Genomic DNA, 144,179 nt, shown 5'->3' on the forward strand with positions numbered 1-144,179 from the left:
CATCCAGTTAGAGCACTCAAGGGCCAGGACTTCCCAGTTCATCTATGCCACAGTTTTTAGGTTAGCTTTAAGTCCATCTTGAAATCTCTTTTCCTGTCTACCAATATTCCATTTTCCATTCTTGAGTTGGGAGTATACTACTGCTTTGTGAGATGGTGATTGGGCATGTGGACAATGTGGCCAAGCCAGTGGAGTTGATGGCGTAGGAGCATGCTGGTGGTCTTTGCTTCTTCCAGCATGCTGGCATTTGTTCACCTGTCTTCCCAAGAGATTTGCAGGATTTTTTCAGAGACAATGCTGATGGAATAATTCTAGGAGTTGAATGTGACATCTTTAGACAGTCCACGTTCCTCAGATGTATAATAGGATTGGGAAAACAATAGCCGTATAAACAAGCACAATGTACTGGCATAATGAAATATAATATCTATATAAATAAAAATGTAATGTTCGTTTGTGGGATTAACAGAACTCAAAAACCACTAGATGAATTGACACCAAATTTGGACACAAGACACCTAACAACCCAATGTATGTTCTTCACTCAAAAAAATGATTTTGTCATTTGGGAGTTGTAGTTGCTGGGATTTATAGTTCACCTACAATCAAAGAGCATTCTAAACACCACCAACGATGGAATTGAACCAAACTTGGCACACAGTTCTCCCATGACCAACAGAAAATACTGGAATCATTTGGTGGGCAATGTCCTTTGGTTTTGGAGTTGTAGTTCACTTACATCCAGAGATCACTGTGGACTAATTCAATGATGGATCTGGACCAAACTCTACACGAATACTCAATATGCTCAAATGCAAACACTGGTGGAGTTTGAGGAAAATAGAATCTTGACATTTGGGAGTTGTAGTTGCTGGGATTTACAGTTCACCTTCAATCACAGAGCATTCTGAACCCCACCAACGATAAAATTGGGCTGAACTTCCCACACAGAACCCCCATGTGGGCCACAGCAATGCGTGGCAGGGGACGGCTAGTAATGTAATGTAATATAATATAATATAATATAATATAATATAATGCACAACCTCACTTTTTCTAATTTAGGGCTGGTCCTGGTTGTGGTATGAGCAAGGGACAAAGTGGCCACACAACTGGGCTTTACCTGGTTAGAAATTAACGACAAAATTTTGCGACTTGGGTTATTTCCCATGCTAACACTCCTTTAATTTTTTTCAGAACCAGGTGAAATTTTTTTAATTGTGTCCCAATGTTGTGCTGTTCTGTTTGTTTCTATAGGTGATAGATATCCCTAGATGCTCCTGTTGTCATCTGATTTAAATCTTTATAAATTTTGGACATTTTAATTGTTGCTAAATTGCATTCTGTTAACTGATTTGAGGGTTTCTTGGCGGGAAGATGGCATCAAAATAGAGTTGGTAAGTAAATAAATTAATGCTGCTTCAGGGAGGCAGCAGATGTTGACAGGAAAACTCTCAGCAACTGTCATCTGCCAAATATGAAAGCCAGGGCAAAAGGTTCCATTTATGAGCCATTATTTACAATCTTTTTTGTAGTTTGCACCTCATTTAGGCCAGGGGAAAGGATGTACCAACCTTCTGGCATGGATCCTTATAAGTAGCACTGACATTATATATTTGAATGTTAAATCATTCTTCAAATAAATATTGATTCTGTATTGTCGAAGGCTTTCATGGCAGGAATCACTGGGTTGTTGTAGGTTTTTTCGGGCTATGTGGCCATGGTCTAGAGGCATTCTCTCCTGACGTTTCGCCTGCATCTATGGCATCTATGGCAAGCATCCTCAGAGGTAGTGAGGTCTGTTGGAACTAGGCAAAAGGAATGACCAGGGTGAGACAAAGGACTCTTGTCTGCTGGAGCTAGGTGTGAATGTTTCAACTGACCACCTTGATTAGCATACAATGGCCTGACTGTGCCTGGGGCAAACTTTTGTTGAGAGGTAATTAGATGTTGTTGAGAGGTAACTAGACATCTAATCTCAACAAAAGTTTGCCCCAGGCACAGTCAGGCCATTGTATGCTAATCAAGGTGGTCAGTTGAAACATTCACACCTAGCTTCAGCAGACAAGAGTCCTTTGTCTCACTGTGGTCATTCCACAGATATATAAACCCCTTTGCCTATTTCCAACAGACCTCACTACCTCTGAGGATGCTTGCCATAGATGCAGGCAAAACGTCAGGAGAGAATGCCTCTAGACCATGGCCATATAGCCCGAAAAAAATCTCCAACAACCCAAATATTGATTCTTTTTGTGTTTTTCATTCCCTCTTCCACTAGGAGCAAGTGAAAAAAAAATCTCATAAGTGGACAATATCTAATTCATCTCATTACTTTTACATAGAAAATAATACATTCTTATTATTAATTTTGTTTCACTCACCCATATTTATGTTCTTTTTATACAAATTCACACATATCCTTTCTCTCTTTCTGCACACACACACACCATCTATCACTTTTACACACTCATCCTCACAAACTTTATTTGTTCAAGGGGAAACCTTGAAGAAGCCTTTTGAGTTGTATTAATGACATTGATATTTATTACTAGGATTGGGACATGCTGAATGTGTCTCCTTCCCCCAACTTTCCTGGCAACCCCAAGTGCTCCAGCCCTCCAAAGACCTCAGACCCTAAGTGAATTCCAGATAGTCATCACAGTTGCCTACTTCTGCCTTACTATCACAAAGATCAGATAGATTTGTAGCTTGCCCGACTGGTGCAGAGCTTTGGGCTTGAGTGCCACCAGTACGCTCATGACACTCAGCTCATTCTAAGGATGGAGGGCCGGCCGGACACTGTACCCGAAAATTTCCATCAGTGCCTTGAGGCTGTTACTGGATGGTTGTGTGCCAGCAGGTTGAAGGTGAACCCAGCGAAGACGGAGATCCTTTGGCTGGGCCGTCCGGGTGGGAGGGAGATGCAGCTGCCTACCCTGGATGGCGAGACACTACGTCCGTCACCTTCTGTAAAAAGTCTTGGAGTCTTATTGGACCCTCTGCTCACAATGGAGGCCCAGGTCTCTGCTGTGAGCAGATCTGCATTTTTCCATCTACGTCAGGCTAGGCGACTGGCTCCCTTCCTATCTAGGAACGACCTGGCTACGGTGATCCAGGCGACGGTCATGTCGAAGCTTGACTACTGTAACGCCCTCTACATTGGCCTTCCTTTGTCAGTGATCTGGAAACTGAAGCTGGTGCAAAATGTGGCAGCTCGTCTTCTCGCCGGGGTGTTGTATCACCCCAATTCTACAATAGCTGCACTGGCTACCGATTGAGTACCGGATTACTTTCAAGGTGCTGGTACTAACCTTTAAAGCCTTATATGGTCTGGGGCCAGCGTACCTGAGGGCCCACTTATCCCCCTACCAACCCCAGATATTACTTCAGTCTGAAGGCCAAAATTTGCTTGAAGTCCCCAACATCCGGACTTATCATCTGTCCTCTACTAGGCAGAGAGCCTTCTCGATTGTAGCCCCTTATTTATGGAATGCCTTGCCAGTTGAAACCTGAACTATCCGAGACCTACTTGCTTTTCAGAAAGCCTGTAAATCCTTTCTCTTCCAACAAGCTTTCGATGGGTGAATAACTTGGGACTATGTCTGTTCTTGTTTTATTGTATTTCAAAGTTAATTGTATTGTTTTAATCTACTGCTGTAAACCGTTCTGAGCCAAATTGGAAGTAGCGGTATACAAGTCAAATAAATAAAATAAAATAAATAAAATAAGCATCTAATTAAGATGGTTCAAATTTTCTGACCAAATGTGTGTGACACACTCTGAAAATATAGTAAAAAGGATATGAATATATTTCATTTAAAATACAGAAGAGTTACCTTACAGAAAATGTCCAGATTCCTGTAGTGAGCATGGCCACTGACCTTTCTACTTAGAGTATACTGTATGGTTTAGTGTCAAAAATCTGGCTCTCCCAAGATCTGAATCTATGTTACTGTTGTAGTAATTGCAGCAGTGGTGGTGGCAACAATAGCTTCTAGCCTGTCAAGTTTGATTGATAGAAAAAGAAAAGTTCTAATCCCCTCCACAATCACACTATCTGCATCTACCACCATCACCATTTCCAGAGGGCAATGAAGTGGAAGGGCCTATGTTCCTTTTGCGGACGTCTACCCAGCAGTGACTGGACAACTTGAAAGGACAACACTAGGCTTGATATGGTGCTGGACAAGTTACCTTACAATGTCTGTTTTTGCTCTACTTTATAAACTTACCAAATAAGTTGAGCCACGTTAAGAAACAGTAGGTAGCAAAGAAAACATGCAGTGCCAACAGCATTGCAATTGGAGTTTCTATCATCAGCAGGTTTATTTTGTTCTCAATTCTATCTGCATGGACCTGACCAGGTTTCTATTTCCTAGTTACACAATAGTGTAGGAGAGAGGAACCTATAGCTCCTAAATGTAATCTAGTCTGAGAAGATGTCCCATTCTTCCTGAGGAATTTGATGGGACAACCTCTGAGTCCTGATACCACCACACTTAAAGGTCACTCTTTGGTAATCTCAATAAGAATATCAGTTATGTACAATTACTAATAAAGGAGGGGAATGGAGTAAAACCAACTGCTTTCAAGTTGGTTTATAAGGGCTGGCTTAGGGTTAGAGGGCTTTATGCCTCAGCATGTCAGGAAGTGAGAGTATAAGCATAACTGTGTCCTATCAACACACTAGAAGAAAAACCCTTTGAGATGCTTTGAATGGAAGGATGCTTGGCAATGGTAGCTGTTAACTCCCTGACACTGGTGTGGTGAGTTAATGCCAGATTTTGGCTAGCTTTATATCAAGAATGGTCAACAGTAGAAGGCTAGGGGTATCACAGACCCTCTAGGATAGTGGTTCTCAACCTGTGGGTCCCTAGATGTTTTGGCCTTCAATTCCCAGAAATCCTAACAGATGGAAAACTGGCTGGGATTTCTGGGAATTGTAGGCCAAAACACCTGGGGACCCACAGGTTGAGAACCACTGCTCTAACGGACCTTGGAGGGTTGCACCCACACACAGGCACTGTGCTTACTCCAAAAAAGAGTAGTCTCTCTCTTTCTCTCTCTTTTGTCCAGCTGCCTCCCAAGCATCCTTCAAGGGACATGGAAGCATTGTTGTCATGTTTTGGGGCCATTTTAAACAAAAGTCAGAGAGCAGAAGTCACTTGCCATTAATGTCCTGTTTTTTAAAAAAGTTATATTCTGGGCATACATTTGCCATGGAGGGACATTCCTCACAAACCATAAAGAACAATTTAGCAAAAAAGCAAATTATTTTAAAATGACCTATTCACTTATTTAGCCCCTGAAGGCTTGAGGGGGCCTTCACACAAGGTCAAAATTCCCTCTTCCCTTTGGTGGTTTTTGACCAATAAATATGTCTGGGTTGTTGTAGGTTTTTCGAGCTGCATGGACATGAACAGGCCCGTAGCCAGGATTTTGCTTCGGGGGGAGCTGGGTTTGATTTGGGGGGGGGGGGGAGGGGGCTGAGTCTGAGTGAAAGAGGGTTTACCCTAGCAAACCTTTTGTATCGTTACCTTAATACCCCCATGCATATAGGATGTATTGAGCATAGTGATCAGATCATGATATGAATAAACATAACAGTTTAAATAATGTACCAGTAAGGCCTTCTCGTGGACCACCATGATAATTTTTTTTTGGGGGGGGGGGGGGCTGAAGCCCCTCAAGCCCCCCCCCCCCTTGGCTACATGCCCGGCCATGTTCTAGAAGCCTTCTCTCCTGACGTTTTACCTGCATCTATGGCAGACATCCTACAACAACCCAGTGATTCTGGCCATGAAAGCCTTCGACAATAAATATGCCTGGTTTTTGTATATAGGCCACATGTAGGCTGATGGCTTGGCTACAATTTGAATGGTTTTTAAAAATTCTCCAAAGTGCTGAACTTATTCAGAAATACAATTCCCAGCCTTGGAGATTTCCTTTAAATATGGGTTGAAATGTGCAATAAGTTCACTGCCCACTAAATGAGAGCCGTGAGCAGTCAGTGATAATGTATTGTCGAAGGCAACAACAGAGAGGAAGCAGGCAGGAACATCTAATACCTCTCAACAAAAGTTTGCTCCAGGCACAGTCAACCCATTGTATGCTAATCAAGGTGGTCAGTTGAAACATTAACACCTAGCTCCAGCAGACAAGAGTCCGTTGTCTCACTCTGGTCATTCCACAGATATATAAACCTTTTTTTCCTAGTTCCAACACACCTCACTACCTCTGAGGATGCTTGCCATAGATGCAGGCGAAATGTCAGGAGAGAATGCCTCTAGACCATGGCCATACAGCCCGAAAAAACCTACAACAACCCAGTCAGTGATACTTTCCTTTAATACTTTCTTTCAACTCTACAGAGTAAAAGTCCCATTGACATGCATATACACAGACACACAGAGAGAGGTTGAGATTGATATGTGTGTGTTGCTACTGAGTGACTGTTTAATCTTAACTATATTCTACAAAGTGTTCCTCATTCAGACAAATCTCCACTGTGGGTAGCATTAGTATTTGACATATATCAGAGTACATTGAGAATTTGATAAAAGCATCCAATAAACCTTTGTCTGTAACATAAAACAAGACTGATTTGACTCTATTTCTCACCATCATTACCCTTTGTAATGAATATTAGTGAAAGGGCTATCCCAGGAATTATTACATGGAATTGAGATTTAGTCATTCTTTTTGTTGTGCTCATCTCTATAACCTTTGCAGGCCATCAAAGGGGTATTAGCACCAGGAGGAAAATGTTGAATATTGATATTTTGCTTCCCCACATGTGACAAACCTTTTATTTGCTGTGACTGAAGCGTCAATAAAGCAAACTCTGAAAGATTACTGTACAAATCATTGTCTGCAAGGCATTTGCTATGGCAGTGTTTGTATGTTTGTTTGCATCAGGTTTGAGAAGGATGCATTTATTACTGGATTAGACGATACCAAAGCTCAAGTTCAGATCTTTGCAGTCAGTGATTAAGTACTAGTTCTGCTCTGGAAATCTGATAGGTTAACTTATGTAACTTTCTACTGCTCTGCCTTAGTAGCCTACCTGTGAATAAAAACAACTAAACAAACATATCTTTTTCAGAGGTGATGACCTAGATATTGATTGGAGCACACATTGGAAACTGTGTCTTGCAAGCTAGTGAAAGTCTAACAGACCCATTAAAAACCCACTGTGCATTGGAGAATAGGAATTTTGGTTAAAACTACTGCTCGCAATCTGCTGTGATTTCACCCCAGTCACTTCTGCTTTTATACCTAGTTTTTTTTAGTTGTAGTCTAGTAGGGGTGAACTGTCTTTGTTACTCTAATCGGAAATCAGGTGAAGAAATATTTCCTTGCACCCCCATGGTGATTTTTAGGGGGGGGGGGGGAAACCATGAGCAGTATATTTGAATTTTTTTGCAGGCATTTGCATTTGGGGGAGGGGAGAAGAATGCGCATAATCAGTCAGGCCTCCAATTGGCTGTGAAAGAAAATGAGAAACACACAGAGAGAAAAACCTTAACTTCCATCATGCCTTAGAAGGGAGCACAAAGCGCCTTCAATGTTGACATAGCGCAAAGTGTTGCTGGGAAAGCAAGTTTCCATTTGCATCAAGTGGGCACTGGGGGAAAGGCCTTCAGGAAGAGATGGAGGAAGCTGCCAGGGAAGAAAGTAGAAGAAGAGCAGCAGCTTTCCTGATTAGTGAAGCTGCTCTGCTCACATGCTGCCACGTCCATCTCAGGAAGAGTGCCTCTAGCTCAGCCCCATTGGTCCCTATTAGCCCCATTAGCCAAGAATATTTGGCTGTAGTAATCTGCTAAGGTTTCAGCTGCCCCACACCTGGATCATTCTCATGGATTTGGCACCTGAGTCCTCCAAACCATCGGAAGCCCATTTTCAAAAACAGAACTGTGCACAGCCTTCATATCCACTGGGCGAAAATCCACTATCTATAATTATAAGTACAAAATCTCTGTGACGGCGCGAGTGGCGCCACCTATGTGAAAAACTGTTAGTTGCAAGATTTAAACTGTTGTATCATGCTTAACCCTCCCCTTTTTCCCTGCTTATGTATAGTTGTATGGATTGGTTACTTATAACTGTCAATCAGTACTGTTTGGCTCTATCTCTTCCTGCAGGAGGGGAGTGCTTCCTTTCTTTTCATTCTGCCATCAGAGTTTCTACCAGATGGACATGAGTAAGAGACTTGACTCTAAAAGACCCTGATTTAAATTACCTCTCAGTGCCAGTTCTGAGATTTTTTACCCTTGGGACTTGTGCTTCATGTTCAGACCAACCTGAACGACGTTAGAAGTCTCAAGCGCCTTCAAACTGGTTCTTTTGGCACCTAAGGAAGATCCTGAGTCTTCAAACATAGGTCATCTGAACTGGGGTTGTGGTTTGCTCCGGCATTCACAGCCATTGAGGAAAGAGGAAATTTGGAAAGGCTTCTCAGCTTCAAACACCTTGGACCCAGGACTAACCAAGACTGTAATGAATATTTTCCTTCACCCCTCTGAAGTTTCCAGCTCATTGCTTTAAAGAAATAACTCTTTGTGATCAATAAAACTTATTTTGAGTTATTCACAGCATTTTGGGTTTTTGGGAGTTCCAGTTTCCTATAGGAGGGCAAGAAGCAATCCCCCGGGGAAAGATGCCACGTCCATCCCTCCTTCATTAAGAATAATAGCCCCCAGGCGCGACGGCACAATCTCAGAACATTAGTAATGCTATCTGGAGGATAGTTACACACACACACTTCTTTTATTCCATTTCAGCCATATTGTTTTGCTGCATCTTCTTGCCTGATTACTACTCTCTAGGGTTTAGTATACCTTACACATCTACATTACAGATATTACAAAAGGATTATATGTTCTACTATAGTTTCCTGATGCAATCTTATAAATGAAAAACAAGAGTGGAACCGATCTTTTTCTAGTTCAAAAAGGCTAGGTTAAGGAATGATGTAGTTGCTCTTTCCCTATCATTAGCAACAAACTATGCCTTGAAGAAATAAATAGAAATGTTCCACTAGTTATTGTATATATAATTAATTTGAAACACATTCCAAGGCCCAGGCTGTTAAAATATAGAGAGAACCCTAAGAAATAAAGCACATTAACGCAATTAAAATTGTAATAAAGCTATTATTATGTGTAGGCTAGTAGATCAGGAACATAGGAAAAGAAAACGTGTAGAGCTCCAGGCAATGAGATCTGATTTGTCCATTTCATACCACATTAATGGTATCACTTAAATTAAATGATGCAGTGAGCAGTCTTGCAGAACTGTGCCATTGTTGGACTGTGTGCTAGATCAGTCATACCACCATAAAGTCTCTCTAAGAAGACTAGCAGAAGTGAAAACATGCATTTAAGTAGGAGTTTTCCCTGTTTTGTCAATTGTTGTTTCTCTGCATAGTTTCTGCTCTCTTTATCATTTAATTATGTAATTATTTCATTCTTAAAGGAAATAATGGAGTATCTGAGTAGTATTCTGAGCAATAACACAAAATTCACAGTTCGGGGAATATTCTGCACAGAATTCACAAGCATTTTTCTTTCTTTCTACAGGAAACAGTATTTTGTGCAGAATAACTCCTGTATCAAATATGTGTAACACTGCTTAGAACTTTATTATTTGCTTGTATAAGGCAAATTTTAATTGGCATGTTTTTAACAACTGTTTATTTAAAGTCTTTAATGAATTTGTTGAATATTTTTATGACTGAGATGGCACCTAAAAGTGCTTGTTGTGAGGCCGCCCTGAGTCCCACCTCGGGGGTGAGAAGGGCAGGTTACAAATGCAGGAAATATATAATAAATAAATCAATCAAAGGAGCTGAAGACCTGTGTTTAGTATCCTGTTCTCCTACACATTTCAAGCACTCAAGAAAATTTGGAATAGGTCTAAAGGAACTAATACATTTCATGCCACAGACCCAGCATGACAATTACAGTTTGATGTAAAGAGGTAGAATTACACTGAATCAGAACAAGTGGAGAGAATGTTTATAAATGAAGGACTTTCATTACTCTCAAATTATTGATGTGATATACTTTTAAAAATACCAATTTCCCAAATCCAATAGCTACATACTCACAGTCAGGCCCGTAGCCAGGATTTCGTTTCGGGGGGGGGGGGGGGGCTGAATCTTTTTCAGGGGGGTTTCGAGGGGGGGCTGAGTTTCGGGGGGGGGCTGAGTCTGAGTGAAAGAGGGTCTAACCTAGCAAACCTTTTGTATTATTACCCCAATACCCCCATGCATATGGGATATATTGAGTATGGTGATCAGATCATGATATGAATAAACACAACAGTGTAAATAATGCACCAGTAAGGCCTTTTCGCGAACCACCATGAGAATTTTGGGGGGGGGGGCTGAAGCCCCTCAAGCCCCCCCCCCCCCCGGCTACATGCCTGCCCACAGTCCTGCCTTTTCCAAAGTCAGACAAAAAATAAGGGCAAAAGGTCCTCAAGCATATCTCTAGCAATTGTTTTCAAACACATCAGAAAATAATTAACTATTTGTAGCCTTAGCCTTCTAGCCAACAAGCATAGCTCACTCTGCATAACAATATCGTATGTTTTGAAGTATATTCTTAGCTGTAAGAGATAACCCTCAAACCTAGCTAAGCTTTTCTTAAAAGCAAGAAAAATATTCTATTTAAAAGAATGTATTACACCTCTATCATATTGCCTTCTTATATAAGCAGGTTGAGATCCAGGAACAAGGATAAGTCCTGCAGGGAAATCCAGATGTTCTCTTATATGGCATTGATGATTCGCAAGGTGACATTCCCCCCCTTGAGCCAGTGCTGAAGGAACTCTCTGTTAGTACTTGGGCAGGGAACTGTGCAGCCAAAAGGGCCTTTTAAGGTGAAATAATACAGTGTTAAAAAATATTTTTTGGCAAGAACAAGAAAGACATGACTATCTTTTAGTCCTCAGGTCCTGGTTAATTTCTTTCCACTTGCAGTAGATTGAAAGGAAAAAACAAACCAAAAACAATGCCCCTGTAGCATCAATTTGGAAAGAAATCTTCAAGTTCACAGCCTTACAGAAATGGAAACAGAAACAGAAAACCAGCCACCTTATTTTGATTCATGGCAAGGACCTGTGCATTTTTATTCAACAGCTGAGGGAGCTGCACAGCCACCAAATGAATACCAGGAGGACTATCTAATCACAAACAATAGAAGTCTCAAAAGTGACTACTACCCTATACAGGCAGTTCCAAGTTAAGAGCAAGATAGGTTCTGTAGGTTTGTTCTTAAGTTGAATTTGTATGTAAGTCAGAACAGGTACATTTTAAAGTGTAACTCCAACCAAATTTATCTAATGTTTAGCTTTGGACAGAATATGGAAGGGTTAATACTCCTGTGGTGTTTCATTTTCTCTCTGCACCTCTGTTCACTTCACTTCACTTCACTTCACTTCACTTCACTTTATTTCTTAATTAGTCGCTCTCCACCAAGGTGCTCCGAGCGACTTACAATCTGAAAAAGCATGTACACAATATAAAAACATTCAACATAAAAACATTCAACAGTGACTATTTGGCAAATTAGATCTGATTACTTAAATGCACAACCAAACAGCCAAGTCTTGAGTGCCTTTACAAAAGGTCGCAACTCCGACATTGCTCTAATGTATGGAGGCAAAGAGTTCCACAGAATTGGAGCATAGGTCGAAAAAGCTCTACGCCTTGTAGCTTCCAGGTGTACCTCCCTTGTATAGGAGATTTTCCTGGGTGGATCGAAGTGACCACTGATGGGGAAAAGGAATGAGGCGGTCCCTAAGATATAAAGGTCCTTGGCCATTTTGAGCTCTAAAAGTCAGGATCAGTATCTTGTAAGAGATCCGATGTTCTATTGGTAGCCAATGCAGTTACTGCAGAATTGGTGTAATATGGGATCTTATAGATGATCCCGCTAGCAGCCTGGCCACTGCATTTTGGACCATCCGAATCTTCTGGGTTGTTGACTTCGGAAGGCCAGCATATAAGGCATTGCAATAGTCCAACCTCGTGGTGACTATTGCGTGGATTACTGTTGCCAATGCTTCTACCGAAAGGTAGGATGCCAATTTCCTTGCCTAGTTCAGAAGATTTCACTTTCCATCCCTATGATCATTGGATTTTGGCTTGTTGTGGGAGCAAGGGTTGGTGCTAAAGCAGGGGTCCTCAAACTTTTTAAATAGAGAGCCAGGTCACAGTCTCTCAAACTGTTGGTGGGCCAGATTATAATTTGAAAAAAACATGAATGAATTCCTATGCACACTGCACATATTTTATTTGTAGTGCAAAAACATTTTAAAACAATACAATAATGAAATTAAGAACAATTTTAACCAATATAAATTTATTAGTATTTCAATGGAAAGCGTGGGCCTGTTTTTGGCTGATGAGATATGATTGTTGTTGTTATTGTGTGCTTTGAAGTCATTTCAGACTTGGGTTGACCCAGAGCGAATGCCAGGTAAATGACCTTGGAGGGCCGCATCCGGCCCCCGGGCCTTAGTTTGAGGACCCCTGTGCTAAAGCTTCAGTGGATATATCTTTTCCCCATGATAATTCTTTCAGGAGTGAATATCTCTTTCTAGGGGTAGATTTCTCTCACTGAGCTGCTGCAAGAAGATCGTGCAGATAGACTACAAACAGAGGCACAACACCGTTGCTTAGATGATTCATTGGAACTTTTGCCACAAATACCATCTGCCTGCCTGTGACAAAGAACTGGTGGGATCACAAGCCAGAAAAAGTTACAGAGAATAAACACGCCAAACTCCTCTGGGACTTCCGGATTCAGACAGAGTTTTGGAGCATAATATTCCTGACCTCACAATTGTGTTAAAAAACAAAGTATGGATCGTTGATGTTGCAATACCAGGTGACAGCAGGATTGCAGAGAAACAACTGGAAAAGATGACATGATAGGATTTAAAAATTGAACTGCAAAGACTCTGGCACAAATCAGTAAAGGTGGTCCCAGTGGTGATCGGCACATTGGGTGCAGTGCCTAATGACCTTGGCTTGCACTTAAACACAATCGGCACTGACAAAATTAGCATCTGCCAGCTGCAGAAGGCCACCTTACTGGGATCTGCACGCATTATTCGCCGATACATCACACAGTCCTAGACACTTGGGAAGTGTCTGACGTGTGATCCAATTCAACAGCCAGCAGACTGTCTGCTGTGGACTCATCTTGTTGTGTTTCAAATAAATAATAATAATAATAATTATTATTATTATTATTATTAATTTATTTTTATCCCTCCCTATCTCCCCAAGGGGTCTCAGGGTGGTAGGAAAACCAAGACTTTCTTAGTAGAGAGATAGCGAGCTTAATTTGTGTTTGTACACTGCCAGAGAAATTCTGCCTCATAGACTGGAGATGAGAGCATAGATTTCTTGCTTGGTGCTAGACAAAGCTTGCCTCATTCATAGGAGGTAAGAGTAGACCTTACTTACTCAACACTAGAGAAAGACTCACAGTGTTTGGAGATAAGAGCAGAGTTTCTTTGCTCAGCTTTCACGAAAGACTGCCTTAGTGAAAGAGAAAGGCTTCCTTTAGCTCTGAGCAATGGGCAGAGCTTGTAGGAGAAGGTGGTTTATGCAAATATGAAAAGGAGGCACTTGAAAGCTCACTTTTTCCCTAAGCACAGTGTTACCTTCATCATGTCTGCTCCAGATTTCCTGTGGTGACTCTCCCCGCTGTGCCAACAACACAGTTCAGAAGGAAAAAGCAGGCAGAACGACTTGCTGATATGATCATAGAAGGTTAGATATTCAAAACAGAAAGCGGGGAAAGAGAAAATGTCTTATTTTCCAATGAGAAATAAATATTTCTATTCCCAGAACAGGGAGCACTGATTACACAAGTATTAAGAAGACATTTTTATAAGATAAGGCAACAGTGGCTGCTCAAACATTTCATTATTTCACTGTAGGTTGGAAATGCCAAATGCAGACCTGAGGCATCGAAAGAGATACAAACCCTGAATCTAATGTCAGTTACCTGGTTAAAATTCAGCTGCTCTGTGAAGCAGCAACATCATCTGCCAGCTGCAAAGTGTTTCTGTAGGTGTGTGTATGGAGGCAGGGAGGTGGGTAATTCATTTTCTGCACAAGTACAATTATGTATATTTCTGTTTCACTATCAGAATACCATACAAGACATGAAACCCACATACCATCTAAAGTATTAACATACTTTAACTACAGATCACTTTTAATGTTTCAGGTTTAATATTTCTGTAGGCTTTAATTTGATTAGTGCAGTCTTGGGGAGGCAAATAATTTCTGGAGTTCAGAGATTCTCGGGAAAATTACCTTGGGAAAATTGTACCTTCTCAGACTTGTGGCAAGATCAAGCACCTCATGCTCATATCTGTGAGGCTTCTGGAACATTTTGCATATTTTAAAGATGTAAATGGGTAAAAAAATCAAACTTTGGAGGGGGTGGGGCTTTCATGAACATGTTTTGCACTTTAGGGCAATGTATATTTTATACATTATGACTTTCTATTCCAAACAATCTTATCATTTTACTCAAGAAAGAATGGGATGGGAATGCAAAGAAAATTGAGTGAAATTCATCAAGATTGCCAATATCCGCTGGATAATGGAGAAAGGCAGGTATAAAAAGGGCTGAAACACAATGGATAGAGAGTTGGGGGGGGGGGGGGGATGAAGGGGTCTACATTGTTAATTGCAGCAATAAAATGTTTACATTTATGTCTATGCTTGATCATTTATAGTTTTAATGGTTATTTTCTATAGTTATATTTTACTGATTTGGATATGTGATATTTTTGTATATATGTGAGGCATTAGATTTGCCATTTATTATGTTGTAGACTGCTTTGAGTTGAAACATCCACACCTAGCTGCAGCAGACATAAATCCTTTGTCCCACCCTGGTCATTCCACAGATATATAAACCCATTTTCCTACTTCCAACAGACCTCACTACCTCTGAGGATGCTTGCCATAGATGCAGGGGTGAGAAAAGTGGTATAGAAATGCAGTTAATAATAATAAATAATAATAAATTATTGACTATTCTAAAGCCTTTGACTGTGTGGTCATAACAAATTGTGGCAAGTTCTTGGTGGTATGGGGATACCAAATCACGTTGTCTCTCTCCTAAGGAATCTGTATAAGGACCAAGTAGCAACAGTCAGAACTGACCATGGAACAACAGACTAGTTCAAGATTGGGAAAGGCGTACGGCAGGGTTGTATACTCTCACCCAACCTGTTCATCTTGTATGCAGAACACATCATGCAATGAGCGGGGCTTGATGAATGCAAGACTGGGGTAGAAAATTGCTGGAAGAAACATTAACAACCTTAGATGTGCAGATAATACCACCTTGATGGCCAAAAGCGAGGAGGAGCTGAGGAGCCTTCTAATCAAGGTGAAAGAAGAAAGCGCAAAAGTTGGGTTGCAGTTGATAACTGGCAAATTGATAACTGGCAAATAGAGGGAGGAAACGTGGAGGCCATGACAGACATTGTATTTCTAGGTGCAAATATTACTGCAGATCCAGACTGCAGCCAGGAAATCAGAAGACGCCTACTTCTTGGGAGGAGAGCAATGACCAATCTCAACAAAATAGTGAAGAGTAGAGACATCACACTGGCAACCAAGATCCACATAGTTAAAGAAATTGTATTCCCCATAGTCACCTACGGATGTGAGAGCTGGATCATAAGGAAGGCTGAGTGAAGGAAGATAGATGCTTTTGAACTGTGGTGCTGGAGGAAAGTTCTGAGTGTGCCTAGGACCGCCAGAAGATCCAACCAGTCCATACTTCAGGAAATAAAACTTGACTGCTCACTGGAGGGAAGGATAATAGAGGCCAGGATTAAGTACTTTGGCCACATCATGAGAAGAAAGGAAAGCTTAGAGAAGACGATTATGCTGGGGAAAATGGAAGGAAAAAGGAAGAGGGGCCAACCAAGGGCAAGATGGATGGATCGCATTCTTGAAGTGACTGTATTGATCTTGAAGGAGCTGGGGGTGGTGATGGCCAACAGGGAGCTCTGGCGTGGGCTGGTCCATGAGGTCACAAAGAATCGGAAACAACTGAATGAATGAACAATAACAACAACATCAAGATTGAAAGGAGGAACTTCTTAAAAACTCTCTGGTGTATTCAAAGCATGACAGACCATGCTAATCAACACAAGAATTTAAGGGTGATAAGGAAATATGATGTATATATTCAGTTTTATCATATTTATTTATTGTATTATTGCCCTGGTCAGGTGTGACCAGCAGTGCTGTAGAATTTGAGGAGGCACGAATGGAGGGTGAAAGGGAGAAGTGTGCCAAGAGGAAGGCGTGTCAAACCAACCTTGACCGAGCCCGCCTTCCACCTGGAAACCAATGCCCTCACTGCGGAAGAAGATGCAGAGCAAGAATAGGGCTCCACAACCACATACGGACCCACAAGAATATTGGAAGACAATCATCCTGGGAAAACGAGGGATCACCTAAGTAAGTAAGTAAGAATATATATATATATATATATATATATATATATATATATATATCGTAAGACCACAACTCTAGAACACTGTAAAACATGAGGAACAATACACACACACACACACACACACACACACACACTAGCTGTCCCCTGCCACGCGTTGCTGTGGCCCAGTCTGTTGATCTGGAAAATAAAGTAATGAGAAACTGTTGGTTTCTTATATATGTAATTTCTTTCTGCTTGTGGGTAAACATTTCTTGCTGTTTCTTTGTCAGTGTTGATGTGGAGAGTGTCTGGTTTGCCCACCTTGGAACATACAACATATCATTGTCCTTCTTTAAGGGTCCCTTTCAACTCTATGATACTATATCTGTGTATGTGTGTGAATCATATCTATCTATCTGTATCTATGGCTGGATAGGTCTTTGTCAGGAGGACTTTGATTACGTCTTCTTGCCTTGATTAAGAGAGTTGAATTGGATGGCCTTAAGTATTTTCTGTTGGTCATGGGGGCTCTGTGTGCGAAGTTTGCCCTGATTCTGTCGTTTGTGGGGTTCAGAATGCTCTTTGATTGCAGGTGAACTGTGAATCCCAGTTACTACAACTCCCAAATGTCAAGGTCTATTTTCCCCAAACTCGACCTGTGTTCATATTTGGGCGTATTGAGTGCTTGTGCCAAGTTTGGTCCAGATCCATCCCTGTTTGAGTCCATAGTGATCTCTGGATGTAGGTGAACTACAACTCCAAAACTCAAGGTCAATGCCCACCAAACCCTTCCAGTATTTTCTGTTGGTCAAGGGAATTCTGTGTGCCAAGTTTGGTTCAATTCCATCATTGATGGAGTTCAGAATGCTCTTTGATTGTAGGTGAACTATAAATCCCAGCAACTACAACTCCCAAATGACAAAATCATAATTTTTTGAGTGATGGTCACTCCTTGTGTTGTGAGATGTTTTGTTGCCAAATTTGGTGTGATTTCGTTCATTGGTTCTTTTGTTTTTAAGGAACTCATTATGCACAGAGCATATATATATATATATATATATATATAAGATGTGTGTGTGTGTGTGTGTGTCATTTGTTCCTCGTGTTTTACACTGATCTAGAGTTGTGGTCTTACTTTTTCATTTCCTTAATATTCTCCAAGAAATGCAATAAATAAAAGCTTGATAACTATGAGTTGAAGTTCTGAATTCATTCTATGAAGTCTGAGACTCAGACTGGAAAAGAAAAATTTAAGTAAGAGATGGGGGGGGGGGGGGAAGCACTTAGAACTAGGTAGCTTGGACATTTCAATAAAATGCCCACACATTCTTTTGTGTACAGCACTTATCATAAGGCTCTTGACATTGGAACACAATATGTATGGCAAATATTGAATCTGGAATCAATGATTAAATAAGTAAATTTAATTTTGATGATTTTTAATTTTTTCCCTTTCAGGTAATCAATGTAGAAGTGATTATAAAACAAAATCAGAGTACTTTCATTTTTGTGGAAAGACAAATCAAACAGAGAAACTTCATCTCTCAGCTGAGCAATGCTGATGAATACACAGACCATTTCCCAGGTATTAATGGCCAGCTAAGACAGCTGATGGCTGAAGCCTTTTTTGCTTTGGGCCATTAACCCCAGGTGGTCATTAATTCAGCTAATATTTCCATGTGCCTTGATCATTATAGCACCTCTAGGATGATGGAGTAGCAAAATCTCAATCAAAACTATTAAGATTTGCATTAGAATGTTCCCGTCTCCTATTTTGACAACCATGATAAGAACAAGGAAAGACATATTCACAATGTAATGCATTTCTCTCTCTCTCTCTCTCTCTCTCTCTCTCTCTCTCTCTCTAGCTCACACACACACTAGCCAGGATCAGCACTTTCAGTGTGTATTCTACCTCTTGAAACTTCAAGGAAAGAAAGTCTCTTGAAATTCCATCCTCATGCCATTTCACACATTCCTGTTCCTCATCTCACATAAGTGCCATAACCTGTAGCAACCCGAGGGTGTAAATGGAATGTCCCAGATCTGCTGTACTGAACATATGTGGAGACACCAGGTTATATATTAAATATATATAATATACTAGCTGTACCAGCCACGCATTGCTGTGGCCAAACTTTTCTCCCTCTTTCTTTCCTTACTTCCCTCTTTCCTTCCTTTTCTCTATTTTTTCCCTTCCTAATTCTCTTCTTTCTTCCATCTCTACCTGTTTCTTTCCCCCCTTCTTTGTCCTTTAGTTGCATCCTTCCTTCTCTCCTTCCTTCCTTCCTTCCTTCTCTCCTTCCTTCCTTCCTTCCTTCTTTCCTTCCTTCCTTCCTTCCTTCCATCCCTGTCTTTTGTTCATTTTCTCCTTCTTTCCTCTCCTTTTCCTTTCACTTTATTTCCTTCTCTCCTTCCTTGCTTCTCTTTCTTTCTTTCTTTCCTTTCTTCTTTCCCTCCCTCCTTGTCTCCTTCCTCCCCCCTTTCCCTCCTTCATTCCTTCCCTCTTTCCCTCGTTACTTCTTGACTGTCCCTTCCATTTAATTTGTATTATATAGTAATATATATTACTATATACTAACTAACATATTAATAGTAATCTATATAACAATATATACAATATTGTATTTATATCTTACATAGAAAGAAGGAAAGGAAGAAGGAAGGAAGAAGGGAAAGAAGGGAAGGAAAAGAAGGGAGGAGGGAGAGGAAGGAAAGAAGGAAGGAAAGGAAGGACGGGGTGAAGAAAGGAGGGAAGAAAATGAAGGGGAAGGAAATGAAGAAAGGGAAAGAAGGAGGAAAGAAAGGGAGGGAGGGAGGAAGGAAGAAAAGAAAAGGAAGGAGGGATGGGAAGGAGGGAAAGAAGGAAAGGAAGAAGAAAGAAGGAGGGAAGGACAGGGAGGAAGGAGGAGGGGAGGAAAGGAAGGGGAAGGAAAGAAAGGGAGGGAGGAAAGAAGGGAAGGGAGTCCTTTTGGGTGGAGTGTGGCAGAGGCAGCTACCTCCTGTGTGTGTGTGTGTGTGTGTGTGTTAAACGTGTGCTTGTGTTGCCGGAGAGAGACAAGCAGGTCAGACAGAAAGGAAAGAGTTAAAAAAGAAAGAAGCGTCTACAGAAAGTCCCTCCCCCACCCGCAGGCTTCTTACAACAGGGAAAGGTGGAGGAGGAGGATCCCGCTCTCCTGGCATAGCAGGGAAAGAGAAGGGGCTCCATGTGGCAAGCCTCCCCCTCCACTCCCATGGGGCCCACTCTCGCTTGTGTGTGTGTGTGGGGGGGGGGCATGCACACACACCTGGCTCCTCAAGCCATCTGTTTCCTTGCTAGGAGGAGGGGGCATGGCCATGGGTCTCTTTGTAGACATGCAGTTTCTCCTTTGTGGACATGTAGTTCAGAAGTCCTTTCTGCTTTTTTGTTTTCATGGTTTTTATGAGTGGAGAACATACATTGGGTTGTTAGGAGTATCGTGTCCAAATTTGGTGCCAATTGCCCCAGTGGTTTTTGAGTTCTGTGAGTACCACAAACGAACATTACATTTTTATTTATATAGATAAATGAATATGTGTGAACATGCTGTAAAATCAGTAACAATGACCATGGTATCATCCTCACTTCAATCCCATTAAGTTAGCAAGGATTGCAGGCTAAACACCACATGGGGCTGGACTGGCTTAAGCTGGGGCAAGGCCCCTTTAATGTGGCTTGACCCCAAGTTAACCTAACTTGGGGGAAAAACCTGAATCCTGCACCAGGATTCAGGTTCTCCTTGAGTTCAAGGCTGTCAAGAGAGTTGAGTCAGTTACTAACCAGAACTGGTGGGCACTATCTTGGCTTTCATCCTAGGTACCCTGAGCTCACACAACCCAAGGTGCTGGATGGCAATCCCCTACCATTCCTTTCTCCTGTGTCACAACTATCACCAACTATGGTATACCAACCTACTTTCTTGTATATGGTCTGGTGGAGAGGGCAGGAGGAATAGGGAGCTTTCCTCACTCCCCCTTCCAACCTCTGTAGTGATATAACACTGACTGGTGTCATCGAGAAAACCCAGATAGGTGGTTATTTTGTCTGGGAATAGCTCTGACATGGGAGAGGGGGAGGTTCTGTAGGGTGGCTGATCAACAATGATAAATTATATACAGTGTTACTGTACAGTGAGGGCTCCATGATGTTTCTGAGGCATCTCAGGGAGTCCCAATCAGTCATAGGAGCCTCCGGTGGCGCAGTGGGTTAAACCCCTGTGCCGGCAGGACTGAAGACCGACAGGTCGCAGGTTCGAATCCGGGGAGAGGCGGATGAGTTCCTCTATCAGCTCCAGCTCCTCATGCGGGGACATGAGAGAAGCCTCCCACAAGGTTGATAAAACATCAAAAAATCATCCAGGTGTCCCCTGGGCAACATCCTTGCAGATGGCCAATTCTCTCACACCAGAAGCGACTTGCAGTTTCTCAGGTCGCTCCTGACACGGCAAAAAAATAATAATAATAGGGGGTGTTGCAATATCTGGGATGACAGATCAGCCCCACATTTAAGGTCAGTGTAGAATCACCCACAATGTGCTGCATCACTTCATAAATGTCTGACCCAAGATAATTAGCTGCTTGAGACAAAGAGTATGCGGACGGTCTTTTCTGCTAGAATTACAAAAGTAGTCATTACTAGTTGTAAAATTGTTATTCTACAGCAGTGGTTCTAACTTTTGGTCGTCTGGGGAGTTTTGGACTTCAATTCCCAGAAACCCCAGACAGCTTGCCAGCTGATGAGAATTGTGAGAGCTGAACTCCAGAACACCTGGAGGACCAAAGGTTGGGAACCACTGTTCTACAGTATTGTTCAGGAAGCATCCCTGTTGTATCTGAAAGCTGCTGGATTGGGAATGTTTCAGCCAAAACATTATTTATGTGGACATGGCAACCACCACCCCTTTTATGCGATACTCGGCACAGGGAAGGGGCTGGGTTATTCCCATGTTCCTGCCACCTCTCCTCACCAGACACAGAGCTTTCTAAGGACTTGGACAAAACAAAACTGGGAAGTTTTTGCACATTTTTTCACATGTATTTTCTGTGGAAATAACTCCTTCTCTGGCAAACTTGCATATTTATTTATTTGTTTATTTATGTACATAAGCTAACTATTCTTTGATAAATGTGCAGCTTTCACATACTTTTTTGCAAAGATGGAAAAGACACTAAAATTATTAATTTTTACTAGCAAGAATGAAATGCACAATGATTTACACACCTACTCCATGGTTTCTGGATTAGGAATGAAAAAGTCTGTCAGTTTTGCTTTTCCCCTATATCTGTGTGTTTTAAATTCAAGTTCTTTACACAACAACCAAGCAAGTTACAAATATTGGGGATACATGCTTCCCGTCTTCCTGAACTTCAGTAGCTACAGCTGTTCTCTACATGGAGTGGACCACACTGTATTTGTCTTTCTAATTATTGTCTAAATTAAAGTGTCTCCCGTGGAGGAAAAATAAGAATTGGCAAATCTAATTCAGCAATACACACCTGGCATAATATACAGGGGTTCAAACTCAATTTTTAAATAGCTCAACACACAATGTCTGGACTTGTTTGAATGAATGTATCTGTTACAATTCCTTCAGAATACAGTGATACCTTGAGTTTAACTTGTCCTGTGACTGAGCTCTTAATGCAAAGCACTCTTATTGCAAAGTGAATTTTCCCATTGAAATGCTATTAATCAGTTCTGGCCCCCTGCCTCCCTCCCAGGTTTTTTAATAATTATTTTTATTTTATTTAAGTAAACATACATTTGCAAGTGTTTGTTGCATACAGAGCAATACTTTCTATCTATTAATGTTCTATAATCATTTATCTGATAATATATTTCTATTAAGGGGTCACAGACTACTATCTAAATAATACATAAAAAGATATCATAGATTCTTACTTTACATCTACTTCTTCCTTGTCTACAGTCTTATAGGATCCTCTATATCAGTGATTCTCAACCTGGGGGTTGGGACCCCTGGGGGGGGGGTCACCGGGGGGGGGGGTTCAGAGGGGTCGCCAAAGACAATCCAAAAACATAGTACTTTTCTGTTGGTCACAGGGGTTCCATGTGAGAAGTTTGGCCCAATTCTATCATTGGTGGGCAACAGAACGATCTTTTATTGTAGGTGAACTATAAATCCCAGCAACTAAAACTCTCAAATGCCAAGGTCTATTTTCCCCAAATGCCACCAGTGTTCATTCACATTGGGCAAGTTGAATATTCATGGCAAGTTTGATCCAGATCCATCATTGTGTGAGTCCATAGTGTTCTCTGGATGTAGGTGAACTACAACTCCAAAAGTCAAGGTCAATGCCCACCAAACCCTTCCAGTATTTTCTGTTGGTCAAGGGAGTTCTGTGTGGCAACAGTGGTTCAATTCCATTTTTGGAGTTCATAATGCTCTTTGATTGTAGATAAACTACAACTCCCAAATGGCAACACCAATCCCCTACCAACCCCACCAGTATTCAAATTGGGACATATCATGTATTTGTGCCAAATTTGGTCCAGTGAATGAAAATACATCCTGCATATCAGATATTTATATTATGATTCATAACAGTTGCAAAATTGTAGTTGTGAAGTAGCAACAAAAATAATATTATGGTTGGGGGTCACCACAACATGAGGAACTGTATTAAGGGGTCGCAGCATTAGAATGGTTGAGAACCACTGCTCTATATACATTTTTAATTTAACTTTATGTTTAGGTGTTGAATCATTGGTTGCCATTCATTAATGAAGTTGTCTAATATTTCTCTTCTTAATAATACAGTTATTTTGTCCATTATCAACATATCTATAATATATTTTTCCCATTCTTCTAAAGGAGGTATATCTGGGGTTTTCCAATATCTAGCATACACTCTTCTAGCTGCCACTGTTGTGTAAAACAATTTTTTTTCCAAATTTTCTTTCTAATTCTTCCTCGGGCATATTCAAAAGGTACATTTGAGGTGTCATTTTGAAATTTGTGTTTAACATTTCTTCAAGATATACATGGATCTGTTTCCAGTAATTTTTTACTTTGCTGCAAGTCCACCATGTGTGGTAGAATGTACCTTTTGTGGTAGAATGTAACCCCCCCCCCCCCCCCAGTTTTGATACATGCTTTTAAATAAGAAAATGTACTTTATAAATAACAAATGTATAAATGCACATTCACATTGAATTGTAAAAAAAGAAAGATAAACTTTAAAATCATAGAAGCACAAAGTTGTGGCAAGGAAAAACATTTGAGGCAACAATTGTGTGTTGGCCAGTGTAACAGAAAAGCAAAACCTGCACATTCATATGGAATAATAATAATAATAATAATAAGAAGAAGAAGAAGAAGATCAACTTTTAAATGGTAGAAGCACAAAGTTGTGGCAAGCCACAAAATGAAGAGGCAAAGCATAATTTCTTTATATTGCACTCTTTCTAGCCTACCTCCTTCTCTTTCTCTCTCATCCTTGCTCTCTGCACCAGGAATAAAAACCACACAAAATCAACTAACGTCAGGAGAAATGCCTCTAGAACATCGCCCTATAGCCCGAAAAAACCCACAAGAACCTAACTAACCCAACGTTTCTCAAAGCAGACCAGAGCAAAGCAGACATCGATCCCCCAAAGAGCATGAGGCATGGAGGTAAAAAGGCATGGAGGCTGCTCCCTTGAAGCCCTAGAGCTCAGTACTCTCATGGTAGTGTTCCTTCTAGTGCTAGCTCTTAACTCAAAATGCTGTATGTCAAAGTGAATGTCAGGCTGAACAATGGCTCTTAATTCAAAACACTCTTAAGTTGGGATGTCTTAAGGTTCCACTATACCAGGTTTGTTTGTTTAAAAACAAACAAGCAAACAAAAACAACTTGGGATTCCTTACTATACTCAATATAAAGACATTTCTTGGTGAATTCTTTTAAAAAACAATCTGAAATAAAATCGTTGCACACTTTACTATAATGAAATCTACTGGGTGATCATGGTCAAGTCACACTCTCTGTTTCAGAGGAAGCACAAGACAAACCCTCTCTGAACAAACCTTTCCAAGAAAACCCTGTGATATGTTCACCTGAGGGTTATCAAAGATAGGAAACAACGTGAGGCATACAATAACAAAAAACAATATAAATCGAAACTCACGGCTTCATAAGGATTTTTTTTTTCATGTCAGGAGTGACTTGAGAAACTGGAAGTCATTTCTGGTGTGAGACAATTGGCTGTCTGCAAGGACGATGCCCAGGGGATGGCTGGATAAATTACCATCCTGTGGGAGGTTTATCTCATATCCCTGCACGAGAAGCTGGAGCTGACAGACAGGAGCTCACCACACTCCCCAGATTGAACTGCTGACTTTTCAGTCAGCAGTTCTGCCAGCACAAGGGTTTAACCCATTGTGCCACCAGGGGCTTTTTCATAAGGATTGGGAATATAGAACAGTCACAAATGTGAAAATGTGGCGGATGCATTTGTAATGGATACTGGCTGTCATTTATAATTGTGTCTTAATTGTTTAATTGATTTTAGTGGATCTAGATTAACTTTGTTAGCAGCTGGGTTCCAGGCCAGGAAGAAGGTAGAATATAAATTGAATTAGTAAATGAAAATGTTAAAAGGTTCCTTCTCACACTAACATCCCATCAAGTAGAACATAAAACACTGCAAGGATTTTCATGTTTTTCAGTTTAAAAAAATCTTATACAGAAGCAACCGGATTTCGCAAACAGCAGCAAAAACAACCTGTACTGACATAATGTACAAGAACATGAATTTTGTGTAGGAAAAGTACTGTTACACACAAAACAACTGTTTTGTGTACAAACAAGGTTTTTTACACTTTTAATTTAACAAATCTATATAAATAAAAATGTAATGTTCGTTTGTGCTACCATCAGAACTCAAAAACCACTGGGGGAATTGACACCAAATTTGGACACGATACACCTATCAACCCAATTTATGTTCTCCACTCAAAAAATAAACAATAACTGGAAAGAACTTACCCCCACAAGGCTAAATACCTATATAGAGCCTGTGTTAAAAGAACACTCTCCCTCGCCCTTGCTCCTGCACGAGGGAAAAAAACCCAACTGCACAGAGAGAGAGAGAGAGAGAGAGAGAGAGAGAGGCGGTACAAGAGAGGGAAAGGTGGCCGGTCTATCCCTCTGGCTACCCCCTGCCTCTCTCTTCCCAAAGGATTGAGAGAGAGAGAGAGAGGAAGAGGGAGGGAGGGAGAGAGTGAGAGAGTGTTCCTTTTCTTCTTGCCTCGCTGCCTCCGCTGGGCTGCTGGGAACTCACAGGGATTCTCTCTCTGTGTGTGTGTGCCCACAAACCTCACCTATACTGAGTTATGGGAAGGCATTCTGGGAAATCAAGTCCAGTATTCAAAGAAGGGACAAAAAGGCACACTCTGTGAGTCAGCAAAGGCTGTCCAGGAAGGCAGAATCAAAACACTCCCACAAGATGGCCGTCCATTTTTACTTTATAGCAACCCTGCGCTATAATATATGTACAATAATAATAATATCTATATATTAGGCTTGGGCAGTTTCGTTCATTAATTTCGTAATTCGTTATTAATTTGTATTTAAATTAGCTTACGATCCAATATTGAGCCAGGAATAGTGTGAGGAGTAATTAAGATTTGAAACAATTTTTCCAATTTATTTCGTAATTATTTCGAAATTATTTCGAAATTATTTCGTAATTATTTCGTAATTATTTCGTAATTATTTCGTAATTATTTTCGCATGTCTGGTGCAAGTTTTATAGTTGTTGTTTGTTTTATCACACCAACAGTCAACAACAGAGGGAGAGCGAAGCTTCAGAAGTTCCCCCTGTCCCATTTGGAGGGTTTTTTTTAGCATATTGCGCAATCGCATCCGCCATTAACAAATCGATTCGTAATTTTACGAAATTTCGTATATTTCGAACTTTTTTAAAGGAAAATTTCGGAATTCTTTAAAAAAACGAAACGCAAGGGCCCCCTAAAAACGAAACGAGTTTAGAACCAAATTTTTCCGTGGTTACCCAAGCCTACTATATATCCATCATAATAATATCTATCAATCCCTAATAATATATATGTCTATGATATCTATATGTCTTTAACAATAATAACTACATTTCTATCATAACATCTATATGTCTGTAATAATGTCTATATGCCTATAATAATATCCACGGGTCTATAATAATATCCATATGTCTATAATTATAATATCTGTCTGTCAAAAATATCTGTACATTTATAACAATAATACCTATATGCCTATAATATCTATGTCTGTAATAATAATATCTATATAAAGTATAATAATATCTATACATCTATAATAATAATAGCTATATAATATCTATAAAAATAACAATAAAATAATAACATCTATATGCCTATAATAATATCTATAGCTCTGTAATAATATCCATACACCTGTTGCCTGTTTTTGCTCAAAAGATATTGAGCCCTGTGCTCCTTCTATTTTTACTCAGTTTTATACTAATTTATACAATGCTTTTGATATGAAATTCATAAATAAATAACATCTATAATACTAATACCTATATAGCTTTAATAACAACATTTGTATCTATAATAATAATAATATCTAAATGCCTATAATAATATCTATTAGGCTTGGGCGGTTTCGTTCGTTAATTTCGTAATTCGTTATTAATTCGTATTTAAATTAGCTTACGATCCAATATTGAGCCATGCAGGACTACTGTGATGAGTAATTAAAAATCGAAACAATTTTTCCAATTTATTTCGTATTGTTTCGTAATTGTTTCGTAATTGGTTCAAAATTGTTTCGAAATTGTTTCGTAATTGTTTCGTAATTATTTCCGTATGTCTGGTGCAAGTTTTATAGTTGTTGTTTGTTTTATCACACCAACAGTCAACAACACAGGGAGAAGGAAGCTTCAGAAGTTCCCCCTGTCCCATTTGGAGGGTTTTTTAGCATATTGCGCAATTGCGTCCGCCATTTACGAATCGATTTGTAATTTTACGAAATTTTGTATATTTCGAACTTTTTTAAAGGAAAATTTCGGAATTCTTTAAAAAAACGAAACGCAAGGGCCCCCTAAAAACGAAACGAGTTTAGAACCAAATTTTTCCGTGGTTACCCAAGCCTAATATCTATATGTCTATAATGACAACAATACCTATATAAAATCTTTGAACTGGGTTATATGACAGTGTGGAGTCAGGTAACCCAGGGCCCTTCCACACATCCATAGAACCCTTTGACCTCGAGGAGACTGAAATGGGCCTGTATTAGGTTGACACTTTGCCACTTCCGTTGTGTATTGATAGCTTAGAAACCAGCTCTACCTCTTTTCTTTCTTTTCCATTTCTCCACAATGGGCCACAGCAACGTGTGGCAGGGTACAGCTAGTATGTCATAAAGTACAAAAGAAAAGAGTGGGGAAAATACATAAAAACTTTCATAACCCAACCAAGCAAGGAAAACCTTTTGAATTTATTCCTTCTTGCTTTGGGAAATAAAAGAAGCAAAGTTTTCCACCTTTGGTATTACAATACATAACCCAAGAGGATTATGGGTTTCTCAAGTGATGGTCTCAGAACTGACTAAACTTCTTCCATGAGTCACCTCTTGTATCTCACCTGGGTTCCTCGCTGTAGCTGAATTAGGATCTCTCTCATGTGACTCCTTTAAACATGAAATCAGCTTATCTGCATGAATAAAAAAAACCATATCAGAATAAATTATGTCCAAATTAATGTAAACTCAATATTTCTTGACACTTGGATGATTAAAGTTGATTATCATTGCCAAATGTTGACAATGTAATATACCCTTCAATTATGCCTCTGAATATTAAATCTTATGTTGCAAATTCTATGGTTGTCATTGAGTTCCTCATTGCTTAAAAAGCAATTTCTATTTAAATATAATTTAAGCACATTAAACTTACATACAACAAAATGGAGATGATTTATCCTCTGTATCACAGTTTATCATGATATTACATAGTCTAGTCATGTAGAACCTAAGTTGCTAAGTGTTCTTTGCACCAAGAGTGCTGTATTTAGAGGGGAGGAAAAAAATTCAGCTACATTCAGAGCTTGACTGAAACCCAACCACTATATCTCAGCATAATATCCTTGTAAAAAGGCCAAATTATTGATGAGTTCAGTCATACACATCAGTCTGACATGAAGAAGCTTAACTTTTATTCCTATAAAGCCAATGAAAAAGTTTCTTTCTTGATGCTTTGCTTTCTTGATGCTTTGTTGTCCTAGTAATAAGACTAGATATATGTGAAAAAAGGTACCGGGATTGTGGTGCAGCTGGCTGAGTGTCAGCTGTATTAAGATCACTCTGACTAAAAGGTCATGAGTTCGAAGCCAGCCCAGGTTGGAGTGGGTTTCCAACCAATTGTGTAGCCTGTTGTTGACCTTTGCAACCCGAAAGACAGTTGCATCTGTCAAGTAGGAAAATTAGGTACCACCTTAAAGTGTGGGGAGGCTAAATTAACTAATTTATGAGGCTATAAAGAAGACCCCAGCAAAGCATTCCAGCGGGGAAGCATGCGGTGAATGCGGAGGTACTTCATCAGCGTCGCAGATGGACGATGAAAGCGACAGCTCCCCTGGCGGCCAGAAAAAAGTTAAATAGCCTCTGTGTATGTTTGTATGTCAAAAATTGGAATGTTTGCCATATATGTGTACACTGTAATCAGCCCTGAATCCCCTGCGGGGTGAGAAGGGCGGAATATAAAAGCTGTAAATAAATAAATAAATAAATAAATAAATAAATAAATAAATAAATAGGTCAAAATACTTTCTTGAGTATTAAGGATCATTATAGCCAGGCAATAATATTTGCAGTTTGGAAATGATTTGGCATGCAAAATTCATGTTTGGATTGTTTGGGGAAACACGCACATGCACACACATTTGTCAAAACATAATTTTTGCACATAAAACAGTATTGTCTGGGAACAAAACAAAATTCCTGCACAGAAAACAAATTTCATAAATGCTGTTTAACGTACCAAAAACCTGCTCTCGGTGGAGGAAATATCATTTCCTATGCATAGGCAAAGCCCCAGACTACAAATTTTCCATAACTTGGCAAAAAAAAAAATGCATGAAAGAGAAAAATTATAAAACAATTAACTGCAGGAACTAACATTATTATTATTTTTTTTAAAAAAATCTTTTGAATAGTTCAAAAAATTGTGATTTATTAATTATTTGCCCCTTAGCCAATTTAATGCAGTAGCCTCTGCATCTTTTAAAGGTGCTATATCTTTTTGAGTCAATTTTGGGAAAGAAAAAGCAGAATGATGATAATAATAATAATAATAATAATAATAATAATAATAATTTATTTGTCGTGTCAGTGCAATGTCAATTATATTACATTTCTAACAGAACAAAGCAAACAAACAGACAAAATACAAAATTTGTGAGTTTGGTAGTTGATTAAATGTCCTTTGACCAGTATCTGGCCACTTGGAGTGCTTTGGGTATTGCTGCAAGAAGGTCCTCCATTGTGCATGTGGCAGGGCTCAGGTTGCATTGCAGCAGGTGGTCAGTGGTTTGCTCCTCTCCACACTCGCATGTCGTGGATTCCACTTTGTAGCCCCATTTATTGAGGTTGGCTCTGCATCTCGTGGTGCCAGAGCGCAGTCTGTTCAGTGCCTTCCAAGTCACCCAGTCTTCTGTGTGTCCAGGGGGGAGTCTCTCCTTTGGTATCAGCCATGGATTGAGGTTCTGGGTTTGAGCCTGCCACTTTTGGACTCTCACTTGCTGAGGTGTTCCAGCGAGTGCCTCTGTAGATCTTAAAAACCTATTTCTAGATTTAAGTCATTGATGTGCTGGCTGATACCCAAACGGGATGAGCTGGAGATGTCTCTGCCTTGGTCCTTTCACTATTGGCTGCTACTTCCCGGCGGATGTCAGGTGGTGCAATACTGGCTAAGCAGTGTAATTTCTCCAGTGGTGTAGGGTGCAGACACCCCGTGATAATGCGGCAGATAATAATAATAATAATAATAATAATAATAATAATAATAATACGACTGAAAATATAGGTATAACATGCAAAGCTATACTTTATTTTCCATATTTCTCATTCAATAACTTGGCAGAATCCATATAAAAATTTCTTCTTGAATCTTAGTCCTATCAATTCATCAACTTAACCTTTGGTTGATTAATCTACTGATTAAACAAATTAAGGTGTGCAGTCCTAATGTAAATGAATCATTAGCTCAGGCTAATGATGAAAAATTGTCTTGACTCTTAGATCTCATTAGCTTTTAGTAAGTATCATCAAAAGCATCCATTTGGACAGGTCATAGAATGGCCTCATTTTTCAGGTGGATCTGCTTTGTTCATACATTCACTTGAAACTATTTCTCAAAGAACAAGCTAGCTACTGCATAATTCAGGTAGTGTGCCCAGAACTTCATACGTAGTGTAAATTTTCATGGGAGATCAATTTTTTTTCTTTTTGTCTCTGGGGACGTCTATGCTGGTGACTTAGGTGAGATTGGAGCCAAATCATCTCCACAGTGCCAAACACCACACTGTGCTAATCTAACATAACATGGGACACGGCCATTTCAATGTGAATTTTCCCTTTAATTAACCAAAGTCAGAGAATAACCCGAATTAAGGAGAGGAATTATGGTCCACATTGTCATACTTAGGCAATCCCTCATTGGACGAGTAAGATGGTCTTCCATGATGGGTTTCTTTGTGGATTCGTAGGTGGCTGTGGAGCCGTATTCTTGACCCGCATCTTCTCCCACAGTGAGGGCATTGGTTTCCAGGTGGAAGGCGGTCCCGGTCGGGGTTGGCTTAATGTGCCTTTCTCCTGGCACGTTTCTCTCTTTCACCTCCACTCGTACCTCCTCGAATTCTGCAGCACTGCTGGACACAGCTGACCTCCAGCTGGAGCGGTCAAGGGCCAGGGCTCCCCAGTTCTCAGTGTCTATGCCAGAGATTTTAAGGTTGGCTTTGAGGCCATCTTTAAATCTCTTTTCCTGTCCACCAACGTTCTGTTTTCCATTCTTAAGTTCAGAGTAGAGCAACTGCTTTGGGAGACAGTGGTCAGGCATCCGGACAATGTGGCCGGCCCAGCGGAGTTGATGGCAGAGGACCATCACTTCAATGCTGGTAGTCTTTGCTTCTTCCAGCACACTGACGTTTGTCTGCTTGTCTTCCCAAGAGATTTGCAAGATTTTCCGGAGGCAGCGCTGATGGAATCGTTCCAGGAGTTGCATGTGATATCTGTAGACAGTCCACGTTTCGCAGGCATCCACATTGTCATATAACCCAGTTCAAAGCAGCTGTGTAGAAGGGGCCTCAGAGGTAAAACAATTTTGTAAAAAAGAAAGAAAGTGTGGGACAAATGTAAGACCCCATTTTTTAAAGACCTCTACGTGGGAAAAAGTGTAATTAATAAAGTATGGTTATTAATGAATTTTCTAAATATATCTCACATCATTAGTAGGACTATGCCTGGAATTGTGTACATAGATTCATTTTTTAAAAGGAAGCTTTAAAGTCTAAGGTAACTTTTTGTCTAATGCAATTAGTGTAATTAAATTAAACACATCAATTATGGCTCTGACACCAAGGATGTTAAAATTCAGGGACAAAAAATAAATAAAAATATATATAATCTATTCACTACATAAGCAGTAGTTAATTAGGAAAGATGTGTGGTGACAGCACTTTTTGTCATGTGTGTCTTCAAATTTTCTCCTGACCTAAAGTGACCCTGTGAATGTCATAGGATTTTTTCAAGCAAAGAATACTCAAAAGTGGTTTTGCCATTTTTCCCCTCTGAAATATAGCATACAGAACCTGATATCTATTGATGACCTTTCACCCAGCTGCTACTCAGGACTGATCTTGTTTAGCTTCCAAGATGAAGCAGAATCTGATGCCTTAAAAGTATAGGAGCATACATTGTCACTCTTTGCTAATTCATTCTTAAAGGAAACAATAAATATTTGCAGGGCTATGCTCAAGTTAACAATTCCATTGAAAACATATAAACCAATTTGTCATTTGGATTATTTGGCTTTTAATTCTGAATGTGGCTTTTAACTTTGGACTTGCTTTTCAATCTTGGTTTAATGTGATTTGTGTAATTATGTTTTATTCACTTTATGATTATTTATTTTTTATGATTGATTGTTTATATTTCCCATTTGTTTTGTTTATTATTTCATGTTGTTATCTGCCCTGATACAATAAAGTTTTGATTTATTATTACTGGCAAAACCTAATCAGGTTGGAATCCATATGTTTCCAAATCTGAGCATTGCCCAGTCCCAGCCAATCAATGCCTGACCCTCAATTCAATTGCTAAATTACCCTGGTATGGTGGGGAAGACCCTGCCACCAGATGCCTGCTCCAGGAGGCACCGACCCCTTTCACCTCTCCCAGGTAGGGCCCCACACCAGTCTTTTTGGGCAAGTCTGCCAGGATAGTTGAGTCTATCCACAAACAACACCTGTGGCTTAGCATAGAAAACCTTGCCACCAAAGTAGGAAAGAAACCAATAGCCAGACAACCAGAGACTGAGAACAACAACCTCCATGAACCCTTTACATCTACTGAATTGGACATGGCTCTCAATAAATGTAAGAATGGCAAAGCAGCTGGCCTGGATGATCTACGGATGGTCCAAAAGCAAGGTGCTGGCTGCTGGAGCTGATGAACAACTGCACTGCATCCTGTCAGATCCCCAAAATCTGGAGGAAAGCAATCTTGGCCATCTTGAAGCCAGGCAAAGACTGTAATGATCCAAAAAGCGACAGACCCATCTCCCTGTTGTGCCACCTCTCAGAACATGGACACTGACTTACTGGCACTGGGATTATAGATTTAAGATTTAATTCAAGAACTCTCTGTGAATGACCTCTGGACTTGGATATTGACCATCTGTGTTTGAATGTGAAAAAGACACATCACAGCACTTGGCCATTGTGACAATAAAATGTACATAGTATTGTGCTGCCCCTATGCAAAATGAAGAGTGGGTGGGTGAGATGCTTCCTCTTTACTGACTGAGTCACTACTTGCCCCACCCAGGAATTTATGCTTTCCATGAGGACCATACTGAACACTGTTCCACATCCAGGCACCCAATTGTGGGAGCCAATCCATCAATCAATGCCTACAACTCTTCTGACATAGCTGTGCGGATTACTAGGAAGGGGAAGCTCCAGGGGTTACATGGCCAGTGCTATAATGACCGTTGCCCCAGAGCAGCCCACAGCTTCACACCACTGGTAATTACCAGCAATTTCTTCCCATTGAAAATGAAACAACAACAACAAACAGGAGTCTGCCGTATTCCATGCAGCTGTGGGCAAGTCTACATAGGGACCACCAAACGCAGCATTGCCCAAACACGAATCAAGGAACATGAAAGGCACTGCAGAGTACTTCAGCCAGAGAAGTCAGCCATAGCAGAGCACCTGATGAACCAACCTGGACACAGCATATTATTTGAGAACACAGAAATGCTGGACCACTCTCACAACCACCATGTCAGACTACACAGAGAAGCCATTGAAATCCACAAGCATGTGGACAATTTCAACAGAAAGGAAGAAACCATGAAAATGAATAAAATCTGGCTACCAGTATTAAAAAACTCAAAAATTACAACAGCAAAACAACAGAGAGTAAACAATCAGGCACATCAAATCACTCTCAACAAAAGATTCCCCCCAGGCACTTCCAAGGCATTAAATGTTAATCAAGGTGGCCAGTTGAAACATTCACACCTAGCTCCAGCAGAAAAAAGTCCTTTGTGTGGTCATTTCACAGACATCTGTGGTCATTCCACAGATATATAAACCCATTTTCCTACTTCCAACAGACCTCACTATCTCTGAGGATGCTTGCCACAGATGCAGGAGAAACGTCAGGAGAAAATGCCTCTAGACCATGGCCATATAGCCCGAAAAATCTTACAACAACCCAATAACAACTTTATTTGTATATCCTGCCACCATCTCCTTGAAGGGACTCAGGGTGTCTTACAAAGGGACAAGCCCAAAATAACAGATTAAAATAAAGTAAAATCAACAACAACACATCAGGAAAAAAACTGCCCAATCACAACAACATTTTAAAAACAGTATCATGGCTGAATGATTAAGTGTTGAATGCAGAGGGCTGTGAATACTGAGAGTACTTGGAGCATTTTCTCAGCAGGAAATATCTTGTTCCTCCCTTTCCTCTCCTCTTTCCTTGCCATTCTCCTCCTCCTCTGCACTGAAAATGTTGCTTTAATTGTGAATGTTTCATGGAATGAAACTCAGGTTTATTTTCATGAGGGTTCTTGACAATCAAGAAGCACATGTAGATTGTATTAAAAATATTCCCGCTATCCAACTAGGAACAGAATACATTGTTTTTCCAAAACACGGGTTTCTTTGTGTGTTGAAATGGGGTGATTTCCAATAAGTAAGTTTTTTTTGTCATGTCAGGAGCAACTTGAGAAACTGCAAGTCGCTTCTGGTGTGAGAGAATAGGCCGTCTGCAAGGACGTTGCCCAGAGGATGCCCGGATGATTTGATGTTTTTATCATCCTTGTGGGAGGCTTCTCTCATGTCCCCGCATGAGGAGCTGGAGCTGATAGAGGGAGCTCATCCACCTCTCCCCGGATTTGAACCTGCGACCTGTCGGTCTTCAGTCCTGCTGGCACAGTGGGTTAAACCCCTGTGCCAGCAGGACTGAAGACCGACAGGTCACAGGTAAGTGATAAACAGGAAATATGTTGACTTTTCCCTCATCCACAGCTTTCACCCTATTTAGTCCTGCACCATAACTTTTTACCAAAGCAAGGTTAGAGATAGGTCTTCTTCATTCCAAATGCTACTACCCTGGTCTCAGATTGAGAGAAAAAGAGCACAGCTCCAACATGCCAAGGCCCACAGGTGCTGAAAGATCCTCTTTCCATTCCAACTACCACTGTCTTGGCCTGGGAGAAAGAGGAGAATAGGTTGTTTGCCCCCCTCCCACCAAAATAATGAGACCACACAACAATGTGGGATAAATATGGTCAACTTGTATTAATCTTACCTATTTAACTTTTCTGTGACCTGCAAACCAATTTTAAGGGGTATGGACTTGGTGTGGAATAAGCTGAGGCAGTGGCCACCTACTCCTCAGCTTACTCGGGTGAAACACTTGGTAATCAAACTGTACTGTTTCCAGGGAAATGGAATGGAATATTCTGCTCCAAGTCCAGAGGATTTATTGGGGTCAGGAAATGTTATAGCTGATGCTACTTACTTGAGAGTTGTGAAGGAAGAGGAGAGGTCATTATGACTTCATGCTGATACTTTCTACTTGTGACTGGCCAATGTAAACTAATGCTGACGACACCTCACTGACAAAGAAAGGCTAATGATTCTGATTTTATGTTGATTGTGCTTGATTGAGAAAAATGCTTAGAGCTAGCTCTGTTTTTTGAGCATGCACTAGTGTTGTAAAAGCAGCAAAAAGGCTATTCTTCAACCTCGTAATGTTATTATTATTTCCAGCAAACAAAATAGATGCTTATACAATCTTTCCCTTATCCATAAGAAAAAAAAAACTTTACTTGATTTAAGAAGTATGGATCTTGGTGGGGGAGTTTGTCTGCAAGTAGCAACATGGCCATCTGTCAGGGGGGTATTCTGATTGTGCTTTTCCTGCATGGCAGGGGGTTGTACTAGATGGGCCATGTGGTCTCTTCCAACTCTATTATTCTATCCAGTGTGGGCTAGGCAAAACTACGGTGAGGTGTAATTGGTTAAATGGACGAACCCAGAGGGTGCTCACCAATTCTTCTTCTTCATCCTGGAAAGAAGTGACAAGAGGAGTGCCGCAGGGTTCTGTCCTGGGCCCGGTCCTGTTCAACATCTTTATTGATGACTTAGATGAAGGGCTAGAAGGCATGATCATCAAGTTTGCAGGCGACAGCAAATTGGGAGGGATAGCCAATACTCCAGAGGACAGGAGAGGAATTCAAAACGATCTTGACAGATTAGAGAGATGGGCCAAAACTAACAAAATGAAGTTCAACAGTGACAAATGCAAGATACTCCACTTTGGCAGGAAAAATGAAATGCAAAGATACAAAATGGGGGACGCATCGCTCGAGAGCAGTACGTAATGGGTACAGGATTAAGAGTGCTGATGTGACAGGTGGAAATGAGGCTTATGGACAAGTGCAGTGTGCAGTGTGCAGCAGTCTTGGCTTTAATAAAGTGCTTGTGGGACTTGGTAATGGAGGTTTCCTATTCGGGAAAGGCACATTGGAACAGCCAGGTCTTCAAGTTCTTTCTGAAGGCTGCCAATGTAGGGGCCTGTCTAAGATCTTTGCGGAGGGTGTTCCAGAGTCGGGGGGCCACCACGGAAAAGGCCCTGTCTTGTGTCCCCACCAAACGCGCTTGCGACGCAGGTGGGATCATGAGCAGGGCCTCTCCAGATGAACGGAGAGAGTGTGTGGGTTCGTAGACGGAGATGCGGTCACGCAGGTAGGCTGGTCCCAAACCGTTCAGGGCTTTGTAGGTAAGCACCTGCACCTTAAATTGGGCTCGGTAGATAAACGGCAGCCAGTGGAGCTCCTTGAACAGGAGGGTTGACCTCTCTGTAAGGAGCGCCAGTCAACATCCTGGCTGCTGCTCGTTGCACCAGTTGGAATTTCCAAGCCGTTTTCAAGGGCAGCCCCACGTAGAGCGCATTACAGTAATCCACCCTAAAGGTGACCAAGGCATGGACCACTCCGGCCTGTTAAGTTGGTATAGTAGAGGGGTATCTATATAGACGAAGGGTAATCCTGTTTTTTTACATACAGTGATCAGGGACAAAAAAAAAGAAGAGAGGTAATGCTATCTCAAAAAATTACATCTAAGAAACTTCAAAAGCTAACATGATGTATTTTCTTGATCTTGGTTGGCTAATAAAGGTATCTCTTTTTTGTGAAATTTGTTTTATTTTATTCCATGGTTAACACATGCTTTTGTAATGTTATTTGATATTATTTTCCATTGTTTCTTTTGCACTGTATCTTTCAGCAGGTTCTACTTAGTACTAGTTATAACTCATAGGGATGTGTTGCTGTCAGCTCTGAGAAGATTTATCATCATAAAAGAGATTACAATTAGAGAAAATTGTTCTGGCAAATAGCCCCTATCTGCTGCTCAGATATCTTACACTAAAGATACTTAGGTGAAAGGAGAAAATATAGAGATACTATATATGGTGTTTCAATTGCTAGAGAAATTACATATTCTAAAACAACAAATTTGAAACCATTTGTATCCCCTGCCCCCCCCCCCCCCAAAGAACAAAAACAAAAAACAAAAAATGCCTGTTTAAGTGTACTGCTCAAGGCTGGTTTATATGAAAGCAATTCATGATTTTTCTCAGTTAGGGTTCTGCTACCTTCTGTATTTATTTTTGATGGTTAAGAGGCTTCTGTGGTGAAATGTGATCCTACAAAAAACTATCAAAAGTACCTTTTTTTGGGAGGCGGGAGGAATATAAAAGTGTAGTTAAGGAAGGCCCAGTTAACAGAGGATGTGAGAGAGTCTTTACTTCCTCTCTCAAAACACCTAGGTAAAGGTAAAGGTAGTCCCCTGACATAAAGTCCAGTCATGTCTGACTCTGGGGTGTGGTGCTCATCTCCATTTCTAAGCCGAAGAGCCAGCGTTGTCCGTAGACACCTCCAAGATCATGTGGCTGGCATGACTGCATGGAGCGCCGTTACCTTCCCGCCGGAGCGGTACCTATTGATCTACTCACATTTGCATGTTTTTGAACTGCTAGGTTGGCAGAAGCTAGGGCTGACAGCGGAAGCTCACGCCGCTCCCCGGAATCGAACCTGCAACCTTTCGATCAACAAGCTCAGCAGCCCAGTGCTTTAACCCACTGCGCCACCAGGGGCTCCTTCTCAAAACACCTACTTTCCTTTATTTACTAGATAACAAAGATTGGTTATGGAGCCACAATAATACTGAATAGGGGATTGAGATCAAATGCATTTTTAGTGTATTTTTGGTGTTTTAATAGTTTTTAATCGTGTTTCAATGATGTATCCCACCTTCATCCCCAAGGAGAGGCAGATAATAAATGTATTAGTTTGATGATGATGATGCTCTTAAAATTATACAAGCAACCAATCACTGCTGTTAAAATTATACAATTTATTTATTTATTTATTTATTTCACGTATTTCTACCCCGCCCTTCTCCAGCCCCGAGGGGGGACTCAGGGCGGCTTACAAAAGGCACAATTCGATGCCAATACAAACAATAAGAGAAAAAACATATCAACCACAATTATAAAACAATGTATACCATCAATTACACAACACAATCAATAAAACCAGTCTAATGCTCAATGTTCGCCAGCTCAGAATCCATAAATTCATTCCACATTGTCAAATCCTATCCATTCCAGTCGTCGTTGTCCTTTGTCTATCTGCCAGATCACCCAAAGGCCTGGTCCCACACCCATGTTTTTAGCTTCCTTCTAAAGGAGAGGAGGGATGTCGATGACCTAATTTCCCAGGGAAGTGAATTCCACAGGTGAGGAGCCACCACTGAGAAGGCCCTGCTCCTCGTCCCCACCAATCTCACTTGTGATAGAGGTGGGGCCGAGAGCAGGGCCTCCCCAGAAGATCTCAAACTTCGAGGCGGGACGTAGAAGGAGATGCATTCAGACAGATACGCTGGGCCAGAACCGTATAGGGTTTTGTAGGTCAAAACCAGCACTTTGAATTGTGCTCAGAACTGGATCGGCAGCCAGTGGAGCTGACATAACAGAGGGGTGGTATGCTCCCTGTATGATGCTCCGGTGAGTAATCTGGCTGTCGCCCGCTGGACTAGTTGAAGTTTCCAAACAGTCTTCCAAGGCAACCCCACGCAGAGTGCGTTGCAGTAATCTATTCGGGATGTAACAAGAGCGTGGACCACTGTGGCCAGATCTGTGGCGCAACTGGTGCACAAGTTTTAATTGTGCAAAAGCTCTCCCGGTCACCGCTGAGACCTGGGGTTCCAGGCTCAGCAATGAATCCAGGATCACTCCCAAGCTGTGAACCTGTGTCTTCAGGGGGAGTGTAACCCCATCTAACACAGGCTGTAACCCTATACCCTTTTCGGCCTTACGACTGACCAGTAGGACCTCTGTCTTGTCTGGAGACAAGCCCCAGTCTTTCATTTACTGAACACATAGCAGGTATGTTTCTCTGCACCCACTCAGTCAACAGAAAAAAGAAACTCCTTGAATGAGTTCCCACACATTTCCAACCTCTGGGAATGTGAAACTAATTGACCTAAACTAGAGTAGTCTTTGTCCCATTTGGAGAAAGAAAATATTGCAAGGTCCATGCTGGGCTTATTAAAAGAAGAGGAGTTGTGCCATGACAAGAACTCCACCACAGGATAAATCATTTTGGTGAAGAACAAAGCAGAGGTCAAGAATCGTGGCAAGAGTGCATCAGACAATGCTTGTCACATGCAACTATATATGATGTGATATCCAGGAATGGAGAAAGACACTTTACATCAGGTCTCATCTGAAGTATTAACTCCTACATATCTAGGTCAAAGGCTGAAAATTAATAAACGTAATGGTGAATGAGAAGTCTCCACTGGTATGCTTTATATTATGAAGGGAGGGAGGGAAGCTGTTTCTTCACCCCATTTCCTTCTTAGTTGTGCAAAAGCATCTGGAGGGATATGGATACAGTTCAATGTATCTGCCTTTCCATAAAGAAGCCTCCATACAATGTAAGGCTGCTTCTAGATAGGATACCTCTTTATACAATATCCCCCTTCCCTAAGTACATATCTGAATGTATTCCAGAGATTATGTTGGCGCAGGTCACTTACTAGTAGCTAGTCATCACCAAGCCCCTTTCACTGAAATCAGCAAAGGCACCCTTCATGACCATCTCCCTGTCACAGGGATGCCTTTACTGATATCAACAATGATGCCCAGGCAGGCCTGTAGCCAGGATTTTGTTTCGAGGGGGGGGGGGGGCTGAGTCTGAGTGAAAGAGGGTCTACCCTAGCAAACCTTTTGTATCGTTACCCCAATACCCCCATGCATATGGGATATATTGAGCATGGTGATCAGATCATGATATGAATAAACATAACAGTCTAAATAATGCACCAGTAAGGCCTTCTCGTGGACCACCATGAGAATTTCGGGGGGGGGTGAAGCCCTCCAAGCCCCCCCCCCCCCCCCCCCCGGCTATATGCCTGTGCCCAGGTAAGGGTGACCATCCAGTGGAGTTAAACTTTGGCCCAACTGGATGGTCTGGACTGCTGTAGCTTGGGTCTGCATTGTCTGAACAGCTCTACAGAATAGAGGGCTGGTTCAGAGCAAAAGTATTCTGAACTGGTCTTGGGTTTTGCTGTATGTGTACATTTATTTTGGAGGATTATAAAAGTACATTTTGGTTGCTTACTTATATGATGCAACATTTTGGTGATTGTCCCACCTCTCTCTCATCTTTCCTAATTTAATTCCATGGTGATGTGTTGCTTTAGTGGAGCCTGGTAAGGCTAAGCAAGATTTTGCATATTAATACAATTAAATACTGCAATGATATAATATATTGTGAAACTGCCATCAAGTTCTGTTGTATTGGTATCCTCATCCTCATCCTCATCATCATCATCATCATCATTTAGATTACTTATTAATTGCCCTCCATCCAAGGTGCTCTAGGCGATTTACAAGCTAAAATTGTAAAGGATAAAAATACATACATACAGATATTGATAAAATTAACATAGATCAAAAGCTCTAGTAAAAAGCCAGGTCTTAAGTGTTAGGGTAAAAGGCCCTAACTCACACATGGCTCTCAAGTAGGGCGGCAAGGAATTCCATAAGGCAGGGGCAGAAATAGAAAAAGCTCTGCGTTTGGTCCTTTCCAAATACACTTTTCTAGGACCCGGTATATAAAGTAAGTCACGTGGGGATGGTCTTTGCGACCTCCGATAATGGGAGAATGAGAGACGGTCCCTAAAATACGATGGACCCTGGCCATAAAGAATTTTGAAGGTCAGAACTAGCATCTTATATAGAGCACAATAATCAGTTGGAAGCCAATGCAAATGCCGCAACACTGGTGTTATATGGCATTTCATGGGTGTTCTTGTGAGTAGCCTGGCTACTGCATTCTGAACAATACAGAGCTTTCAGGTCGTAGACATCGGAAGGCCAACATACAGAGCGTTGCAATAGTCCAGCCTAGATGTGACTGTGGCATGGATGACTGTTGCCAGAGCCTTGTCAGATAGGTAGGAAGCCAATTGCCTCGCTTGTCGTAGATGGAAAAAGGCCTGTTTGCTGGCAGCAGCGACCTGAGCTTCCATTGTCAGCTGCAAATCCAAAACGACACCCAAGCTCTTATCAAGCAATATATATTATTTTTCATATTACTGTTTTAAGATTACTGTTTAATATGCTGTACCTTCAACTATTTAACTTAAAGCTTTTGATGGGTACTTGATTTCCTTTTCTTTTCCTTTGTTCTTTCCCCCTTTTAGTTAAATATTTTGATAAAGCTGTAAAAAGGTCTATCCACAAAAATGTATCTCAGATCAATCAGTCATTAGATAAACAAGTAAAATTAAGGATATTGCTGAGAAAGGCAAACTGACAGATATGAAGAATGGGTGAATTAAAAAATCCTGCAAATCTAAACATAACAGGTGATTGATTTATTATTAGAACACAAATTGTTAAAATCTAAGGGTGGCTGGGAGTGTATTTTATGTAACTTTGATTTTTTTCTGAGAAGAACACAGGGTTCATTTTCAGCTTGTGAGCATGAGTGAAAAATGTATGGTCTTGCAGCATACATGAAAAATGTTGGCCTAGTTTCATGAGCTGCTTGATCTGGTTTTGCAAACTATGTCTACTTGCAATTCCATCCATTTCTGCCTTTGATGACATCTGCGTTTGATTCTCGCCACAACTAATTCTAAGATGTGGACTCTGAAATATTTCAGTGAACAATAATAATATATTTTATTTATATTCCACTCTATCTCCTTGGGGGGATTCAGAGTGGATTACAGAATACATTTATGGCAAACATTCAATGCCGTTATACAAACTAACAAAGACAAACAGCGCATAGAAAGAGACAAGGCTTCTTTTTTTTCTTTCTGGGATCTGGAGGCTGTGCTCAACTCAGCCATGGGGAGGTTTTGTTGTTCCATTTTTCCATGCCTGAGGAGCCTGTTGTCCATGGATGCCTTGCCAGTATGTCATCAGGGGCATCTTTTACCTCACCACGAAAGCAGTATCTATTTATCTACTCACATTCTGTTTTTGAACTGCTAGGTATGCAGAAGAGCTAGGGCTGATGGCAGAAGCTCACCCTACTAGTGGTTTGAACTGCCAAATTTCTGGTCAGCAAGATCTTCTGTAGCTGGTGCTAACCACAGCCCTGATGTAAGCCTGAATAGAAAAAAGTATTGTCCATGCTTGTGATAAAAATGTACTGCCCCATATATAGAGGAATAACAAACTTTATTCAGTGAAGTAAAATGATTAATTTTGAGCTTATCCTCAGTAGCAGAATCTGATAGATCTAAATATACATTACCGTATATGAATGCTACAGTAAAACTAGAATATTTAACATTCTGCCTTATGTCACATGGTCTCATTGGGCAAACAAAGGTTTGTGGCAGAAGGCAGCTTTTTAAAATTTGCTTTTACTGTAAGTATCCAACTAATGTCCCAGATAGGCAGAAAATCTTTCAGCACGAGGCTGAATTATAAGGGAATTGGTCAGGTTATTGGAGGATACTGATTAAAGGTTATCTGTTGTACCTAGCACACACCCTGTTACTAGTTGCCTAACTGAAGCCATATAAACTGATTACAGCAAGAAAAGTATCTGGAGTGGTCAATTAGCGACTGTAATCATGATTAACTATGGGTTTATCTACATTGGCTGATTCAAAGCAGTAATACTCTAGACTGGCCTTAGAGGTGCTGTGCCTGACCACACCAGAGGCAGGAAAGAGTCCATATGGTCTAGCTGGGTCCTCACCTTATCTTTCCTGTTATTGGTCCTACCTCTGTTATTTATTATTATTATTATTAACTTTATTTATATGGCGCTTTTCTCAGCCCTCAGGTGACTCAAAGCAGTGAAGAACATCAATACAAAACATCATGGACAAGTACAGGGCAATTAAAAACAATTGTAACATAAATCACTAAACATCCATATAACAATCATTAGCGCCTCAACAGTAAAATCAAAATCCAGTCTCATCATCCATTATTCCATATTCCTATGTTCAATTACACTGTTCAAACAGCCAGGTCTTCACTTTCCTCCAAAACGCCAGCAGGGAGGGAGCTGATCTGATATCTGCAGGCAGGGCATTCCATAGCCGAGGGTCCACCACTGAGAAGGCCCTGTCTCTCGTCCCTGCCAAGCGCGCCTGTGATGCAGGCGGGACAGAGAGCAGGGCCTCCCCAGATGATCTTAATGTCCTCTGTTGACCACAGAACTCCAGGAGAACTTCTTGCCATTATGGGCTCCCTGTTCTGACATGACTAAAGGTCCTCTCAGCACCATGGAGCATGAGGGGACAATTCCAAAACTGTGTGATTATCTAGCAGTGATATTTTCCCCTTTTCTCTGTCCCAATGAGCAGAGTGGAAGGAGGATAGTAGCAGTGGCTTGTGTGAACAGCAGTCTAGTCCAAATCAGACACAGCCATGCTGTCCACACTGTGCCCAAGCTTCAGAGCATTTGCAAACTTAGTACAGGGTTAAGCAGATTTATTTGATTTATGACCTCATCAGACTGGCTACGTGGCCCATTGTATGCTCCTTGTTCTCCCCTTTCAGGATTGAGCCAGTTATATGACACACGTGTATTTCTTTCTAAGCTCCATCCCGAAAGGGGAGAACAAGCAGTGTATTCCACTGCCATGACAACATGGGAGGCTTGCCATGTTGCCTTTCCAGCATTGGAGAAAGCCGGATGGTGTCTCTTCCCCCCGTGGGATGGGGAATCATAATAAGTCACACAATGTGGGGCATACAGCAACGGGTTCTCCACATCCCCCACCAGGAGCCCATGGATTTGTCACGATGCATGGCAAATCCATGAACGTTTCTGATAAAGTCCTTATACCACAATAAGTAGTGTGAGACTCTCGCTATCATGTTGATATCCAGGAGTGACTTATCAGTCACTGTGGGCTATTGGACTCATGTAGATGGATCCTATTATCTGTATACAACTTGCAATTTCAGGACACAACAACTTCAGGCTATGTGATATGCCTCTGATGCTTAACGTATGCAATGCTTTTTGTAGTGTGAGAAGAGAAGTCTGTGTTGCATATCCTCTTGGTGATTTATATTTGGCTTTTTCAAGCAAAACACCCAGGAATTCATACCTGACCAATCTTCATTTCTGACAATAGCTTCCCTTTATTTTCTTTAGGGTGATGTGGGGTGGCGGGAAAGAAAAATAGACAGTTGCTATCAAGCTGAAAGCTCCCAGAAAATGTGTATTTGCTTTCATTTGTTATAAGTGAGTTGAAGAGAAAGTAGCAAAACAAACTGGAGAACACTCAAGAGGATCCACAGGAAAAAAGACACATGCCTCTAAGAGCGCAATGGATGACTCTATCATATCTATCCATATATCCAAAGTTAAAAAACCCACCAATTGAGCACTTTTTCTGTACTCTGTACTCTGAAGTGAGAGATACATCTCTTGACTCAGCACTATGATAAAAAATGTTATACTTGCATACTGAGAGCTGCCACATACATATTGCTCATTTTTAACTACACTCTGTCTGGCCTTACATATCTCTTACTGAAGATTGGCACATCTTCTTGGCCTGTGGGTCAATGCAGCTTTCAAGGTTTGAGTAAGAATCATTGGCCCAGTCACCTAACTGAGCCAAAGCATGGTTGAGTATTTGCCTTAATAAAAAAAGAGGAAAGTTGTACTTAGTTTGCGGAAAGAAGCTTGCCACAAATAGAGGAGATCTTGCCCCAAAAGTGATCATTACTGCACAAGAGCTGAAAAATCTTTCCCAGGTCTGTTTCTAAGATTGTTTGCTCTTCCTTGGTCACTTGCTATTTTCTTGGTGGTCATCCCCTTCCCCATTGGATAGAGAGGTTCTCAACTTTGGCCCCTAGATCCAAAGTTCAGCCCAGCTACACCACTGAAAACCATTAGATTACACAGTATACTACAAGTTAAATCAATACCTAGAAAATTTGAGGTTCAGCTCTTGCCTACCATCACAGTCACTACATGGCTTTCAACACACCAATATACTTTCAATGATATTTTCTCTTGCTTCTAACAAATACGATACGGAGATGACAATATATAACTATGGACCTTATTTCCTTTTAAAATTATTCAGGAATTCACAATTTTGTAAAAAAAAAAGATCTTGCTGGAAGCCTGTATCAACTACTTACTAGTTAAGTACAGTCCTAAGTAACAACTCCTAAACTGACTGCCATCCAAACTGGTTAAACAGCATTCTCTGTCAGGATTATGTAGTTATGCATGTGTGTTTTTCAATGTGCTTCTATGTAATTCAAGATGGATTAAGATGTATTTCAAGATGGATTCTATTCTGCTCTATTGTGTATTAGAAAATACTGTGCCGAGGCTGTGAAACTGTAACCTTGACAGAAATGAGATAACGTGTTCTCTGGCTGGGAAGAAGAGGGAGGAACTGGTCTCAGCCAGAAGTCAGATAAGCAGATGTTCAGAAACTGTTTTTGCCTAGGAGTTCCTGTCTGTAGCTTGCTGTGAATAGATGTGTGTAGATGTACTTAGTAAACTTAGTTTTCTGTTGTAACTGAAAGCTTGCAGAGTCCTTATTTTGGAACACAGTGTCTGCTGATCTAGCAATCCTTCCGCTGGCAAGCATCAATACTCTGACATTCTCCTGTGCTCTGATCATTGAGAGAATGGGATGGCCCACTCTCCTTACAGCTGTTTATTTAAGTATACCTAATAGGGGTGTGCAATTTTTTTCATTAATTGTTGTAAGACATATCAAATTTGTTTAATTTGTACATACAATGTGATATCTGATGTGTTGTTGTCTTTTTTAAAAAAATGGAAATTCCTCAAAAATCCACCAACAAGAGAAATGTTCTGAAAAATGTTGGGCTGACAGTGATAAATGTGATCTACCATTGTAGCAAGTTTCACCTCAATAGCTTTCTATTGAGGGAGAAAGGGGCCCCTGAAGTTTCCCCACTTACACAATAACTATAATAAAAAAGTAACAACATTTCATTACTCTCATTATAGTAATGATTTTTTCCTAACAATACTTTTAGAAACACTTGTAACACCAACACCCCCTAATTTTGTAATGACTTTTGAAACTTTTTTTATCAATCGTACATGCCTAAATACCTAACTAAATTAGACAAATGAAGCCTCCAGCCTAAAAACCTATTTCTTCCAGCAGGCCTACCCAGTAATTTTAACTATTACTTTTAAATCACGTTCTGTTCATGGTGTTGTAACTTTTGTCTCATGTATTTTAATATGTGTATGTTTTAATATATGCTATTATGGTTAAATTTTAACTATGTTTTAATATGTGGTTCTATAGATTTTTTTAATTATGTTGTGCCCTGGCTCAACCTGAAAGGAGAGGATTATTATTATTATTATGTAATGTCTTCTGGTCCAATCCTTCATTTCCACTTGGTCCCTCCAATCTAAGCCTGAGGGAAGTGTCATTCAAGAATGCTCTCATTGCCAGCAATTGATTTCTTTTTCCGTTTCACATTCACAATTGCTACTTAGTCATGATTGTAATATATTTCAATCAACATAATCCCACCCTCACCTATATTTCCAGGCATCAGCATACTTAACTAAATAGCTGGGAAAGGATTCTGGCCCTATATTTTGCTGATAAATGCAATACATTATTCCCCAAATCATTTTGGCAACCTAGCAACCGACAATAAATTACATAACACTGTCCCTTTCACAGTTATTTTCTTCACCCAAAAGCTGTATCTATCACCACTACAAATAGAAGTAATTTAAAGAAACATGGACATTAAGAAAGATCCCCAGGTCACCTTGCTCTACCTCTATGATTTTGGAGAACTGAAGTTGAGCATAAGGATGGGATTTATAAAATGTATGTGGCAAAGGTAATTTTACAACGAAGTTGTTCATTGGTCTCAAATAGTTTTAGCTTTAGATTAGATAGAATGCAAGTTTTCTATTTGATCAATCAGACAGATCTTTTAGATATATCTGGTTACATCCCGTATAGACTGCTCGGAAGCTTCAGATGGTCCAGCGTTCGGCAGCCAGGTTGCTAACAGGAGCGGCACTCAGGGAGCATACTACTCCTCTGTTGCACCAGCTCCACTGGCTGCCAGTTTGCTACTGGGCACAATTCAAAGTGCTGGCGTTAGCCTATAAAGCCCTAAATGGTTCTGGCCCTACTTACCTCTCCGAATACATCTCCTCCTTTGAACCAACGAGGACACTAAGATCATCTGGGGAGGCCCTGCTCTCTGTCCCGCCTGCATCACAGGTGCGCTTGGCGGGGACAAGAGACAGGGCCTTCTCAGTGGTGGCCCCTCGGCTGTGGAACGCCCTGCCTGCAGATATCAGATTGGCCCCCTCCCTGCTGGCGTTTCGGAGGAAAGTGAAGACCTGGCTGTTCGAACAAGCATTTGATTAAGCAGTGTAATTGAACATAAGAATACGGAATAATGGATGATGAGACTGGATTCTCATTTTACCGTTGAGGCGCTAATGATTGTTATACCGATGTTTAATGATTTATGTTACAATTGTGTTTAATTGCCCTATACTGGTCTCGTGATGTTTTGTATTGATGTTGTTCACCACTTTGAGTCGCCTGAGGGCTGAGAAAAGTGGTATATAAATAAAGTAAGTAAGTAAGTAAATAAATAAATAAATTGGTAGCCCATTCCTTGTACAAAAACTTATTAGAGTGGCAGTGTTGGATTAGCATTCTTCATGTCACATGAATGCAGCGAGATTGCACAAGGAACTCTTAGAGCAAAGGTGCATAGCACACTGGTGCTGCTTCTCTAACTTTCTTCTTGTTTGCATAATCCGTTGCCTGACTGCCTCACTCTGCCTAATGATGGGGCTGGCCCTTCCATATGTTGCTTCAAAGGGAAAGCCACTTGCAAGTAGACTGTAGGAAATGAGGATTCTCTCTCAGCAGGCGTATGTCCTGATTATGAGACAAAGGTATAATAGCGACATGGCTGAGTAGGCTTCATTTGTCTAGCTCTCCAAAGCAATATAAATAGGCCCCAGCTGGTCATCTAATTTTGTGTGAGTAAACATATTAGCAACGTAACTGTGACACAGCTGAGTACACCAGTGATATCTGCAGGCAAGCACAAGTGAGACCTTTTTTTTTCTCACAGTCTGCTCTACATCTCCTAGATTTAATTTCAGCAGCAGGGTCAACCCCAAATATTCTCTTGCATGAGGCGGAGCAGCAAATGACATGTCTCATCCCCAGCTCACTCATATCACAATGCATGTTCTTCAAAACCAGGTAAACTATTTTGTCACATGAGGCAGAAAATTCCCTGAGCACCATACTGAGCAATAATAATACAACAATAATGACTAAATATCTATAAAATACTAGCGGTCCCCTGCTACGCGTTGCTGTGGCCCAGTCTGGTGATCTGGAAAATAAAGTAACGAGAAAGTGTTGGTTTCTAATATATGTAATGTCTTTCTGCTTGTGGGTAAACAGTATTTCTTGCCATTTCTTTGCCAGTGTTGATGTGGAGATTGTCTGGCTCGCCTCCTCTGAAACATGCAACATATAATCAGAGGCGGCCCTAGGTAATTTTCAACGGTAAGCAAACAGTATTTTGGTGCCCCCCCCCCCCCAACCAATCACTGATATATATTTTCTGTTTGTCGTGGGAGTTCTGTGTGCCATATTTGGTTCAATTCCATCATTGGTGGAGTTCAGAATGCTCTTTGATTGTAGGTGAACTATATATCCCAGTAACTACAACTCACATATGTCAAGGTCTATTTTTCCCCAAGAGCGCCTCAAGAGCGCCCCTGGGCAAAATCAACTATACTGCAAATGCTTACTTTGCGTAATGGGTTGAGCCGCCCCTGCATATAATTGTCCTTCTTTAGGAGTCCCTTTCAAATCTTGGATACAGCATCTGTCATATACATATATGTGTGTGTGTGAATGGCTGGATGGCCTTTTGTCAGGAGGGCTTTGATTATGTTTTTTTGCCCTGGTGAAGGGATTTGGACTGGATGGCCTTAAGGAAGCATTTCTCAATCTAGGGTTTGGGACGTCTGGGGGGGGGGGGCGGTTTGCAAGGGGGTGTCAGTGTGGGAAGTTTGCCCCAATTCTGTCGATGGTGGGGTTTAGAATGCTCCTTGATTGTAGGTGAACTATAAATCCCAGTAACTACAACTCCCAAATGTCAAGGTCTATTTCCCCCAAACTCCATCTGTGTTTATATTTGGGCATATTGAATATTCGTGCCAAGTTTGGTCCAGATCCATCATTGTTTGAGTCCACAGTGCTCTCTAGATGTAGGTGAACTACAACTCCAAAACCCAAGGTCAATGCCCACCAAACCCTTCTAGTGTTTTCTGTTAGTCAGGGGAGTCCTGTGTGCCAAGTTTGGTTCAATTCCATCATTGGTGGAGTTCAGAATGCTCTTTGATTATAGGTGAACTATAAATCCCAGCAACTACAACTCCCAAATGACAAATTCATAATTTTTGAGTGATGGTCACTCCTTGGGTAGTGAGACAGTTTGTTGCCAAATTTGGTGTGATTTCGTTCATTGGTTCTTTTATTTTTAAATGCACAGAGCATTTATATATATATAGATACCCATTTTGGGTGAAGCAGCTGCTGTACTGTGTTCTGTGATAGGGAAAAAAGATATTATTTGTTCTCACTGCAGTCCCAGAATCCCCAATTAAGCAAGACAGTGGCCATTTTAGCTGCAGTTTGCTGAGTTGGAATCTTCAATGATACATATTAAAACTTGGTCTCCAATCGTTCAGATTCCATTAAATAAGCCAACTTTATTTAACAGTCAGCCATGAATACTGATGGGTGCAAAAAGTAAAGGTGGCCAAATTCAGAGGAAGCATCAACATAAACTTTAGTGCCTCTTGACAAAAAACTAGTGGCATATGTCTTTTTTCTATGTCATGCCAGGGCATCGATTATTGTATGATGGAAAGCATTGTTCACTTTCCTCATTATTTTCTATCATGGCAGGGAGGAAAAATGAGCAAGAAGCGTCCTTGCATGGCATTTTTTTGTAAAGGTAGACAAGATGCTTGTCTCTTTAATAGCATGTAACTAAAAAGAGAATTCTACCCTCTATGCTCTGCTTGTTTCCAAAGTCCACCTTTCCTTTTATATACTGTGAGACAAAGCAAGAATTCTGTTTGCAGAGTGAGGAGTGGGTACTGATAAGTCACAAGTGGCAAGTCTGGGTGTATCCTTCATGCATATTTTAGCAGTTTTATATCCCTTTAACTACTGAAGCTTCATCTTGTGGAATGATGGAATTTACAGTTGGGTTAGGTCACTAGGAACACTTCCAGTCTACCTCAGAGATGCTTCCAATCTGTTTTATTTATTATTTATTTTATTTACAGCTTTTATATTCCGCCCTTCTCACCCCGCAGGGGACTCAGACATACACAGAGGCTATTTAACTTTTTTTTCCTGGCCGCCAGGGGAGCTGTCGCTTTCATCGTTCATCTGCGATGCTGATGAAGCACTTCCGCATTCCCCGCATGCTTCCCTGCTGGAATGCTTTGCTGGAGTCTTCTTTATGGCCTCATAAATCAGTTAATTTAGCCTCCCCATACTTTAAGGTGGTACCTTATTTTCCTACTTGACAGATGCAACTGTCTTTCGGGTTAAAAAGGTCGACAACAGGCTACACATAATTGGTTGGAAACCCACTCCAACCCGGGCTGGCTTCAAACTCATGACCTTTTGGTCAGAGTGATCTTAATGCAGGTGACACACAGACAGCTGTGCCACAATCCCGGTGCTTTTTTTGGCATCGGAGCCCCACTCCTGCCATCACACAATGTTGTGTGACTTCTGGCAGAGGCCCACCCCCAACTGAGGTGGAAGCGTCCATAGGATACTTCCCTCCAAACACAGAAGCCTTCCTGTGTTATGCTGGCTCCACTTCCCCTGTGTGATAGGGGAAGTGTCGCCATACTGGAGCAACACGTGGGGCAACAAAGTAGCCCTGCATACCTGCCATTTCGCCTTGCTGGCAAAACAGCACTGTGTGTGTGTGTGCTGTGATAAAGTCACTGATCTTGCCAAACTGCCTAAGTTTTTTTTTGTCGTGTCAGGAGCGACTTGAGAAACTGCAAGATGCTTCTGGTGTGAAAGAATTGGCCGTCTGCAAGGACATTGCCCAGGGGATGCCCAGATGATTTGATGTTTTTATCATCCTTGTGGAAGGCTTCTCTCATGTCCCCATATGAGGAGCTGGAGCTGATAGAGGGAGCTCATCCACCTCTCCCCGGATTCGAACCTGCAACCTGTTGGTCTTCAGTCCTGCCGGCACAGGGGTTTAACCCACTGTGCCACCAGGGGCTCCTGCCTAAGTTACACCATTGGGATTCTCAATGCCTCCCCAATGCCTCCATATCTTTTATAGAAACACATTTTAACATGTGTATTTGTGGCATTTTTATAAGGTTTATGTTTTAATATGTTTATTTTAAAAATGTTTTAGGTGAATGTGTATTTTACAATGTTGTAACCTGCCTCAAGCCGAGCAATACATAAAATTATTATTATTTGAAACACAACAAGAGTCTACAGCAGACAAGATCACTCTGCTGGCTGTTATATTGGATCACACGTCGGACACTTCCCAAGTGTCTATGACTGTGTGGTGTATCTGCGAATAATGTGTGCAGATCCCAGTAGGGTGGCCTTTTGCAGCTGGCAGATGGTAATCTTGTCAGCGCCAATTGTATTTAAGTGCAGGCCAAGGTCTTTAGCATTGCACCCAATGTGCCAATCACCACTGGAAACACCTTGACTGGCTTGCGCCAGAGTCTTTGCAGTTTGATCTTTAAATCCTCATATCATATCAGCTTTTCCAGTTGTTTCTCTTCAGTCCTGCTGTTACCTGGGATTGCAACATTGACCATACTTTGTTTTTTAACATGATCGTGAGGTGCTCCAAAACTCTGTCTGAATTCGGAAGTCCCAGAGTAGCTTGACGTGTTCATTTTCTGTAACTTTTTCAATCGTCTGATCCCACGTTCTTTGTCGCAGGCAGATGGTATTTGTGGTACAAGTTCCAATGAATAATCTGAGCAATGGTGTTATGCCTCTGCTTGTAGTCTGTCTGTGCAATCCTCTTGCAGCAGCTGAGGATGTGATATATTGTTTCATCTGCTTCCTTGCAGAGTCTCCATTTGGGATCTGTCGTCAACTTTTCAATTCTGGCTTTGATGGCATTGGTTCTAATAGTTTGTTCTTGGGCTGTCAGAATCAGGCCCTTCGTCTCCTTTTTCAAAGTTCTATTTGTGAGCCACAGCCATGTTTTTTTCTTTGTCAATTTGGCTCTCAATTTTCCCCAGGAACTGTCCATGGAGAGCCTTCTTTTGGCAGTTTTCTATTATTATTATTATTATTATTATTATTATTATTATTATTATTATTACATGTTTTGAAACTTACCTTGAGCCATGAGGAGAGTCAAGTAAGAAATAAAATAATAATAGTAATAGTAATAATAATAATTATTATTATGTCAGTTAAAGTGCTATCAAACTGTTGTAATTCCTAAAGGCAGATGTATCCTCTAATAAAACACTGGAAATTGGTATGTCAAGTCAACTTGATTTATATACCCTGTCCAATCTCCTCTTGGGGACTCAGGGCGGCTTACAACATAAATGGCAGCCATTCAATGCCATATAGGTAAAGGTAAAGGTAGTCCCCTGACATTAAGTCCAGTCATGTCTGACTCTGGGGTGTGGTGCTCATCTCCATTTCTAAGCTGAAGAGCCAGCATTGTCCGTAGACACCTCCAAGGTCATGTGGCCAGCATGACTGCATGGAGCGCCGTTACCTTCCTGCCGGAGCGATACCTACTCACATTTGCATGTTTTCGAACTGCTAGGTTGGCAGAAGCTAGGGTTGACAGCGGAAGCTTACTCCGCTCCCCAGAATTGAACCTGCGACCTTTCGATCAACAAGCTCAGCAGCTCAGTGCTTTAACCCATTGCGCCACTGGGGGCTCCCACAATGCCATATAGTAAACAGTAAAAATACAAATACATAATAAATTAAATGCAAATAATTAAAGCAATGATGTATCATAACAAAAAATGAAAACAAGTCAAGCAGGAGGCAAGCTAGAGGTTGAGTAATTTCTTGAAAAGTGTGAATTTAATGTCATGGTGACCCTTTTTTATGCCAAAGAGCTATTTTGGATGTAATAAATTGAGGAGAAAAGAGGAGGGACAACTGACATTTGCTTCCCATTTCTCATCAGTCTTTGTCTTAACAAAAATGCATGCTTCTTTCATTTTGACAGCAATACGACCACCAGGCAGTAGGGAACAAGGTGAACTATACACTCCACTTACTCTCCCTCAGGCACACACCCATGGACATAAACCAGTTTGGATCAAAATAATATTCCCAGTTGCACTGAAACCCTTAGTAAATGTGTAAGAAAATGACTACTAATGCTGCTAACATCAAATTTCATTGTATTTTATGAAACCTTTTTCCTTTACCAAGAATATATTCAAAAATTAAATTTGTCTGAACATGTTTGCTTCAAATATATGTTGTTTTTCTTTTCCCTGCAACACACCTGTTCTCTGCTTAGAAGCATTAAAAAGATTGACTTGGGTATCATTTATCCAAAGTACACAATAGAATTTCAAAACAGATTTATTCTATCCTTAACAAGTCTTGTGTCTCCTGGATGGTTGAGATTTCAGTCTCTGTGGCCCCTCAACATTGACCAGGCTAAATGAGGTCAGTAGGCGGTACAGTCCGGACAGATGATGACTTTTCTCAAAAATCCAAGACTTAGGGGGATGGTGATAAGTTATTTTATATATATATATATATATATATATATATATATATATATATATGTATATATATATTAGTGGAGATTTCATTTATATACATAGTTCCTATAACACAGTGTATGCAATTTTGAGACTATTTTTCGATGGAAGTGTATTGCAACTAAGAATGACAGAGCTTCCTACACATTGTAAGTAGAGTGATTTCTTCGATTCTGAAAAATAAAATAATTATCTGCTGACATTATCATAGCTGCAGCCAAAACCCACTTAAGTAGATGTATTTTTTTTTAAAAAAGAAATTGTTCCTTCTCAGGAATGAGGGTTGACATGACTATAATACAAAGATGATAAGATACCTCTCAGGGAACCAGTGTTCATGGGTAGGGAGTGGCAAAGAAGTACATCACATTACTTGTTTTGAACTGCCTAATAGGGCTGTGCACAGATCTGTTTTTCAAAACAGTCTCCAAATGATTAGGCATTTTGGGCTGCCGGATGGCCCATAAAGGCATAGGTGGCATGGCCACATTCTTTTTGTTTTGTTTTGTTTTTTGGCCACAACAAAACACACGGTGGCTGAAAATATCTGCTTTCTGTTTCTTTTGGCTACACATGGAGTGCGGAGAGGTGGTTGCACATGCACAGGTTTCGCAGTAAGCAGTGGTTCTCAACCTGGGGTCCCCAGATGTTTTTGGCCTACAACTCCCAGAAATCCCAGCCAGTTGACCAGCTGTTAGGATTTCTGGGAGTTGGAGGCCAAAAACATCTGGGGACCCCAGGTTGAGAACCACTGCTTGTGAGGATGTGAGCTCTGCTGCTTGGCTGAGCCAATAATAATAATAATAATAATAATAATAATAATAATAATAATAATACTTTATTTGTACCCCACTACCAACACCCCAAGGGACTTGGTGCGGCTTACATGAGGATGAGCCCAAACACAACTATACAAGCAATAATAACACATAGACAATAAGATACACAACATTATCAATAAAACAACACATAATTAAAAACAGTGGGAAGGCCAAAAATGCAATGGGGTTTACCAATATTTGCACACCCCTACTGCCTAATTCAGTCTCTTTGCTTCATCCTATCAAAAATTGAGATTTATCTCTTCATTCAGCAAGCATCATATCTGGGATTGCCATCTTATGTTTCACCAACTTCAGGCAAAAACAAAAACCTGTAGTGAGCTTTCTGGTGGTGGGAAATAAAACAAAACCAATAAACTTCAACATTATTGGCATTCCAAACCAGAATGAATCATGAGTTTTTAAGCTGAAATATGCATAGTTGGCACAACCATGTGGCTGAAGTCAATAATCTCTTTCTTAACATCATGAGCAACATTTCAAGGCTTTTCCTTACTGTCTTTTTAATCACTTTTCCCAGACCCCCCCCCCCCCCCACACACACACACATTTGTGGCTCTATGTTGATCTGTTTTTTTTCCAATAAAGCATATGTGATAAAGCCAAAATGAGAACAAGCATGGCTTGACACTTCTTGTCATGACAAACAGGGCCAAAGGGAACTCTATGGCAATGATGGTATGTCAGGAGACATAGCTCGTGGCCATACTTACTCAGATATTCTGGTTTAAGTTGCTCTGGAACTGTCTCAATGAAATCTGGAAGCATCCCTGGAGTCCTTTTGGCATCCAGAAGGATAATCAGACTAAGGGCACACAGGAGCTGCCATGTTGCTGGCAAGAAGCATCTCTTTCACAGAGGCTAGCTGTTGATGATGCTTTTCCTGCTGATGTGGCTGAGCATCCTATTGTGACCTCAACAGAAATGATGATGTCAGCAAGCCTCTGCCAGGGAACTGCTTATGGTGACAGAGCTATGGGTCTGTTGGACATGTGGATACTGGATTGGGCCAAATCCAGATGCCCATGCCTCCTAAACCCCGAATCCTCAGAGTTTCCTGTAAATTCTTGAGAAAATCCTGTTCTTCATCTCGTTGGATTAAGTGTTGGATGCAGTATTTCTACTGCAAATCTAGTTGTGCATCATGTTGACCATGCTGACTTCCATAGCAGCTGAAAGATGAGTCATTATTATTTGGCCTATGTAGACATGACTATAGCTATAAGAATTAGCTAGCTATGAAAGTTTTTCATGCAACCTTTCCTTCATCACCATCAGCACCTTGTATCTGTGCATTTCCCCTCCAATGGAGAGTGGGGAGCTGAGGGAACTATAGACAAGAATCCATCTATTTTTGTATAACTGGATGTACAGTAAGGTCCTCATCATGTGGAGGTCCTTGATATGGGGAACAGTTGGGCAAATCCATTAGGCCTGGGTAACAACGGAAAAATTTGTTTCTAAAATCGATTCGTTTTTTGGGGGTTTTTGCGTTTCGTTATTTAAAATAATTACAAAATTTTCCTTTTAAAAAGTTCGATATTTACGAAATTTCGTAAATGTGAAAAAAATTACAAAACATTAACAAATCGATTTCCGAAACAATAACGAATCGATTCGTTAATGGCGGACGAGACCGCGAAATACGCTAAAAAACCTCCAAAAACTTCTGAAGCTTCCCTCTCCCTCTGTTGTTGACTGTTGATGTGATATTATAATTTTTTTTCACTAATTAAACAAAAAACTTGCCCCAGACATGCGGAAATAATAACGAAACGACCTCAGAACAATAACAAAACGAATACAATAACGAAATACAAAGCATTTACAAAACGTGTTTAAAAATTCATTTTTTAAAAAAATTGCTCCAGAATGGTTTGTTATCGTTTTGTAATTGAAAAAAATAACGAATTATTAACGAATTATGAATTAACGAAACAAAACCGCCCAGCCCTAAAATCCATTGCCCATCACCCCACGTCACCCACATCAACCACTTGTCCATCACATGCTGGAAAGCATACCTTTACGGCATGCTCCCATGCTGTCCCCCTGATTTCTTATATGAACATGGGTAGTCTCCTGTATTCAGATTTCTCTCTCATGGCACACTTCACTGACACAGCTGGTATGGAGCTTCACATAAGTAGATGTGTGTCATGTGATGAGATCTGCCTGGCTCTGTGCCGGCTGTGTGGGCAAACTTTTCTACGATGGGGAATTTACTCCACGTGATGAGGTCCTAACAAGCACCTATATGAACCCTTAGAGTTCTTTTGGCTGTCCCTGCAAGTGATTCCATTGCTTTGCATCCAGTTATAGGAAAATAGAAAGATGCTTCTTTGCCAATCCCTCTGCATTCCATTGATAAGGAATGGCCTGCTACCTGGGGCTGCTTGTGAGAAAGGATGGGTTCAGGGAATTTTTATGATGTAGCAGTAATGAATTCTAACTTTAACTCTGGCACTATTGCAATTCACCAGCAGGATGTTAACCATTCCTGCTGCCTTCCCAAAACGTTTTGCAGTGATGCAGATGAGCAACAGGTCCAAGACACTTGGAAATCTTATAATAATACTAAACTTTCATCTGTGGTCATTACATTGAATTCACAACTCTGCCAGCCAAATCACAAATTATGATGGGGTCCATTTGCACATCAATAGTTTCTTTTTCACTTTTCCTGTAATGTCTAGCAAAACTTACTAGTGTCCTAACTTTATGGTTTTCCCATTTCCTTGCTCATGCATACCAACAGTGACAAAATTATGTAAACCAAAAGCGGAACTGTGTCACACATTTTGCTATTAGAAAAGTATAAACAAGGGAGAGTTTCATTCCATTGCATTTATAGGTAAGTTATGAAGTACTTTCTTCTTAAATACAGAGTAAATTTTGCCAGTTGACATTTCAGTCAACTGGCAAAATTGGGGTGTGTAAAATGGCAGAAATCCAATTTGGTTTCATTCTGCTTCCATTTTTAATCCCCCCCCCCCCATTCTGTTTTCAGAAAGATTCTTCCCAAAATGAAAATCTAACTTCTATTATGAATCCGAAGAGCCTCCCTCTTAATATCCTGGAATATTTCCAAAAAGAGAATGGGGGGCCTTCAAAATTCGAAATGAAAACAGAACAAAAACAGAACACCCCTAAAATATGATTTGGTATTAAACACCTCTTGGTGTTTGTTTATACTACATAAATTGGAAGAGGTGAATAGGGCTAGATATGTAGTTGATATTTTGGCTGGAAAAAAACTTTGGAAAACCCCCTTTTAGATTACAAGTCCGAAATATCCAAGTTATTATGGCCAGTAATCATGCTAACTAGATGATTCTAGGAGCAGTAGTCCAAAAGACATATTTTTCTAGCTCTGAGGACAACCACACATTTAGCTTAGCTTGTAAGTATGATATTTCATTTTCACCTTGTTATGATTATTGCAAAATAAATGTTACCTACTGATGCTAGCTATTGCATGCTGTTTGGTTCATTTAAACCTGCCAATGGATTGGGCCATAGATTACTTCGAAGGGTTAAAAATAGATAAAGGGGTTTTCTTCTAGTCTTATGTCACTCCACATACACTGTAAATTTTGCTTCACGGAGAGAGGGAATTTCTCTTTTTTTAATTCATTGTCCTTTCTCAGGTGGATTAAAAGGAAGATAATATTTCATGGTGACTCCTTTACCAGTGTAAATTCACCTGGTGTCTACAATTATATCAGTAGACAAAAGACACACACACACACACACACAGACACATATATTCTCTCAGGCATTTTATTGTATTACTTCAATGGTCTTATCATCAATCTTTTACTGTTTGTGCAGTGTGTAGGATGGGCCCTGCAGCTACTGTGGAAATTTTCTTTCTTCTCTTTGTTTCTGCTATCTTTCATTATTGTGTTTTTTATTGTACATTGTTATATTTTATTCTTATTCGCTGGTTTTGTTGTGTGCTGCCAACACAAAACAAACCACACTACAGAAAATATTTTGGGAGAGTTTTATACTCGCATTTTAAGGGAAGATGCTGATTTCAAAATAGTACTTTATAATCAAAAATGTAACCCAAAAACCTAGCAAAATATGAATGCAAAATTCCCAAACTGGATTGAGCAAGTACAGTGTAGTGTCCGATCCTTTCTAGCTTCATGCTGACCAATAGTGCTTGGGAACATTTGAATATTCTGGACCATAGCCACCAGATTTTGGGCTAAGGCTGTCATGACTGATGTAATTTTCATTGCCATCCTTTTCAGAAATGCTCCTTAGAGAAGACTTGCCCTTGTTGAAAGATGTGAGAGATGATAGTGGAACTATCAAGCAAAGTAATCAAACTGGCAATGCAGAAGGTTAACACCAACCACGCACAAGCCCACCCACTCAACCACCCATCATATACAGCATGTAGCAGAGTAAAGGAGCAAGTTTTGTTTCTTTGTAAAGCAGGGAAAAGTAGCTTTACTTACAACTACTTGTGTATAATGAAATACAAGGTTTAATTGTATATCAAAAAGAAATATATCTCACATTTCTGAACAGGTGAAGAGCTCAATACCCTGAGCATGAAGCAACAGGAAAATCTCCCCATGATAAAAATCTGGTGGACAATGATGGCCCTTTTATTGAGTTGTTATTATGTTTAGTTATGATAAATTGTTTGTATTAATTATTTGTATTTAATATATTATGTATTTGTATTTTAATTGTGTATTTGTGTGGCACCGAATGACTGCTATCTATATTGTAAACCACCCCGAGTCCCCAAGTGAAGATGAGACAGGATCAGGCATGTAGCCGGGAGGGGGGGGGGGGCTTGGGGAGCTTCAACCTCCCCCCCCCCCCCAAAAAAAAATTCTCATGGTGGTCTGAGAAAAGGCCTTACTGGTACATTATTTAAACTGTTATGTTTATTCATATCATGATCTGATCACCATGCTCAATATATTTCACATGCATGGGGGTATTGGGGTAATGATACAAAAGGTTTGCTAGGCTAGACCCTCTTTCACTCAGACTCAGCCCCCCCCCCCCCCCCCCCGGAATCAAAATTCTGGCTACGGGCCTGGACAAGATATAAATAAAGTTGACCTGACTTGATTCTAAATGTTGTTAGATTATAGCCCTTGTTGTTCCTTCACCATTAAATACATTGGATATGACCTTTGAGAAAAGCAGTCTAGCAACATCAGAGAGCTACAATTGGTTATCCTTTGTGAAAGCCATCACCATGGTTATTGATTAATTATCTTCAATTTTCTTTCTTGGAAACAGACAAAAAATGCTAGTAGTTCATGATCGAGCATAGCAGTGGGGAAAAAAATCCTTCCATATGCTCAAATCACCAGCTGTGTCTGTGCCAAACCTAAATGTATGTGAAATTTTAAAACAAGGAAGTGTGAACAGGCTCACTGTATGTTAGAGAAGCCCAGAAATGTCCATCCCCTGAAAACTGCTTTTGTGAATGATTGCTAGTAGTTTGTTATTCATTCTATTTTAAAAGCAGCTATTTCTGATTTTCTCTCTCTACTTGTTTCTTTAATAAATATGTCAAACTGGAAACTCAAGTCTGAGGACTGGTTCCACTCATTTGCAACCTATACAAGCATAATTTTATAAGTGTTAAAGGGACAACTCGGAAATAAGTCTTTGCTACCGCACGAGTATGGGATCCTGGTTTTATATATGTCCAGGATATAAGTGGAATTAAAACATGAAGGGAACTGCACATGACATGGTGACACACCGGGACTGTGGCACAGTTGGCTGAGTGTCAGCTGCATTAAGATCACTCTGACCAAAAGGTCATGAGTTCGAAGCCAGCCTGGGTTGGAGTGGGTTTCCAACCAATTGTGTGTAGCCTGTTGTCGACCTTTGCAACCCGAAAGACAGTTGCATCTGTCAAGTAGGAAGATTAGATACCACCTTAAAGTGTGGGAGGCTAAATTAACTAATTTATGAGGCCATAAAAAAAAGACTCCAGCAAGCACTCCAGCAAAAAGCATGCGGGGAATGCGGAAGTACTTCATCAGTGTCGCAGATGGACAATGAAAGTGACAGCTCCCCTGGCGGCCAGAAAAAGTTAAATAGCCTCTGTATGTATTGTCGAAGGCTTTCATGGCTGGAATCACTCAGTTCTTGTGGGTTTTTTCGGGCTATATGGCCATGTTCTAGAGGCATTTCTCCTGACGTTTCGCCTGCATCTATGGCAAGCATCCTCAGAGGTAGTGAGGTCTGTTGGAATTGGGAAAAAGGGGTTTATATATCTGTGGAATGACCAGGGTGAGACAAAGGGCTTTTTGTAAGTTGGGCTAGGTGTGAATCTTGCAACTGCCCACCTTGATTAGCATACAATGGGCTGACAGTGCCTGGAGCAAACTCTTCTTGAAAGGTGATTAGATGTCCCTGCCTGTTTTTCTCTCTGCTGTTTTTGCTGTTGCAATTTTAGAATTTTTTTTAATGCTGGTAGCCAGATTTTGTTCATTTTCATGGTTTCTTCCTTTCTGATGAAATTGTCCACATGTTTGTGGATTTCAATGGCTTCTCTGTGTAGTCTGACATGGTGGTTGTGAGAGTGGTCCAGCATTTTTGTGTTCTCAAATAAAATGCTGTGTCCAGGTTGGTTCATCAGGTGCTCTGCTATGGCTGATTTCTCTGGTTGAAGTAGTCTGCAGTGCCTTTCATGTTCCTTGATTCGTGTTTGGGCGCTGCATTTGGTGGTCCCTATGTAGACTTGTCCACAGCTGCATGGTACACGGTAGACTCCTGCAGAGGTGAGAGGATCCCTCTTGTCCTTTGCTGAACGTAGCATTTGTTGGATTTTCTTGGTGGGTTTGTAGATTGTTTGAATGTTGTGTTTCCTCATCAACTTCCCTATGCGGTCAGTGGTTCCCTTGACGTATGGCAGGAACACTTTTCCTCTGGGTGGATCTTCATCTTGACTCTCGTGGCTTGTTCTTCTGATGTCTGAGCCTCTCTGTATGTCTGTAACACGGAACAACATTGGGAAAGATTGGGAAAGGCGTACGGCAAGGCTGCATACTCTCACCCAACCTTTGTAACGTGTATGCAGAACATATCATGTGATGTGCGGGGCTGGATTGATGCAAAGCTGGGGTAAAAATTACTGGAAGAAACATTAACAACCTCAGATATGCAGATGACACCACTCTGATGGCCGAAAGCGAGGAGGAGCTGAGGAGCCTTCTAATCAAGGTGAAAGAAGAAAGCGCAAAAGCCGGGTTGCAGCTAAACATAAAAAAAACCAAGATTATGGCAACAAGAATGATTGACAACTGGAAAATAGAGGGAGAAAATGTGGAGGCCATGACAGACTTTGTATTTCTAGGTGGAAAGATTACTGCAGATGCAGACTGTGGCCAGGAAATCAGAAGATGCTTACTTCTTGGGAGGAGAGCAATGTCCAGTCTCGATAAAATAGTAAAGAGTAGAGACATCAGACTGGCAACAAAGATCCGCCTAGTCAAAGCCATGGTATTCCCTGTAGTAACCTACGGATGTGAGAGCTGGACTTTAGGGAAGGCTGAGCGAAGGAAGATCGATGCTTTTGAGCTGTGGTGCTGGAGGAAAGTGCTGAGAGTGCCTTGGACTGCGAGAAGATCCAACCAGTCCATCCTCCAGGAAATAAAGCCCGACTGCTCATTGGAGGGAAGGATACTAGAGACAAAGTTGAAGTACTTTGGTCACATCATGAGGAGACAGCAAAGCCTGGAGAAGACAATTATGCTGGGGAGAGTGGAAGGTAAAAGGAAGAGGGGCCAATCAAGGGCAAGATGGATTGATGGCATCCTTGAAGTGACTGGACTGACCTTGAAGGAGCTGGGGGTGGTGATGGCCGACAGGGAGCTCTGGCGTGGGCTGGTCCATGGGGTCACGAAGAGTCAGAGATGACTGAACGAATGAACAACAACAACAACAATGTCTGTATATGTTGAATGTTAATGATTGCTTGATTGATATGTTTTGTATAATGTGTTTTAACTGCTTTTTGATGTTGTTGTGTTAACCTTTACTGTGTGAACCGCCTTGAGTCGCCTTCTTTGGCTGAGAAAGGCGGTATAGAAGTAAAGCAAATAAATAAATAAATAAATGTCAAAATTGGCATTGAATGTTTGCCATATATGTGTACACTGTAATCCGCCCTGAGTCCCCTGCGGGGTGAGAAGGGCGGAATATAAAAGCTGTAAATAAATAAATAATAAATGTTCCTCACGACATCAGTGATGTACAGAATGGAGCCAGACAAACAGACACCAAGCCATCAAAACCCTCTTTGGATAAAAGTGTCACACAAGTATTTTAATTGCTTTGAGATGCTGAGTCTTTTGCTCTTGATTCTTTTCAGCACATAAGTTTTATCTACAGAATGCTTTTCGAAATCAAGGGCACAAAAGGAGAATAGATTCATGTACCTAGGCAAGGGTAGGCATATATTTCTCAGAACTGCTTTTGTTACAGTAAACAAATCTTCACCACTATTATCCTTTCATGAAATAATTGTGAAGTGCTGCACAATGAACTTAAAGTAGCCTTTGTATTTTTTCAATGTGTGGACAACTGTTGACTGAACTGGGTGAAAAGAACAGAAAGAAATCCCCTTCCAATGCAGTCTAGCTTCCAATTACTGTCATAGATAAAATAACATTTTGTTCCAGATACTCTACAAATGCATTGTATTGTAACAGCTTCTAGGGCAAGTGGGTGACTTCTTGGGGTGAAGTGGGGGACACATTGGGATAACATGTCTTCTTTTTGAAGAAGGTTGTTGAAATCAGAGCAAAAATGGATGAGGAGAAAATGTGTTTTGCCCTACAGGCAAAACGCTTCTAGCAAGTATTTTTGTGTTTTTAAAAAGTAAAAAAAAATCCTTTTTAGGTACTTTTGAGAAATAAAAAAAACTTCCTTGAGAAATATGTACAGTGATACTAGAGTTAAGATTAGTTCTGTGACCAAACTCTTAATTCAAATCACTCTTATCTGAAAGCATATTTTTGTATTGAAATGCTATTAATCAATTCTGTCCCCCTGAGACCCCCCTTGCAATTTTTGTTCTTTTTTTTTTTTTAAAAAGAAAATATACTTTATAAATAACAAATAATGCATAAATGCACATTCACATAGAACAATAATACAGGAAAGATCAATTTTAAATTGTTAGAAGATGAAAGTTGTGGCAAGGAAGCATCATTTTCTTAATTCAATACTAATTCCAGTCTTCCTCTCTCCCTTGCTCTCTCTCTTCATGAAACCAAACATACCAGAAATAAAAACCACACAAAATCAAATAACCCAAAGTTCCTCAAAGTGGACAAGAGCAAAGAGAACAGCAATCTCCCAACCCATTATGCAAAGTAAGCATTCGCAGTATAGTTGATTTTGCCCAGGGGCGCTCTTGAGGCGCTCTTGGGGGAAAATAGACCTTGACATATGCGAGTTATAGTTACTGGGATGTATAGTTCACCTAAAATCAAAGAGCATTCTGAACTCCACCAATGATGGAATTGAACCAAATATGGCACACAGAACTCCCACGATGAACAGAAAAAATATATCAGTGATTGGTTGGGGGGGGGGGGGGGAGCAAAATACTGTTTGCTTGCCATTGAAAATTACCTAGGGTCACCTCTGCTCCCAAAGCAGAAAAGCATGAGACGCAGAGGCTGCTCCCTTGAAGCCCTAAAGCCCTGTACTTGGCACTAGTGCTCACTCTGGGCTACCAGTCCCTCTGGTATTAGCTCTTAATGCAAAACGTTCCTCGTATGTTAAAGCAAACCTGGGCCGAGCAACAGCTATTAACTCAAAATACTCGTAAGTTGGGATGGTCTTAAGTTGAGGTTCCACTGTAACTATTTTTGTGACTTATGTTGAGAGCCAGTGATGTAATGGTTTAAGACTAAACTAGGAGGCACTGTGTTTTATGGAGTTTAATAAGTTTTAAAGTATATTTAATGATGTGTTATTTTAACTATGTATTTTAATAAGTCCCATATTTAATTTGATTTTAATGTTAATATGTTTTAGGTTTTAATGCATACATTGTGTAATTTTTCAGTATTAGCTGCTTTGAGTTGCCTTTGAGAAAGAGAAAGCAGATGTCAATATTATAAATAAATAAAGTGTTTGACTAGGCTCTTGTGATCAGATTTCAAATCTCTGCAGTCATGGAAGCCCACTACGTGACCTTATCCAAGTTACCTATTATCTGTTTAAAGTGCATGCACTTTGGTCTCAGGTGACATTATTATCTCATGACAATAAGGTTTTGAATCATGAAGTTTCATTTTTCTGATCACACTTTTGTTTTAATGGCTGCTATTTTTTCATATAATAGATCTATATAGTAGAATTAATGCAGTTTGACATCATCTTAATTGCTATGTCTCAATGCTATGGAATCATAGGTATAACAGTATTTTTACAAGGTCTTTAGCCTTCTCTGCCAAATAGTGCTGATGCCTCACCAAATTACAACTTCCATTGTTAATTTTGCATTGAGCCATGGCAGTTAAGGCGGTGTCAAGCTGCATTAATTCTACAGTGGAAATGCATTGGCAGGCACTGATTTGATCTAATTTTCATGTATCTTAATTACAATGTTTTGGTCTGGCCTGATGCAGAAAGAGATCCCTAGTGATAACACCGTGAGTTATGATATTGAGTGGCACCCTTCCTAATGATGCCACTAGACTCCATACTTCACAAGGCTCAGGGAGAGCCCTAAGACTTGTGGTACTTCATTTTCTTATCATTAGTTTATCAGATGCAGAGAGGGGGGTGCCTTTTCTCCACTTCTTTCCACTGTGGGAACGGAGTCCCATGGAGCCCATCACATGATGCAGGGCAACTTCTGGTGGGATGCATGAAACTCAGTTCCAGCAGTGGAGAGAAATGGAGCCCAGAGTGCCCCTGGAGGAGTTCGATAAACACCTAACTCCTCATTAAAAATTAAGAAGAAGCAGGGGGAGACTGCTCTGAAGGGGGAAACAGGGGCGGCTCGTCCATTATGAGAAGTAAGAACACTTTTTTTTTGCCAGGGTCGCAGAGGCGCCTCTGTAAATGCCCCTCGACCACCACTTGAGGAGTGCCCCCTCAGCTCACAACAGCCCTAGCAGTCTGGGGGGAGCCTCGGCTTTCTTGCCTCGCTGCTGGGCGATCCTCTTCCCAAAGGGGCCGGGCCCTTGAGCCTCGCCTAGCCCCTTTGTTCCTGCTCCACCCGGCCACCGGGTGCGCGAGCAGAGCCGGCACTCAATTGTTCTCTGCATTCGATCCCTTCCCCATGACCGGCTTCCTTTCCCGATCCCCCAGCGCTCCACCCGCCTCCTCTCCTCTCCCCAATCTGTGGGTGGGCCAAGGGGCGGAGCTGCCACGTCTGGCCCACTTCGGGTCCAGAGGCGTGTCTGAAGATCCCAGCGTGCGCACCAAAAGTCGCCTCTTCTCCTGACTTTCTCTTCAGCCATTGGGACCAAGAGAGAGAGAGAGAGAGAGAGACCCTCCAGCTAGAGGTATCTCCCACCTCCGCTCCCTCCTTTGTTTTTGTGCCTACCTTCAGGAAAGGTGGGCATCTCCACCTCTGTCTCTCTCTCTTTCTCTCTTGGTCCCAATGGCTGAGGAGAAAGTCAGGAGAAGAGGTGACTTTTGGTGCACATGCCGGGGTCTTCAGGCACGCCTCCGGACCCAAAGCGGGCCAGGCAAGAGAGCAAGTGCGGCAAGTGTAGTTACTGGGATGTATAGTTCACCTACAATCAAAGAGCATTCTGAACTCCACCAATGATGGAATTGAACCAAATATGGCACACAGAACTCCTACGACGAACAGAAAATATATATCAATGATTGGTTGGGGTGGGGGCAAAATACTGTTTGCTTACCTTTGAAAATTACCTAGGGCCACCTCTGGGGGGAAATAACATGGGAAAATGGACAATGGACCCCGATGGGAGGGAACAGAGCCAGTTCTCTGTGCTGCCCCATGCTTTATCCCTGCCCATCTGATTAGGTCCTTAGATAGTTTCAAGTTATATGCTGTGCTCAATGGACTATGGCTCCTAGTCAACAACCAAATCTTATGGAGTCACTCTGCTATAACAATTATCTCCTTGTTCACAGTGGACCTCATTGTAGGGAATTTCCTTCCTACTACCTTTGTTTGGAAAATTATGTTCCAACCCTTTTCTCCTACACCATATGCTCTAATTAAAAGTGCCTGTCTAGAAGCATGGCACTACATAGAGGAGGGAAGCATCCCTTGATGCCTATAGAAGCCCCACTGCTTCCTTTGAGGATATTTGCTAGCAGCTGTTGGTGCTTGAGTAATGCCCTTTCAGTTCCTGCCTACCACCCCCAAATTATTTCAGTCTTCTTCCTCCACACACAAGCAACATTCAGCTGGCACCATAACATCTACTACATTCTGGTGATTGAAGCTTGTTGTTTGGTTTACAATTAGAATATTTATACATGTAGAATGTATCCTAAACAGACATATAATTGTGGGCAGTGTATGGCATTGCCATTTGCTTTTCAATCAAATTAACAACAATAACACCCTCTGCCATGATAGAAAGGGAGGGATCCAAAACTGGGGAGTGGGCAACACTAAGTTATTATTTATATATGACAGTATTAATCAATTATTTGTCACTGAGACCACTGCAAGGAGAAATAAAGAAGTTGGTTATGTTTTTTTTCTTCACTTATTTTAAAAAGAAATTTTTACTGAGACAGATTGTCAGAAAAATGGCAGCCTTCCAGTAATTCTTTGCAGAACATGAGGAATGGAGGAGGTGCTCATTTTTAAGTTATCAGGAAACTGATGGAGTGATTAATTTTGTTCTCTTTTCAAGAACTGGACAATGCCAAAAGATGTGGAATGACATAATTAAGAGATAATAAAAAATTAATTTCCAAACAAACTCCCAAATTTATTAATTATTATTTATTTTGGTTATTTCTACCCCGCCCTTCTCACCCTGGAGGGGGCTCAGGGCGGCTTACAAAGGCACAATTCGATGCCGGCATCAACATAACAGTAGAATAAAAAACAATGTAGCAACAATTAAACAATTAACAATCAGTTTCTACATTGCAACAATAAAACCAATAAAACCAATAAAACCGATTTCACCTAATTAACGCTCAGCATTCGCCATCTCATAGTCCAAATTTCAATTCCACTTTGTCAGTCCTGTCAGTCCTAGTCGTCTAATTGTCCTTATCTAGTTGTTAGATTGCCCGAAGGCCTGGTTGCACAACCACATTTTTAATTTTGTCCTGAAGGAGAGGAGGGATGTTGATAACCTAATTTCCCCTGGGAGTGAGTTCCACAGGTGAGGGGCCACCACTGAGAAGGCCCTGCTCTTTGTCCCCACCAACCTCACTTGTGATAGAGGTGGGGTTGAGAGCAGGGCCTCCCCAGATGATCGCAAACTCTGAGGTGGGATGTAGAGGGAGATACGTTTGGACAGATACGCTGGACTGGAACTGTATAGGGTTTTGTAGGTCAAAACCAGCACCTTGAATTGTGCTCGGAACTGAATCAGCAGCCAGTGGAGCTGACATAACAGGGGGGTTTGTGCACACTAGAATATACATCACTTAGAGTCTTGTGTTATCTTAAAGTATTATGTATTAGCATCCGTATCAAAATCAGTAAATATTTTCAGCAATGCATTTTCTGTATTTTGACCCATTTTATGTTTTTTTTCTATTTCTGTAATTTTTGAAATCATCTCAAAATAAATGTAAAATGCTGTTAATGCATATTTTCTTTTAAAAACAAAGCAGTTCAATTCACATTTTCTCAGAATATCTTTTAAAATTTATTTTTAATAAGTTTTAACTACTGAAAACGGTGCCATGGCTTCAGGCGTTTGGTGAAGTGCAACATCTGTTGGATAGCTATGTTAATTTGATTATTTTATCTTCAGCTTTTCCACCAAAAATGACATTAAGGTAGATAACGATAGCAAAATTAAAATTGAAATGATAATTAAAACACTAAAACTGGTTAAGAACAAAATTATATTAAAATGTGTTTATTGAATACTTTGCCTTTCCCGAAATATGAGTTCTAATATGCCATAGTTTGTCTTAAATGTCAACAGTCTGCCTGATGTTTATGTATTTAACTAATTTACTTATTTTATTTGTATCTGACTTTTTCCCCAGTATAGGAGCCAAGGGCCAGTAAACATTCTAATCCAGGTCCCATCAATACTGTCATATAATGCAGTTTCCGAATGCAGTATTACTGCATTGAACTGGATTATGATTCTACACTTCCATATACTGCAATTCAATGCAGTTAAGATGCATTCTGAAATAATCCAGTTCAATTATATGGCAGTATTGATGGGGCCCCATAAGCTGATAACAGCTACTAAGAAAACCTTTTCTGTCTCCACCAAAATACACTCAAGTTTGAGGAGTCATATGAAAAAGTAGCCTAGACTTCTGTATGAAGGAAAAAAATCAGCAAATGTGCATTGCATAACATAGAAGAACACGATAAAATTCCTTCTGCACAGACAACTATCTTTCTGTTTGGTCACTAACAGACCAAGAGGAGGGTTTCATTACTCCTCATCATCAGTGAAGGTTTTAGTCTGAATTTTGAAGCGCTGAACCCTGGCTAGGTCTACTTTGAAACACATACAAGGCTGTCCACACAGCATGCTTCCAAGCTTAGTTGTTTGCTAGAGTGTAAGCCACTCCAAGTCCCTTAGGGGAGATGGTGCTGGGATATAAATAAAGTATTATTATTATTATTATTTGATACACAACAAGAGTAGTATACAGCAAACACGATCACTATGCTTGCTTTTGTATTCAGTCACACATTGGATACTTCCCAAGTGTCTAGGACTATGTGATGTATCGGTGAAAAATGCATGCAGATGCAAGTAGGGTGGCCTTTTGCAACTGACAGATGGTAATTTTGTCAGCTCTGATCATTTTTAAGTGCAGGCCGAGGTCTTTAGGCACTACACCCAGTGTGCCAATCACCACTGCGACCCCCTTGACTGGCTTGCAGGTCAATCTTTAAATGTTCATGTTGTGTAAGCTTTTCCAGTTGCTTTTCATCAATTCTGCTGTTGCCTGGGATCTATACTTTGTTTTTTTTACATGATTGTGAGTTCAGAAGCATTATTATTATTATTATTATTATTATTATTATTATTATTATTATAAACACAAGAAAATGAGTCCACAGCAGACAAGGTCACTCTGCTGGCTGCTGTATTGGATCACATGCTGGACACTTCCCAAATGTCTAGGGCTGTGTGATGTATTGGTGAATAATGCGTGCAGATCCCAGTAAGATGGCCTTCTGCAGCTGGCAGATGGTAATTTTGTGAGTGCCGATTGTGTTTAAATGCAGGCCAAGATGTTTAAGCACTGCACCCAGTGTGCTGGGTGCACTGGGACCACCTTTACTGGCTTGTGCCAGAGTCTTTGCAGTTTGATCTTTAAATAATAATAATAATAATAATAATAATAATAATAATAATAATAAGTCTAACCTAGTGATACCAGTCTGAGTCACTGGACTGTAACCCTTACCTTGCCCACCATTCTGGGCTTTGTGGTATCCAACAAGAATGAAAATGATGGTATTTGTTGTTCAGTGCTTAGAGTAAAACAAACTGGAGTGACAAAGCAATGCAAGAGAGGGAAGGAGGAAAAGAAGGGGGGTCACTCCCACTTTTTATTTTCCCTTTTCTGATTGTCTCATTGGTATAGCTATTTAGTTTAGGTGTTGATTGATAAACCCTACCATTTTCATTCCTGTTGGGCACCTCAAATGCCCGTTCAATGGGGCAAATTAGGTGCCTGAACCTGAGGGAAGCAAGGTAATGGTTTAAACTGCCAGATATTTTCATTAGCCCAAAATGAAGATGAGATCCGAAAGTTCTGGAATATCCCACAACTTTTTAAAACAGAAGAAGGTCACATTAAGTGGCATTCCCCTGGATTATAGCAAATAGACCCTGTGTGTCCATTCAACTGCATACTGGCTCATATGACCCATGTAGATGTGTCCGTAGTGAGTTATTACGTTTTCATGTTATCACTTAAATCTAGCTAATGGACTGAAAAACAGGACAATTGGCCAGACTCACAAACAAGTTTCTTAGATAGTTCAAAGCCAATGAGATACTACTACATAATGCCTATGATTGCTTCTATGCAAATCTCTCTCAAATCTATGTCTGTTTCTGGCATCTTGGTGTTTTTTTTTTTGTCCTATACAACCAGCTGAACTATTTTGTTATCACTTAGTCTGAAATGCAAAAAAATTCCATACATCATATGATATAACCTTTCACTGATGAACTCCCATAACACAATTAATAGATTAGCACCAAAATCAATGAAGTGTTTTATGGCAGGTTTGCAGGATATTTGTCACTTTACTGGAGCTATAAAGAATTTCAAATTTAATTAGAGTAACAATGGGGGAGTGTTACTTAATGTTGCCTTAAATTGCTCAGCTGGACTATTTTCCTGATCAAGCTTACTATTATTATTACCATTCTGACTCCTCTGCCACCAGTTGCTTTCCCACCTTCAGGATATGGATACTGTGCTTATGTATATTATGCTTTGTTTTGATTCCTGCAGACAGAAAAACATCTTAGGGAGGCAATTTTTAACAGATAAAGCATCAGTGGAAGAAGGTTTAATCACAGCTCCCCACTGGTCCCTGCTCTGATAAAACTCTGAACTCAAGAAGCGGCAGCAAACTAAAACCAAAACAAACTCAAAATGTATTAAAATAGGTGCCAGTGTCCAATTTGGTTAGACCACACCTGGAATATTGTGTCCAATTCTGGGCACCACAATTCAAGAGAGATATTGACAAGCTGGAATGTGTCCAGAGGAGGGCGATTAAAATGATCAAGGGTCTGGAGAACAAGCCCTATGAGGAGCGGCTTAAGGAGCTGGGCATGTTTAGCCTGAAGAAGAGAAGGCTGAGAGGAGATATGATAGCCATGTATAAATATGTGAGAGGAAGCCACAGGGAGGAGGGAGCAAGCTTGTTTTCTACTGCCCTGGAGACTAGGACATGAAACAATGGCTTCAAACTACAAGAAAGGAGATTCCATTTGAACATGAGGAAGAACTTCCTGACTGTGAGAACCGTTCAGCAGTGGAACTCTCTGTCCCAGAGTGTGGTGGAGGCTCCTTCTTTGGAAGCTTTTAAACAGAGGCTGAATGGCCATCTGTCAGGGGTGCTTTGAATGCAATTTTCCTGCTCTTGGCAGAGGGTTGGACTGGATGGCTCATGAGGTCTCTTCCAACTCTTTGATTCTATGATTCTATGAATTTAGTATTGTCTTTTGTTGTTCAAGAACTGTTAGGAAGAAATATGCATTGTATTATCTGTGTAAGTTTAGGGACAGTTCTATAGTACAATGCAATCCAGTTTGGAAGTGGAGTGAAACAAATCAATTTTGCTGTGAAGCGCTGACACAAACATCCCAGGAACTGATTTTAAGTGGGAATGGTGACCATAGTATTCACTTAATGCAGATCGGAACTGAACCCAGGAATCACAGTATTTGTGGCTAGATATTTGCAGAGAAATGCAGTGTTTTTTCCTTACTCAGTCCACTGAGATGCATATCCATGTCTGTTCAGGATCACCTCAGTTTCAAGTGCTGCATGATATATACTTTGATCAGTTGCATTACATTATCTAACTTGTTCTGGACTTCATAGTTATTTTTTAGGTGCACTATTTATGGCTTGATGCATTCTGCAACATAAATTGTGGGTATGAACACCCATCCTCGAGCTGACTTCAAATGGCATTACAGGGTCTGTGTAGAACTACAAAACCTACAAAACCCTTTACGGCTCTGGCCCAGCGTACCTGTCCGAACGTATCTCCTTCTACGTCCCACCTTGGAGTTTAAGATCTGCTGGGGAGGCCCTGCTCTCGGCCCCACCTTTATCACAAGCGAGACTGGTGGGGATGAGGGACAGGGCCTTCTCGGTGGTGACCCCTCGCCTGTGGAATGCACTCCCGGGGGAGATTAGGTCATCAACATCCCTCCTTGCTTTCAGAAGGAAGCTAAAAACCTGGATATGGGACCAAGCCTTCGGGTAATCTGGCAGATGGACAAAGACAACCAATGACGACCAGAGTAGGAAAGGATAATGACGATGCTAGATGGATTACGGACTATGAATTGGCGAACATTGACCATAAGATGATTTTATTGCTGCTAGTATACTGTTTGATTGTTTTAATTAGTTATAACTGTTGACATTATATGGTAAATTTGTGTATTGTATATTGTACTGTATTTTGTGAATTGTTAGGCATCGAATTGTGCCTTTTGTAAGCCGCCCTGAGTCCCCCCTAGGGGGTTGAGAAGGGCAGGGTAGAAGCACTCCAAATAAATAAATAAAATAAATAGAACTGTCCTAAAACACCATTTCCACTTCCTCCCGTCCCTTTTTTAGCATCACTCTCTCTCTCGCTGACTTTCTCGGTTCTTTTTTGCCAGACACCTGAGTTCCATAGCCTGAAGCCAGATGCAAACCAGCTACACAGAGGAATAGACATGCATGCGGAGAGGTTCTGAACATATGCTCAGTTAAGGGATTTGTTTTCAGTATCAACTCATCTCTCTCACTTGGGATAATGGAAAAAAATCACTGGGTGTTTCCATATGTAAATGCTCATTTCAGAACTCTTAAGACTGCTAACAAAGTGGAATATATTTCCCCCCCCCCCCAAAGATCCATATTTTTAAGGGTTGCATCGTGCTTTGAAGAATGAAATCTACACAGAAGTATAACCACTTTTAAAATTATACATGACAGTGTGCTCATTTGGAAAGTTCACACAAATACAGTTTAGTTAGTCAATGCAAAAACTTCTATGTTAGAAAAATGCATATAAAAGCATATATTTTCACTGTCTACATAGAAACGCAGACAGATTTTTCCATGGGATGAAGTTTCTCAGTATAATAAAATACTATTTCTATAATTTTGCTGCAATTATCATACAACCAGAAAATAGTAATTATCCAGAGTTCTGCTACAATTTCAAACTGCTACAATGCAACATTTGTGAGAGTTGGGCTAAGTAATCAACTCTCTCTAGTATTTACTGATATCAGCTTAATTTCTATGGGTCATATTCAACTCAAGTAGAATTAAATGGACTGTTGAAGTATGAGAAAAACATTTAGGCAAATTCTAGTGATTTTATTGGTACTAGTAAATAGAATCATAGAATCATTGAGTTGGAAGAGACCTCATGGGCCATCCAGTACAACTCCCTGCCAAGAAGCAGAAAAATCATATTCAAAGCATTCAGGATAGTGTTTTTGAGCCTTTTGGACCTGTCTGAAACAGTCCCCGCCTCCAAACAAAAGGGAGGAGGAGAAAATAGTCACAGATCATCTTCTGGACTCAAGAACTGAGATATAACTGGAGAAAACACCAAAGAATATGTGGGATAGGAGCTGTCAAATAGTCAAGAGGTGTTCCTGTGAGCAGTCCCCTACTAAGCACTGACATTTCTTGTATCATGAGTCTGGTATGTTTTTTTTATTAATGTAATAATTCAAAATACCAAAATTTCAAAATATCTTTGTTTTTCCTGTGTACAGTGCTAATTTTTAAAGTTTCTGACTTCTGCATTAGAGATTGCTGAGATTGGGAGGAAAGCCCAGTTTCCCTGGAGTGGAGTCTCTTCAAGATCAGTTCCTCAAGTCTATTCCAGAGCAGCAGGATTGGAGGGAGAGGAAAACCCATTATGCCCAGAGGTTGTTCCCCCCCCCCCCCAGGTTTTCTTTAAAAAAAATGGAGTAGGCAGAAACTGCACTCACTCGTGTGATAAATATGAAAATGGATGATTTTGGGAGAAAAGGCAAGAAAAAACATCATGATAAGAATAACAAACAAAACTATGTGCTCTGCAATGATAATAATCTATATATATATATAAATGCTCTGTGTATAATGAGTACCTTAAAAACAAAAGAACCAATGAACAAAATCAAACCAATTTTGACGACAAAACATCTCACAAGGAATGACCATCACTCAAAAATTAGGATTTTGTTATCTATCTATCTATCTATCTATCTATCTATCTATCTATCTATCTATCATCTATCTATCTATCTAAATGCTCTGTACATAATGAGTACTTTAAAAACAAATAACCAATCAACGAAATCACACCAAATTTGGTGACAAAACATCTCACAACACAAGGAGTGACCATCACTCAAAAATTTATGATTTTGTCATTTGAGAGTTGTAGTCACTGAGATTCACAGTTCACCTACAATCAAAAGCATTCTGAACCCCACCAACGCCAGAATCGGGGCAAAAAAACCTCTGGGTTCCCACACAGAACCCCCATGACCAACAGAAAATACTTAAGGCCATCCAATCCAACTCCCTTCATCGGGGCAAGAAAACATAATCAAAGTCCCCTGACAAAGAGCCATCTAGCCATAGAGATAGATAGATAGATAGATAGATAGATAGATAGATAGATAGATAGATGGCTAGATAGATAGATATGATTCACACACAGATATAGTATAATAAATTTGAAAGGGTCCTTTAAAGAAGGACAATGATATGTTGCATGTTCCAGGGTGGGCAAACCAGACAATCTTCACATCAACACTGACAAAGAAAGAGCAAGAAATACTGTTTACCCACAAGCATAAAGAAATTACATATATTAGAAACCAACACTTTCTCATTTCTTTATTTCCAGATCACCAGACTGGGCCACAGCAACGCATGGCAGGGGACAGCTAGTAATAATAATAATAACAACAGCAACAGCAACAACTAATATATTTTTATATCTAGCCACCATCTCCCTGAAGGGATTTTGGGCAGCTTACCTGGGGACCAAGCCCAGTATTAAGCTAAAACACAATTAAAACATAAAAACCATATAAACAATCTAATTAAAACAATTAAAAGCAGCAGAGTAAAAGCATCATACAAATGCATCATCCAACATCAACAACAGTAACCAGAAAATGGTGGGCATGATCAGATTTGATAGGGCAGGGCAAGGACTTGTGCAAAATGCAGACTATAGGGCAGGGGATGAGGATAAAGTGCTGAAAACCAAATCAATAAATTAGGGCTGGGCAGACCTGATCAGGGACTAAACCCATCATTCAAAGGCACACAGGAACATCCAGGTTTTCAAATCCTTGCAGAAGGCGGACAGAGTGGGGGCTAATCTAATCTCCATGGGGAGGGAGTTACAGAGCTGGGGGCGAGGGCACCACTGAGAAGGCCTTCTCTCTCACCACCACCAACCGTGTTTGTGATGGTGGTGAGGGTGAGAGAAGGGCCTCTCTGGCAGATCTTAGAGCCTGTGCCGGTTCGTAGGAGGAGATATGGTCACAAAGATAAGTAGGACCCGAACTGTTTAGAGGTTAATAGGTAATAACCTGCACTTTGAATTGGGACCAGAAGCTTATCGGCAGCCAGTGGAGCTGCTTCAGTAGAGGCCTAAACACACAGGACTAAAAACACACAGTAATATGATTCTCCCCTCCCTCCACGTGGGATAAAGTTCCTTATTGTTATCTGAAGTGTCCTGTGAAAGTATATCAGAGTCCACTACTAGTCCTAAAGCTATTGTTCAAGAAACCCAATAGTAACAGTTTTTATATCCCTTTTAATATAGGACTACATCCGCACTTCCTCTAAAATATATCAATATATACACAGTGCAAGGTCAGAAGCCACTCTCTCCAAAACTTTTCCATGGATATGGTAGAGAAGGAATGGGGAGATAGTGGTCTGCATTCAGTTCAAGGCTACTTTTTGTCTTTCTAGTGCTCCAATGTTTTGGGGAAAAATATATATTTTGTTTGTTTATTTTTACTGCAAGGACTCTAAACACCCCTTAGGGAATGTGGGAGGCAATTTGGACACACCTTTGAGTATTCATTGGCCATTTTGACTCTTTTTTTTCTAACATTCCTCTCTTGGGACTAAAATGGATCAGATAAGAGCCCAAGAGGATGAAATTGTGTCATTCCCTTTATGAGATACTGGGAAGGATCTGAGTAGGCAATATTTCAGTTTGGAAAGATGTAGCAATTCTGCCTCCCTCTAAGGACCCCTGGTAGTTACTGTTTGTTGCCTCACTTCCACTAGCTTCCTATCCTTGCTTTAAAGAGTTAAAGCTAGCTAATTCCGATTTTTACCCACTACCAATATTTCCCCTCACCCTCGATATCCCTTATAAATAATATCTCAGCTTTCTGTGAGGTCTAGCCAATCATAAGTCTTTTCCAGGTTAGAGGGAGGCATATTTGTTTCTCATTTGCAATCTTAAATACTTCAGCATATCTAGGAATATCATGGAGCATGCAGACATCACTACTTATTTTTGACAGCTCAGTATCACTTACAAACTGATAAGAATTCAAACATCCTGTTATGCTGTTAAGAAATTATTTCCACACCTCAAATTCTTACCATTTCATGCACGTTTCTAGCACTTCCTTTACAAGAGCACGTCCATCCTACAGTGATTTTAATCTCCCTCCTCACCCTCACTCCATCAGATATTGTATAATACCAGCAAACCTAGATGAACACTAATTCACTGTCTCCACTTGATTTAGCACTTTGAAAAAACTTAGAAGATAAAGTGTATATATAAAAAACAGATTGCAAAAAATGAAAGGGACAGCCCAATTTTTAGAATTATTCTACAACCACCCATGCCAAAAAAAAAAAAAAAATCCCCATCAGATGCAAGACCAAAACACATTGAGCTATAGAAAGTAAATGCAAAATGAAACAAGGAAGAAACTGAATGGGATATTGTAGCACCTTTAAGTCTAAAATTGTGCAGAGTAGAACTGTGCTAGAGACTAGCAGTATGTACATTTATAACATACATGTGGAGCTATAGAAGTGTTGTTGCTAGGAACTCCATAGGGAACACAAACGACTGCAGATAAAGAGCTACCAAGACTGCTAAAACTTCGTGAATAATAAGCTAAAATAGCATATTACACATCATCTGAACTGTAATGATGATCATGTACAAATAATACACAAATTAGACTGAGCATAGTGTTGCAATTCTTCCCCTTTGCCCTCTCTGGGCAACTAAATCCTATGTACTTATGTATAAAGTCTAAAAATCATAGTTTAAAAATCCTCAAGAATCCATACAGCCTTTTATCCCACAAGCATCTGCAATAAAATTCAACACTGATGTTTATGGGAGGCTGTCTAAATCCACACCAGAAAGCACACGCTTTCTGGGGTGGGTGTCAAGATGTTCTTCCGGGATTGACCCAGAAGAACATTTGGCGACCCTAACCCCCTCCCCAAAAGACCCCAAACCACTTTAAATTTTAAAATGACACATCAGGAAAGTGGGGGGGGAGCAAACCCCCCCCTCTCCTGGCGCATCATTTTTACATGCTGGAAGAGCTCCAGCGAGACTCTAATGAAGACTGAATAAGTTTATTTCACTTTTTGAAGTGATTGGGGGGGGGGCATTAAAGCCTTGGCAGACCGTGCAAAAAGAATCTGCGAACCCCACCTCCTCCAAGATGAACTGAACCACCTCAACTGGGCTCTCCAGGCCAATGGATACTCCACCTCAGACATCAGAAGAGCTGCAAGACCAAGAACAAGCCACAAGAGTAAAGATGAAGATCCACCCAGAGGAAAAGTGTTCCTGCCATACATCAAGGGAACCACTGACCGCATAGGGAAGCTGATGAGGAAACACAACATACAAACAATCTACAAATCCACCAAGAAAATCCAACAAATGCTACGTTCAGCAAAGGAGGGATCCTCTCACCTCTGCAGGAGTCTACCGTATACCATGCAGCTGTGGACAAGTCTACATAGGGACCACCAAACGCAGCGCCCGGACACGCATCAAGGAACATGAAAGGCACTGCAGACTACTTCAACCAGAGAAGTCAGCCATAGCAGAGCACCTGATGAACCAGCCTGGACACAGCATATTATTTGAGAACACAGAAATGCTGGACCACACCAACAACCATCATGTCAGACCACACAGAGAAGCCATTGAAATCCACAAGCATGTGGACAATTTCAACAGAAAGGAAGAGACCATGAAAATGAACAAAATCTGGCTACCATTTTAAAAAAACTCTAAAATTACAACAGCAAAACAACAGAGAGGAAACAAGCAGGCACAGATTAACACCTCCCAGCGAGAGATTTTCCCAGGCTCAGGCAGGCCTTCAAATGCTAATGAAGGTGATCAGCTGAAACATTCACACCTAACTGCAGCAGGGAAGAGCTCCTTGCCCCACCCCAGCCATTCCACAGATATATAAACCCATTGTCCTAATTCCAACAGACCTCACTACCTCTGAGGATGCTTGCCATAGATGCAGGTGAAACGTCAGGAGAAATGCCTCTAGAACATGGCTCTATAGCCCGAAAAAACCCACAAGAACCTAGTGATTGGGGGGCGTTGGGGAAAGGGGGTGGGATTCCCACAGTTTATTGCGGGTTAGCCAGAATGTCATCTGGACAACCCCTTTTTTTTACTGTGGAAGTTTCTGCAATAAAGGGACTGTCTGGATGGGCCCATAGTCAAGCCTAGGAGATCTTGAAAGAAGCACCAGTCTTCTCTAGCCTATGCCTGGCCTTTTAAAAATGCCTAGGTGAGGAAATGGTGGCGGCAGGAGGGTGGGTTGGCTTCCTGGATCATTCTTTTTTTTTTCCCTTTCTTGAAGATAGGGACCACACTTACATTCCTCCAATCTGCTGGGTCTTGTCCTATTCAATACATTATGGATCCCAGAATCTCCAAACCAGTAGGCAAAGTAGCTGCAAGCTGTGGTGCAAAACAGTAACATTTCTAAGTTTCGATGAAGCAAGTTAGTAATGATTTGACTTCTATCCTATTGGATTCAATTACACTTAAGCAAACATAATACCAGATGTGCTGGATCAAACTAAAAGTCTGTGTAGTTCTGCATTCTGTTCTTACTGTGGCCAACTGGATTTACATTAGACACTGATAGCCAGGCCACGAGTTGCCTAACACCATTCTCTCAAGTTCTCTTGCAGCTGGTGTTCAGATACAAATTGCCAGAGACTGTGAGTAATTTACATGATTTTCTCTAAATCCTCTTTAAAGCTGCATGAGTTGGTGGCTATCAATGCAATTTGCATTAGCAAAATCCACAGTTTGATGTTGACGTAAAAGAACAAAACCTCCCAAACATATCAAAACAGGTACAAGCAACAAAGTACATCAAAACAGATGAATCAGCCAGCCAATTAAAATGTCTTGGCAAACAAAAACCTTTCAAACAGGGACCAGAAGAGTGGTGTTGGTGTTCATCAAATCTCGCTAAGGAGAGTATTGCATAATTAAGGTTGTATAACAGAAAAGGTTTCCATTCATGTTAATACTTGGCATATATTGAGGCATTTGGAGGAAATGCTCCATTGTGAACTTGGCCACAGGCAGAGCATAGACGAGGGGTATTTTTTAAGTAAGGTCCGTTTTGTTGTAGACACTAGTAGTTCACGCGCATACCGCAACGAGCGCGTGCGTCGTGTACCGGCATGCTTCGGGAACAACTGTGCTCAGTTTCCGCTCTGTAGCTAACCTGTACGGTTCTGTTCTGTGCTTTAAAAATGTTTAAGGCTATCAACTCACCCGCCGCATGTGAGGTTCGCTCAGTGATACGGTTTTTGTCAGCAAGGAACCTGCCTGCTGCAGAAATTCATCGACAGATTTGTGAAGTGTACGGTGATACTGTTATGAGTGAAAGCAAAGTGCGTAAGTGGGTACGACAATTCAAAGATGGCCATGACAACGTCCATGATGAGGACCGCTCTGGTTGCCCTTCTTTGATTATAGACGATTTGGTGGCTTCAGTTGAAGCGAGGATTTGTGAAGAGGGTATTTTAAAATTGGTTCAGAGGTATGATAAGTGTTTGAACAAACTTGGCAACGATGTTGAAAAATAGAGTGAAGTATGTACTTTCTGAAAATAAATTTACTTTTTTGAAATAAACTTTCATTGTGTACTTATGTTCAAACGGACCTTACTTAAAAAATACCCCTCGTATTTGGGTCTGTGGTGATAGAAATCCTTCAGGCTGTTATGCATTTTGGCTTCCTTGTGTGATCTAGAGCTTTTTTCCCCTAAAATGAGGTGGGAGGGAAGCATCTCTAAAAATGAAAAAAGATATGCAAAAGCACTCACCGTTAATACTGTGAGTAATTACGGTGAATTAATACAGTGAGGACTTGCAAATGTGCAAGATGTAAGAAAAACAGTTTCCAGCTAGTCTTGGTAAAGATGGGGAAAAAAACGTGTGAAAAATGAAAGAATAAACATGGATAATGGAACTAAGGACTGAATTTATGACAAAGGATTAAGAGCCCCAGGTATTATATCTTGGTTTAGAGCTCTCTGAGGGAGATCATAAAAGCCTATAGATATTTTAACAAGGAGAAAGGGGATTTATTCGATATACCATACTATACACGATACTATAATAACTAGGAGAAAATGGATGGACTTGGTGAAAGAGAGGGAAAAAGTTTTTCTAAACAGCTGTATTAGGGTGAAGTCCCCAAAGTGGGGGATGCAAAAGAATTGCTTTGGGCTTAATTGGCTTGCTGTATGAGAAGCTTTAGAAAGTAATGATTGACACATGGATGGAAATGAGCAGAAAGATATTTAGCAAAATTAAATGCAGTGGAAAATGTGCTACAAGCCTTCGACAACACATTGCTACAATCCAGTTTGTCAAGAGAAACAGCAGCAGTTGCAGCAGCAGCTAATAACACTATGCAACATGATTTTTGTTCCTGGGTAATAACTTTTTTTGGTCATGTCAGGAGCAACTTGAGAAACTGCAAGTCATTTCTGGTGTGAGAGAATTGGCCTTCTGCAAGGATGTTGCCTAGGGGGTGCCTGGATGTTTTGATGTTTTACCATCCTTGTGGGAGGCTTCTCTCATGTCCCTACATGGGGAGCTGGAACTGACAGAGGGCGCTCATCCACGCTCTTCCTGGATTCGAACATCTGACCTCTTGGTCTTTAGTCCTGCCAGTTTAACCCACTGCGCCACTGGGGCTCCTGGGTAATAATAATAATAATAATAATAATAATAATCATCATCATCATCATCATCTTTATCTTTATCTTTATCTTTATCTTTATCTTTATCTTTATCTGTACCCCACTAACATCTCCTGAAGGGAGCCCCCGGTGGTGCAGTGGGTGAAAGCCCTGTGCCGGCAGGACTGAAGACTGACAGGTCGCAGGTTTGAATCCGGGGAGAGGCGGATGAGCTCCCTCTATCAGCTCCAGCTCCTCGTGTGGGGACATGAGAGAAGCCTCACACAAGGATGATAAAACATCAAAAATCATCCGGGCGTCCTCTGGGCAACGTCCTTGCAGACGGCCAATTCTCTCACAACAGGATGCTCCTGACATGACAAAAAAAAAATCTCCCGAATGACTCGATGTGGCTTACAAAGGCCAAGGCCTTGATAAAAACAACAGCATACCAATACACATAACATTATAAAGCAAATCAAAACGTTAAGCAATAACAGTAAACAATAAAAACAATACACCATACCACAATAGAACTAGGGCCGGGCCAAGTAATGGGTACAGATTAAAAAAGTGCTGGGTGTGACAGATGGTATGTCGGATTTCAGGGCTCTGCAATGTGCAGAGAAGCTTAAAACTCTAATAAAGTGCTTCTGGGACATAATGCTGGAGTTTCCTATTCTGGAAAGGCACATCGGAATAGCCAGGTCTTCAAGCTCTTCCTAAAGACTGCCAGTGTAGGGGCTTGTCTGATGTCCTTGGGGAGGGTGTTCCAAAGTCGGGGGGCCACCACAGAAAAGGCCCTGTCCCTCGTCCCCACCAGACGCGCCTGCGACGCAGGTGGGATCGCGAGCAGGGCCTCTCCAGATGAACAGAGAGAAAGTGTGGGTTCATAAACGGAGATGCAGTCACGCAGGTAGGCAGGTCCCAAACCGTTTAGGGCTTTGTAGGTAGGATGTTTTGATGTTTTACCATCATTGTGGGATGCTTTTTTCATGTCCCTGCATGGGGAGCTGGAACTGACAGAGGGAGCTCATCCACGCTCTTCCCGGATTCGAACCTCTGACCTCTTGGTCTTTAGTCCTGCCAGCACAGGGGTTTAACCCACTGTGCCACCGGGGCTCCTGGGTAATAACTGTCATTGGGTTGTTGTAGGTTTTTTCGGGCCATATAGCCCAAAAAAACCTACAACAACCCAGTGATTCTGGCCATGAAAGCCTTCGACAATATAGTAACTGTCATTTTCTAATTATGTCATAAAAAACATAGAAAAATTATTAAACTACAAAAACTTTGTTTTTGCATGACAACCTGCATCACATTTTTCTGTGGATTTTCAATGACTATCTCAGGGAGTTTCAACTACTTCAAAATAGTATGTAGCAGCCACAAAAAGGAAGTTTCTGGAGTATAACAACTACTTTCAAAGTAAGTACTACACAGTTAAACAGGAAATAATACTTTCAAACAGGAACAGAATATTTTTCAAATTTTACATTGTACAATACAACCTGCATTTTGTCTAGTCAGAAGTAAACCCATAGAATTTAATTCTGTGGAGTTCTTCCCAGGCAAGTGTATATAGCAGGCATTCTCAAACTGCAGCCCTCCAGCTGTTTGGACCTCCAACTCCCATAAGCCCTTACAAGCTTGTTCAGTTGTCAGGACTTCTGGGAGTTGAAGGTCCAAACAGCTGGAATGCCACAGTTTGAGGATGCCTGGTGTATAGGTTGCCCCCCTAAACTGTAACAATTAATATTTTACCCAAAATATCCCTATGGAATAAGAGATTTTATATATCAGTTAAAACAGAATGGAACAAATTATGATCTAAGCAGAAAATTGCTTTTTAATGTAGTAGAGCCTCAGTGAAATACTTGTTTGCTAGACATGTAAATTTGTTTAATGTGTCTCTGTATGCAAAAGATTTCAAAAGATTTTCCTTTCTAGTAAAATATGAATCTATGAGTCTTTTTAACAATACCTATTTTCAGGACTTCTTTAAAAAATAATTGTTGCAAAATTTTAGGGCATTTTCATAATTAATTCTGCATTTTCAGCATAGTAAAGTTAAAGGTTTCCTTTAACGTTAAGTCTAGTCATGCCCAACTCGACGCGGAGGAATACCCACAACATTTTACTTAAGAATTCAGCCTTCCTTTCTCATCCCTAGATCAAATAAATGGGCTATAAATTGTGAGTCAAGTATAGTATATGACAAAATCATATTTTTTGAGTGATGGTCACTTCTTGTGTTGTGAGACGTTTTGTTGCCGAATTTGGTGTGATTTCGTTCATTGGTTCTTTTGTTTTTAAGGTATTCATTATGCACAGAGCATTTTTATATATATAGATAGAGTTCCACATACAAATTGTAAGAGAAGAGGCTTTTTGCAAAGTAAAAGCACACTAAACCGATACAATGCATTCTGTTGCTCTTCTCCATCAAAAGTTCCACAATAGTCAGTAATTGCTTCAGTTTTTTCTTCCCAGAAAAAAGAAGAAAAAAACCCCAATTGACTGTGTTTTTGCTATTCTATACAGCACAGAATTCTTAAGGCTGGTTTCAGCAGTTTTTCCCCAAAAATGTTTTAAGAATGCACGATTATAGCATTTAAATAATCAACTGTTTTCACCAAACCTGCCATTGTGGCTGATTGACAAAACACTGTTCAACCGGAAGTAGCAATTAATTACTTGATTGGCCCATTAAGCATCTGTTAAGCCTTTATAACTCAATAAATGTAACTGGTTTCATTAAGAATCAGTAGAACATGACGAGAGGGGGAAAAAAGCTTGCACCAGGTTTTGGTTTCTTAACAGGATTTGTTTGTGTGTTTCTTTGGAGCATAGCATATAATTCGTTTCTAAATATGTGTGCTCTTTTATTTCCACAATAAATCAGACCATTCCCTTATATTTTGGCTGGCAGGTGGTTAATGAGCTATCTTATTAGGCCATCCTATTGCCCCATTTGTCTGAGGATGGAACGAGATGTTAACAAGAGACAGAGAGTGACTGCCACTGCTTCGTTTTTTGCTTTTCTTCTTCCCAATAAGATGCAGTAATATGAGAAGATTCAGTGTGTATCGCCTCACTGCAGTGCATAGAAAGATGATATCTTGCCATGCATTGCATCATAACACACATTCCTGAGACCATGGAGAGGAAGGAGGAAGCAGTGCTTGTTGAAAGTAATTCATTAAAAATAATGACTTAATTTGTGCTTATCTCCTTCCACCAATGACAAACCTATGCCTATGTCACATTGTGACTGTAGCTTGAAAACAGATCATGTCAACCCTTTTGTGTTATAACTGAAACTTTCAAGATACGTTTTATATTTATAAGTTTACTAGCTGTCCCCTGCCACGCATTGCTGTGGCCCAGTCTGGTGATCTGGAAAATAAAGTAATGGTTTCTAATATATATAATTCCTTTATGCTTGTGGGTAAACAGTATTCTTTGTTGTTTCTATGTCAGTGTTGATGTGGAGATTGTCTGGTTTGCCTACTCTGGAACATGCAACATATAATTGTCCTTCTTTAGGGGTCCCTTTCAAATCTATGATACTATATCTCTCTGTGTGTGAATAATATCTAACTATCTATATCTATCTATCTATCTATCTATCTATCTATCTATCTATCTATGGCTGAATGGCTCTTTGTCAGGAGGACTTTGATTACGTTTTCTTGCCCTGATGAAGGGAGTTGGATTGGATGGCCTTAAGTATTTTCTATTGGTCATGCGGGTTCTATGTGAGAAGTTTGCCCCAATTCTGTCATTTGTGGGGTTCAGAATGCTCTTTGATTGTAGGTGAACTGTGAATCCCGTGACTACAACTCCCAAATGTCAAGGTCTATTTTCCCCAAACTCCATCTGTGTTCATATTTGGGCGTATTGAGTGCTTCTGCCAAGTTTGGTCAAGATCCATCATTGTTTGAGTCCACAGTGCTCTCTGGATGTAGGTGAACTACAACTCCCAAACTCAAGGTCAATGCCCACCAAACCCTTCTAGTGTTGTCAGTTGGACATGGGAGTCCTGTGTGCCAAGTTTGGTTCAATTCCATCGTTGATGGAGTTCAGAATGCTCTTTGATTGTAGGTGGACTATAAATCCCAGCAATTACAACTCCCAAATGACAAAATCACAATTTTTTGAATGATGGTCACTCCTTGTGTTGTGAGACATTTTGTTGCCAAATTTGGTGTGATTTCGTTCATTGGTTCTTTTGTTTTTAAGGTACTCATTATGCACAGAGCATTTATATATATATAGATGGGCTCATTAATTGGCAAAGAAGAGATATTACATAGGGGCCATCCACATGGGTCATTAACAGCAATACTATTCTGGAGTGGGGTACTCTGGATCAGCATCACCATGGCCCATGTGGCCAGCTACTGAAGCAGTTCAGAGGCTGGCAGGTGTCCACACTGTATGCCTCCAAGCTGCCCTGGCAGCAGGATGGCATATATATGGTCCATAGCTTCAGAATAGGTTCAGCAATGCTGGACCACCACCCTTACCTTGAGCCCATCTTTCAGACTTTGTAGTGGCCAGATTGCAAATTTACATGCAATTTGCATGCATAATTCACTTGGAAGCCAACTTCAATGTCGAGACTTCCCTCTGAAGATGAGGCATATGTGCTTTAAAAATCAATATTATTGGTATTCTGCACTTTCAGATTGACTGAAACTTATAGAAACCCTATCACAGGGTTTTTTCGGCAATTTTTAAATTGTTCTTAGGCTGAGATTGTGTGACCTTTCCACACAGCAATATAACGCAGAATATCAAGGCAGAAAATTCCACAATATCTGCTTTGAACTGTGTTATCTGAGTCCACACTGCCATATATTCCATTCAAAGCAGAAACTGGGATTTTATTCAGCTTTGTGGAAAGGACCCTAGAGACAATCTCCAAGGGAAAGAAAATCTAGATGCACCATGAATTGACTTCTGGCTATCCCCTGCAATGCTTTTTCTATATTATACTGCCTTTGTCTCACTTCAAGCAAAGTTGTGGAGTTTCTGGAAACTATGAAGTATCCCATGGCTTTAGACCCATTTGGACATCTGGACTGATTTGGACCTTCCCATTGTCCAGATGGGACACTGTTATCATCACCCTTCCTATGCACTCATCATCACATTATCCAGATGTGACACTGTCATCATCACCACTTCCTATGCACTCATCACCATTCCTAGCTGGCTGGCTCTGTGTGATCTCCTGGCCATTGCAGGCACTCCATTCTGACATCAGCAGAGATGCCTGTGTGACCATGCAGGAGGGAGTCTTTGCCTGGTTGGATTGTATGGATGCCAACACACCACCACAGCAGGTTTGGCCAGGTGTGTTTGGTCGCTTCTAGGGTCAGTCAGGAGTCAACTGCAGGTTTACTGGCCACTGTAGAAATCACCCAGTAGGTTTCCATGGCTGAGCAGGGGTTCAAACTCTGGTCTTCCAGATCTCTAGGTTCCATCTAGTCTCTTCCAAATCTATGATTCTATGGTTTAAACAAACACATCACATTTCTGCCATATAAATGTTCTGCTGATCAGTGGATCTAATCAGCCATTATTATTTCCACTTTGTAGATGGGAAGTTGATGCTAAGTGAGATCTACAAATACGTGGATCTCATACAAAGATGAAAATAAACACTTCTTTAGGATACTTGCACTCTATATGTCTTTCTTTTCCCATAAATACTGAGAAAATGCTAAGAAGATGAAATGTCAATTGAACTGGATGAGGAATATTCACCTAAGCAGTAGATTATCTGATGCAGTCCATAAAATCTTTGTTTATATATATCTAAGGGCAGGGGAAATATAGATTTCTAATGGACAAAATGAGCTTCATTTGGTTCCCTGAAACCAACCATATGAGACCTATCATAGTACCTGTGTCTGAAATAAAATGAGATTTTATTCATGTTGAAATTGTAGAAACTAGAGCTGAAGCTGCCTGGCTGCCTCCATCTTCCCTAGTTTGCATCTGTTTTACAAGCCCTGTTGGGTAAGATTTTTGAAAATCAAACAAGCCTGTAGCATGATGAATATTTAGTGGGCCAAGGATTTTCAAAGTAGGAATCCAGTTATTCCCATTTTCATGGCATCCATGGCATGACATAAAGCAAGAAAGCAGCCAAGCAGCCTTTAATTAAGTAGGGCAGGAGAGGGTTGAAACTACGGCAATTACAAAAAATGACTGTGATGTTTTCCATCTTCTTAATACAGCCTGCTTCTGACTAAGGCTGCATACATATTCATATTTATTGGGGAATAAAAAAGTGAACACCAAAAAGCTTACTTTTGAAAAAAGACCTAATCTGTGCAAAATTTGCACATGGTTTCTGTGTGTGTGTTTGTGTGTGAATGCAATTGTATGCAAAACTCCCAGCACTTTTTGCACAGAAATGCTGTTTTCCATGCAGAAAATTCTATAACTATGCAAAAGAACACATGCTAACTTTGCATTGATTAAGTTCTAAAGTGTGAACTGTATTGTCTGAAGATGTACTTGAAATGATAGAAAACTGTTAAAATTCCTCTTTGGTGATTAATTGCTTTTTTATTCTAGGTAAATACTGTATGTGCTATTCTGTGTTTTATTTTAAAATGGGTCAACAATCAGTTGACTTTACAGATGCCGATGGACTGCAAATTGCTACATTCATTACTTTGGTTAAGATGTCTTGGGTTACTAGAGAATCACATCATCTCTACCATCAATTTATTTTTCAGTGGCTGTAATTGCTTTTCCAGTTGCTTGGTAGTAAGCCATACTGTGATCAACAGGTGTTTCCTTTTAAATAAATTAAGGGAAGGTAATTGTTGAGGAATGGTTTCAATTGCCCCTCTATAAAACTCCACTTTAAAAAAACCAGCAGAAAATTCCAGGTTGGGGGTGGGGGAGAGGAGTGCACTCTAGTCTTGAGATCATGCCAGAGTCCAGTAGTACCATCTACAATACTTTATTAAGAAAAGTATTTATTTCCCAAAAGTGCAGTAGAGAATGAAATGCAAAATAGCAGCAATCCAAAAATACACGAAGTCAAGAGAGTCAACGTCCAAGCATAAATCCATAAACATACAAGGAGGAACAATTTCCAAGGCAACAACCTTCAAGGTACACAGGCAAAAGAAGAAAACTTGAATCATGAACTTGAGAACTGAGATAGCTAAGCCATCCTTATGGCAACATTGTTTCCTCTGAGAGGTACCAAGTAAACACCACTTAATTTAAGCCTAAACCTGACTGAGAAGACATGAGATCGCACCGGGGGGGGGGGGGGCTTCAAGGACTTTTAACGGATTCTCTCAGAGCATCTAATTAGTCTATCTTTCACTCCCTCCATCCTCACACCTAATCTGGGTTCATGGGAAAACTCCCTATTGGCCGAAGACCATTTCACAAGGGAACTGAAATCTTCACTTTCTGTTGCTTGGGAATCAGCACAGGAATCCCAAACAGAGGCCTCCTCTGATCACTAACAGATTTTTCACTTTGAAACTCATCAATTCCCTCGTCCTCTGAAACATCAGAAAAATCCCTAGCCCCTCGCTGAGCCACAACATTAGTATTGCTTCGGTTACTAAATTGTATCTTTTTGATAATAGAAAAACAAAAAAGAATGACATGTCTTGAGCATCCCTAGCATCTTCCAAATTCTACTGGCGAGCAGGGAACCTCAATACCTCACCATCCAGTTCCCCAGAATCAGAGGGAGCACTATCAACAGGCAATGCAATTCCTGAACACGAGACTCCTCTCAATCATCTGACTCCAGAGTATAGGTTGTGTCAAAGGAGTTGTATCTTGTGCAACCTTGGCGTAAATAAATAGAGCATGACTGAAAAGTGGGCTTTTCTTTTTTGTTTATATAACTGCAGAGTGACAGTACCCATTATTAGCTCCTTAGCTGTCGTCTGGATATAATTAAAGGAAAATGATGTGATATGAAAAAGTCAATTCTTAGCCTGTAGACTCATATCCCACTTGCCTCTTGGGTCAGAATCCAGATGCCTTAAAGAGCTAGACACAGTGATAAAGTCCAAACAAAGTTTATTAAGGCAACAAAATGGATTCAGGGACACTTATTTCAGTTTCCCTGGCCAAAACAAAAGATTTCAAGCAGTTTGCAAAACAAAAACTTAACTTGGCAAATAATCCGGATTTAACCAGCATATAATCCGCGATAAACAAAAGGTTGAGCAAAACGCTCCAAAGTCACAGAGTTCAAGGTATGCAAGTAAAGGAAGTGGAGGAACACAAAAACAGTCCGAAGTCAAAGATATTAGAATCCAAAAAGCAGCATTGTTGTCCAAGCAGTCCAAAGTCAAGAAGAGGAGAAGTCAGCATTTACAGGAATCCAAAGCCAGTTGATACACGGAGAAGCAACAACCTGTAGTTCTAGGACCCAACAAGAGAAATGGCAGTGACAAAGACCCAAGCACGAATCCAACACTTTGCCTCCCGCAAGTGCCATTACTCCAATGCCTACATTTATCTTACAACTCATTATCTGTTGATGAGCCATCCTCCACCCTTTCCTCATCGCTATCAGCTGCTCTAGCCTCCACAGCTGATCGCCAACGCCCCTCTCGCCAGCTTTTCCATCTCTTATCAAGACTTAGGTCTCCTCAACTATTACCAGATTTCCAGTCCCCAGAAAACCCTTCAAAAGTATCACTGGATGTAGGTTGTGTACACACATCTCTAACTTCTTGCACACGAGTCCAATCCAACCCATCCTCCTCCTCAGCACTACTCCCAGACCCATCACTTCCAGTGAATCCCATAAAATCTTCTTCAGTTGGAACAGTAAGTATATCATGGATCTGTTTCCTCTGACGCTCCTCATCAGACCCTGATCCCGAGTAATCCGTTTTACACCCCTGCTTTTATCTCCTTTTTCCTCCATTACTCCTTCTGAGAAACCCTCAAATGAGTCATCATCTGTAGGAGACATGAATATCTCCCTAACTCTCTTTCTTTTGTTGTTCCTCATCCAAACTTTGAGCACCTCTCTTTCCACCTCTGCAACTCCTCTCATCAGTAGTAACGGTACTAAGAGACTCAATTACAACATCCTGTTGACATGGGAAGGGGGATATAGACACAATAGGTTAGATAAGTCTTTTCCAAACTAGTTTATCCCACTGGATACATTGGGATATTACTCTAAACATTCATAAGCAGAATAATAGTTGGTATGGTGATGCTGCTTATATGACAGTTATGGTATATCATCATCATAGATCACCACATTGGAGATTGAGACTGTATGTTTTCTTATCAAAACCACAGAAAGGTTTTATACATAATATACCACATCAAAGCTCGGTGTGTATCCAGTTATTGGGTTGCAAGTTCCACCATCCCTTACTATTTTCTGTACTGGTTACGGCTAATGGGAGTTGCAACCAGCAACACTTTGATGGCCACATATTTCCTACTCCTAAAATAGAAAGTCTAATAAGACATATTTTGCCACTCTAAACAAGCCACTTGTTTCAGAGAGAATCTTGATGGCCTGTGAGAACTGGTGACATACAAACATGGCACTGATTAATTTTATTAAAATGATGAATAAAATTACTCCCCACAATGATTTCAGTTGATTATTTTGATTGTAACCATATTCACAGAAATCTTTTTCCTATCAATGAACAGTTAAGAGGTAAAAATAAAAGGAGAATTTCATGGCTAACTTGTGATGGCTTATCAAAAGGCATAACTTCTTCCAAAACACCAAGTTATATAAAAAACCCTTCCATTAAAGTCTGATTGGCCCCTGCCCTGCTCTCTTTCTGTCTGCTGGTGAAAGACACAAAGCAAAAACTTGTCCTCTTTTATTCATGGAAGCCCTTGCGTAATAACAACCAAAATAATAGTTTGTATTTGTAACTACCAAAGGACAGAACATCAAAAGCATATAATCAAAGACAAAGACAATAAAACATAACACTATAAATATACATAAAACCCCCAACATCTCACCAGCTGCTATCATCTCAGGTATAACTCAACCAATTAATCCAGTAAATCAAAGAAATTATAAAAATCATAAATGGAAAATTATGTAAGAATAATATGTATTAAGCAGAGTGCTGTATTTTACTTTTGATCTGTAAATATTTTTAACTGCTTTGAAAGCCACCTTGGAGCCCACTCTTGGAGAAAACTGCCATACAAATGCAATAAATAAATCACAATGAAATTTTAAATGTGTTTCAACTATTGTATTAGGAGCCACGGTGGCACAATGAGTTAAACCCTTGCACTGGCTGAACTGCTGACCTAAAGGTTGGTGGTTCAAATTTTATGAGATGGTGTGAGCTCCTGTCTGACAGCTCCAGCATCTCATCTGGGAACATGAGAGAAGCCTCCCACAGGGTGGTAATGCATGCCCTGGGCAATGCCTCTGCAGACAGCCAATTCTCTCACACCAGAAGCAACTTGCAGTTTCTTGGGTTGTTGCTGATATGATTTAAAAAACCTGTTTTAATCATAGTTTTAATAAATTGTAATTCATTTTTTATTTTTGTAAAATGAGATTTTAATTTGTCAGATATCTACTTGAAAATTAGCCATAAATATTAGCTTAGGGTCTTTCCACACAGTTATATAACCCAGAATATCAAGGTAGGAAATTCCACAATATCTGCTTTGTACTGGGAGTCCACACTGCCATATATTCCAGTTCAAAGCAGAAAATGTGGGATTTTATTCAGCTGTATGGAAAGGACCTTAAAAATGGCCTCTTAAATTCCACACTCCCTCCTGAGGCAACGACAGGAACAAAGTGTGAAACAAGTCTTTCAATTCACTTACTCATATAAAAAGTGGAGAGGACATCAGTTATATTGATGTTATATAAAAGGACATATTGACCTCATGAAGCACAAATGTTTTTAATAAATTAAATTACCCATGGCGAAAGGATTTTACCCACATCTTGTATGAAGTATTCTTAAAAAGAAAGCATTTTTTTCCCAAACTGATCTGGTCCACTTTTTCACTGACATTAATGTAATACCTCTAATTAAAGGATATTTGAACAAATTTTTATAGCTTGTTTATAGTGTCAGTGCAGAAGCATTTCCCTAGTTCTGAAGCCCTTTAAAAATGCCAAAACACATCTCACCAGACGGTAAGCAATTATTCCCCTCCCTCAGGAGGGGAAACGATAGCATTCTGATGGAAACTCTCACTTTCCACCCCTTTGTTCTCATTTCCTGTGTCATAACAACAACTACTACTACTACTACTACTACTTTATTCTTATATCCCACCGTCATCTACCCAAAGGGACTTGGAGTGGCTTACATGAGGGCCAAGCCCAGTAAACAGAGTTAAAGTATAGCACAATAAAATACATATACAAAACATCATAAAAACATGCCCAGTGCAGATCCTGAACAAACATGGATATTGTTAATGGAATGGCGATGATCTCAGCACACACACAAGGCACTGAAACACATCTTTTGGTCTAAAAACCTAGTTTATTTAACACAAAACTATTTACACTAGAACTAAGCAGAACGAGAAACAAAAACGGCTACATGGCTTGGCTTTCCATTGTGATCAACTAACTGATATATTCCCACATTCTTCAGTGATGCAATGACATAGGATGCACTGAGATTTACGACTCCTCTTTCACGATACAGTGAACCCTTTCCACACAGGAATTACAACTCGGCACATTATAAATCACAGCAATACATTTCTAAGCACATAATCACTAACTTTGAAAACTACAAAGCACAAAAATCAAAACACACATCAACAGATATGAGCATCAGTGCATCTCAGGTCGCTTCCAGACAGCACTAAATCACGGGTTTAAAACAGGGGCAAAAAATTCCGGGACTTCAAGAGAGGTCCACACACAGACCTGTTGGTCCCGGGATTCCTGCCTCCCTTGTCCAAACTTGATGCTTTGCTGCAAGAATTAGAGGATACCAAAATGACCACTGCTGGTCTTCCACCAGAAACATTGACAATTTTTAAAAAATGATATGCATAAAAGCGGAATATGTGGATCATTGCAAAAGTTCCATTCTTTGTCTTGGCCAGAGAAAATGTGCCTTCCACATGTTTCATGAAGTTTCTGGTACACAAACAAAGTTTTTGCTTTTTACTCAAGTCTCACCTTTTTAGGAACCAACCAATCAGGAACAAACCTTTAATACCTGGGATCAAAATCCTGTGATTTCTGATTGTAGAGACATACAGACATGCAAAGATATTAGGCTCAAAACCACAATATTTCCTCAATTGGAAATTTGCAGGTTTTGTCTTTTGTAGTGATTGCTTCCACATTTACAGGGGATGGTGTCTGGCCACCTCCCTGCTTGCTGCGGAAGCTCCTGGAATAAAGTACTGTCTGGACAGGCTCTCAATAGATGGGTTAAGGAAAAAATCCATATACAAATAAATACTGTGGCTCCTGGGCATTTCTGACCCACATTAAGCAGAACTCATTCCTGGGTATTTGTGTAGTTGCTGCACAGTGAAACCGGTTTATTTCAGTCTACTTTATATACTGCATTATAATGTTTGTGTTTAGGCACCCTCTGTTAGTAACATTGCATCCAAGCTCAAAATCAGACCTTAGGTCAAAAGCTATCAAAGAGTTATTGTGAAAATTGAATGGGGAATAATGGAAGTCAGTCAAAGGTAAAACATAGATATTTTAGTCTAGATTACATCCATTAACTTTGTGCTTGTTTTGAGCCAGGCCTGGTTCTACCATTAGGCAGAGTGAATGAGCCATCTCAGTCAGGAAATACTATGGAGAAGTCACATTGGTTTTCGAGATCAGAATAACTTGTACCATATCATCTGGCTTTCACAGCGCCCCTTCAGGTATGTTATGGTGGAAAATATTAAGGCCAGTCATATTACTCATAGAGAAATGATCTAGATGATATCTTGGACCTTGCCTCAAGCAAAAAACAAACAAAGAAAAAACAACAAGTTGGACTCTACCTCTTCCACAAACTGGCATGAAAGTACTTTTTCTTCCAATGGACTATAGTTTCCCCAGATCATTCCATGTGCTGCTTGATATTACTAAGTGATGATGCCAAAGATCCAATTTAAGAGGTATACAAAGCATTTAATTTGCTCTGTTACTGAGCTATGAGCTACAAATACGATTTATGATAGGCACAAAACTCAGTGGTTTGTATTACAATGTATCACTAAATCAATAAGCACTTAAAAATCAAATTGGGTATAAAGGGGAGACTTATACATCACAAAAAAAGACTAAAGAGGATGCTGAGCTGCACAACATTTCCATATTCTACAGTGTGTGCATTTATACCCTACAAACACTGAAACAAGGAATGATGTCGAAAGACACAAATGTGCTGTGCTTTCTGTTTCCACTGTTGAAAACCAAGATACAGAAGCCAACAGAAGGATATGAAAACAACAGCTTATTTTGCCTACTGCTCCTCTAAGAGGTTGCATTAAGTGTTCAAGGATTATTCATAGTAAAACACTTATTTTAGTGTGTGTAAGGGGGGAGTAGGGGGCATAGGAAGCATGTGTTTTTGTGGGTGTTGCTGGAAAATGCCACATTTCTACACCATTTATACATATTTTAGTGCCCCCCCCCCCCATGTATTGTAATGACTTTTGAATTTTTTTATCAATTGCACATCCCTACTGGATATCCTTGGCCACCTTGTGAGGTTAGCTTGAACTGACAGTCCATGTATTGTCGAAGGCTTTCATGGCTGGAATCACTGAGTTGTTTTAGGTTTTTCCGGGCTATATGGCCATGTTCTAGAGGCATTTTCTCCTGACGTTTCGCCTGCATCTATGGCAAGCATCCTCAGAGGTAGTGAGGTCTGTTGGAAGTAGGAAAATGGGTTTATATATCTGTGGAATGACCAGGGTGGGACAAAGGACTTTTGTCTGCTGCCTGCTGCAGCTAGGTGTGAATGTTTCAATTGACCACCTTGATTAGCATTTAATGACTTGGAAGTGCCTGGGGGGAATCTTTTGTTGAGAGTGATTTGATGTGCCTGATTGTTTACTCTCTGTTGTTTTGCTGTTGTAATTTTTGAGTTTTTAAATACTGGTAGCCAGATTTTGTTCATTTTCATGGTTTCTTCCTTTCTGTTGAAATTGTCCACATGCTTGTGGATTTCAATAGCTTCTCTGTGTAGTCTGACATAGTGGTTGTGAGAGTGGTCCAGCATTTCTGTGTTCTGAAATAATATGCTGTGTCCAGGTTGGTCCATCAGGTGCTCTGCTATGTTCCTTGATTCGTGTTTGGGCGCTGCATTTGATGGTCCCTATGTAGACTTGTCCACAGCTGCATGGCACACGGTAGGTGAGAGGATCCCTCTTGTCCTTTGCTGAACGTAGCATTTGTTGGATTTTCTTGGTGGGTCTGTAGGTGGTTTGTATGTTGTGCTTCCCCATCAGCTTCCCAATGCGGTCAGTGGTTCCCTTGATGTATGCAAGAAGACTTTTCTTCTGGGTGGGTCTTCATCTTTACTCTCATGGCTTGTTCTTGGTCTTGCAGCTCTTCTGATGTCTGAGGTGGAGTATCCATTGGCCTGTAAAGCCCAGTTTAGGTGGTTCAGTTCATCTTGGAGGAGGTGGGGTTCGCAGACTCTTTTTGCACGGTCTGCCAAGGCTTTAATTGTGCTTTTTTTTTTTTGACTTGGGTGATGGTTGGAGTTTTTATGTAGATATCTATCTCTGTGTGTGGGTTTTCTGTAAACACTGTGACCCAATTGTTGATCTGGTTTACGGATGACTAGGACATCTAGAAAAGGCAGTCTTCCTTCATTTTATTTTTTCCATGGTGAATTGGATGTTTGGGTGGATGCTGTTAAGATGTTCCAGGAACCTGTTGAGTTCTTCTTCTCCATGGCTCCAAATAGTGAAAGTGTCATCCACATATCTGAACCGTATAGTGGGCTTTTTGGTTGCTGTTTCAAGGGCTTGTTTTTCAAAGTGTTCCATGTAGAAATTAGCTATGACCAGGCTGAGAGGGCTCCCCATAGCTACTCCATCTTTCTGTTCGTAGAATTCATTGTCCCACTGAAAGTAGCCGGTGGTGAGTCCATGCATTGGATCTAGCCTCCAAACAGTTTAATCACATATCCTATGAGCTATGTTTCTAAGTATGCCTGGAACTCAAATCTAGAATCTATTTTTTCCATATCCCCTCAGAAACACAAACAGAATTATTGTAATCCTCTTCTCCCTTTGGGCCTAGCATCCTCTTGCTGCTGTCAATCCAGCAGAACTGACCCAGAAAGTAGTATATTTTACTGAAATGAACAGCAGTTGAATTTGAGTAGCTTTCAGAGCTTTAGTTTGGGGTATAAAGAAGATTGCCCTCAGAAGGGAGAAAAACAGAGACACAGGCAGAGCTTTTGAAGAAAATTGAGACTTTATTGAGGAATCAAAATAAAAGGCAAATTGCAAAGAAAAATTACTGAAGACTGATCCCAGAAGGGACAAGGAGTGAGAGCAGAAAGAACTGAGACGACAGTGTGGAAATAGTAACTATGTGATGTTGGTTTTTCAGAAATGGGATGTTATAGATAATGGAAAATTAAAGAAAAAAATATATTGAAAGAAAAGGAAGCAGGTGAAAATAAGAGCAGGATATTGTGTTGTGTGTACTTGTCCTTGGAATCTGTCTGAAAATCCATTAAAGGAAACAGAAGCAAGGCTCCTCAAAATTATATATTGGGAATAAAAGTTGGTGTTCATGGGTCATGACTTGCTAGGAATGGTTGGTATAAGAAAATGGTACAAATATACAGTTCTGACTTCCAAGAATGAATTGGGTCAAGAATGATACAATACTTCATGTACTGATAGCTTAAAAATAATTCAAGGTGCAGATGCTTACCTACAAAGCCCTAAATGGTTTGGGACCCACCTACCTGCGTGGCCGCATCTCCGTATACGAACCCACACGATCTCTCTGATCATCTGGAGAGGCCCTGCTCACGATCCCACCTGCGTTGCAAGCGTGGTTGGTGGGGACGAGGGACAGGGCCTTCTCTGTGGTAGCCCCCCGACTGGAACTCTCTCCCCAAGGACATTAGACAAACTACAACGCTGGCAGTCTTCAGGAAGAGCTTGAAGACGTGGCTGTTCCGGTGTGCCTTTCCAGAATAGGAAGCTCCTAGCATCATGTCCCAAATGCACTTTACTAGAGATTTAAGATTGTCTGCACACAGCACTACCTCTAAAAACCTATACATTTCACCTGTCATGCCCAGCACTTTTACATTCTATTCATTACATTTGACCCAGCCTTAGTTTTAAATGCGTCGTGGTGTTATTGTTTTTAATGTTTATTGTTATTGCTTTAATTTTTTTTGTTTTGCTTTATGAGTTTTATTGCTGTATTTGTTTATGCTGTTGTTTTATTGAGGGCCTTGGCCTTTTGTAAGCCGCACCGAGTCCTTCGGGAGATGTTAGCGGGGTATAAATAAAGATAATAATAATAATAATAATAATAATAATAATAATCTGATACACAAAGTGAGGGCTGTTTCAATTCTTGCCTACCATAAAGGTCACTGAGTGATAGTTTTCTCCCCACATATTGCAGCTCCAAAATAAAGCCCCCAGGTCTCTTCAATGGTTTTGAAAGAAAACTTGATATTTTTTTGGCCAAATATCAATGTCAAAATTATCAACATTATCTAGGAGCTGAACATTATTTTGCAATATATATATATTGATAATAAAGAAAATAATTATATAGTAAATTAATAATTAGGTAGCAATTAAATAATTAATCCCACAGTCATTTTGGCAGCCTCATAACTGACAAAAATGTGTACCCAGCAGAAGTAGATTTTTCATGCCTTCTTTACTGTTAATAGTTTGATACTTGGATAATAGAAATATAACTTTCCTCCACTTGTGAATCAATGGATGTAAGAGTGCTTCCAACATTTGAAAGAGTGTTGCAAAGACAAAATCTACGAATGGATATATGTGTACCTATATGGTGAGAACAACAATTGAAGGTCATGGGTCATGGTTTTATAAGACTGGTTTGTAGAAGAAAAGGTTACAAATATACTTTCATGAGCTTCCATAGAAGCTTATAAACATTTTTGTTTGGATTTTTATTACCATGTTAATAAAAAGGGCAATGTTCCACAAACAATTTCCGCAGTTCAAACGTTGTGGCAAATATTATCTCATCGATTGCAATTTGATCCCTATGCTCATGCCAAATTGCCTACACGGGGAAATCTACATTTGAAAAAAATGTGGGATGATAATAGGAGTGTTACCTTAAACCAGACATTTGGTGTTGATGTTGAGTTTTTGCCTTTTTCAGTTTTGCAAGGAGTGTTTAAACTACCTCTGATATCTAAATGGCAACATCTACAACTGAAACCTTTGTTGTAATCCTTCAGCTTTAAAGTTCATCTGAGGTTAACGATAGTGACTTTAATTGAGTATTCAAGTATCCAAATCCACAATTATATATATACATTTCTGTTATCTATAGATAAATATGTCATGCGAGAATGGAATAGAGAACAGGAATAACCCATTCTGAGTAATTTACCATTGGTTTTAACGTCTATAACTACTATGGCTACAGATCTCTAACTACTGGTGTGTGTTATACAGCTCATTTGGATATATTGATCACCTGTAATTCAACAAGATGTGGGAGCCCTAGTAGTACTAATACTTACTTAACACATATATTTTGTTCCTTCATAGCTACATTTTCAAAAGAAGTAGTCACTAGGGGTGTGCAATTCAGCTAAACCCAGAGCCATTTTCAGTCTCCTGATTTTGGTGGTCCCGCTGATCTGTTTTTCAGGAGCCTCCAAATAAGGATGGGCCAAATGCCATTATTTGATCTGGCAGCTGAAAGATTAGTTTTTGCTCCAGGAAAATCTGTCCCATTGGCAGCAATAGTGGAACTTCCCAGGCTCTGCTTTCTGTCATTTTTAGGGCATATTATTATTTACATCACTTCTACCCCGCCCTTCTCACTCCCGAGGGGGGACTCAGGGCGGCTTACATGGGCAACAATTCAATGCCCGAATATCAATACAACAACATAAAATCAAATACATAAAAAATGAACAATAACATGAATTAAAATCACATACTCATAAACTAACATAGTCACCTAATCAGAATCACATATCCATTTCCTATTGTCATAATCCTGTGGTCTGGTTCAGTGTCTAAGTGCTGCTAAGTCCACTAGCCAAAAGCCTGACTCCAAAACCACGACTTTAGTTTTTTCCTAAAATTGAGGAGGGAGGATGCCGATCTAATCTCATTGGGGAACGAATTCCACAAGCGAGGGGCCACCATTGAGAAGGCCCTGTCCCTCATCCCCACCAAACGTGGGTGGAACCGAAAGCAGGGCCTCCCCAGTAGATCTTAAATTACGAGGTGGAACATAGAGAGAGATACGTTCCGATAAGTAAGCTGGGCCGGATCCGTATAGTGTTTTATAGGCCAAGACCATGTCTTAACTATGTTTCTGGCATAGTTTCTCCTTATATCCTTCAATAAGACCTGGGTTAAGACATCAGACTGAATAAACCACTTTTTCTGGCATCATTTCCCCTCAAGACCCTCTCAATGAAGCTGAGTTAAGGCACCCTTTATAAACACTTACTTTAGTGGGAACCACACCAACTGAAGGAGCATTAGCCGTTCTTTTGAAAAGATATAAATTTTCTCCTCATTTTATCATGGATTTAAAAATGGCAAGATACCTCGACTCCACATTTGAAGCTTCCATTGAATGATGGGCACCATCAGCAGTAGTTTCTTAAGTGTGTAGAAAGTAAATGGTAGTATTTGTGTCAAAAAGAAAGGCAAGCGATACAGAGATATGAACGGCACTGTGAATTTAGATCACCAGCAGACTGGAGCATGATCTGTCTCTCTCAGAAGCCTGCTCACAACAGAAAAATTGAGGCCTAGCTTGGCTAAGGACACATCACGGCTTTCTTCTGTTCTGATTGGCTCAACAGACAGGGATCACAAAGAAACCCTGTGCAAGCATGCGGCTGCCTCTCTGCGCTCCATGTGTATATGAATGAAACCAAAAGTAGCTATGGCCAGCAGCCGTGTAGTCTGTTGCACAAAAAAAAAAAAAAAAAAGGTGGCAGCACACATGTTGTTAAGGCTGTCCGAATGAGCCAAACCAGCCAGAGCCCACTTTGAAAAACGGATCTGTGCACAACCCTAGTAGTCACACAAGTAAAATTGGCTTTGGAAACTTGCTTAATATTCTGAGATGTGCATATGCTGTTAAATTATTTACCTTTTTCTCAGAAACTGACAAATGACCAATGGAAGTGTATTTTTGTGCCTTCTGGTCTGCAAAAAGATTGATAATTTGTTACTGGAAACAAATTTGTTCTCCACCTGTAATTCAATGAAAGGAAGACCTAAGAATGATTATAACATCTTGCTGTAATACAGACAACATTTACAAATAAGAAATATTTGGACATTTGGTAAGTGTTTAGGTGAAGTTATGACTAATGTGATTATTTTTCCTCCTTCTGAGTTTTTATTCTCCTGCATTTGATATATAGAACATTATTGTATGCAACTGAAATCCTTGCTTTTGCACTTCTATTATGCATGTTTTTGAAAATAAAAAATGTGAACAACCTAAATCATCTAACAGCTATTGTCTTTATATCATTATAAAGTATACATAGTATATATCATTAATTAAAATGTAGGCAATGCACAACAAGATAAGCAGAAAGAAGATCCATATTTCTCCTTACTCCACATTTATTACTGTGGAGGACTGAAATTAAGCAAAATGGTATATTTTCATGAAGTGGAAGAGGCACAAGTCATTTTAGAACTAATGAGCTGATTTTAATCCCAAACAACTTTGTTTGTTCTTTATCTTCACATAAAAGGGAAGTTCAAAACGTTTTGCTGCCTAACGCAAGAAGATGCTGGGGCCACCTGGACAAAGTTGAATTTTTTCTCAAGAAAGATAATAGAAAAGCATTTTTGTAATGTCTGGACATCAGGCTAGCTTGGAGATCATAAATTGTGGTTCTCAATCTGTGGGTCCTCAGATGTTTTGTCTTTCAACTCCCAGAAATCATAACAGCTGGTAAACTAACTGGGATTTCTGGGAATTGTAGGCCAAAACACCTGGGAACCCACAGGCTGAGAACCACTGTTCATAGAATCATAGAATTATAGAATCAAAGAGTTGGAAGAGACCTCATGGGCCATCCAGTCCAACCCCCTGCCAAGAAGCAGAAATATTGCATTCAAATCACCCCCGACAGATGGCCATCCAGCCTCTGTTTAAAAGCTTCCAAAGAAGGAGCCTCCACCACACTCCGGGGCAGAGAGTTCCACTGCTGAATTGCTCTCACAGTCAGGAAGTTCTTCCTCATGTTCAGATGGAATCTCCTCTCTTGTAGTTTGAAGCCATTGTTCCGCTTCCTAGTCTCCAGGGAAGCAGAAAACAAGCTTGCTCCCTCCTCCCTGTGGCTTCCTCTCACATATTTATACATGGCTATCATATCCCCTCTCAGCCTTCTCTTCTTCAGGCTAAACATGCCCAGCTCCTTAAGCCGCTCCTCATAGGGCTTGCTCTCCAGACCTTTTATCATTTTAGTCGCCCTCCTCTGGACACATTCCAGCTTGTCAATATCTCTCTTGAATTGTGGTGCCCAGAATTGGACACAATATTCCAGGTGTGGTCTAACCAAAGCAGAATAGAGGGGTAGCATTACTTCGCTAGATCTAGACACTATGCTCCTATTGATGCAGGCCAAAATCCCATTGGCTTTTTTTGCCGCCACATCACATTGTTGGCTCATGTTTAACTTGTTGTCCACGAGGACTCCAAGATCTTTTTCACACGTACTGCTCTCAAGCCAGGCATTGTCTCCCATTCTGTATCTTTGCATTTTGTTTTTCCTGCCAAAGTGGAGTATCTTGCATTTGTCACTGTTGAACTTCATTTTGTTAATTTTGGCCCATCTCTCTAATCTGTCAAGATCGTTTTGAATCCTGCTCCTGTCCTCTGGACTATTGGCTATCCCTCCCAATTTGGTGTCGTCTGCAAACTTGATGATCCTGCCTTCTAACCCTTCATCTAAGTCATTAATAAAGATGTTGAACAGGATCGGGCCCAGAACAGAACCCTGCGGCACTCCGCTCGTCACTTCTTTCCAGGATGAAGAGGAAGCATTGATGAGCACTCTCTAGGTTCGTCCATTTAACCAATTACAGATCCACCTCACCGTAGTTTTGCCTAGCCCACATTGGACTCTTTTCCTTGCCAGAAGGTCATGGGGGACCTTGTCGAAGGCCTTACTGAAATCCAGGTACGCTACATTCACGGCATTCCCCGCATCTACCCAGCTTGTAACTCTATCGAAAAAAGAGATCAGATTAGTCTGGCATGACTTGTTTTTGATAAATCCATGTTGACTATTAGCAATGACAGCATTTGTTTCTAAGTGTTTGCAGACCACTTCCTTAACAATCTGTTGTATATGAAATGTAGTTCTCTCTCTTCTGCAACACTTTTGCTGTCCCCTGCCAAAATTCCTGTCTAAAGCAATTCCTTGGACTTACGATAAGGCCACCCGTAGGACAATTAAAGTAGCTTCTGGTCTTGCAAAAGACAAATAGGGTGACAGAAAGGAGCATAGACTGTGTTGGCCATCTTGGTTATCAGTCACAAAAGCAAAGGAAGTAGAGAGGGCATTTAATTAAGTGCTAAACAATACGGTAATGAGAACTGGAATGGAACAAGGAATATGAGACTGGCTATGATTCCACTAAGAGACGAAGTGGATTTTTAGTGTAGTCTGTAATTGTTGTATAGTTTATATGTTGTTGAAACTGGCTTTTTGTAATTGTCTTTTATGTGTACTGTACACCGCCATGAGTCGCCCTTATGGGCTGAGAATGGCGGTTAATAAGTGCATCAAATAAATAAATAAATAAATAAATAAATAAACTAGTTATTTAATTTGTTTTTCTTGCTTTATTATTGAAGGGTAGCGATTTTAGTTCTTTTATGTAATAACCAATAATTATGATAGTTTTATTTCCCATACTATTGGGGAAATGAATATTGTAGAAAAATTATTCTGGTGCACCTCCTATGTTTTCTCTATAATATAAGTCTCCAAGGTCTTTGAATAGTAAGAGAATATTGTATCAGAATTTTCAACTTCTCATGCAACATGGAAATAAATATCATAATTGTCTCCATGTGTTAAAGGTGAGATAATCAAGGATTTACCGCAAATTTTTTTTGGTTGTGTCAGGAGCGTCCTGTTGTGAGAGAATTGGCCGTCTGCAAGGATGTTGCCCAGGGGACGCCCGGATGATTTTTGATGTTTTTATCATCCTTGTGGGAGGCTTCTCACATGTCCCCACATGAGGGGCTGGAGTTGATAGAGGGAGCTCATCCGCCTCTCCCCGGATTCGAACCTGCGACCTGTCGGTCTTCAGTCCTGCCGGCACAGGGGTTTAACCCACTGTGCCACCGGGGGTTCCATTTACTGCAATAATGAAGAGGTAACGAATGACTTTCCCACACAAGGAGCAACAATTTAGATCAAGCAAGCATCAGACTAGGAGCGACAAAATCCTGTCAAACAAATATTTGTCATTAGGACTGTTCTTGAAATCATATAAATTTCTGTGGTCCAAGACTGGTTACAGTCACTCAAAAAAGTATCAACGCTGTATGTTCTTGCGTCGAGTTGAACTTAAATCCGTAGTCCACGACCGGTTTTGGCCTCACTTCAAACCTTCCTCTGGTGGTTATACACTTGGTACTTGTTCCCCTTAGAAATACAGGTATTTATGTTTAGTGGGATAAGATACTCTGCTCTGTGTTTGATTCATATGCGACTAACATATTTTAGATATGCTAGTCGCATATGAAACCAATCATTCATATTCCCACAGCATCTCCAACATGTATTCAATACTTCATTATTAATTATGTGGAATTTCACTGGACAGTAATACCATTTATTAATAATATTAATGCATTTTCAAAAATTGAGCAGATATTGATGTATAGCGTGGCATTTCACAAATTGAGTCCCATTGTTTTCCTGATATTTTTATCCCCTGATTTGAATCCCAAGCTAGTCTCATTCTTTCAGATCTGCCAAATTTTGCCTTTTGTATTATTTGATTTAGTTTTGAAGCTTATCCTGTTGTTTCATTTGTGATGTCATTACAATATGTTTCAATAGAGTTAGAGCTCTCAGGAGGCCATCTGTTCTGCTAAGTCGTGCCTGTAAAGAATTTATTTACCAATACTGGACTTAAACCTCCTCTGGATCAAGTGAGATTTTGGAAAAATGATTCTAAAGGTTATGATTAATATGTAAATAACATAATTATTTGGAAGACTATCTATATTTGTGATGATTAACATGGATAAGGTTTATTTCTCAATGATTTTGGAAAGGGAGGATAGAAGGGAGGGACAGAAAGTTTTTTAACAAAGTATCTATCCATAAAGAAGAAATTATTATTTTATTAGGATTATAATTGCAGTTAAATAAACAATTTATTTTAAAAGAAATATTGTTATTTCAAATATGGAGCCCCCGGGTGGTGCAGTGGGTTAAAGCCCTGTGCCAGCAGGACTGAAGACTGACAGGTCGCAGGTTCAAATCCGGGGAGAGCGTGGATGAGCTCCCTCTATCAGCTCCAACTCCTCATGTGGGGACATGAGAGAAGCCTCCCACAAGGATGATAAAACATTCAGGCATCCTCTGGGCAACATCCTTGCAGATAGACAATTATCTCACACCAGAAGTGACTTGCAGTTTCTCAAGTCGCTCCTGACACAACAAAAAAATTCAAATGCTACTTTCAGTTGATTTGGTGTCATTGGAATGTGCTGTGACAAGGAACTAGTTTCATTAATTAAACCAAAAGGTTTTGCTTTAATGGATAGGTTTAATTTTTTAAAGACAATGACATCTATGGGGAAAACCTTTTATTCATGGATTTTATTGCTCTGAAAGTATATAGAGTGAAATGTGCATTTCTGAATGTGTGTGGTTAATTAGACTGTGGTATATTTTTGTACTTTATACATTTTGCATAATTTTCCTAATTTCCTGTGCCCCTGCATAGACAACGTTGCTTCCTACAGAGAAAACATACTATTATTTCAAGGAAAATAAAAGAGGGCCATATATTTTCACATAATGTATCCTGGAATATATATCATTCCAGGATTCTGTTTACCACTGTTTCCTGATACTAAAAAGGTTTTGGAGCCTTTTTAGTATCAGGAGACCAGTACACCCCCACCCCCATGTAAATGCACTCAGTGTCTTCTCTGTGGATGCTCCATGGTTTTGGAATTTCCTTCCATGGAAACTTTAATTGGCTCCCTCTCTTCTTTCTTTATGTGAGCAGGTAGAGATATTTTTTATTCAGGCAAGCCTTCCTATTTTATTTATAGAGAAGTGGTATACTGTGTTTTATTATTATGTCAGTTGAAATTATGTTTTGAATATGTTTTAACTGTTTCAACATTTTAATTATGTTTTAATAATAGTATTATTTGTTTATTTTTTAAATTGTAAACTAATGTTTTGATTAACCTTCTTAAAATTATTGTAACTCATTTGAATGCTATCTTGAGAGGAAGGTGAAATATACAACAAACAAACAAATTAGCAAAAGTTGCTTTGTGCAACCTGATAAGGGGATACTTGATTCCAGCCCTTGTTAAGCAATGTAAAACATGGCAGGAAAGCCAATTTTTGGAAATAAAAATGTTCTGAGGAGATAAGGAATAAGAAGAAAGCAGAACAGAGAAGTTTTAGAATAGAAGAAGAACCATGAAATCATAGTTGGACTAAACCATGAGGGTCATCCAGTCCAACCTTTTGTCATGCAGGAATGAGGAGAAGAAGAAGAAGAAGAAGAAGAAGAAGAAGAAGAAGAAGAAGAAGAAGAAGAAGAAGAAGAAGAAGAAGGGGAAAACAGGAATCAAAGAAGATTAAAAAATGATTGCAACGAGATTAAAAGATTGCCCTTCGGCAGCTCCCAAACAATAATTTCTCCACCACTGTCAATGTCTACTATCAATGTCTGTGTTGCACTCTAATCTTGGAACACCTTTTCATCCAGCACCACACAATAGTAACTAACTACAGCAGTTTATTTACAAAAAGCATATACAGGGTGAGGCAGCATAACTTCCTTTTTTAAAATATGCACCATTTAGTCGTTGAAGACGTAGCAGAGCACTAGTGGTCTTGTTTGAGAGGTGGGAATATAAAGTTTTGTCCTGACACAGTTCAGTCGCCATCATGCATTGGAACAGTGAAGAGTTTGCTTTTGCCATTGAGGCCTACTTTTTGAGCGGATTTCGAGTGGCCGGCCTACTCTCCAGATTTGGCCCTTTGTGATTTTTTCTATGGGGTTTTTAGAAATCCCGTGTTTATGTGAACTGTCCAAGGACCATACAAGATTTGAAGACCAACATCCAGGAAGAAATTGCCAATATAATGCCTGCTATGCTGGCAAGAGTCATGATAAACACCAAAAATCAGTTTATTCAGTGTATGGAGAATGGGGGACGTCACCTACCTAATTTGATCTTCAAAACTATGTAAAACAAAACTTTAGGTATGCACCTACATTATAAAAAAATAATAAAATTTTCTGATTCATACAATGGGTGTTATTAAGTTTTGAAAAAAGGAAGTTATGCTGCCTCACCCTGTATAAAAGGGGAAAGGGGCATTTCCCAAAAAGCAATAGGAAAGGTGCTATGAAATAGCAGTAGGCCATCTATACAAAGATCAGCAGTCCAAAATAGCAAGGTACATGAAATCCAGGAAGTCAAGAATATAGACATAAATTCATAAGCATGAAAACAGGGAATTTTCCATGGTAAAACTCTTTCAGGAACATAGGCAAACACAGGAGCTGAAACAGGAACTTGATTCTATGGCAACATTGTCTGCTCTGGAGACACTAAATAAACACTTAATTTAAGCACATTATTGAATGCCTAATTAATCTATTATTCACTCCCTCCATGAGGAGACTTAATCTTATATCATTGGAAAACCTCCCCATTTGCTGAATCTTCTGAAGGCAATTCCCATGAGAAATTGACTTTTCCCCAGTTGCTAAGAAATGAACATTGGAATCTAAAACATTATCTGACTCCTCTTCAACTGCCTGAATTTCTCTCTGATCTTAGGTCTGCAATTCATCCTAATCACATTCAGACTCCTCAGTGGGAAATTCATCATCTCCCTAGTCCTCTGAGAAATCCCCAGCATCTTGTTGCTGAACCCCAACAGGTGTGTGGGCGAGTTCTCTGACATAGTAATGGAATAAAAATAATAAAGGAGAGTGAGTAGAAAAGAAAAAAAAATGTTTGAACTAGTTTTAAGTGAGAGCTCGAGATCAGCAAGAGGGAAATATGGTTTAGATATAGAAGTAGGATGCTAGCCTTCTTTCAAGCTGAAGCTACAGGTGAGCCTTGCTATAGACATTTCTCCAAACAACTTAATTTATGTGGTGCATTCTTCTTTGTGGTCCCCAAACTTCTTAAATAGTGGGCTTATTGCTGCCTGATAAAGTGGGATGAGGAAATGACTGAGGCGAAGAAAAAGCAAATAACATTATAGTGAGAATAAAAAGAAGCATGTAAGAGAAGGAAGAGAAGCAGAAGAGCAGAAAGAAAGAGGAGACACCTCAGTTGTGGCACCACCCCTAATGGGGGGGGGGGGAGGTATATATTATATCCTTCCATATGTCTACTGTACAAAATCTTATTCAAAGTTTCATACCAGGGCTGCTCGTAAGGAAACTGAGTAAAAGTCATATTTGTGTTAAGTTGGCTTAAATATTTTATAACTACTGATCATCATGACTATATATAAGGGGTCTTTGAAAATTTTCAGGACTTTTATGTTTTCCTTTGAAATGGTGAGGGTGGGAGTAGTAGGAATTGGTTGTGTCTGAGAGTACCATGTGACTAGCCCATCTGGCAAGCTGGCTGATCTTGCAGTTTAGGAGAAGAGTAGTCATGCTGTAGTGAAGATGGCCGTGAAACTTATAAATTACACCAAAGTAGAACAGCAATCTGTTACACACTTTCTGTAGGCAGGTGTGCCAGGAGCACAAATTTATCTCCACATGTGTGCTCAGTATGGGGATAAAATTCTCTCTTGTAGAGTCATCTATGAGTGGATTGAAATGTTTTAAAATTGATACACTAGTGTAATCAATGCACATCCAGCTATGGTCACAAGGAAGGAAGAAAGGACTCTGATTTGTGAAAACAGAACATAATAAATTATTAATAGAGTTAAGAAAAGTACATAAAAATTGAAGACCCCTCGTATTATGTCCAATATTAGACCAGATGTGCCTGTGTACCATTTGGTAAGGAAGACAGGTAGGGCAGTGCTATTGGCATGAGTTTCTGTTTGACCTTCTTGTAAACTAGACTTGATAGATCTTTTGGTTATTCTTACATATTGTAAGGTAAGAACTACTCCATATGTTTTTGTTCCATTCTTTTCAAGGAATGTGTGTGTCAACATGTGGATGGGAGTTTACAGTTCACTTCAGGTAATGTTTTTTGATGTTAACCTCTCTTTGAATTGAGATCATATATGATTATTTCAATGGTTACTGACTTTCAGCATTTCTGGAACATCATTTATTTTCTCACTTAAAAGGGACAGCACGCTTCACACTTACAATACCCCAATGTGGATTCTTTTTATGGTGTGTGAGAAAAAGAACTGCTTACTCTTCCTGCTGTGTTCCTTTGTGAGTCACTATTTGGGATGTGCCTTTTTGGAGGACAAGTGACTCTACTGTACATCCGAATCAGAGAAGTCATTGAGTGATTCAGTCACAGATGACGGAGGGCCACAATAGAACTGGCCACCCTGCGTGGAGGCTGAAGGGAAATAGGCCAGCCTGGAGATACTCCGGGCAAGCTTCTTTTAGAGTAGATCAGGCTCACAAGACTATAAAACTATTTAATTAGTTACTACTCACAGTACACCCTATGGGGAGCCAAAGATGTTCTATTTGGATGAAACCTGCTGTTTTATAAAAATGAAGCTGATGGGCCTGGGGGCTGAGAAAGATATAACAGGTGAGCAGCAGAGACCTTATGAGGCTAAATTATTACCAGTGTTTAAGTATGTTCCAATATTGTCTACCTATAGGGACACAATTATTAATTTTATGTTTGCTTTTCATATCCAGAAGCAATAGGAAAGCACATTATTAATTTTACGACAAACACTACAATTAGAATGATAATTACAAAAGGGGGCATGCTATGTGGACAACTACAGAGTTTCATTCTGTGTGTGATGCTTTCAGGCCAAATCCTGTGGGTAACCTACTCCATCCCATTGATCTTTACAGGAATAAAGAAATATTTAAATACATTTTGTTGCAAGAGTGTTCCAAAAACAAAACTATTACCCTAGAGCATGTTACATTTACAAGTCCCCTAATCACTAACCTGTATGGAAAAATTTATACCATTCTCAATGATGCTCAAAGATTTTTCAGGGAAAACCTTTCTTCACCAATTAAATTTCAATTCCAAATTTCTTGTAATGGACCACAAGCTGTGCTCCTTGGTATAAATAATATCCCAGTTTCTCTTTATTTATTCATCATCATTGTTGTTGTTCATTCGTTCAGTCATCTCCGACTCTTCATGACCTCATGGACCAGCCCACGCCAGAGCTCCCTGTCGGCCGTCACCACCCCCAGCTCCTTCAAGGTCAGTCCAGTCACTTCAAGGATGCCATCCATCCATCTTGCCCTTGGTTGGCCCCTCTTCCGTTTACCTTCCACTTTCCCCAGCATAATTGTCTTCTCTAGGCTTTGCTGTCTCCTCATGATGTGGCCAAAGTACTCATCATAATATATGTCAAAGCATCTGTGAGAATAATGTTAAATGATAATGTGCCTGTGAAGGGAAGGGACTGACTGTGGAAGAAGAATTGTTCATGGGCATAACTGGACATCTTCCACTGTTCCTCAATTGGGTAAATAACTATATCCTCCAAATTAACTGATTATTTTCAGTAGCTCACTTGTTCATGTATCAGATTATCATGATTTGGGGTCAGCTGTACAGGGTAGGTATGTGGAATAATCCTATTTGATAATAACAGAATAACGTATTGCAAAATAATGTAAAATATATCTTATGATACATATATGCATGGTACATATATCGTAAGGACCATATTAATTTTTTTACATTGTGTTACAGTACACTGTCATAGAAGCTAAATGCCCTAAAGGCATCACATTCTAATTAATTATAATTTTATAAGTGAGATTTTATGCGTTATTGATTGTACTTATATGATTGTATTTATACTTATGTATTGTTTGTATGTGGAACTTGGAGTGCTTTTGTGAGCTGCCTTGAGTCCCTTTGGGAAGATGGTGGCAGGGTAAAAATAAAGCTGTATTATTATTATTATTATTATTATTATTATTATTATTATTATTTGAAACACAACAATATTTTTATATAACAATCTTTATTAAATTTCCAATTACATTTAAAATATAGATATGTAGCCTAGGCTACTAAAAAAAAAGTGTGAGATGTCTTGAATTGAGATAGCCCTGAAACAAGAGGTGATGTGTGAGATAGTATAGTAGCAGAGAAAATAGGAGAGATATTAAAAAAAAAACCTGGTATAAGAATAAGTATAGAGCCCAAAGCTGGATTAAAAGAAAAGAAAAGACTGATAAGTGTTGTCAACTTCCTGGTATTTTCTAGAGGTCTGCTCTACCCTTCTTTTCCATTTCTTCTTCTCTTCTCTCCTCAGCTTCTTTCTCCTGCTCTTCCTTCCCTGCTTCTCTTCCTTGATTAGATTAGAATCTTTTTGTTCCTTTGCCTGAAGTATTCCATCACTTTTTCCCAGTTAGTTTCTTTCATGTTCATTCCTTTACTTCTAGACACTAAGAAGGTAAGTCTATCCATGTTCTTAATTTCTAATATTTTTGTCAGTCTCTCATTTTCATCCGGTATCTCCTTCTGTTCCATTTTCTGGCGTAGCAAATCCTTGCTGCAGTTGTTATCAAGAAAAGGATTTTATCTGAATATTTTCTATTTTTAATTCATGCATCCCTAATAAGAACAATTCTGCCTTCCATGGAATTTTGATTTTTAGAATTTCTTGTAACTCTTTTTGCACCCCTTTCCAATATTCTTTTGCCTTCTTGCAAGTCCACCAGGAATGAAAGTATGAGCCTTCGTTTTCCCTACACTTCCAGCATTTTGTGCTGATATTTCTGTTACCTTTCCCTAATTTTTTCGGTATCATGTACCAACGATGTGCAGTTTTCAACCAATTTTCCTTCAAGTCAATAGCATAAGCTAATAATGAAGATCTATAAGAAGCTGCTAGAGTGGAAATTAGAATCCAAAGAGGACAAAAATTACAGAAAGAGATGGAATGAAAACATCAAAAGAAACATAAGACAAGAGGAATGGGAAAAAATTTGGAGAGAAAAATTAAAATATAGTTATGCTATTGAAACACAACAATATTAATACACAGTAAACAAGATATCCTGGTTGTTGTATTGAATCACGCGTCAGACACTTCCCAAATGTCTAGGATTGTGTGATATATCGGCGAATAATGTGTGCAGATCTGAGTAGGGTGGCCTTTTGCAGCTATTATTATTGTTATTGTTCTGTCTGATCTTTGAAACTAATCAGGCTTCACCATAGTTAGCTAGTACTTGGATAAGAGAACATCAATGGATATCAGGTGGTGTTGGGAATATTTCAGAGGAAGGAAATGGCAAAACTTTCACTGAGTATTCCGTATACAAGAAAATCCCATGAAAGCCATGAGGTCTCCATGGACACTTGAAGGCACATGCAGGTATATACACACATGTATATTATATACACAAGAATAACAACCAAATGAAGTAGTTTATCCTAGTGACTCTGGAAGTTAATAACTAGCTAGGTGTGTCACATGCAGAGATGGGGGAGAAATTGCCTCCAAACAAGCCTTCTGTCTCAATGATTATTTTCCTTCCATATTTTGAAATTGTTCACACTTAAAACTACGCCTTCCTCTATTTTGGATGCCTAAACTGTATTTCTAAACATCCAGCTGAAATTTTAAATTACTGCAATGCTAGTAATTTGAGAACCGGAGAACCTTTTTATGTAGAGAGAGAGAATTCTTATTTAGGGGAAATACCTTGGTTCCTCCTCCATCACTGCCCAACATCTATAACCTTGACCATATGGTTGTGCAAGGATCTGAAATTATCTCCTTGGTCATAAGGTCCTTCTGTTTCAATGTTCATATTAATAAGAAGGATTTCTTTGTTTAAAAAAAGAAAGAAGGGTCACAACACATGCAGATATATAGTACATGATGTCATATATATGTTTCTGATATATGGAACAATATTTAAATATCCAATAGTTTCTAACTAACTCTGAGAAAACCAAATGTGTTGAGCATTAAATATCTTTGATTAGAGATGTGTCTATGTATTTGTTTTAAAATGGATATCAGCAATATGATGAGGCTATGAGTTCTTTTTCTTCTCACACTACATTAGGTCATTTAGCACTGTTTTTAATTGAGTGTTAATTGCTATATATATATATATATATATATATATATATATATATATGCTTTCATTTTACGTTCTATTTTTAGGCGTCTCATGCTGTGTGTAAGCTGCCCCAAGTCCCTTCAGGGAGATGGTAGCAGGTTACCACAATTAAGTTGTTGTTGTTGTTGTTGTTGTTGTTGTTGTTGTTGTTATTGCTTTAAAGTTGAGAGCCACCAGCAACCTGACTCCTGACAAGAGTCTTTGAGACTCCGGCTGTGGTTAACTAATACTTTTTTTACTGGCTAATTAATTATCATTTTCTATTTACAAGTTTCAAAATGAACAGGCTCATCCTAACATAATATATATCAAACAAGTTAAACATGAGCCAACATGGACAACAAGTTAAACATGAGCCAACAATGTGATGTGGTGGCAAAAAAAGCCAATGGGATTTTGGTCTGCATGAATAGGAGCATAGTGTCTAGGTCTAGGGAAGTCATGCTACCCCTCTATTCTGCTTTGGTTAGACCACACCTGGAATATTGTGTCCAATTCTGGGCACCACAATTCAAGAGAGATATTGACAAGCTGGAATGTGTCCAGAGGAGGGCGACTAAAATGATCAAGGGTCTGGAGAATAAGCCCTATGAGGAGCGGCTTAAGGAACTGGGCATGTTTAGCCTGAAGAAGAGAAGGCTGAGAGGAGATATGATAGCCATGTATAAGTATGTGAGAGGAAGCCACAGGGAGGAGGGAACAAGCTTGTTTTCTGCTTCCCTGGAGACTAGGATGTGAAGCAATGGCTTCAAACTACAAGAAAGGAGATTCCATCTGAACATGAGGAAGAATTTCCTGACTGTGAGAGCCATTCAGCAGTGGAACTCTCTGCCCCGGAGTGTGGTGGAGGCTCCTTCTTTGGAAGCTTTTAAACAGAGGCTGGATGGCCATCTGTCAGAGGAGATTTGAATGCAATATTCCTGCTTCTTGGCAGGGGGTTGGACTAGATGGCCCATGAGGTCTCTTCCAACTCTTTGATTCTATGATAAGAACTAGCTCATTCATTAGGTAAAGTGATATGGCTGCTTTAAGCAGTAGTTCTGGAGTGCAATGAAAGTAAATTGGTATGTATTTTGTTGTCAGTATATTTTCATTGCCCAAGAGAGTAGAATTGTCTGTACTTGGGTCAAAATAACTTGAATACTGTTCATTTTGACTTAGAAACGATAAAAGGATGTCTCTGACAGTAAGATGTTCTAGACTTAGGGTTAACAGGTGTACTTTATGGTACAAGATTTCTTTTATTTGAGGGCCAAGCAAGCTTGTCTATTATATGTTTCATTATAAAGGATGTTCTCTATTTGTAGATTGGAAAACTTTTCCTTTTATATAGACTGAATGACATGCCAAACAAACTTCTTTATTGGTTACTTTCATGAAGACAGATTATCTGCTCCGTGTAATTCATGAATGTGGAAAATATAGATTTAACATGACAGGTTAAATGAAACCAATCTTTTCATTTGGTATTTAGGCAAAACATGTTTTTCCTAATAGTCAGTTGCTGACTCAGCCCTGTTTGTCTTGAATGTTGACTATTCCTTTGTTCCTTTTTAAAAACCTAGAAACAGACTTTGAACCAACTTTTTGGTCAATAACAGTATATAGGAAATGTATCAGACAGGCAAAGAAAACCATATTTGAATGCTGGGTGATTTAAGTCAAGTGAATTCAGTTGACAATTTCCCTGCCTTTGCTTCTCCTCTAGTTGCATAAGGCAGAGGTAATATGTTTGTGCAGAGATATTAGTTTGCTGTGAGTTCATGACAAACACGTATATTTCACCAACAAGCAGGCATGTGATTTCTTTATGCAGTGCTATGGTTCTAACAAAACAAGTCAGAATAATAAACTGCAGGTAGGGGGAAGTTTCAATCAGTTTAAGCCTCTTTAGAGTCCTTGCAACTGTCAACCAGGCACTCTCACATACCTGAATGTGAAAGGAATGTGAAATGCTTTTGATGGTTGGTGGGGAGGGCATGTCATTATGCCTGGATACAGCAAACATGTGATTTGACAGTGAGGAGAAAGTCCCCCCCCCCCCCCAGTCTCTACCAAAGGAAGCATGTCCTTTCTTTGAAAGGATAAAAAATGTTTTCTGAAAAGCATCGTGACTGTTATATTTTTAATGCTGAGAATGAATTTTATAAAAGTGTGCCTCAATGAGGACAGTGATCATTTTATGTATGTGAAATATTTTCACATTTTACTCTCAGGAATTTCTGTTAAGAAGTGCTCACTCTCTTCCACACTCCCTCATCCCATCTAGTAACTTCCTAGAAATGTGTCTAATAGGCTTGGGTAACCACGGAAAAATTTGGTTCTAAACTCGTTTTGTTTTTAGGGGGCCCTTGCATTTTGTTTTTTTTAATAATTCCGAAATTTTCCTTTTAAAAATTTCAAAATTTCCGAAATTTCGTAAAATTGCGAATCGATTCGTTAATGGCGGACGCAATTGCGCAATATGCTAAAAAAACCTCCAAATAGGACAGGGGGAACTTCTGAAGCTTCCCTCTCCCTCTGTTGTTGACTGTTGGTGTGATAAAACAAACAATAACTATAAAACTTGCACCAGACATGCGAAAATAATTATGAAATAATTACAAAATAATTACGAAACAATTACGAAATAAATTGAAAAAATTGTTTTGAATCTAATTTACTCCTCACAGTATTCCTGCATGGCTCAATATTGGCTCGTAAGCTAATTTAAATACGAATTAATAACAAATTACGAAATTAACGAACGAAACCGCCCAAGCCTAGTGTCTAAGCCTCCCACATTATACATATTTATTGTTTTTTGAAAAATGTATGCCATTGTTTGCGCACTCAGGGGTACAGAATTTAACTTTATTTTTATGGTTGTCATTTTTGATTTCAAAGATGTTGGTATCTCAGTAGTGACTGGGGCAAAGCCTTAAACTCCCGAGGAAGAACTGGGTAAATGCTGACAAGAGTAGAACAACTACAAAAGTATCCTATTTACTTCTACATGGCCAGTGTTTCATGTCCCACATCTCACAATAGAGGACCAGAAATACATGTACATATAAATGTATTTACATACCCCAAATCTATAGAGTAAATATGTATCCAAAGAATTTAAGTATCCATGCATTCCTGGTCCTCTTGTGTAAGATGTGGGACATTCACACAAAAGCTGGTGTAAGAATAACTTCCATTTTCCTGCTTGCTTTTCTATCTCACTACTCTGCCTTCAACTGTGAAAGCTCATGAATGAATTCTTAGCATTTAGCTTTTGAATATTCATGCCTATACTTTATAGTCTTCACCAAAAAAGGATACCTCCAGATGGTTTCTACTACAGTTCCTGTCAGCACCAGACTACATGGTCAAAGGAAACAGGGATCATAGTCTAAAGCACCTGGGTAGCACTGAGTGGCCTGTTCTTGCTCTGTCTGCACTAGAAATAGGAGACTAGTTGCATTCAAGCTACAGACACAGGGAGAATAAAGGAGACACTGAACGAAGAGAGAGAAAAGAACAGAGAGTTATGCCATGCCTTCTGGTCAGCCCTTCAACCTCATATATTTTTGTTAGCCTGCTTTTGATATTTGATTTGCACCAAGCCCTGGAAGATAAAGTTGCATGAATCCATCTTATGTACCTACAGATCTCTATATGGACCTAGACCACAATTTGGAAAGGCTTGCTTCTGTAATTGGCTTCCAGGCAATTTTACACTACAATCCTACATTTTCTACTCAGATAGCCTGCTGTCCTCCACATAATCTATTCCCTGGTATGTGGATATAAGTTGGCATTGGCAGTGATCAATCTATGCAGATTGCTGTTGCTATGATGTATTGCAGTGAGAAGGGAAGAAAAAAACACAGAAAATGTGGAAATGTAAAACCATTGTTAAAATGGCAGAAACCTTACAACATTTTAGAACTATCTATCATTTGGGAAAGGTATGTGGTATTTTTGCAGTGTATCTGCATTTGCACCACACCATATAAATGCTCCAGCTATTTAATTTTCCTGCTTTTTCTTTTCTGTCAAACCATGTGATTGCCTCCTGAAAATGCAACACAGAGGATTGGAAATAATTTGCAGTGAAAAATCCCCCACTGCCTTCGATCTGGGCAGCAATGTTGTTTTGTGAGTGAAGCCCTTCCATGCGTAGACATCAAATTCTGGTCTTAACTGTATATCTTTCAAAACAAATATAATAGACCTTAAGGGGTAAATCGTGGGTAAAAGCCTGGCTTATGCTTGGAATCACTGGTAATCAGCTAAAACTAATTACATCTAACTGTACAATTCTTCTTTGGTAAAGAATGCTAAATAACTAGAAAACAGTGGCATAAGAGTTAGCATTCATGCTCACACATTTTCTTTTGGCAAATGTTTAGGTGGCTACATCATTTTAGCTCATTATACAACTAGCATCCACAGAAACCGCTCTGCTGGTCTTTGCTTTGTGATTAGTCATGTGTAAACACTAAGATTTTTATGTATTTGCTCCAGGGTGAAACATTTGCCATTTCCTGTGCTATTCTTTGCAGTGTTTGTGAAGCATCACCTCCTAAATTCTCATGCATTTGTAACTGTCACAGGAAATTTTCTCTGTCTGCATGGTTTTTCTGCATTTCAAATACCTCTTTTTTCATTTGTGAATGCACACATGCTGTCAGAAAGTTTAAGATGTCTCATTTTAGTACTCCAGACAGAATGTCTTAAAATGATGGGATTAAAGAGCTTTAAAAACATCGAGTAGCTTTTGTATTTTTCAGGCCAATAATACTATGCATACCTGATGTAAAATAATTCTCTCAATCTCACTCTCTTTCTCAGTTCCCAGCATTTTTTCTTTGTCACAGTTCCTATTCAACATTTTAAAACATTCTAACATCTTCATCCACCATGACTAAGGTATGTTTCCACTGGCAGTTTACTGTTTGATGTACTCCTACTGCTTGCACAGTTCACACTTGACCAGTGTTAAATAAATTACTCCCGAAGACTCAGGAATATTTTACGTCTGTTTCCCTACAATGCCCTCCCCCAAAAGACAGTGAAAATGCTCACAGAGAAGAGTGTGAATATTTCAGTCCTGTGCAGAAACAGTTGGATAGATTGCTCTCTGGAAAAGCTGGATCATTCTCCTATCTTTGCTTATTGCATGATATAACAACAATAGCTACCTCATCATCATCATCATCATCATCATCATCATCATCATCAACAACAACAACAAAAATGTATTTGATACCAGCTTCTTCTCATAGATTGAGGTGGGGGATGCAATATGGAAAAAACACATAGGTTTAATATAAAAGGCATGGCCCGACTTACCGGCCAGAAATGTTTCGGTGGAGTCCTCAAGGACAACAACTTAAACATGAGCCAACAATGTGATGTGGCGGCAAAAAAAGCCAATGGGATTTTGGCCTGCATTAATAGGAGCATAGTGTCTAGATCTAGGGAAGTGATGCTACCCCTCTATTCTGCTTTGGTTAGACCACACCTGGAATATTGTGCCCAATTCTGGGCACCACAATTCAAGAGAGATATTGACAAGCTGGAATGTGTCCAGAGGAGGGTGACTAAAATGATCAAGGATCTGGAGAACAAGCCCTATGAGGAGCGGCTTAAGGAGCTGGGCATGTTTAGCCTGAAGAAGAGAAGGCTGAGAGGAGACATGATAGCCATGTATAAATATGTGAGGGGAAGCCACAGGGAGGAGGGAGCAAGCTTGTTTTCGGCTTCCTTGGAGACTAAGACACGGAACAATGGCTTCAAACTACAAGAGAGGAGATTCCATCTGAACATGAGGAAGAACTTTCTGTCTGTGAGAGCCATTCAGCAGTGGAACTCTCTGCCCTGGAGTGTGGTGGAGGCTCCTTCTTTGGAAGCTTTTAAACAGAGGCTGGATGGCCATCTGTCAGGGTGATTTGAATGCAATATTCCTGCTTCTTGGCAGGGGGTTGGACTGGATGGCCCATGAGGTCTCTTCCAACTCTTTGATTCTATGATTCTATGATTCTAGGGGCATCCTCTGCTGCCATTATGGCCTCAGGGGGGCTTCTTCCTCCCAGGAGCCCCTTGGATAGCGGGAATGTTTTCCGCCACCCGGCTGGAGGGCCAATGGCCACATGGCCACGCCCTGCCATTGGAGAGGCTGGTGCGGGCCTCTCCTTCCTCTGGGGCAGCCTATTTAAACTCCTAACAGACATTGGGGCCTGTTTCAGCTGATCCATCCCACCCACCCTGCATGCTTATGGTATTGATTCCTGGTTAGATTGCTTTTGTTAGCTCGTCATGGTTAAAAAAACGTGTTTGTTTACTAGTTCTGTCCTATTGGTCACAACTCATGGTTGGCGTTGGGCATGGGCCCTGAATCTGGCTTGGTATCCCCCCTAGCGGAGGGGGGGGGGATGTCTCGTGGTGTAGGGGTGCCGAGTTTACGTGGGCCCAGTATTGTGCCGGCGGCACCCTGCAGGTTTAACGGTATCTGACAGCAGTGAGCTGCCCGATCTTGATCCAGGACCCATGCATGGCTGCCAACCCTCATTCCTGTTATCAATAAATTGAGTTGTGGCCATTTGTTTAACCCAAATACATTGTGTGAGCGTTTCCTTGGGTCGACTGGGGAGGTGTATCGCCCGTACACATGCAAAACTGTTAAAGTGAATATACACAAAATAAAGATTGATACTAATACTAATAAAATGCAAAGTCACAACTTATAGTTTAAAATTGGCTGGATGGGCCTGACAAAAAGATAGCTCTTCAATTGTGGCTTGAATTCTAACAGCTTATATAGCTGTTGAATCTCTTCTGGCAGATCATTCCACAGTCCAGGGGAAACAGGTGAAAAGGTTCTCTCAGCAACAGTTTCTAGTTGGGTTCTAGTTGGGTTCTGGCTGGCGTAAATATTTCTCAAGAGACCTGCGTATATAGGGCAGATTAAACAGGAGAACATGATCTTGTAGGTAATGTGTACCCAAACCATGCACAAAACTTTGTACTTTGCTTGGAAACTAATTGTCAATTATTTAAATAACTTTAATATGGATGTAATATGATCACTCCTAGGTGTTTCCATGACCAATCTGGCTGCCATGTTTTGAATTAATTAGAGTTTCTGAACTTGGTACAGAGGCAGCTCAATGTATAGCACATTGATAAATGACAATGAAGGTTTCATACTTAGCAGGCCCGTAGCCAGGATTTTGATTTGGGAGGAGCTGAGTTTGATTCGGGGGGGGGGGGGGCTGAGTCTGAGTGAAAGAGGGTTTACCCTAGCAAACCTTTTGTATCGTTACCCCAATACCCCCATGCATATGGGATATATTGAGCATGGTGATCAGATCATTATATGAATAAATGTAACAGTTTAAATAATGTACCAGCAAGGCCTTATCGCGGACCACCATGAGAAGCCCCTCAAGCCCCCCCCCCCCCCGGCTACATGCCTGGTACTTAGCAATCTGGCCTGTTTTACTTAGGTGATGAATTGGAATTACTACCAGTTTTCATTTCCTGGCAGGCTACATATTTAGAATATACAACGTGGCAATCTCCATGCTAGAAATAGCCTATTGAATTTGTGTAATGCAGATGGGAGAGAATTTTTGTTGCCAAGAGAACATTTGTACCCTTCATTTCAACAGTGTTAATTTAAAGTCTGCTTCTTAATTTACTCTCCCTTCCAGTGTGTGTGTGTGTGTGGGGGGGGGGGGGGTTACTGTTAAAATCTATCTGAAAAAGAAGAGAAACACTCTTGTGGTGTGATCAGAACCAATTCTTTAGGATACCCACAGAGAGTGCATGAAAGAATGCCTGTTTCACCTGGTCTTTTTTTTTTTTTTTTTGGCAACTTTCACCAATTGGATGCATTGCATGCTCTATGCATTGCATGCTCCCTGAAGTCTTTTTTCCTACCTATTGTGGCAAATCAGGCTACAGCGGGTGACTGGCATCAGCAACTCCTCTTCTTTCTTCCCTGGTAGCCTCCTCCATCCCTTGGCAGAGCACCCGCTTGAGGCAAATAAGGCTGGAAAGAGAGAAAAAGAGGAAAGGTTGAGAAAGGCTTCCCTATGTCTCTCCTCCAGAGAGGAGTCAGCTGAGAACTTACTTTCCCAGCTGCAATTTGTGTGGCATAGTCATTGAAGTAGCTTGTGCGCTCCTTCCTGCAGCATGATGGGAAAGGAGGTTTTTCTCTCTTTCCATTTCTCATGTTTCTTTTTCAGTCAATCAGAGGCCTAGATGACTGTGTCCATTCTTTTCCCTTCTTGTGGTGCACGCTGGCTGAGATTTCAATTCCCGGACTCACCTCTTGTGTTTTTTTTAATATTATGTAAAAAAAAATTAATTCCCCAAATTCTGAGGATTTTTGAAATATTTTGAAACTCGGTAGGACTGCAGTCATAAATGTGGCCTAAAAGTGAGACAAGTTTCATTATGATAAGACTAAAAATGACGGAGTAATGAACCTCTAATTTTTTCTCATTGGTGCCAATGGCTTGAATCTAACCATAATGAAAATCCCTCCCAATTTGGAGAATTTCCTGGAAAATGATGTGGGGGTGGGGGTGGGGGAGACAGCTGAAGACAGAACCAAAACTTGTATGGTTTTGGAGCTTTACCAGACTGGCACAACTGGGCTGGTGGAGCAATTTGCCTCTTCACCCGAAGAGAGAACAATGAGTTCCGGTGGAACTATTTTAAAGGGGGCGGAGCCAGGCCTTTGGCACTGGCCTGCCCCCTTATTCAGTTTGGACCCAAGCGTCGACCCACCACTCTCACCCATTAAACAGTATATTAGGGTTGCCGTTAAGGGGCCGGGTAGGATTTTTTTCCCCTCTTATGCTCTAAGAGGGTTTTTTTCGCCTACCCTATACTGTTGCAGGGCAAATTGGAGATGGTGTGGCATTAAATAGGTGATTTCAGTAAAGAGTTAAGAAAAGCTAAAATTTGGTATATGCCAAGGCACCTTCAGGGGTGAAGGCCATTAACTAAAACACTCACCTAAGGTTCAGTTTGTTGAGGTGACGGGAATTCCGATGGCCTAGGAATGGGGAGAGTCGGGTCTCAGATACCCTGAGAGGGACTTCTCCAACACATTTTCCTTTGAGGTTGCACGGATTAGGTTCCCGGGGGTTTCGCCCTAACTAGCCAAGGGGTAGGCTGGGCAGGGACGCTTTGCCACCAAGTTCAGGATCTATAGATTTAGATCCGGTCAAAGTTCAATAGGTAACAATTAATAAAAGTTGCCCATATTTAAACCCAAATACTTGTGTGTGGTCTCGTTATTTCGGGGGTTGGCAGGCAATGGACATTGAGCACACTCCTATTAATTTTGGCTCAACTATCTCTCTCACACAGAGACATTAGGAAGGGGAAAATAAAAGATTTTGGTGGTACAAATTTAAGTGGTACAAATTTTGCACACAAATAAAAATAACTGTGGTAATATACAGTAATGTGAGGGCAGTGTGAAAGCAATGAAATTATTCACCTCGTAAATAGAAGACAGGAAGAAAGAAGGGAGGAAGAATGGCAGTAGTTCCATTATGAGTCCCAAGCATTGCTATCTCACTTACTGGAACATTATTCACATGAATGGACAAATCATTAAGATAAAGATACAGCTCATGATAATGTGAACACTCTGTGTTGGCTCAGAAATTGAATTATCACTTGTCACAAGAATGTAAAACAAGAATTGCATACTAGCATAACATTTCTGTCACAGCTTTTCCAGTTTGGAAACTCAATAGAAGCAACAAAAAAGCAATGATCTCAAGGACAAGGATGTTAACATCCAACAGGCAAGGCAGAGCTTTTAAAATAAGAGTTAAATGTTGACAGAAAATGTGTTGAAACTTTGTATTAACAACTGCATCTTAATTGATATTTTCTTGTGAAGACTTCTCTGACAACTGACAGGACAGATAGCAGAGATAATCAAGAAGCCTATAAATGGTGGTAACAAATTTATATATGTTATTAACTTACATAATTCACTCCCACAAAATGCGGTGGTGGTGGCAGTCACTAGGTTTTTTTTTAAGTATTAGAAAAAACTATGAGTTATAGATGTAGAAAGAGGTATTGTTTTGTGGAATGAATAGAAGGGTCAAGTCTCCTAGGCAACTTGATTTTCAAAAACAAGGTCATACTGAATGAAACATAGTTGAAATGTGTTTGAAACATTTCACTTTATGTAAGGAACTCCAAGGTCAAAATGAAGTGTAAGATGCTGATAAATTATACCAGATTATTCTGTTATTGACCTTGCACCAAGGACTAGAAATAAATGGAGGACTTCTTTTAGTTAGTGTCCCAGAAAAAAGAAAGAAAGGATGAATTCTTTTACCTGCACCACAAGATCCCATTATAATGTAACATAAAAGCAAGTATATCTTTAATGGCAGCCTCTACTAGGAGATGCTTGTTTTGAGACGTAGGACCTAAATATTTGTGTCAGAGGGCTTGTCTATACTAGCCCTTTAATCTGGACTTTTTTTTTGTCTTGTCAGGAGTGACTCCTGGTGTGAGAGAATTGGCCGTCTGCAAGGACGTTGCCCAGGGGACTCCTGGATGATTTGATGTTTTTATCATCCTTGTGGGAGGCTTCTCTGATGTCCCCACATGAGGAACTGGAGATGATAGAGGGAGCTCATCTGCCTCTCCCCGGATTTGAACCTGGGACCTGTCGGTCTTCAGTCCTGCCAACACAGGGCTTTAACCCACTGCGCCACCGGGGGCGCCGAAATAACCATGCCCAGGTGAGACATATTCCTAATGAACAGGACTTTTTTCTCTGCTTATCTGTTGCTGCTGCTGTTGTTGTTGTTGTGTATTGATTTCAGCTAGGACTTTGGTTATAGAGGTTCATGCCCAGTGAGTATCTGCAAAACCAGATTAGCCAGGACAAAGAACAAGCTCTCTGGGTTGAAGGCAGACTCAAAACCTTAAATTGAATGGACAAACATCCTGAGCTTACCCTAATAATAATAATAATAATAATAATTATTATTATTATTATTTTATTTTTGTATCTTACCACCATCTTCCTGAAGGGACTTGCGTGGCTTACATGGGGACAAGCCTAGTAAAACATAGGTTAAAACAACATAAAACAACATAAAATAACACCAACAAACAACTAGTTGCCTGATATAGTAGCCAAATACTAAACTCGGGCAGGCAGGGCCTGTGTAATACAATTTCAAGGACAGGGCAGATGGAAAAAGTGCAGGAGCCAGATGAAAAATTAGGACTAGAAGGGCAATGTTAATTAGGACGCTGTATCTATAGGGATTGAAACAGCAGTAAAGTGCAGGAGCCAGATATAGAGTTATGGCTTTGGGGGCAGGGGATTATCTAATGAACTGTTTAATCAAAGGCGCAATAGAACATCCACGTTTTGAGGTCTTTACAAAAAGTGGACAGGATGGGTGCCAGTCTAATCTCCCTGGGGAGAGAGTTCCAGAGCTGGGGTGCCACCACTGAAAAGGCCCTCTCCCTCATCCCCACCAACCATGCTTGTGATGGAGGTGGGAGCGAGAGAAGAGCCTCCCCAGCTCATGCAGTTTCATAGGGGAAGATGCGATCATGAAGTTAAGCAGGTCCTGAACCATTTAGAGCTTTATAGGTGAATTGAGACCAGAAACTTTTCAGCAGCCAGAAACTTATTGCCAGCCTGTATCAAAGAGGATCATCTATCGGCAAACACTCACAAAGGTTTGATCATTATCTGGCTTGGGAAATAGTTAGAGGGACCTGGCTGTGATTTCCTTTCCCAAGGGATTATGCAAATGGAGAGATGGCTGCCTTCAAAAGACACTTTGATACTTGCATTTGATAAGTTTATAATTTTAGGGATTGACACGGTACATAAAAGATACAGGTTATACAGAAATAATCAAACTGATACATTGAATTAGAGGGTTATTTTTGATAGAGTTTGTAAGGTACAGCTCCTGCTAGGTCCATTCCATTGCCTGTAGCATTTTGGCATTTTTGCCACTATGGGAAAAGGTTTTGATAAAAAGAAAAAAATCATATCATTTGCTTGAAGTCTCTTGGTGTACTATAAACCTTTTTTTTTGGGGGGGGGGGTGCCATGGCTTGACAACAGTTATAGACATTTCAGAGTTAAAGTGAATCTATCATGAGGTTTCCTTGGCAAGATTTGTTCAGAGAGGTTTTTGTCTTTGTTTTCTTATGAAACTGGAAACATTTCACTTGCCCAGCATCATTCAGTAGCTTTCTATGGCTGAGGAAGGATCTGAAACCTGATCTCCAGAGTTCTAGTCTAACATTCAAACAACTATAGCACATTGACATTGATTCTTCAGGAACATTCTCATGAGAAAATACACTTTGAACAGGGATCTCCTGGTCATTCTCTGCATCCATATCATTGGAAACACCATGACCTCCATGAACCTCATTGTCATTATTCCCCACATCCAAAGCACCCTGATCCTTAAACGCAATGACAGGCTGAACTCCAACACTAGGATGGTGGGCTTTTCCCTCCTTCTAGAATGCTGTTGAATATTTCTCCAGCTTTGTAGCTTTAAAATGTTTAAACTTTTTGTAATATTCTACTCCTAAACCAGCTATCCCAGGTGTTTTCCCCACTTTCAAATTATTTATTACCTCTTCTATCTCTCCTTTCATAAAAAATTGTTCTAATCTTTCTTTGTCATCCTCTTCCAGTTTAATATTTAATTTTTTTTCAATGTAAGTTTTTATTTTCTGTTGTTTCTTCCTTTAGTCATATATAATTTTAATAGAATTCTTGTATTGCTTTCAACTTGTCTCTCATCAAGTTGAATCTGTTTCCTTTTGAGTCTTTAATATCAGCTATCTCAATTTTTGTCTTTTTCATTTGTGCTTTAAGAGTTTTGAAGTTATGGGAAAGAATAGCCCTCACATATTCTGTGCTGGCCTCATCTGGAATATTGTGCTCAGTTCTTGATATCTCATTTTAATAAAAATGTAGATAAGTTGGAATTCAGAAAAGTACATGGATGATAAGTGGTGTGAAAAACAAAACATATGAGGAGATATTGAAGGAGCTGGGCATATTCGGGTTGATGAAAAGAAAACTAAGGGGCAAAATGGTCAAAGAGGTGAATGTCTCTGGGCTACATCTTATTTGTTTATTTATTTCAGGCGCTTCTACCCCGTCCTTCTCAACCCCCTGGGGGGGACTCAGGGTGGCTTACAACTGGCACAATTCAATGCCAACAATTCATCAGATAAAATACATGACAGCAATAACCACAATAATCAACACATTCAATTAATACAATAACAACTAAAAAGCCAATCTAATGGCCAATATTCACCGAGTTCTAAAATTCGTAAGTCCATTCAGAATTACCATAGTCCTTTCCAAATTCTGGTTGTCATTACCTTGTCAGTCTGCCAGATTACCCAAAAGCCTGGTCCCATATCCATATTTTCAGCTTCCTTCTGAAGGAGAGGAGGTATGTTGATGACCTAATTTCCCTGGGGAGTGAATTCCACAGGTGAGGGACCACTACTGAGAAGGCCCTGTCCCTCATCCCCACCAACCTCGCTTGTGATAGAGGCAGGGCTGAGAGCAGGGCTTCCCCAGAAGATCTTAAACTTCGAGGTGGGACATAGAAGGAGATACCTTCAGACAGGTATGCTGGGCCGGAGCTGTATAGTGTTTTATAGGTCAAAACCAGCACTTTGAATTGTTATATTTTATAAGGAAGTTTATATTTTTTATGTAAAGGGAATGGACATAGTATACAGAAAGATACAAGTTAGGCAGAAATACAAGAAAATAAAGATATTTTATTAAATAATTGGAATGATAAAGTTTTTGCGGGGAAGAAGCCACTGGTTCACTTGCAGTCTCCTTTGCTTCAAAGTAGCAAAAGTTCAACACAGTATTTAAAAAATAATAGAAAATAGTATATTTATTGTAGAGCCCATGGTAAATTGTAGATCTTTTGGGGGCCGGGGTCATTGAGGCTTCAACAATCTGGCAGGTAAATGGGAGGGGGAGCCTTGTGGCTCTGAATTACCAAGCCACTTTGGACTTAAAAAGAAAATTATCATCCAGTGAAGAGGTTTCAAAAGTGGCAGATATGTTACCCATTTTGAGAACAGTGTAAGATATCTATGGGGTTTAAGGCAATTACACAATTAAGTGGTTTTGTTTTTATTTTTTAAAAAGGATGTGATTACATGCATGTGTTGATTCTTCTAATGTTCTGTATGTTTAATTCATGTTGTTGTTCATTCGTTCAGTCATCTCCGACTCTTCGTGATCCCATGGACCAGCCCACACCAGAGCTCCCTATCGGCCGTCACCACCCCCAGCTCCTTCAAGGTCAGTCCAGTCACTTCAAGGATGCCATCCATTCATCTTGCCCTTGGTCGGCCCCTCTTCCTTTTGCCTTCCACTTTCCCCAGCATAATTGTCTTCTCTAGGCTTTGCTGTCTCCTCATGATGTGGCCAAAGTATTTCAGCTTTGTCTCTAGTATCCTTCCCTCCAATGACCAGTCGGGCTTTATTTCCTGGAGGATGGACTGGTTGGATCTTCTCACAGTCCAAGGCACTCTCAGAACTTTCCTCCAACACCACAGTTCAAAAGCATCTCTCTTCCTTTGCTCAGCCTTCCCTAAGGTCCAGCTCTCACATCCATAGGTTACTACAGAGAATACCATGGCTTTGACTATGTGGATCTTTGTTGCCAGTGTGATGTCTCTACTCTTTACTATTTTATCGAGACTCGACATTGCTCTCCTCCCAAGAAGTAAGCGTCTTCTGATTTCCTGGCCACAGTCTGCATCTGCAGTAATCTTTGCACCTAGAAATACGAAGTCTGTCACGGCCTCCACATTTTCTCTCTCTATTTTCCAGTTGTCAATCATTCTTGTTGCCATAATCTTGGTTTTTTTTATGTTTAGCTGCAACCCAGCTTTTGCGCTTTCTTCTTTCACCTTGATTAGAAGGCTCCTCAGCTCCTCCTCGCTTTCGGCCATCAGAGTGGTGTCATCTGCATATCTGAGGTTGTTAATGTTTCTTCCAGCAATTTTCACCCCAGCTTTGCATTCATCAAGCACCGCACATCACATGATGTGTTCTGCATACAAGTTTAAAAGGTTTAACTCATAATACCTATAAAATAATACCTATAAAATCAGCTCAAGTAACGGGCATTTAAAATTAAATTAATTTGACAGCAATATTGTATAAAATATGTTAACATTACTGATTATTCAGTTATTGACTTGATTGCTTTGAGTTTGCTTTAAAGGATTCTGAGTTTTGTAGATTTATAGATCCATAGATCCAATGTTCTTCATGAAGTTTTTATAAAATGTAACCTTTTCCTTGCCAGCCTTGCGGACAACATATATCTGAATTTGGGTTTAATTGTTCTTAACAAAAATCTCATAATATACCTTTGCTTCCTCTCCCCAAGACATATGCCAGAAAAAAAATTCTAGAAATTCTCAACTAAAATATTATTGATATGTTTGGTATAATCCTTCTGCCTGCCAGGATTATTATAGGTGCTTTGTTATCTTCTTGTGCTTTGTTGGTTCAGTGTTAGTCAAGAAGCTAATGGCACTGTAAAACAAACAGCTGGTTGGATTTGTCTCAATACTTACACAACATAAAAGATGAAAGTGTGTTTTGCAAGTAAGCCAATACATATATTTCTGATTCATCATGATTATGTTGATATTTTTGGATGTGTCAATGTCTGTTTGGGGAAATACAAACACGCATAACATGCAACATGACGTTGCAGCACAGAGTACTCTTGTTTACTATTTCAGTTTTCCCAGAGGGTCCGAGCTATACTTTTTATTTTTAGGAAAAAAAATCTAATTCTCATCTTCTAAGTGGCCACTTATGTGTACAAACAAAAGGGGAAAGATAAAATCTGCATATACTAACATATGGCTAGAAATTTAGATATTTTACTATAGTTATTTGCTGAAACCTTGTTCTTTACATTTGTGACTGATGACAGGTTTCTTTGTTGTCTCCCCATTGAATGTATTGACAGATGGCTCCTTTTCTCTTCCCTTTCCTTTTTATCAGCCTTTTCATTCTTCACATTCCTGTTTGCAAAAATAGATTAGAGTCACAATTGTGGGTTCCAAATTACAGTTCCTAACTCCTCTCCCTCTTCTTCAGATAGGACTAGCTTTTGGGAAACCCTTTCTCACCTTGGAAGGTAGTTCCTGAGGAAAAACTTTATGCAGCACACCAAAGTCCTGATGGAGGCTCATTTACATAGATATAACAGATTTTAATCTGCAGGACCAATCTCTTAAAAGAATTCTACATAAATTACAAGTAAAGGTTTTCCCGACTTTAAGTCTAGTATAGTATGATGAGGGGTGCTCATCTCCATTTCTAAGACAAAGAGCGAGGATAGTTTGTAGAAACCTCCTAGGTCATGTGGACGGCATGACTGCAAGGAGCACCATTACCTTCCCACCAGACCAGTACTCATATTTACATTTTTTCAAACCACTAGATTGGCAGAAGCTGGGGCTAATGATGTGAGATCACCCTGTTCTTCATCTTGGCCTCTAGTATCCTTCCCTCCAATGAGCAGTCAGGCTTTATTTCCTGGAGTATGGACTGGTTGGATCTTCTCATGGTCCACGGCACTCTCAGAACTTTCCTCCAAAACCACAGTTCAAAAGCATCTTCCTTCGCTCAGCCTTCCCTATGGTCCAGCTCTCACATCCGTTAACTATGTGGATCTTTGTTGCCAGTGTGATGTCTCTACTCTTCACTATTTTATCGAGATTTGACATTGCTCTCCTCCCAAGAAGTAAGTGTCTCCTGATTTCTTGGCTGCAGACTGTGTCTGCAGTCAGGCATGTAGCCGGGGGGGGGGGGGGCTCGGGGGGCTTTAGCCCCCCCCCCTGAAATTTTCATGGTGGTTCACAAAAAGGCCTTAATGGTGCATTATTTAAACTGTTATGTTTATTCATATCATGATCTGATCACCATACTCAATATATCCCATATGCATGGGGGTATTGGGGTAATGATACAAAAGGTTTGCTAGGCTAGACCCTCTTTCACTCAGACTCAGCCCCCCCCCGAAACCCCCCCTGAAAAAAAATTCAGCCCCCCCCAAAACGAAATCCTGTCTGCAGTAATCTTTACACCTAGAAATGCAAAGTCTGTCACTGCCTCCACGTTTTCTCCCTCTATTTCACAGTTGTCAATCATTCTTGTTGCCATAATCTTGGTTAAACCACACTCATGTAGCCATTGTCAAAACAACCATAGTTTATAATATGGGAAAAGACTGGGGGGGGGGGGGTTAACCAGTGAAAATGAGGAAAATTGTTTTTTTTCTTCAACCCCCCTCCCCCCCCCCCCAAGGCAGACCCCTTTTGGAGTCTGCTCAGATAATGGAACAGTACACTATAAGCTTCTGCAGGATGTGGTTGATGGATGTCAAAGAGAACTTTGCAATAGCAATGCAATTGAAAAATATTCCTATGGATGCATTCAAGACAACTAACAGAATAAAAAACAGAATCTTTGCATTTAATACTATAACATCCATATCCCAATGAGCACTACAAGGAGTATAAAAAAGGGGAAAAATACAAAGTTTGGAAAGCTTTCAATAAATAATTCTGAACCACCTCAACAGTCTTAGAGTTAAAATAATAATGTAGGAGAAAATCCTTTCACTTTTCCTGGTAGCTTTTTATACCCTTTCTTAAGTCCCAGTGGAGTTCCACAGTAGAAGTGAGCTAGAAAGGGAAAATGCAAATAATACATTTCATGCACCCAGACCCTGTGACAACTAAAAATGCACAGTGGGTTAAATTCCCCCTGTCACTTCTATACTTAAAACTACCACCTATCTCCATGCAAGAGTACATTAAACAAACTGAAAAAGGAAAATACTCAGAGCTTTGCTACATACATCTGCCTAACATCTAGTTTGTTCATGAAAGGAGGGAAGGGACAAGGAGAAGAACATGAGAAATGAATACATCCCAAAATTTCTAATGAAATCTGACTGATAGAAAAAGGGACCAAAATCACACAGAGTGCTGAAAATGACAATAAGCTTCCCAAACCTGGTGTTAGCTGGCAGAAAATGTTCCATTCTGTCACGTTTGCAAATGATATACTGACAGGAAAGAAATCTTCCAAACAAACTTATTCCCACTGAACTACAGCTTGTGCTATTTTTCAAAAAATGAACCCCGTGAATCAAGTAAATTTTAAGGTGAGAGAATTAACTATCATTCAAAAACAAAGATCAACTATGATTTCTCTCTCTCTTTCTCTCTCTCTAGCACTATAGAATTAATGCTGTTTGACACCACCTTAACTGGCATATCTGTTAATAAAGCTTTTCAAAGAGGTCTGTCTTGTAAAGCCATTTTCCGCCGAGCCCCATCTCTTTTCTTTTCCCCCCTGTTGACTTGAATTTTTGAAAAGCACTGGCATTATATGGTGAAGGACTGGAGAAACACAGGCTCTCAGTTGCCAGAGTGTAGCAGTGTGTCTCCGGGAAAAATGCAATAAAACTGGGGGGAAAATGGTACTCATCAGATGACATTTCTCAAGGTGTATGTGCCTGTTTGTGTATATGGTACTCATCAGATGACATTTCTCAAGGTGTATGTGCCTGTTTGTGTATATGTAATATCTTTTTTTTTGGTCGTGTCAGGAGCGATTTGAGAAACTGCATGTTGCTTCTGGTGTGAGAGAATTGGCCGTCTGCAAGGACGTTGCCCAGGGGACGCCCGGATGATTTGATGTTTTATCATCCTTGTGGGAGGCTTCTCTCATGTCCCTGCATGTGGAGCTGGAGCTGATAGAGGGAGCTCATCTGCCTCTCCCTGGATTCGAACCTGCGACCTGTCGGTTTTCTGTCCTGCCGGCACAAGGGTTTAACCCACTGTGCCACCGGGGGTTCCTTATGTAATATCTGATATTTCTCGGGTGATTTTTATCAAGATATGTGTGCCTGCCTGTTTATATATGTGAATAGTATCTTCAAGTTACCTGTTGACAGTTGGCTACTCTATGCATTTCATAGGGTTTACTTAGGCAATGTTTTTGGTGATTTCTTTCTCTGAAATATGGAGCCCTCAGTAGTGCAGTGGGTTGAACTGCTGAGTTGCTGAGCTTGTTGACCGAAAGGTCACAGGTTCGAATCCGAGGAGCGGTGTGAGCTTCTGCTGTCAGCCCCAGCTTCTGCCAACCTAGCAGTTCGAAAACATGCAAATGTGAGTAGATTAATAGGTACCACTCTGGCGGGAAGGTAACGGTGCTCCATGCAGTCATGCTGGCCACATGACCTTAGAGACAACACCAGCTCTTCAGCTTAGAAATAGAAATGAGCAGCAACCCCCAGAGTTGGACACGTCTGGACTTAATGTCAGGGGAAAACCTTTACCTATAACCGATAGCACCTAATATTTGTTGATGCTCGCTCATTCAAACATTAACTAGAAGAGACTCAGCTTAGCCACCTGGTGGCGCAGTGGGTAAAAACAGGTCACAGGTTCGAATCCAGGGAGAGGAAGATGAGCTCCCTCTATCAGCTCCAGCTCCTCATGCAGGGACATGAGAGAAGCCTCCCACAAGGATGATAAAACATCAAATCATCCTGGCATCCCCTGGGCAATGTCCTTGCAGACGGCCAATTCTCTCACACCAGAAGCGACTTGCAGTTTCTCAAGTCACTCCTGACACAACAACAACAACAAAAAAAGCTTAGCCACCAAATTCAGATGGGCCTTGGTCATTTTACGCCCTTATGTTCCTTCCTACAATAGACAAAGTAGCAGCTTCCTCCAGAACAGGCTTTAAATACAGCATTTAAGATTTGAAAGGAACAAGCTTTGCCTGATCACCATTCCTTTGAAGTGCACATAATTATGCAAAGGGGGAAATATTATATATATATATTAAACTGTGTCCTGCTGTAGAGAGCTTTTTTTAAAAAAACCGATTAGCTATATTCTATGGCAATCTTGTTTGCTTACACCGTAAGACTTGCTCTATGTGGTTTTATGCATGCAATCCCCAAGAACGGGCCGGTGTAATTGGTTTAAAGCAAATCCAGAGCTATGTTACTGACAGATGCTTTGTTAAACAGAAACATTGAGGCAAGGCATCCAATGCGTGAGGAACCTGAGACAGTACTAAATGGCTTTGGCAAGTTAGAATCAATATATTTTATTGCAATCCATAACCCAGTCAGAGCAGATTGTATACCCTGCATGTGAGCAAATTTTAACAAGTTGGTAATACATAGTTGTCAAATTAAAAATAGTTCACCCTAGAAGAGACAGGTATAACTCATCAGAAACAGAATGGATATTTTAATACCACTATTGGGAAATGAAAAAAGGAAAAGATGTCATTGCATTGCTTAAAAACAGTTAAGACACAGCTAGAAAAACATATTTCCTGAGCGACACCGTTGTATACTGCATGCATGGGAATTCAATGACAGAATGTTGTTCCATACTAAATATAATCCACATTCAAAAGGAGAAGCTAAGTAGAAAGGTTTTAGTCTACCCTTCTCTATAATATGTTCATTTTCTATGTATACAGGTCTTCTCTTCAATGTGCTTACATGTGTGCAAACACACAAACAAATAAGATTTTGTGATAACTTCTGGATGAATCTTTATAGTCCAGATACAAAACTCATCACCTTAACCTCCTCTTTGAAGGATGAAGCTTTTACTGAGTGTGTTATTATTGTTGTTCAGTATACCACCTTCTCTCCAGAACTAAGAAAATGGCATCCTACATTTATCTCAGCATGGGATTCCCACACTCCCATTCAGAGTGCTTTGTGTATTGTCATTCCTTATGTGATGACTGTAAGCGGTAACAGCCAATAGTCCATGCGTTTATGTTCATAATCTAGATCAAGTAAGTATTATGAACCCAAGAGGTTCCTGTTCTTTTGTGCAGAGTGTTCAAGGAATAGTAAGGCAGTTTAGACCAATGCGACACTTTAGAGACCAAATTTGGTTTTAATACTGTTCATGTAACATTTATTGAAATACAATAATCACAGAATCATATCAGAATCACATCAAGGGAGAGCTCTCATGCACACATACATTCACACATACACACATAGGCCTCCTCTGGCGAAGATGATCAGTCTTTTCTGAGGAGGTGTGGATGCTCCGTTGCCACAGATCAGGAAGCATGCATGTGCTTGGGGTCCCTTCATTTATAGGCCAGAATCCATTTTTCTTAAACATGCTGTTCTATTCTTTCAAGTCCATTCCAGTTCAGGACATCCTCATTCCAGACCATATGACATATAGGGCACCTCCTGCACACTCCTTGCACTCCTTACAAGCTTGGTTGCACACTTTATTGTTAATTTTTGTTCAGCTATGCCTTATTGCCTCCTTGCTTCGACTGCCAAGTCCGACCCATATCATGCTTTGCGCAAACTCCATGTTGTATTTTCCTCAGGTCTGTTTCTTCTGCTCTTCTACATGCATTCAAACATTCATTCCTTACTTAAGCATACTGCCAGAGCATACGTCTCTGCCAGTGCTCATATACTATCAATGCATGGGCAACTTGACTATATTTCCCCCCCCCCTTTCTTTATGACGTGGGAGTACACTCAGGCATATTCCAGCATTTCTTCTGTATCTGGCTAAAAAAGAGCAGTCACCACCCCAGAGTAGGGATGGTCCTTCCACTGGTGCTTGAGAGTGCCCAGAATGCTTCCACTCACAGCTCTACATCTGATCAATGCAAAGAAGGACAGAGGCAGGCTCGGAGGATGTCTGGATGAGCATGAACAATGATAAGATGCAGGGTAATGCTTTTCGCAACAATATCAACAATAATATCCAGAGAACATACACCAGGATAAGCAAAAATTATGTATCCTGACACACATGATTTATTTATTGGATTTATATCTTGCCTGTGACTCTCAGCACCGGGACTCAAGATGGCTTGCAAAAAGATGCAAGTACACTGATCCGCTTTTATAGCAACATTCAAGCAGATATTTGGATACAGTCTATAACAAATTAAGGATTTTACTGCACTGAGATGATAAACTGGCATAGAAGCAAGACTGTCACCTTGACTTCTTTAGTGACAATTCCTATAGTGCAACTTCAAGTGCTATCTGTTGCCATCTTCCTATAACAAACATGTCCCTGCTGTTGATGGGCAATACATGGATCATACCACAGTCCCACAATTTATCTGTGTGATGATCTCCAGGTGCTTTTGCATCGGCATGCAGGTGCAAGAGTGACACCAAGGAGTGTTCTGCTCTTACACGCTACAACACGCCACGCCCCAGTTAAAATATTTTTTAAATAACCTACACTTTGCAGAAAGAAAGATTTTTTTTCAAAAATACTAAAAAATACTCTGCTACAAAACTGTAGAAAGATGTCATTTTCTCCCCAACAGAAAATCTGGCCATGAGGCTGATAGAGCAATGAAGCACTGTAGGTGTAGAAGTACAAAGACATGCAACAACAAGTATGACCATACTGATACATTCCCAGAATCAGTAATTGTGCCAATTGGATTGTGGCTTCTTGTTAAAAATTCCTAAAACATGTGTGTGTATATGTGTGCTCGTGCGTGTGCGTGTGTGTGTGTGTGTCAGAGAAAGAGAGAGAGAGAGAAATGGTCAAAAACAGTGGTTCTCAACCTGTGGGTCCCCAGATGTTTTGGCCTACAACTCCCAGAAATCCCAGCCAGTGTACCAGCTGTTAGGATTTCTGGGAATTGAAGGCCAAAACATCTGGGGACCCACAGGTTGAGAACCACTGGTCAAAACCAAGATGTTTTCCACAAAAACTATTGATGAATAGCTTCTATATACTCTGCTTTTGGTCATTTTAAAAACCTTTTTTCTTGTGGGATTTCTCTTTTGCTTAAAGCTTTGCTTATTCCTTCAGTAGTGTCCTATTTCTGGTGTTTTTTTTATTTATCGTGTCAGTTGTATTACATTTTTGACAGAACAAACAAACAAACAAACATACAAAAGACATAGAGTTTGCAAGCTTGATAGTTGATTAAATTGACCAGTATCTGGCCACTTGGAGTGCTTGGAAGAAGTTGCCGCAAGAAGGTCCTCCATTGTGCATGTAGCAGGGCTCAGGCTGCATTGCAGCAGGTGGTCTGGAGTTTGCTCTTCTCCACACTCGCATGTTGTGGATTCCACTTTGCAGGCCCATTTCTGAAGGTTGGCTCTGCATCTCGTGGTGCCAGAGCACAGTCTGTTCAGCGCCTTCCAAGTCGCCCAGGGGGGATCTCTCATTGCGTATCAGCCATTGATTGAGGCTCTGGGTTTGAGCCTGCCACTTTTGAACTCTCGCTTGCTGAGGTGTTCCAGTGAGTGTCTCTGTAGATCTTAGAAAACTATTTCTTGATTTAAGTCACTGACGTGCTGGCTGATGCCCAAACAAGGGATGAGCTGGAGATGTCTCTGCCTTGGTCCTTTCACTATTGGCTGCTACTTCCCAGCGGATGTCAGGTGGTACAATACTGGCTAAGCAGTGTAATTTCTCCAGTGGTGTAAGGCGCAGACACCCCGTGATAATGCAGCATGTCTCATTAAAAGCCACATCCACTGTTTTAGCATGGTGAGATGTGTTCCACACTGGGCATGCACACTCAGCAGCAGAGTAGCATAGCGCAAGGGCAGATGTCTTCACTGTGTCTGGCTGTGATCCAAAGGTTGTGCCAGTAAGCTTTCGTATTTCTGGTGTAAATTCATTTTATTTGCTGTATAATGTGATGCTTTGGACTTAGTCTTGTGCCATACACTCCATTCTTTTCTTTTTTTGGAGGGGGGGGGGGGGTTAAGAGAGATAGTTTCAGCTATGTTCCTTTTTCATTCAATCCTTGGCTATGTATTATCTGCAGAGAATTCTTCCTCTTCTTACAGAGGGCATTTAATGTCATTTCTTTCCTCCCTCTTGCTTCCCCGAGTCTTCCTTTGTCCTTGAGCACTTTCTGATGAGCAGCAGGTTGATGTTCAAAATTCCCTGGAGATATCTACACTCTTGAACTTGAGCTGCACTTTGTCTGACCTGAAACAGACATGGGTCACAGCACTCATAGGCAATAGCAAGCAGTTTCCTTCTCTGGTCTACATGGAAATGAATGCTCTTTGCACTTTAGGCAGAAGCCCAATAGTCTTTTCACACATTACACATTGTTTAGGTGTACAGCTATATTTTTTAATGTATATCTGCAAATGTTAAGTGCAAATGTGAGAAAATGCTGTTTGAAAACACAAGTGTCACACAAGTACCTCTGTCAGAAATCAAGCATTTTACTGCAGCTATTTTTTAAAAATGTTTTACTTTATTTCTACCTTTTCTATCCTTATTTCTAAGAGGAAACGATGGTAAAGGCAGCAACCTTTAAAATCCTATTATTAAAAACTAGCCAAAAAACAAACTATTCAATTATTATTGCAAAACAACACAAATAAAATAGTGTATCAATAATAGCTGAACAATTTAAAATGGGGCTTGAGGAAACGTGTCATGTTTTCACACTCATTGTGAAATCAATTAAAGTGGCTCCCACAGTGTCTGAACAAGACATAAGAAAACTACATGCTGGTCAAGTTCGTCTCTGTATTTGAAAGTATTGTTATCTTGCACCCTTTTTTCATTTTCTCCATTCAAGGGTTACTTGCTAGAATTCAACCAACTTATGAAAAAGAAATGCTTTCCTCAAGAGCAGTCAATGAATCTCTCATTGTACAAGTGGTAAATTTGATCTCTTTTTTTAATGGCTCTTCTTGCAGTTTCTCCAAGTTGTCCAGCAGCTTTTTTAATCAGTCCAGCACCTAGATGACTGATATAAACCTCTGGTAACTTTAAAGCTGAGAATGGATTCATCCTCCCAGGGCTCATCCAGGCAGGCCCAAAATGCGGGACCTGTCTTGGTTTTACCGGAGGCATCCAAACGACATCTCCAGTAAAAGTAGATTAATGTGGAGAAAACTAGATTTCCTTGGTTTGTTCTGTATTAATTAAACACCTCATTAGAGCCAGCTGGGTCTTTATGGAGTGACTCCCGGGATCTGTCATTGTGCTGTTGCATGCTGGGCCTGTACATAAGACTGTAGATAGGACATACATTCTGTGTGCCCAACGGGACACCGGGGCTGCCTCAGATTAAAGACCTTTGGATTTCCTTAAACAGAGTCTTTAGATTGCTTAAAGTTTCAACAAAGTTTTTTATTATTGAAATCAAACAGGTACTTCAAGGTTTTCTTAATACTCTATTGGCTCTCTCAATCTTGTTCAGAGGGGACAGGCACTATTTTCATAACTGTATTTTAACTAATGGGGAAATCCTTAACCTCTAATCTGGGCAGTCTGTCTTTGCCTCTGTTGGCATGGAGCCCCTACACCCGGTACCAACTGCTTCTGGCTTCTGTGAGTAAGCCTTACCAAGCAGAGCTTTGTAGACTTCCAGGGGAAAAGAAGGTGTTCAGGTTTCAGTGATGGTTGGCTGAAGTGCTGTGGGACCGGATTCCCTCAGCAAAGGAGCGGTAAGGCTGTAAAATCCTCAACAAAGAGCTGTGCTGAGATTGCATCCCTCTGGCCAAGCTATGGGGCTGTAGATCCCCAGCCAAGCTGTAAAAGACGACAGGAGCTCCTGGTTTTATGTCCTGTATGAAAGGCTTCTCTGTGTGTACTGACCCAAAATGGCTCCTATTCCCTCCAAAACCCAAAAAGGGGACGGGACCAGGGAACCTAACAATAATTGACAGGTCATAGATCCAATAAATACAAACTAAGGAAAGCCATCTAACTGCAAAAGCATAGAACTTTAAAATACATGCAGCAATCAACAAATAGCAAGATAAGCTGGAGCTCCTGGTGCGGCTGTCCCAGAACAGTCATACTTTTCCCAGTGACCAATCTCCACAATCATTCTGGACCTTTGGGCTCCTGGAGCCAAAGGCGCAGGAGGGCGCTCCCCTCTTCTCCCCCAGCCTTTGATTTACCCCCTAAAACTTATTGAAAAATGTCCCTGGCAGCCATGCAGCCTCTCCTCATATTCTTGTGGCTCGGGAACATGGTGTGTGAGGAGATGGGAGAGGGCAAGGAGTGTTTTTCCTCTCATCCCTCCCATTCTCAGACTTCATGGCTGCCAGGGATCTTTTCCAGTAAGTTTTAGAGGGTAAATAGAGGGTTTAGGGTGGCTTCATGCTATGCCAATTTCAATCAGGATAGCATGTAGCCACCCTTGGAGGGAAATCCTGGGGTTGTGGGAGGGGATGAGGATTAGAAACATCACCAAAGTGGGTTACTTCCAACATTTCAGCGTGAGTTTCAGTCATGTCTGGAAACACCCCTAGAAGTAAGAGATCTGCCAGCAGGGCTAAATACGGGTTAAAACTCCTATGGCTTCACTTATTAACGGATCTTGGATCAGGAAGAGTTATGACAAAGTTTCATCTGACATAACTATGGCTTGTCTCTTCTCTCACCCTCCAGACCAATTGCTTGATTCCTACAGGGCTCCAATTTATTTATTTACTTTATTTATTTATTTACTTTATTTGAATACCACTGTTCTCAGTAGGGCTGGTCAATTCGTTTCGTTAATTCGTAATTCGTTAAAAAATTCGTTAATTTTTGAATTACAAAACGATTACAAAACTTATTTTTAAACCTGGAAGTGTTTTTAAATATCGAAACGGCAGGCGCCAAAAAATTTTGTATTTCCGTCCATTTCAGAAATACGTAAGATGGCCGCCTGGCTTGCTGGGAGCTCTCCTCTCTCGGCGCCGGCTGAGCAAGCGAGAGGGCGAGCGAGAGGGCGAGCGAGAGGGCGAGCGGCGAGCGAGAGGGCGAGCGGCGAGCGAGAGGGCGAGGGCGAGCGGCGAGCGAGAGGGCGAGCGAGAGTGCGAGCGGCGAGCGAGCGGCGAGCGAGAGGGCCCGCCAGAGTGAGTGCCTGCCTTCCCTCAATAATAATTTCTCCTCCCTATTCTACAAAATTAATAATTAAATTTAAAAAATATTTAAAAAATATTGAAAAAAAAGGCGCCATCTTTACAAAATGTTTTGTAAATATTTACGAAATTCCGTAAATACCAAACTTTTTTTTTTGGAAAATTTTGTAATTATTTTAAATATCGAAACAAAAAAACACCCCAATTACAAATCGATTTTGGAAACAAATTTTTGCGTTGTTACCCAGGCCTAGTTCTCAGCCCTTAGGCGACTCACAGCGGTTAACAACAAGAACAGCAAAAATTCAATGCTACCATCATACAGTATAAAAAACAGTTAACATCATAACATATTATAGAAAAGTATACAATTAACAACAATATACAATTAACACCAATAGCCATTCACTAGCGTCTCATCACAGCTATTTACTTACCAGTGGTGAAAGCCATAGAGAAGTATTCATCTCTATTCCTATAAAAGATGCCCAACATTGAATATGACATTTTTGTTGTGTGTCCAGTCACAAGTCAGAACGGGACACTTCTCCATACTTCTATGTGTTTTATTGGCAACTGGAAAACTTGGATGTTATAAGAATCCCAATAGAATTCTGAAAGTACTAATGAAAATAGAAATTGCAGGTTTTCACATCTTTCAAGTGACTGATAAGCACTTGACAGGTGACAATTAATTATTGGGTGAATTCTATGACATGTGCAACTGCTAATAAATCAAATCAGTTTTTTCTTTGGGTTTTTTTTGGGGGGGAGAGAGGGACATTTCTGGTTTTGATGTGAACTCTATAAACTTTGTTTGTGGACCCCTGATTGAGCGCATCATGTTAAGTTATATCCTTAAGAGAAAAAGTATTTCCTGTACCTATCACAGAGGGACTTATTGAAATGGAAATCAGAAGCGGAAGTTGTGATATCTCTCCATAACCTAACCAGGGACTTTATGAGTCTTTAGACATGACCTTCAGTGTTTCGTAATGTAAAAAAAAAAATCAAGCCTGACTGGTCATGCATTCAGAAGAGGTAAATTAATCTATCAAGCTTCAAGGTGAAAATTGAAGTGGCAAGTATGAGTGGAATGACTTTTTCAATAATACGATCTTCAGTAGCTTCTGGGTGTTAGGTCTACCTGTTCAAATGAAATTAGAAATGTCTTAACCTTACAATGGTATAAAAATATGTAATGGGCAATTGAAATATGTGTGTATCCCCTTACTCTGATTCTTATCCTTATTAAAAAGAGGAATCACAGCTACAGCAATGTTAGGAAAGAGTTCTTAGTTAACCTTACCAGAAGCACAGTTGTGTTCTGAAAAGAATAGATTTTGAAGGCCATTCCAAATGTAGTTGCAAATAATTTATACAATATCAATGTCAGAGATGAATGGTTGTGCCCTGGTATCAGAGATGTGTTTCTAATTCCATGTTGGAAGCAGACCATTTTGCACTTGTGATATTCAGTGCCCTGAAGGACAAATGAGACACTGTAGTTGACTTAGATACCGTAAAGTGTCCTTCAGGGCACTGAATATCACAGGTGCAAAAGGGTCTGCTTCCAACATGGAATTAGAAACACATCTCTGATACCAGGGTATAAATAGAATAGAAAGAAAACTGGTAACACGTCCCTCCTCAGTTAGCCTTGAACACTAATTTGACAATTATGAATGTTAGTTTCATATACAGACCATGGATGTCAACAATGCAGGATATAGCACTTTCTCATTATCCTCCTTTCCCTCAAATGTACTCTTAGGGATATATTTCAGCTTAGGCCAAAAGATTCGTCTTTCTACTAATAGTTCTTCTAACTGGCAGCAGCAGATGACATCTGATCTACACACAGCAGTCATTATAGCCAAGTCTGAAGGAGTTAACAGTGAGATTATTTATTCATCTATTTATTTGGCTGGATGGCCATTTGTCAGGGGTGATTTGAGTGCAATATTCCTGCTTCTTGGCAGGGGGTTGGACTGGATGGCCCATGAGGTCTCTTCCAACTCTTTGATTCTATGATTCTATGATTCTATTTCGGGTACTTTTACCCCGCCCTTCTCAACCCCCGAGGGGGGACTCAGGGCGGCTTACAAAAAGGCACAATTCGATGCCTGCACAAAATACACATTACAATTATCACAGCTAAAAACAATCAAAATAATCAATATATAACACATCAATAAAACTATTCCCATGCTCAGCGTTTGTCTTTCAGAGTTCCATAATTCCATTCCATTAGTCAATTCCTGTCCATTGTCAAAGTCCTTTCTTTATCTGCCAGATTGTCCGAATGCCTGGTCCCAAATCCATGTTTTCAGTTTTTTCCTAAAGGAAAGGAGTGATGTCGTTGATCTAATTTCCCCGGGGAGTGAATTCCACAGGTGGGGGGGGCACCACTGAGAAGGCCCTGCTCCTCGTCCCCGCCAACCTCACTTGTGATAGAGGCGGGTTCGAGAGCAGGGCCTCCCCAGAAGATCTTAGACTCCGGGGAGGGACATAGAGGGAGATTCGTTCGTTAGGTCAAAACCAGCACTTTGAATTGTGCTCGGAATTGGATCGGCAGCCAAATAATAGGCAAAATAAATAGACATATAGATAATGAATAATGCTATTATACAGGTACATGAACCTGAATTTAGTTTGCAGAACCAGGAGTTTAATAGTAGTAGTAGTAGTAGTAATAGTAGTAATAGTTATTTTAAACTTGCCCTCACACCCTGAACGAGCTCAGG

The sequence above is a fragment of the Anolis sagrei genome, chromosome 3, assembly GCF_037176765.1.
Source record: "Anolis sagrei isolate rAnoSag1 chromosome 3, rAnoSag1.mat, whole genome shotgun sequence".
Taxonomy (NCBI): Eukaryota; Metazoa; Chordata; class Lepidosauria; order Squamata; family Dactyloidae; genus Anolis; species Anolis sagrei.